The sequence below is a fragment of the Schistocerca piceifrons genome, chromosome X (assembly GCF_021461385.2).
Source record: "Schistocerca piceifrons isolate TAMUIC-IGC-003096 chromosome X, iqSchPice1.1, whole genome shotgun sequence".
Classification (NCBI taxonomy): Eukaryota; Metazoa; Arthropoda; class Insecta; order Orthoptera; family Acrididae; genus Schistocerca; species Schistocerca piceifrons.
The window spans coordinates 139039785-139183963 of NC_060149.1; the positions used below are offsets into that span (position 1 = coordinate 139039785).

A 144179-nucleotide genomic window follows, 5' to 3' on the forward strand; every position below is an offset into this window, starting at 1 on the left:
ATGACACCTGCACTTTAATAACAGCCCCTGGCCAAATGTTTATGAAAGTAGTAATAGATGCCTCAATATCCCTAGTTACTAACTGGTTTCAAATAACAAGACAATAATCCATAAAGAAAAAGCCATCTTTATGAACTTTCACTCTACTCCATACGCACAAGAATTCGATAAAATGCCATGTCTTGGAAACACGTTATTGAAATCAGTTACTGAAACTAAAGATCTGGGGATATGGGCACAAGACAATTCAAAATGTAACTTTCATGTGAAATATTTTGGAAAAAAGCATTCAAAAGGTTGTTATTGTTCTTCATGTGTTAAACAGGCCAACAGTCATTCAGACATAATACGTATACTTCCACTGAGTACTCCAGTATGTGGTAATCTTCTGGGGAACTCAGCCACCAGCATAAAAATCTTTGGGATGGAGAAAAGGGTAGTCATGGCAATTTGCAACCTAAAAAAGAAGGAACAAGTCAACCATATTTCATACAGTTGAAAATAATGTACCTGCCAAGCCTTTACATATATGAGAGAACTATATTTGCAAATGAGTATCTTTTAAACAGTACTGGACAACTATGACAAAATAAGAACATCCATGGCCACAACATAAGAAATTTCACTAATATCCGCATATCTCAGTGTAGAAGGTTATTGTATCTGGAAAATGTTTTGCAGATAACAGTTAAATTATTCGACAGCTTACCAAGTCAATGAAGAATGCAGCAAAATGAAAATACACTTAAATCTAAAATTAAGTAATTTCTGATGGAACAGTGTTTTTACTCAGTAAAAGAATTTTTAAATAATAAAAGGTTGTCTTGTAAACTGAATATATAATTATGGCTAAATTCAAACTGCAAACTAAATATTTCTAATTCTCTCTCTGTCTCTCTCTCTCTCTCTCTCCTATTTTTTCCAAAAATTTGACTTGTTCTATATTCAGTATACTATTTAAGTATGTAAAGAATCAAAATGGGCGAAATAAATAAAATGAAATTGTCTCACGTCACATCACAGCAGAATATTCCACAATGCGTTTCAAATGACGGCATTCACCTTGGATCGCAACGGACCATCACATCTTGTCATTTGAACGTCAAAGTTTCTCGGGAAAAATGTTTTGACAGTTTACTCATCTTCTAACATCGGACGTTATCTTCTTTTCACCGTGTTCATTCAATTTATGGTACTGGGTTTTGTGCTTTTGTTTCTCCTTCATCTTTACTGTATTATTTTGCTTTGTGTTCGTGACAAATTGCAAATGTTCCACATGATTACGATTTGTCGAGATTAGATTAGATTAGATTAGATTAGTTTTTCGTTCCATAGATCCGTGCTGAGGAGATCCTCGTGGATGTGGAACATGTCAATTTATTTTTTTAAGCTGAAATAACAATACTAATAGTATGAATATATACAATACATCATTTGTTTCTATTAAAAAATTCGTCGATGGAGTAGAAGGAGTTGGCCACTAGTAAGTCTTTCAGGCTCCTTTTAAACTGATCTTTATTTGTAACTAAATTTTTTATGTTTACTGGCAAATTATTGAAGATGAGTGTTCCTGAGTAGTGGACCCATTTTTGAAGTAAATTAAGTGCTTTTAAGTCCTTGTGCAGATCATTTTTCTTCCTGGTATTGTATGTATGAACTGAGCTGTTTGTTGGAAAAAGAGATATGTTATTTAGGACAAATTTCATTAATGAGTAAATATACTGAGAGGCAGTATTTAGTATACCCAGTTCTTTGAAGGGGTTTCTACAGGACGTCCGTGAATTTACTCCACAAATAATACGTATTACACGCTTTTGGACTCTGAAAACTTTTGTTTGACTTGAAGAGTTACCCCAAAATATTATACCATATGACATTATGGAATGAAAGTAGGCAAAGTATGCAAGCTTTTTCATTTTTATGTCACCTATGTCTGCTAACACTCGAATTGCAAATACAGATTTGTTAAGGCATTTCTGCAATTCTGTGGTGTGCTCTTGGCAACTGAATTTATTATCAAGTTGTAATCCCAAGAATTTAAGACTGTCAACTTCTTCTATCTGCTCTTCTTCGTATTTTATGCATATGCTGGGTGGAAACCTCTTACAGGTTCTGAATTGCATATAGTGAGTCTTTTCGAAGTTTAATGTCAGTGAGTTGGCTTTAAACCATTTATTAATATCCATGAAAATATCATTAGCAGATCTTTCTAGAACTACACTTGACATACTATTTATTGCAATACTTGTGTCATCTGCAAACAAAACGAACTCTGCTTCTGGCAGTGTAACTGATGAGAGATCATTAATGTACACAAGAAAAAGCAATGGCCCTAAGATGGATCCTTGTGGGACACGACATGTAATTTCTTCCCATTCTGATGATGACTGATGACTTAATTCACTAGTCCCTTGCACTGACACCCTTTGTTTCCTGTTAGTGAGGTATGACTTGAACCATTTTGCAGCACTGCCCGTGACACCATAGAATTCTAATTTACTTAAAAGGATGTTGCGGTTCACACAATCAAATGCCTTTGGCAAATCACAGAAAATACCTGCTGCTTGTAATTTGTTATTTAATGAATTAAGTACATTTTCACTGTAAGTGTAAATAGCCTTCTCGATATCAGAACCCTTCAGAAATCCAATCTGTGTTCTTGATAATATGTTACTTGTGGTCAGATGGTTGAGCAGCTGCCTGTACATTACTTTTTCTAAAATTTTTGAGAATGCTGGCAAAAGTGAAATCGGTCTGTAGTTTGATGGTATCTCTTTATCCCCTTTCTTGAATAGAGGCTTAACATCTGCATATTTTAGCCAGTCAGGAAATGTCCCAGTTATAATTGACTGGTTACACAAGTAACTTAGAATTATACTAAACTCACAAGAACTGTGGAGCATAAACTAATTAACTAACAACTTGGATATTTTTCCCGACGAGTGTTATTCCACAAGCATGGTCTAATATCTAAATGTAAAAAATTATTTAGGCTTTACTATAAGAGAACAGAGCTGACGTCACTCTTTTTATAAATAAGAAAATGAAGCAACTTTCATCAAATAATGTTTTTAAGTGAATAAGTAGTCTCTAATGCTGTAAAAAATGCAGTTATTTATGATGCTGTTAGTCATCTAAGGAAAAAAATAATAGGTAAGTAAACAGACTGTATTTATTCCCCTATAAAGACTGTTTGATGTGCCTGGATGTATATATTTCCGATAGCCAGTAAAGGTCTAGTTTTGAAATATTGTTTCACTTCTCAGCACTTTACCACATAAAATTTGTCAAGGACGTAATTTACGAAGTTTGCTTCAGGCAGTAATAAACTCTATCATTGTTTGTTCATCAAGTCTGGTACTATAATCCAACTTTTTGGATCACACACGGAACCTCATTACCTCACTTTCACCGCTCGGGACTGACGTGACGTGACGTGACGTCGACGGTGAATATACAGTGACGTTGATGTGGCGTGACGTGGCGGTTCGTTGAAGGCTAGTCTGAATCGGCCTTAAAACGAAAAAAATCTTCAATGGATAACTCGATGATAATGTTTAATCCGAATTAAGAATGATAATATGAAAAAAATTATCTTTTCCGATAGGTTATCGAAATTTCAATTTACTATTGGATAACTAGGGACTAAATCAAAAAGGTATAAAAATATAGGTCATTGGATTAAATCAGAGAGGTAGAGAATATTGTATCTCTTTGGTTTAATCTAACAATAATACAAAATGCCAATTAAATTAATTTTAAAAAAATCAATCTCGATTTTCCATGTCGTTGGTGTGCGAAGGTGTGCGCTAGTTTTCGCGATCTTTGGCCCCTAAGCAAAACGTTCCGGCGCGGGGAATCATGTGTGTATTGTAAACATATTGTAAACACTGCAGAAAATTAAAAAAACAGTGCTGATCCGCAAATATGGTTAAAGCGATAGCAACATTAAGAATCACTTCACCAATTTTTAGAAAATTGTAAGTATATGGCCGTGTGTTCCAGGAGTAAATGATGTTTTGGAAGTGTTGATTCAACAGACAATCACAATTATTGCGCTGTGTAACTGTTGAATAAATACACCAAGAAATGAACCATCCGTTGGATTCTGTTCTTTTTAATTCTAGTGTATAGTTTTAATATGTCTTTCATTTCAGTTTATGGCAAAAAAAGTTTATTAAATTTCCATGAAAATCCTTCTCGCCTCGTATTGTTTGTGTGTGGATTAAGAGAGTGCTGTGTAATCGGACTGCTGAACCGTACCGAATTAGAAAAAAATTGTACCAGTGCATGTCGCATACAATGGCTTTATTATTCTAGTGAAAGAATACCTTTTGTTTGGGATGAAAGTAATATAGTACGTTTCTGTGTTGATAGACTTGTTTACTTATTGGCTACTACTTTCCATTGTTGGCAGCAATTGTTAATTCTCTTTACAAACGCTTAAGTGACTGAGAACTGCACAACATCTCAAAGATGACGTTGTGTAAAGCGTGAAATTTTGTACTGTATGACCAATTTACAAGATTGAAGTCTGGTTACTACCAATAGCTAAGTTTTCAACACCAGTATTGGGTCCAAACACGTTCGTGAAAAGTGTATACGAATGAAACTATGTATGAGGTAACGTAAATGGATACTTAAGAACAATTGTCATTTCCATCAGTGTGTGGGAGTAAGTTTGAATGCATAAACATTGCCTCAGTTACACTATACTGTGCACTTCAAGATAATAATTGTAAAATGATGATTTATTTATAGTAATCTGTTGACAGGGAAATAGATTTCATGTGATTGGGAAATATAGAAAAGAAACTTCCCATGTAACTGAGACTATAACCCACCTCTGTATCATTTGTTGGAAACATTCTTAATTTGTGAGCATGCCTCATAACCAAAGTGTCAGTTTGACTGCATAGTGAAATCTACTGGCAAGTGGAAATTTAATTCAGTAATTTACAACTTATTGAGTGACTGTGAACTGAGTAAGAGTCTTTAGGAATGAATAGATGTAACCGAAAGAGTTTGTCATGAGAATTTTGAGAAAATGTTTTTCATGTGTATATTTTGTGTTCCAATGCCAAGTAATGTGATGAAAATCTTTGAGGTTGATTGGGGTGAGGGGACCAAACAACGGGGTCATCCGTCCTGTCGTTTAGGTGTAGCAGTTTTTATATGTGTGGTAATCTGTAAGTTATATTCTCAACGAAGACAGTGGAGCAATGTAAGATGGCACTTGCTAAAGATTTATACATCTTTCAATTCATTGTATTTTTTTATGGGGAGTATTGGTGAATTGGTCACTATGTTCTGACTAAAAGGTACCTTATAGTTTGCCATCATTCGTCAATAATGATAGGATGGATGTAGTATAATGGGGTCTAGTAAACAACATGAGCTCTTGGTTTATTCATTGATGTGGTATGTTACATAATTAGCATCTGAGGTACTACTGTTCATTTTAGTTGCAGATGTAGTCCATATGTTTTGTTTATAAAAAGCCTGTATCATTTAGATTATTTTATTATGACTAGATCATTTTATTTACTAGACCTGCATACTTCTAGTGGAGATTGTAATCCGTTGAGGGGGAATAATGTTTTGGATTGTGTTGTATGCTAGACCAAGATAGGTTTCTTTATGAAGTTATAGTGACAGACTAGACTGTTGCATAAAGCAACGTGTAGGGTAGGTTGGGAGATGATAGTTTAATAATGAGTTGACTAAGCCAACAAATGTGTCACAACAAAAATCTATTTTTGTTAAATGAAGTTTGTGATGATAGACTGATCTGTAGTATGGGTCGAATTATAGATTAGATTTAAAAAAGTTATGGTTTGTTTGTAATTTGGAAAATTCAGTAGATGTTAAATGACAGTAATTTTTATGTACAGACTGTATTTCGTAGTTAAATTTATGCCGCCGATTAAGACCCAAGTTTTTTGACTATGTTCTGCTGTATTCAAGTTTTTAATGAGTTCGAATCCATTAATTACAAGAACATTCCCAGAACAAAAACTACTTGTTTCTGTGGTGGTCTTGTTGTTTTGTCAGATTTTATTTGGCTGATATTTTCTGTTGTCAGTGGTGTCAGCTGTCGATCAGTCTGTAAAGCTTGTATCGCTGCAAGCATAATAATGTCGTCAGTCTACTTGTATCACGTTTTTTAACTACTCACATGTAATGTTTGTTGTATTTCTGATCCATCATTTTTATTTTATTTTTTGTGTTTGTTAATGTGTAGCCATATGCATGTTCCTTACTTATTTTTTTTCAGATTTTGTTATGTTGTTGTTGATCTTGTTGAACAGTAGATTTTACGCAAAGAGTGAAGTATTAGTGTCTTGTTTAGGTATGAATATGTGCCTAAATGCAAGTTAGAATGGAGGAGATATTTAGTTTACTTTTGAATGACTACTGTTACCTTTCAATACTGGCACATTACAGTTTAAGAAAAGTAACCTTGCTAATGATGTTCCATTGAGTCTACTGAGTGGCTGTATGTTAACAACACTGCCTTCCCTCCCTGCCTCTCCAGTTTGTCAATTGCATATTTATTTTTTTCAAGCTATAATCTTATGTGACTTCAAACATTTAATAGGTGTTCTGACTGGACTGTTGAATACTCTGTTAACACCTAAAATGTTATCAGTAGCTCAGAAAGATTGTTCTAAATACATTGATTTGCTTTGTAGATCAAATGGAAGTCTCTGACAACTAAAGTGATATGAGACATCTTGAGCAACTCTGTTGGAAGCTTTATGTTTGATAAGTATTGTTACAATTATGTTGTCCATAATGACAACCATTGATTTCAGCAGGCTGTTGTACTCATAAATACGTTTACTTTCTCGTGGTCATTTTGTGTGTGCAGTCCTTGGATATGATGAAATAAGGTGCATCATGTAATTTGACTTGAAATACTAGTGTCTGTAGCAGATTCTGTATATGTACACTGTAGATGATCTTTGATTGTGCTGTGTAATAAGTAATCTTCCTGCTCAATTTAATTGTGTGCTGTTGGGAAAGAGTGACTGCTGGCAAACCTCTGGTTAAGCTGTGATTGATCTAACAGTCATGATTTGTAGAAGTGTCGTGTGAGGAGAATTGATGGAATTATTCCCATATTCCCAGCAGCAGTCTGGTTACTGAGAGTTTGTAGTTGCATTTTTGTGAGACAGGTGAAGTTTTCTGCAGATGTTTGCCTGTTTACATATTTTTTTTTTTAAAACATTGTCATTCTGATTATTTCTTCAAGATTTGGTTCCACAGCTATTTTGAATGGCATTAGTTCACCAAGACTATGCAATTACTAATAACAGTTTTAAAATACATCACACTTTACTAATTTGATCTGTAGATTCATTTTGTAGTAGTCCATAGAAGCAGTAAAGCAACATAAAGTACATGGAACATAGCACAGCTTTGGTTATAACATGAACTGTTGGGTATTAAATTACACTAAATTGCCAAAGAAACTGGTATAGGCACACTTGCAAACAGGCAGGATACAGAGCTGTGGTTGGCAACGCTTATATAAGACAACAGTTGTGAGATCAGTTTCTGCTGCTACAGTGGTAGGTTATCAAGATTTAAGGGCGTTTGAACGTGGTGGTATAGTCAGCACATGGGCCATGGGCAGAGTATCTCCTAGGTAGTGATGAAGTGGGTATTTTCGTGTACGACCATTTCACGAATGTATGGTGAATATCGTGTATCTGGTAAAACATCGGATCTCCGACATTGTTGAGGGCAGAAAAGGACCCTACAAGAATGGGGTCCATGACGACTGAAGAGAATTGTTCAACGTGACTGAAGTGCAGCCCTTCTGCAAATTGCTGCACATTTCAGTGCTGGGCTATCAGCAAGTGTCAGTGTGCGAACCATTCAATGAAACATCATCAATACAGGCTTTTGGAGCCGAAGGCCCACTCGTGTACCCTTGATGACTGCAAGACACAAAGCTTTACACATCGCCTGGGCCCATCGACACCGACACTGGACTGTTGATGACTGGAAACATGTTGCCTGGTCAGACGAGTCTCGTTTCAAATTGTATCGAGCAAATCGAAGTGTGCAGTTATGCAGGCAACCTCATGAATCCATGGGCCCTGTATGTCAGTAGTGGACTGTTCAAGCTGGTGGAGGCTCAGTTGTGGTGTGGGGCGTGTGCAGTTGGAGTGATATTGGACCCCTGATACGTCTAGATACGACTCCAACAGGTGAAACATACCTAAGCATTGTGTCTGATCACCTGCATCCATTCGTGTCCACTGTGCATTCCGACGGACTTGGCAATTTCAGCAAGACAATGCGACACCCCACACATCCAGAATTGCTATGCAGTGGCATCAGGAATACTCTTCTGAGTTTAAACATTTCCACTGCCCACCAAACTCCCCAGGCTTGAACATTATTGAGCATATCTGAGATGCATTGCAACATGCTGTTCAGAAGATATCGCCACCCCTTTGTACTCTGCAGGATTCATGGTGTCAGTTCCCTCCAGCTCTACTTCAGACATTAGTAGAGTCCATGCCACATCATGTTGCGACACTTCTGTGTGGTCGCGGGGGCCCTACACAATATTAGGCAGATTTGCCAGTTTCTTTGGCTCTGTAGTGTATTTGTCAATGGGGGGAGGAGGGGGGGGGGAGAGTTCTGGATATCCTAAATTGGTTTACGGAGCCGTTATTAGAGGATTGCTTTGTAAGTTGAAGACTGGTTCATGATATAAATACACACTGTAGAACATCCACAGTTTTTGTTTTCACTGGCAAATACGAAATTTTATTACTAAGCAGTGTTGGCTGAATCCATCAACACAGTTGCTAAAATACTTGCCACTACAAGGTCCATTGCATGCTATGTTAGTAATATTGGCTGTTTTCAACCATCCTAATTTTAATGCTGTGGACTCCCCTCAATTTTATTGTAAGCTATGAAGGATACAATATAACCCATCAACTTTGACCATTGACACTGTCAATAGGACAACTATTTATCAGCACTACATAACCACAATGGCATCGTACAATCACGCATATTTTAACTGCCAAGAAACCTTCTGAGAATACAACACTTTTGAGCAAGGACATTCTTACTATTAATGGCTTCAGGCATATTAAAAAAGAAAAAGTACCACCAGGAAAGTATGTTTTATTTTGGCAAGGATGCAAATGTAATGTAATACAATGTAAATGTAACCATAGAAAGGAAACCAGGTTACATAGAACTTAGGCTACAGTATAGGTCAATCTGTTGCCATAACCTTCATTTCAATAAAAATTGTGCCAGAGGTAATGTCACAGCACGAAGCAACACAACTGTACTGCAGACTTCACTGCAGCCATTTAATCTGCTCAAAGTTGAAGTATCAGCAGTTCTATAGAATCATTGCATTTTGCAGTCCCCTTTCACTGTTTTTGGCAATCAGAGATACATAAACAAGCTGTCCTGAGATCATAGCCTGAGTTTGAAATATAGTAGATTGTTATTTTGCAACATTGTAGTTTCTGCATCTGCAACAAGCAGCTTTGCAATTTTTGCTGTTACAAGCATAGTATTTTGTTTGCCTTTACACAAATTTATGTGTAGCTGAACATGTAATGATTTGGTAACTTCCATTTTTACTTCACAACTGCAGTGACCTAGGTCTACACACATACTCCACAATCCACAAAATAGTTCATGACGGAGGGTAAACTGTACACTGCTAGTCATTTCCTTTCCAGTTACACTTGCAAGTAGAGCAAGAGAAAAATGATTTTCTTTATGCTTCCGTTCAAACCCTGATTTCCTTTATCTTGCCATTGCTGTCCTACATGAAATGTACATTGATGTCAGTAGAGGATGAGGAGAAGATTAATGTTTAAAAACTTATCGACAGTGAGGTCAGTAGAGACAGAGCACCAGTTCGGATTATGAAAGGGTGGGAAAAGAAATTGGCTGTGCCCTTCCAAAGGAACCATCCTGGCATTTGCATGAAGTGATTTAGGGAAGTCATGGAAAACCTAAGTCAGGATGGCTGGATGTGGGGATTTGAACTGTTCTCCTCTCGAATGCGACTCTAGTGTGCTAACAACTGTGCCACCTTGCTCGTTTGATTGCAATAGAATTGCTCCGCAGTGTGTCGCAAAACCTAGTTCTCTAAACTTTCTCCATAGTGTTTCATGGAAATAACGTTTTCATGCCTCCAGGGATTCCCATTTGAGTTCATGGATCATTTCTGTAATACTCATGTGTTGCTTGACGTTGCGGGTGATGTTACCCACTACAATGTTTAAATTAAACCTGTGATAATTCCCTATTTTATATAATATTTTTTCTCATGATGCGGTGGCATTATTAGGTAACAGTTAGAAGGGGAATAACAACTGATTTTATAGTGGAGTGTATACATTAGTAAATATTGTGAGGCAGGAAAAATTATTTACACAGATTATATGGCTTCACGAGTTTGTAGGGCATGTCAGTCAGTCAGCAAAAAGGCACTTGTGGAGGTACCTAAAGGATTTTGACCAATGTTAACTACTGAGAATAGAAAATAAAAAAAGCCAATTTGAAACTTCAGTTTCTCCTGGGTATATGTTTTTAAAAAAATCTAATTTATTTGACAAATTTCTTGTTTGAACTTCCTCTTTACATTTTACTTACATTCTGTGTTATTCATAAAGATATATTTTTCTTTGAATAACACTTGCTTGATAGAAGTGTGTTTCAACTTATTGTCAGTGAATCTTTGAATTTGCCATTAGGTATGACTGTCACTGATAGAGACTAATGAAAGCATTTGGTGTTATAGTGAAATGTATAAGAAGAATATATATATATAAAGAAATCAACTTATTTTGTAGAAAGGTTAATCTCTGTATCTCAGTGATCAGCATGTCTTGGATTGTCACTTGGAGGACTGAGGTTCAATATCCAAGACTGCCAAGGAGTTTCGCTTAGTTGGAGTAGTGGAATGAGGTCATTGCTGAGCCTCAGCAGAACTGAGAAGCTACTTGAAGGACAAGTAGTGGCTCTGATTTGAAAGACATTGTTAAAGACAGGGAGAATGGTGTGCCAACCTCTTACCCTTGATAGTTATGCCCTTTGATGCTTTAGACATGGTAGTTGGTCTGTACAAAGCAGTGCCTGATGCCCAACCGTAGAGTCAGATTTCCTAGCAGCACGCAAATTTTTCTATTTCCTTAATGAATTCTTCATGTTCTGATTAGTGTAGTTTGTTAACAGTTGTAATGAATCATTAGGTCAAGGGAAGTGTTCAATTCCAATGTGTGGTTGTGGCTGTGGGTGGTGCGGTATAGGGAATTGCTGTTGAGCTATATAGGTCAAGGGAAGTGTTATTTGTGGGATTGGGAGCTAATGTTGGGCTGTATAGGTCAAGGGAAGTGTCCGATTCCATAGGATATTGTGTCAAGTGGAATTTGGGGAGTTTTGTGTTGTCGGTTTTTTCGTTGTTTTGTGTGGTTTGGTATGGTGGTGTGTGTCTAAATTTGTTTATATTTACTTTGTCACCACCCAAAAACCCCCAATTTCCCATGCTTGCCCTGTTAGTTTCATTAGGTTTTTTGTGGTACGTGTGTGTGTTGGTTTTTCAATGTATTTTCATGTTTGTGGTCATGTTTATGTAATGGCGTCATAGGCGCCATATTGGAGTCATAGTGTATGGTCGTTCCCGCCATATTTGTGACGTCATGGGTCAAAGCAGACGGGTGGAATCGGATGCTTCTGTATTCCCGAATCATTTACAAGTTTTTGTTGTCACAAACTATTAATTTCTACAGAAAGCAAGGAGGTTTAGATTTTTGTTATACAAGAAAATACACTTTTCTTCATGTCTTATAAATTATTTACACGAAACCTAGGGTCTGCGCTCTAAGTCTATTTGTGTTTCACTATTCACATAACTAGACCATCAACAGTAAAAGTAATTTTACTGTTTAATAATTACAGTGTTATCAAAGACTCAAAGTTGAGCTTATTAAAATGATATGTTTTTTAACATCATGTCAACAGTGAGCTAATTAAGTTTGAATAGTTGTTGTCTTGGACCAGGAGGGATCTGGAAGTGGTCGTAACCTTCTATTAGGCTCCATCCTGGCATTTCCTTCATATGATTCAGGAACTTTTAAATTAGAATGACTCCTACTGAATGAACCCAGTGCCCTGATCAGAGTAGCACTTCACTATGTTACATGCAGTGAAGTAACATCTTCAGAACATCACGTCTAGTTTTATAAAGTTGATGTAAATTATATTTTTATGGATAGTATTTGTCAGTGGCATCTCATTGTATCATTTCTGAGTTATTTTTACTGAAAACTGCTGCATCTCTAGGTTAGTGTAGGTGATCAGTTGCAATAACTGACTTTGTGGCAACTTTTTTCTTAAATCGTTCCTGAACAGTATCACACAGTTGTGTAATGTCTGTTGAGAAGGATGGAAAAAGTGGTGCTTTTGAAATGTATCTGATTAAGAAGGCACTCATATTCTTTCCTTTAGAATCATTTCTGAGTACTCAGTGTTTAATTCATTTTATGGTTGTGGTCTTCAGTTTTAAGATTGGTTTGATGCAGCTCTACACACTACTCTGTACTGTGCAAGTACCGGTATCTAGTGCGTCCTACATCCATTTCAGCATGGCTTGCTGTATTCATCCCATGGTCTCCCTCTACAGTTTTTTACAGCCGTTGCAACTACTGAAAAGGCTTCTGCCACTCTTCAAGAACCATACGTTATTCTGGTTTCTCCAAAGATAACCCTTCTTTTTGGTTGCTCGTATTGTATGGCTATGTATATTTTTCTGGCACGCAACCCATTCCATGTTGACAAGGTCCATCTTCATATTGATGAGTATTTTACTATGCATCCCATTTACTTGACTGATAGTTATATTAAAAAAAAAAAGAAGGTAGATCTATCATTTACATGAAGATGGATTTGAACACCACAGTGCTTTAGCAGACACAGTCATATTGGAGGATGTGTGCCATTGCCTTCCTGTGACTTTTGTATTGTCTTTGTCATCTCCACATGTTTTCGTACTAATCATAGCGTTGGTCTTGAAATCTGTGTGGTTTTTTTTTGTTCAGGTACCCTGTGCAAAAAGAATGAGGAAATATTTCATTGTCACTAATGCTCAGAGAAGCAATTTCGAATCATATGAGTTATTTAACTACTCATTAGACCTGTGTCTTGCTTAGCAGTGCTTAGTTGCATTTCCATGCCAACTGTTTAATCTTCTTTTTCATCAAAGAATGCACAGTTTTGCAGTGCATTCCCTCCTCCAGAAACATTTCTCTGTAAATATGTGCCTGCATAGGGGTATTCATAATTAGTTTTCCAATAACATGCCAGCTATTTTCTAATATTTAAAAATTCTTTAAAAGCAGAACTGATATTGAGTCTAACTTCTGTGCCTCTGTTTTCTACAACCAGTAAGTAAAGTTGTTTGAATGGAATGGATGGTGAATTGACAAGCTCACACAAAAACTTCTGGAAACAGTAAGTAATAGCAATATTTGAGCTAATAAATACAAAAGTCACATAAAACTTAGTACATTAGGAAGAAGTTTGACACAGGCAAAATTATGTGACAAGGGAGTCCAAAAAGTATGGAAAGTATGCAGTTGAACTAGTGTAAGGAAAGAAACATTTATTGTAACAACTGTCATCTAAAATAATGTGTCAATCTCGTATTTCCTCAGACACAAAAATTTGGGCCCTGTCACCCATTGTAAGAGAACTGTAATGTAGAATAAAAAATATACCACAAAATATGTTTTTACTCTGTGTTCTAACATATCTTTAATACTACCCATCATGATGTGTGTCACATTTTTTTAAATAATTATCCTTTTACCATAGGAACAGATCCCATCTATTTTGTTTGCATACTACATCATGTAGGTAGAGTTTAACCCTCTGGTCAGCATCATACTCAAGGTGCTAGGCAGAGCATTCTTCTTCCACTTCTCTCACACATCTGTTGTCAATAAATGAGTGAGAAAGAGAAAAAAAAGTGTACATGCAGTTATAATGCTGTATTATGTTTGTTGGACTTTAAAGGGAACATTTCACAAATATGTTATCAATGCATAACAAACTCAGTTTCTTCCTCTGGTTGTGCTGAAAGAAATATTTGGTATCAGTAGGTGGTGAGTTTCTGTTTGCAGAAGTCCAATTTGTGGTATGATGTAGTACAGCTGCTATTCAGTTTTACACTGTTTTGGTATTGTTAAAGGGTGGTTCGCAACACAAAAATATAATATTTCTTATACATGTTGATATTTTTTCAAACATGACTTCTGGTTCTGTCAAAGGTGAATTTTGTGTTTTGTGACATGTGTTTATAAAATATGCTGTGTGTAATTTAATATATGCTGTGCATAAATATAGTTTTTAAAATTTCATTTCAGATATGGCCATGGAAGTAAATGTCAGCCAGTACGACATAAAAGTATTTCATACTCTGGACAGCCACCACTCAATGTTCCTCTACCAGGGCTTCCGACTCCTGTCTACATAAGTGCAGAGCAAGCTGATCACACACTGAAGATGACAGTATTAAAAAATGGAATGCGTGTTGCAACTATCCCATATTTTGGAAACTATTGTACTATAGGAGGTAGTAAATCATCACACGATTTATTAGCAATACAATCTAACAAATACATTTTGTTGTGTGATATGAAATGCACATTTGATTTCAAATTTTATTGTGTGGGAAGTGCTGGTTTTCTGACATTTGTCCTTGTGAATAATATTGTAGGAGGGGTAGTTATATTAGAAGATAAAAAAAAATCATTCTTTGACCATGGAACTTGGTGATGGTGTTAGTCTTGTGTATGTATTCATTCTTCAGTGTGGCACATTTTTCCCAGTGATGGATGACTTGACTGAGATCTGGATTGTCTATCTGTATTTTGGCTCTTGAGGAAATATCCCAACTCAAAAATTACCTTGTTGTCATTCTGGAAATGCCTGCTATGCTGTGGTTTCTTCACCCAAGCAGAGAAGACGAAGTCACTGGCTGCCGTGTCAGAATAAGGGGTGAGAGACAAAATTTGATACCTGTAAGAAGCAGTGTGTGACTGTCCTGTGCAGAATGAGCTGGGGCACTGTCATGGAGCAAAAATGCCAGATGGGACAGCTCCTTGTATTGCTCTGTCTTGACAGTCTCCCATGATGTCCTCTGGAGATATCAGTACTGTGCTCTTGTGATGGTTTGCCACTTATGAGCACAATCTGCTAGCACCATATCATGACAGTCCCAAAGACACTTAATATCTTCTTCGTTAATGATGTTTAGGTCTTCACTTATTTCAGCAGCGACAAATTAATGTTTCCACTGCTTCCTGCACTCATTTGTCTTGGGCTCATACTAATACACCTACCACTTGCCCATGCTGATTAAGTGGCTAAAGAAGTCATTGCCCTGACACAGCTGCAACATTTCCGGTGCTGCCTCAGTTTGGCAGTCTTCTTGAATGCGTGTGATTTTTCGCAGAATCCACTGGGTGGTGACCTGTTACGTGTTCCAAATGTTGTGCATCTAGTTGTGAACTTCTCTTGCGATTCCCAGTTCTTCACAGAGACATGGTATGCCACAGCATTAATCATCCTTGTTTGACCATACTGGAACTGTCTGTGCCAGGAAACCACTGTGTCGTATGGTGGTGTATTGCTGCCATGCATTTCCACCAACTCAGCATGGATTCTTGCAGTACTGCAGACATGTACCTGCAAACAGATAACAAAATAATTATTCAACTTTTCTTTAGGGTGATAATTAAAACTTTGACTGCCCCTCCTATGTTGAGTTCTTTGTGCCTGAGACGAGGCGCAAGTGGCTGCTTTTTCATGTTGGTTATTATTTGTTTTCTCCAGTTTTTGTTAAGTCACCCTGCCAGTGTAGACTTTACACTTCAGAGGAATCATGGCTCTTTGTATGTCTAATGTCATATAATCACAGCAGAAGACCAAAGTCTTGGTTTGCAATTACAAGTACTTACAATGCAATTAACAGTTACGTTTGTGCTGATACATAGGCTCCAGCATATCATTCTTAGAGAAGTAACCGAAAGTAGTTTTTCACCTGTAGAAGTAAACTCGTAAAATGTAAGCTTTCATGACTGGAAGTATCACACTGATTAAAATATACCCTGCTATTATGCTGTTTGTGAATGAATTTCTCATTGAAAGTTTGTTTTGTTCCTTTCTGTGGAGGACATCTTCAGGGGGGGAGGAGGGGGGGCAGTTGTAGTTTTTTCGAAGTTCTGATACACACACTGGCTTGCTGCTAACTGAACTAAAACTCAGTTTCTGCTTGCTCCCATGGAGAGTGTGACTTTCCGTTTTGAAAACTCAAGCCCAATTTAGACCTGCATATATACTCCTCAAGCCACTGTACAATGCATGGCTGAGGGCACTTCATATCAGTATGAGTGATTCTTTTTGTCTGATTCCATTTGTGTCTTGACTGAAGGAAAACTGACTGACTGTATGACTCTGTATGTACCCTAATCTCTTTGCACTTATTACCATGACTGTACAGGAGATGTATGATGATGGCAGCAAATTGGTCTCACAGTCTTCTTTGACCACAGTCACTCTGAACTCACCTAACATAGTTCTGCAAAAACCACTTCATCTTTTTTTTTCTTTTTTCAAAGATCCACATTTAAGTTCCCCTAGCATTTCTGTTAAACATTCATGTGTGATATCCCATGCTGTAATGATCTTAGCAGTGCCTCTGAATTTTTTTGATGTTAGTTGTTGTGCCTACTTGACAAGGGCTCCAAACGCAGGACCAGTAGTCTAGAATCTGCCGCTCTAACACCTCATATGCAAATTATTTTACAGATGCACTGTACTTTCCCAGAACCCTTTCAACATATATGCCTGTGGGAGTATCCTCATCAAGATGTAGAAGAAATATCAACACTTGCAAACTGAGAATGATGAAATAAAGATCCTGAATCATGTTCACAGAAACCTGAATGAATTGGTGAGAGTTATTGTAGGAGTAACATCCCAAAAACATCCAGAACAACCTCTGGCCAGAACTACATCCTCTACACACTGCAGGCTAGCAGGCTAAATGCCTCTGTGGACTGTTGGTGCACGTATCACCATGCATCATTTGAAAAGAGGCAAAATCACAACTCATCTGACCACACTTAACACATCCAGAAAGCTACTCTCTAGTTTTTTCATTGTTTGTCCCATTGAAGCCTTTTTGCTTCATTTGCCATATTAGGAAATGGTCTTTTGTGAGGTACCCAACTCCAAATGTGCATTCCACGCAGTTCCCTTCATCTAAATCTACATCAATTCTATGCAAACCATTGTGAAGTGCATGACAGAGGTTATTTCTCACTGCACTAATTATCAAGACTTTTTCCATTCTGCTCATTTGTGGACTATGGGAAGAATGATTGCTTAAATGCATCTGTGTGCGGTTGGCTGTTACTGGTTGCTGTCACCCGCTATTGCTATCACACTATGGTGGAAGACTGGTACATACACCTTCTTCAGCACTGGACTCAAAATACCATTTAGTTTCGCACCTTCCTCTTCCACTTAAAATTACTGTGGTGTTTAGTAATCTCTATGGCCACTGTATAGTCTTTCATACTGTCCATTTGTGGCTGCCAGTATTTGAGTCTTAGTAAATTGAATCCGGTGGTCTCCTGGCTACAAAGCACATTCTCCACCAGCTGTTCTGTGAGCCTCTCCTCTTCAGCAGTTTCTTTTGTGTTCTTATGGTAGTTTCTTGATCTTTTTTTAGTAGTACCAATATAGCATATGGACTATCAGACCAATTGTGTGATTGGATTGAAGAGTTCCTATATAACAGAACACAGCATGTCATTCTCAATGGAGAGAAGTCTTCCGAAGTAAGAGTGATTTCAGGTGTGCCACAGGGGAGTGTCGTAGGACTGTTGCTATTCACAATATACATAAATGACCTTGTGGATAACATCGGAAGTTCACTGAGGCTTTTTGTGGATGATGCTGTAGTATATCAAGAGGTTGTAACAATGGAAAATTGTACTGAAATGCAGGAGGCTCTGCAACGAATTGACGCGTGGTGCAGGGAATGGCAATTGAATCTCAATGTAGACAAGTGTAATGTGCTGCAAATACATAGGAAGAAAGATCCTTTATCATTTAGCTACAATATAGCAGGTTAGCAACTGGAAGCAGTTAATTCCATAAATTATCTGGGAGCAGGCGTTAGGAGTGATTTAAAATGGTATGACCATATAAAATTAATCATTGGTAAAGCAGATGCTAGACTGAGATTCATTGGAAGAATCCTAAGGAAATGCAGTCTGAAAACAAAGGAAGTAGGTTACAGTACACTAGTTCGCCCACTGCTTGAATACTGCTCACCGGTGTGGGATCCATACCAGATAAGGTTGATAGAGGAGGTAGAGAAGATCCAATGGAGAGCAGCGCACTTCGTTACAGGAACATTTAGTAGTCGTAAAAGCGTTACGGAGATGATAGATAAACTCCAGTGGAAGACTCTGCAAGAGAGACACTCAGTAGCTTGGTACGGGCTTTTGTTGAAGTTTCGAGAACATACCTTCATCGAGGAGTCAAGCAGTATATTGCTCCCTCCTACGTATATCTTGCGAAGAGACCATGAGGATAAAATCAGAGAGATTAGAGCCCACACAGAGGCATACTGACAATCTTTCTTTCCATGAGCAATACGATACTGGAGTAGAAGGGAGAATCGAAAGAGGTACTCAAGGTACCCTCCGCCACACACCGTCAGGTGGCTTATGGAGTATGGATGTAGATGTAGACGTACATGGTATCCTGTAAATTTCTACTTTTTCCAGTGATTTTCCAGCATCCTTGGCCGTATTAAGGTGGTCTTGTATCTTCTGAGTGGGTTTGTAGGTTACAGTGATATACCGTTTCGTCAAGATCTTTGCAATGTGGTCAGTAATATCATTTATGAATAGCAGGAAAACCTTGGATTTTGCAGACACCTACACATCACTGTGAACCTTCTGTGTCTGTCCGAATGCTCTGTTTTAGCTCAGCAGTGAATGCCCATTCTTTAGTGACACACAGGTGAGACATTCCTATTCTGTGTTGAGCAGCTCCAGTTCACAGATGTTCCTCACTCTATCCACTAACATTTTTATAACACCTTACTTCTTTTGTAGGTGGTGCTATAAAGTAAGCTGAGTAAGTACCCCAATCACAAAGTTGTCAGGACTTTGTCAGTTGAACAGGGTGCTGAGAAGGAATAGTTCAATTCAGCTGCGCTTCTACCAGTACTTAATGGGTTTCCAAAAATTCATGAAGAAAATGTTGTGCCGTTGGTTCACCCACCTATTCGACTGCCAAGTTATTGACAACATTATTATGAAGGACATATTAGTCAGTTTTGATGTGGTATTGCTATCTACCATGGTTTCACATAACGAAATGTTGGAATAGCTGAATCAGATTTTTTCTGCCCGTATTGTAGAGCTGTGTACCCGTTGACATAAGCTTGTCATTCTCAAGAAAATTTATTATATTCTAACTGGGAATATATGCAAGGATTCTGCAGCAAACTTATGTTAGGGACATTGGTCTGTAATTTTGCGGGCCTGTTCTTGTAACCTCTTTTACATAGCAGTCACCTGCACTTTTTTCCAGTCGCCTGGGACTTTGTGTGGGACTTGAGGTTGACAATAAATGTGAGCTAAGTAAGGGGCCAGAGCCATAGAGTAATCTTTGAAAACCTGAATTGGTATTCCATCCAGACCAGGTCACTTATTTGTTTTCAACTCTTTCAGTTCTTTCTCTACATCAGGGATGATTATTACTATGTCACCCATATGGGATTCTGTTTGATTGTCAAACGACGATTTGTTTGTAGGATTCTCCTGCATGAATGATCTCTTTAATGTGAAATTTAAAACTTTGGCTTCCTTTTTGCTGTCTTCAACTGCTACACCAGACTGGTCAACAAGTGGCTGAATGGAAGGCGTAGACCTACTTAGCGATTTTACAATCCTCAGAAAGGACTGTGCGTGAAGTACTAGCCATTTTGCACCTACTAACTTGAACATAATAATAGCAGTACAATGCAGCATTAATGCCTAGTAAAGTCAGATTCAAGAATGGAGCATGTGAGTGCTAAGGGCTATGAAAAATCATGTTGAATTAGTCTCGTCATCAGAGTGGAAAAGAAAGTTCACAGTGTCGAGCGGCACTTGCTGTTGAAAAGAGTCCACAATAAGGCAGTATGACCAGAGATTACCGTGAAACATCTACTGTAAAGGTACCTGAAATATCAGGACCAGCGATTTTTTTCTAAGCTGTACTGTATTTACTTTCTGCTTTGTTAACCTGATGGGATGTGTAACCACCTGGTTTCTCGACCCCGTATTATTCCTGACTCAGAACACAGCCAGCTGGGTAATCACTAGTGTAACATGACAGAATAAATGCTTTTTAACAACCTTGATAAACTAGTCGGTAGGTTGTCAAATCATCTTTAATTTATTCATCACCACATCACATTCAGTGGTCCAGTTGCAAGGTACCCCATTTTTCAGAATTTAGTTAAGGGATTCATGATGGCCGCGCGGGATTAGCCAAGCAGACTCCTAACTAAGGTACGAGCATATGGGATTGGTTCCCAAGTATGTGAGTGGCTCGAAGACTTCTTAAGTAATATAACCCAGTACGTTGTCCTCGATGATGAGTGTTCATCGGAGGTGAGAGTATCGTCTGGAGTGCCCCAGGGAAGTGTGGTAGGTCCGCTGTTCTTTTCTATCTCTATAAATGATCTTTTGGATAGGGTGGATAGCAATGTGCGGCTGTTTGCTGATGATGCTGTAGTGTACGGGAAGGTGTCGTCATTGAGTGACTGTAGGAGGATACAAGATGACTTGGACAGGATTTGTGATTGGTGTAAAGAATGGCACCCAACTCTAAATATAGATAAATGTAAATTAATGCAGATGAATAGGAAAAAAAATCCTGTAATGTTTGAATACTCCATTAGTAGTGTAGCGCTTGACACAGTCACGTCAATTAAATATTTGGGCGTAACATTGCAGAGTGATATGAAGTGGGACATGCATGTAATCGCAGTTGTGGGGAAGGCAGATAGTCGTCTTCGGTTCGTTGGTAGAATTTTGGGAAGATGTGGTTCATCTGTAAAGGAGACCGCTTATAAAACACTAATACGACCTATTCTTGAGTACTGCTCGAGCGTTTGGGATCCCTATCAGGTCGGATTGGGGGAGGACATAGAAGCAATTCAGAGGTGGGCTGCTAGATTTGTTACTGGTAGGTTTGATCATCACGCGAGTGTTACAGAAATGCTTCAAGAACTCGGGTGGGAGTCTCTAGAGGAAAGGAGGCGTTCTTTTTGTGAATCGCTACTGAGGAAATTTAGAGAACCAGCATTTGAGGCTGACTGCAGTACAATTTTACTGCCGCCAACTTACATTTTGCGGAAAGATCACAAAGATAAGATAAGAGAGATTAGGGCTCGTACAGAGGCATATAGGCAGTCATTTTTCCCTCGTTCTGTTTGGGAGTGGAACAGGGAGAGAAGATGCTCGTTGTGGTACAAGGTACCCTCCGCCACGCACCGTATGTGGTGGTTTCAACCCATCCAGCATGTGTCTCGCTCGCTGTGCTATACAATCCATGGGCTAGGCTGGCTGGCTCGCCGGGCTTGTGAGATGGCAAGGGAACTGTCTCTGCTTGTCATCATTAATTTAATTCAAATTTATGGTGTGTGCAGGTCTTGGGCATAATGAAAGTGACAGAAGTGGGAGCGCCAGATGGACGTGGGTTTAGGAAAAAATGTAGTTTTAGGCTCTGGTCAGGCAATGCATAAGCCATTTCTGTTAGTGTAGTTACAGGCAGTGGATGGCACAATGATTAAGAGTACAGGACGGTAATACGAGGGTCGTGGGTTTGAGTACATATGCAGAAACCTCTTTTTTCCTTTTTTTTTTTTTTTTTTTTTTTTACTTCACTTCAAGTAAACCAAAATAATATTCAGTACATTGTCCTTATTAATATTTTCATCAAAGATATGAAAAGGACAGGCAAAGGAAAATTTGGCATTGCAGACACATTTCCAGGAAGTACTTTTATTGTTTTTACAGTTAATGATTTACACATGCTGAGCCGGTAGTCATCATAGAAACAGAGGAAGCATCTTGCACACATTATAAATGTGGCATTTTTACAATTAAGTGATTGTTTTGAAGTTTCTACAGATAAACAAACTTCGTTTACGTTCATAAAAAGTTCTCTCTCATCGCACAGTTTGGCAGCAAACCACCTGTACACATAATTTCACCGAGTATTGGCGAGGGTAGTTGGTGATATACAATGGAATGTATTTTGATACAGTCTTCTCTGACTGTGATTTGTTTTCCATCTCTTGATGGGCGGATTTGACCTGTACTTAATACCTATTGTTCGCATGCAGCTGGCAAAAGCTGCTCGAAGGTCAGAATGAAACTAACAGAATACGAAGTCCTGTATGCATTAGTTACAGTCCCTTGAGTCACTGTGGATGCTGTAAGTACAATCCTTTCTTGGAAATTTATTTGCCATCCCAAATTTTCCTTTACCTTTCCTTTTCTTGCCTTTTATGAAAATATTAATAAATGCAGTATACTGAGCATTATTTCTGTTTGTTTGCAGTGTAAGTAATATAAAAACTGGAAATAAAAGAAAACTTTCTGACTAGGTCCTTTACCCAACAACCCTCAAATTACCATTTTGTGCTCTTTCCGCTGCACCGGCCACTGCCTCCCACATACGCTAACATAAGCGGCTCGTGTCTTGCCTGCCTTGCATAATTAATGCTATTACTTATAAATGTTTGCCCATCTGGAGCTGCCACTTCTGTCACTTTCACTTCTGGCCAAGTCCTGAATGTACCATAAATTTGGACGAGATCGGTGATGATGAGGTGGTGCTATCCTCTTGTGAGTGCAGCCAGCTGCGACACAGGCAGCAGGCCAGCTTGTTAGGGCATCGGCTCACCAGCCCACTGCACTGTGCACTCTGCTCACAGTATTCGCCACTGCAGCAAATTGCCTTTTCTACAGTACACATTGGTTCTGCTTTCAATGACCAGAAACTTATGGGGAGAAAATACGAGTCTTGACAAAGTGATTCCTACTATTTATCAATGGATTCTTACATTGTGATTACCAGCAGAACTGACATACAAAAATGCAATTCTGTCAGTGTATGCTTGATTTGTGTTACTTGGAAATTAAGAAGTGTCCATTAGAAGAATCTGTCTCAGGTGAAGATATTTTATAATTGTTATTGCTGTCACATACACTCTTCTAAATGTAAAAAATACCCATGTGGGTTCTGTAACTGATTAGAGATAAAAATGATAAACTGGTGCTATAATAAAGCATACAAGCTTGAACAGTCACTGAATCCAATGACAACCTGCCCGTAGATAGTAGAGGAGAATAAATACATGGCTTTAAAGAGCAATTGGTGTGGGCAGATAAGTAATCAGCGTGGTTTGCTGGGGAAGTGACGGGCCGGAGAGATGCGTCACTGGACAGAGGGTGCCCCGTATGTGGGGCTCAACTGCAAAGTCCCATGAGCCACCCCTGTTTCTCATTAAGTACAAAGTAATAATTGCATATAACAGCTATAGGTTGTGTTTCCACAATAGAGCAAATCACAACCACAGGAGTTCTGTGAACAACAGGGAAGTAGAGTAATTCTTTTTAATATATCTCAATTATTTTTTTTTTTTGAATTTTAATTTTCATAGTTGAATTTTTGATGCTGTGTGAACAGCAGGTAATGTGTTGTTGATTGCTTGTTCCTCACAGTAACGGGGGATGCAGTTTATTTATCTTTTGTCTAAAGTGCTGAAATGATTTTAATTAAAATGTTGAATAATAAAGAAATTCCATTACAGAAAATCTGATAACTTGCAAGCTGAATAGTGGAGAATATATGTATATAGCAGTCTAGTGTGTGCATTTCATTATTGGCAGTGGATATTGAGACGAATGTAAACCATCTGCAATAGAGTGACAGTATCACTCAATGCCTTCCTCTGTAAAGTTGAAAATTAGGAGAGAACTGTTACTGAATTTTAAGGAATAGATGTGAAAAATACTATTTATCATTACTTTAGGGAGATAATCCCTCATGCATCTCTCCGAGTATCATAATCCTTCCCTGCAACTAGACTCAGTTCTCTCAAGAAAGCAAACATTTCATGATTAATGAACTCATATTTGCATTTATTTTTAGTACAAAATTTATAATTTACAGTCTTTTCTGTACACTACCATGTACAAATATTAAAATTTTCTTTAAATGACATTTCTGTGTTTTCTTACAGTTATCATTGATGCTGGAGCAAAACATGCTGGTAACTACGTTGGAGGAATTACCCACATGCTTGAAAAACTAGCATTCAATGTAAGTAATAGGTTTTGATGAGCTTAGCCCTAATATTTATTACTGTAATACCCGTCACGAAAGTAAACACATCAATAACATACTGACGACTTGCGGAAATTCAACCACACACAAGTATCGAATTGTGTCAACTGACGTGCCATTCCCAGATGTGGCAACATTGCAGTGTGTAGAGGGCTGTGGTGGAGGGAAGTGAGACACATGACTTCGAGCTGCTTAGCTTCACAAAAGTGACTGTAGTCTAAGACAGTGTTCTTTGATGCCCAAGCATAAGGGTTTTACATTATCTGTTACAATATGGAATGTGTAGTTTTTGACATCAGTAACATACATATAAGTACACTTTTCATATTCCAGACTCTTTCCATTTACAGATTTAGAACTGATTACTTCCTTCTATCCCACAACTCATGTATTAGACAGAGAGACTTATTAAGGAGGAGAAACTGTAAGGTGCTTTTAAAATTAATTCTGTTCTGCAAGAAATTTTGTTCTCCTGCAGCAGATAACTAAAATGTTCCATTTCTGTAAACGTCAGTTTTCTGTGAGACTGTCACTGAGACCACTACAATGTGTCCTTTACATCCAAACCACTTCTGAGCAAAAGATTTAACTAGAAACTGTGAAAATTTACTGGGGGCCTAATCATGCATAAATCAAGTATGAAAACTTTACCATTGAGCTCTGAAAGTTCCTCACACAGAAAACAATTTAATTTTCTGTTAACCTTTTTTCTTTAAGCCAAACTGCTTTTATGATAAATGAAATTTACTGAGATGTATTACCACTCTTTTGTACATGGTCTTTTCAGACTGCTTCAAAAACATTGGCCGCATGTAACTGTCTAGATTCTCCCTTTCTCTATAAAAATGGTTTTACAAAATGTGACTGCAGGATTACAGCAGCAGCCTCTGTTCCAGCAGTAGGAGTCCACATCCTTAGGTCCTCAGGAGTGACAGTGTTGTGTGGCAGTGTGGGGTGATTATGGCAACTGGGCAGTGGGTCAGGGACAATTCTACCTGATTCTTTTATTGGGGGAGGAGTGGCTGGAGGGGGGGAGGGGGAGTAGTTGGTATTGTGAAGCCTCAGTCAGGTGTAGTAATTGTCAGCTCATGGGTCCACGAGGTGGTGTGACAGTGCTAAAATGCATCTGGCAACTGTGGATATGGAAAGTGGTTTCATGTGTCATTGCTTTACTATGACCAAGTTACTATCAAACTTGTACTTTAGTGTGTAAATAGAATAAAATATTATTATATGTGTAGAAGATCCAATTATAAGCTCACTGGACAAAACATTAGTTACCTTCCTAAAAAAATGCACTGGTTGCTTTGGAGTGTTGTACAAGGTATAGATCTGGTTCTAGGCGGTCAAGTGTCCTACCGGTACTGACGTAAGTCATGCCAGCGAAGTGGTGTGTGTATGACAGACAGTGTTATGGAACCAGCACATGGTCAATGTGGGAAGAAGTTATTGTGTCTGGATGTGCGCATGGCCAATCAGTGAATGAAGCTGCCAAAATTGTTTGTGTATCAATCTGGACTATCCAACATGTCTCCAAGGAATGCTACACCACTGACAGCCATGTAACACTGTATGAGGGTAGTTGTGAAAAGAGCCAAACTGACAGGTGCCGTAGATGACTGTAACTCCTGGTCAGTCACAACTTGTTTCAGACCTGACAGGGATTGCTGCTGTCAGTGAATACAGGTTCAACTTGATCAGTTTCTGAGCAAACATTGGAAAGCAAACTGTATGCAGTTGACATTTGGAGTCAGGTATCTTGCAAAAAACTGTTGTAGGACTAACAACACAGAAATTGTGCAGTAGTGGACTGGAGGTATAAATCAACAAGTTATGATTTTGCATCTTTCCAAATGATACAACATTTCAAATACACTGACTTTGTCAATGGACAGTTTAACCCATAGTAGGTGGAATATGTGGTTCAGGCCAGAGGAAGTTATGTGATATTTTGGGGGTGCTTTTTGTACCATTAATTGGGTCCAGCTTACTATAAAGTGTTATGGAACTGAATTGGTTTGTGTATTGCAGTATTCTTGGTGACTAAGTGTTGCCCTTTCTTCTACATCTTCATGATGAGTATTTTGCAGTGTTCACTGGGCTGCGTGCGTACATTCCTGATATGAGGTTGGCATCCCTGCATCAGACGAGACGTACGAGTTTTTGTGCTCTGGTAAAGATAAGTTATTCAGATTGTAATAACAGTTAGATAGTACAAATTACTCATCAAATAATGTGTTAGTGTGCTTTCTAAACTTACTATTAAAGGTATCACTTTTCTGTATGCATTGTTCCAGAAAGCACGAAGAGATAGTAAGGTCGAGTTGTAGTCACATTTTTGTTTAAGTTTTGATGCAGTTAACTTGGAGAACCCTGTTTAATTGTTCTATTTTTCTTTCTGGCAATTTAAATGGAGTGTGTGCATATGTTATTAAGTTCATATTTCCAGAAATTAGCATGAATCTGAAGTTGTTGGATTTAGATACTTTCGCACTAGCAATTTCTTTACATACAATTTACAGAAATTAAAGTTACATTAAAAGTTACACTCTATTGTGATTAAGTTAATCAACTGAAACTGCACTTAAGTGAGTGCTGAGTTCTTGTTGTAAGCAGGAATAATTAACTTTGTACAGTATATCAAACACCTGAAGTGCTAGCCTGTAGGTATAATTTTTGTGGCTCATAAATAATAAAAATTGTGTAAAGTGTGTTAAGTGATTTAATTCAAATTTTAAGTGTGTGATCTGTGTTTCAATGTGTGATAAGTGTGGATGTTATCGTAAGATAGTCAAGTAGGGAGTGGTATGTGTAGACTGTGGGTCAGAATTTCACATGGGTGACTACTGGAGAACTGTATGGGGATCTCAATGAGGCTCTCCCAATGAACTATAGGCTCTGCAAAAAAGACGAGAGAATCACTAACTGGGAGGCAAAGTTTGTGACCTTCAGGACGAATTAGAACACGCACAGTTTGAAGTAGATATGTTGAAGGGGGGAAGAAGATTGTGGGAACTGGCTAAAGGTAAAAAGCAGTGGGTGAAAGAGAAACTCATCTACATTTGAGCTTACAGTATCGAATAAATTTGACTTGTTACCTCAAGGAGGACGCGAAGCACCTCATTCAGCTGTAGGTCCCAGTAGAGTGCAGCAGATTTGTAGCAAAGAAACGTAAGTGTAGGTTGACATCAAAAGAGAGTAGGAAACAAAGAGTCTTGCTGCTCGGTAGTAACCATGGGAGAGGTGGAGGTCAGATGGTAGGTGACAAATTAGGACCAGGGTACCAAGTCACAAATATTGTGAAGTCAAGAATTAGCCTTAAGCATGTGACAGAGGACATAGGGAATTTCTGCAAATATTTTGCCATAGAAGAGCAAGTTATTGTAATAGGGGAGCAGGGAACATCCTGGCTAAGGACAGTAATTACAGCAGTAGAGGTGACATGGATGATCTCTCTCTCTCTCTCTCTCTCTCTCTCTCTCTCTCTCTCACACACACACACACACACACACACACACACACACACACGAGTTTTGTGTGGAGGCCCTACAGCAACATGACCAGTCCTGGGTTAATACTGCATTGGTTAAACTTCTTGCAGAAAATGTACAGGGTGACAGAGGAGGGCACCATCACACAAAGCAAGATCCATGTAATTATTGGTGTCAGACAGGTACCTTTTTTCAGTTAGAATCAGAATTCAGGCACCCTGTTTTGAAAGAAGTCAAATTAACAGGTGAGCCCCTTAAAATGCTTAAGAATGCAGTGTAAACAAGTTCACTTGTTTCCTCAAAATATTAGAGGATTGAGTAAAAAACTAAAAGGGCTTGCCTGGGAAGTTTAGAGAGCACTGAAAAGATGATACCCTGAACCTATCTGAGCACCACATAACCACATGTTTAGAGAAGTTATGTATAGACAATTACACTCAAGCAGTGTACTCATGCAGAACTAATATAGGAAAAGGAGAAGTTGTTGCATATATTAACATAAAACACAAGTTCAAAAGTATTGAGACAAGTAGATTTTGGAGTGACCAGCACATAGAAGTGTGTGCATGTGAACTATACTGAAAAATAGCTCACTTTTAATTGTAACTGTACATAGATTCACAATGGGAAATTTTCAACTGTTTATGAGGAATCTAGATTCCTTACTGTGCTATCTATCGGACAGCAGCAAGCAATTAATAGTCTGTGGTGACTTCAGGATAGATTTTCTAAAGGATCCTGATAGGAAAAATGATATGGAAACCTTATTTGGATCCAACAATTTGATCTCAGAAATTAACTGTCCAACATTCTAGCATGAATAGCTAAAGACAGTAGGTGCCTAAGTGATAATTTTTTCGTTTGTGAAGTTCGAAGCAAGAAAATAATGGTTTAGCCAGACTGTTTAACCAGAAGCAAATGCACTCTCTGATCATGTTGCATGGTTAGTGCCTCACAGTGTGGATACTCCTCAGTGGATTTCAGTTAGAATAATTAATAACTCCAGGACAAATATTTTTAAGAATAGTTTGCAAGAAATTACCTGGGATCAAATTTATAATGAAACAAATGCTAACACAAAATGTAATGTATTCCATGAGAAATAAATACCATTATTTGAAAATAGCTTTTCACATAAGCAATTCAGATAGGACACTAACCCTGAAACGGTTCGCTGTTTTTTGCAGCATGAGTGGGCACACGCCGTACTTTGTACAAAATGTAAAGAATGCTGCCTTCATGTTACCAAGATAAACAAATAGGAGCAAAATCACCGTTTTATGTTAGTTTAATTAACCAATGATAAAATAAACTTTCATTGTATCACTCCATTGGCGTGCACAATCTTACCCCACAGTAAGGACCCATTCGAAGTGCTATCCCATTGTGGGATTGTGCCACAAGATCGTAATCTGAGTCATTTTCTTGCATGGATTCGCAATTACTTCTCATTGAGCTTGCTGTTTACTTTGTATTATTGATGCTCACTTGGACAGATGACAGCTCAATTTAGCATTGTGTTAGCTAAAGCAGTAATGAAGGAATAGTTACAGGCTATCACAGTTTTAAAACAACAGTGGAACAGTACAAGACTGTTTTTATCACTCCATTGGCGTGCACAATCTTACCCCACAGTAAGGACCCATTCGAAGTGCTATCCCATTGTGGGATTGTGCCACAAGATCGTAATCTGAGTCATTTTCTTGCATGGATTCGCAATTACTTCTCATTGAGCTTGCTGTTTACTTTGTATTATTGATGCTCACTTGGACAGATGACAGCTCAATTTAGCATTGTGTTAGCTAAAGCAGTAATGAAGGAATAGTTACAGGCTATCACAGTTTTAAAACAACAGTGGAACAGTACAAGACTGTTTTTTGCGGTAGGAAATCTTTATACATAGTTGTGCCCGCTTGAGGGTTAAACAGCCATGTAAAAAACCATGGATCACTAGAGGGATTAGTGCCTTGTGAAAGGACAAGGGAAATGGATCTGATAGCAAGAACAAGTTGTGATTCTGCAGTAGTTGCAAACTACCCAAAATTATTAAGAAAAGTTATTAAAAAATCAAGGAACATGCACATGCACATAATGTCAGAAATCAACAACCAGTCATAGAACAGGATAGTGTCACTGTTGGACTGAATGGAAGGTAGCAAATATACCTGTGTTTAATAATCATTTATTAAATATAGTAGAAAGTATAGAGACAAACAGTTAAATAGAAAAATCACAGCACTATGTTAAAAAAGCAGCTCGCATAAAATTCAATCGTGTGAGTGTACCATCAACTTCTCATTTTGAAATTAAGAAAAATTATATATTTGTCTCAAAAATGAAAACTCTTTTGATTTTGATGCAGTTTCCAATAGATTTCTAAAGATTTATTCCTGTATAATAAGCCCTGTCTTAACTGCAATATGTAATGCAACACTAGCTGAAAGCAATTTTTCTAGAGAGGCTAAAATATGCCATTGTCAAAACCCTCTTTAAGAAATGTGATAGGATGATTGTCAATATCTACTGACATATTTCATTGCTGACACAATTTTCCAGAATTGTGTATTCTAGAATATTGTGTATTCTAGAATAGTATGTCATCTGAGCAACAATAATATCCTCAGCAAGTCACAGTTTGTATTTCAGAAGAGTTGTCTTCTGAGAATGCCATTTGCATGTTCACTCACAAAATTTTACATGCATTGAATATTAAAATAGTGCTGGATATTATTTTCTGTGACCTATCTAAGGCATTTGAGTGTATGAATCACAGTGTGCACCTAGATACATGGAAAATGTCTGGGAGGATTTGGCACAGTGAGTGAAATCAAACACTGAGCATTCTCGCAATTTGGTAGCTATGAGATATCATCAATGAGTGGCTTCAGCTGCATTTGGCGTGTTGACGAAACATGAATACTCTTGTCCTTGGCAAATTGAGGCAAGTCTGAAGGCTGGAGGGGGTTTTGTATGGCATTAGCATGATGTCTTGTGGGGTGACAAATTATTTGCCCAGTGTCTGTTAGTGTCTGTTAGTATCTGTTAGTTTCAAGTGGCAGCAGTGTGTACAGTCTGCAAGATGTTTTTGCACTAACACTTCTGATATAAACTTTGACCTTCAACCAGCCACACACAAATGAATATGGTACTGAATTATTTCTCAAATGGTTTTATTTTAAATGGGATTGTTTTCTGCTGTATCTGTGATTGATGTAACAGCCACTGTGAGGAACCCTACTGTGTTTCCGGTCTGCACAGTGCAACTTGTTAGCTACATATTATGGTTAGAAGGGTGAAGAAGTGTGTGGAGAACACTCATAAAGCTCTGACTGAGAAATATGACTGTTGGTTTTAACTATGCTCATCACGCTGTATTGCTACCAGAATTACAGAGTCACTGTACTTAGTTGTAAAACTGACAGGTATCAAGGAAATATTGGTTTTCTTTTAATTGTTTAAAGGTTCATATGAAAAGCTAATTTGGCATCTGTATCAGAGACATGAAAGTAAGAATGTGCCTCAAGTGCCAAGGCAGTTTGTCCTAAGTTCATTGTATTAGCACATGCTGAAGTTCAGCAGCTGCCCCATTTAATTTTCAATTGGAAAGTGCATTTACCATTGAAACAAATCTTATCTAGAATGTTAAAAGCATATGATCTAATAAATTTATTTAAAATTCAATAATATATTTTTATCATTTGGCTATAACTGTCCAATCATTCATTGCAACTTCAAATATTAATCTTGAATGAGTCTTCCCTATTGCCTGTTTCTTCAAAGTAAACTTTTGCATCTGGATGTCTCTTCCCCCCTCCCCAATGTGTGTGTGTGTGTGTGTGTGTGTGTGTGTGTGTGTGTGTGTGTGTTAAAAAATAAAAATAAAAATAAAAAAAATGTGTGAAGTTGTGTTAGCTGAAGATTCCAACAGAACAAAGCAGTTGTAACACTTTAAAGATATTGTGTCACTAGTATTGAGACTTGTATTGTGGCTGAAATGTCTTGAAACAGATAATGCAGTATATAAATATAAATATGTTTACTTTTGTCTTGTGTGAAATTAGCCCAACCTTACATGATAAGTGTGCAAACACACACACACACACACACACACACACACACACACACACACACACACACACACACACACACACACACACTCTTAACACTGGATTTCCAGCCCTCCCCCAAATAGTGATGTTTTACTTTTTGTAATTTGTGTAGTCTCATATATAACTTTGTTTTTCTTTCCGTTCCAGAGGACACTTGCTTATGACAGTAAAGACAGTATTTTATTGGACTTGGAGAGGTACGGAGGAATATGTGACTGTCAGGCTGACAGGTTAGTTTTTGTTAGAAATAACATTATGGTGGTTCATACATTAATTAGCAACTGATGTGGAAATAGTTCCCATTTTTGAGAGAGGAAGTCTTATTAGCTTGGTGGAAGCAGTTATTTTGCCTTGCATATGACTATGTTGTCATCAGATTTTGCACTAGTTGTCTGAGTGGTAGTTGTACAAAGGGCAATTAAGGCACAATGTTTTAGTACAGTCAATTGTAGACATTGTCAAGGACAGATACAGGGGCAACTCCATGTTCAAAACTGTTTACTCATTTGGCTTTCCATGTGCCATCATGTCCTTAGATTACTTTGCTAGGGTATTGTGGTCAGGATCAGTATGTTATGGGTACAATGACTGCCAGTGGATAGCATGGAATTCAATAACAGTTAAATGGGGTATAATGTAGTACAGAGCTTCACAGCAGATGTGCTTGGTAAGCAGACAGGGAGTGAAAGACTGCAAGCAGCAAGCACTGTACCCCTCCATCATCACAGGGTATAGGTTGGAGACTTGTGTAAATAAGAAAATTGATCCTGAGGCAAATGCCTGAAGAAACCTAGAATGGCTTTATGTTGTCTGTCACTTTGCAGATACTTCAAGCTGCATATCAGTGCAAATTGGTACTCAAAGATTTTTTATTTTCCCAGTCAGTTGCGCTACGAATCCTATCGAGTCCTGATTTGTTTCACCAAGCGGGGTAGCACAGTGGTTAGCACACTGGACTCACATTCAGGAGGACGACAGTTGAAACCTGCATCCAAACATCCTGATTCAGGTTTTCCATGATTTCCCTAAATTGCTTAATGCAAATGCAGGGATGGTTCTTGCAAAAAAGCATGGCCACTTTCCTTCCCTGATCTGAGCTAGTGCTCCGTCTCTGATGACCTCTTTGTTGGCAGGATGTTAAACACTAATCTCCAGTTCTTGGTTTGTTTCCCCAACATGACCGGTGCTCCACCTGTAGGCACATAAACTAATAAATTCCTTGACAAATGTACATTTTCTACACTTTCTTTAATGCTGGTAAGAATATCACATCCAGCTTTGTGGTTGTGATATCTGCACGTTCGTAGAGCCCTAATGAATGTGCAATAAAACCTTCACATAGAGTTTGCAAGGTGGCTCTGGATGGCATCTATTGTAACATGTGTGGAACACATGATTGTCACATTAGATAAGGGCGCATAGTGAAAATTCTACATGAAGTGTACATAAATGTTCAACTGCAACTACCAAGTATTCTATCATTAAATCACTATCTGTGAAAGGATGCAAAGACTTCACTAAAAATTGTGCAATTTTGTAGCTCATCCAAACAGCACTCACTTGATTTTCCTCACTTTTCTTCCTCCACTTCTGAGAGCTTCCTTTTTTAAGTTTTAAAACCTCTTGTACACTTTCAGATCATTCATATTTTTCGTTTCCGTATTCTCTGGTATGGTAAGACATGTAGTGCCTCTGTAAATTTAACTTCCTGAAACTATTTGGTGTCTTATAATACACTGAACATTTTTGAAACCCACCTTTTTGTGTGAAACACTAAGATTCCTTGCCCTGCAGATTCAAATGCAAAGAAATTCTTGATGTTACACAGTTATGATTCGATAGTGCTGCCATTAGATGGTGCCACTGTCAAAACTGATGCTGTCCTACTTCAGAGGTGGCTCTTCTTATGTACTGCCATGATGGCATGATGCACATGCATTTCCCTCACTCCCCACCATACCACAACTGTTGTGCACATGAGCTCAAGCATGAGGAAGCACAAATGCTTGCACTCAAAATAAGCGAGTTACTAAGAGCTAGCATAGAAGATCACTCACCAGTTCATTGCTGGACAACAGGTGAGCACTCGCACAGGACCATCAGAAGCCACCATCTCACAGAAGTAATTATCTTTTTCTTGACCCTACTCTCTCTTTGATTGAATCCATTTGGGATCCTGCTGAGAGAGATGGGTAATTTGCAACCTTTTCAGGGCGGTGTACACCAGCCGTGACTGACCATAAAGTGGTCGTGGATCATCATGGCTCCCTGCTGCTTCCTGTGAATCCTTGACATGAGAAGCTATTACTATCTTCCAGTCAATTGGAGGATCTACACACATCTGTGTAGGTTCATCTATTGCAGTTGCCTGATAGTGTACAACTAAGTTCAGGAATTTCACTTGCAAATTCAGGAAGAGTGGAGTTCAAATATCTGTCTGACCTTCCCTACTTCGGTTTTCATAACCTGAGCAGGTGAATACCAGGCTGATTCTCTTTAAAAAGACAAAGCTGATTTTCCCTATACCCTGTTGTATCCTAAAATGTGCTCTGTATCTATTTGAGCTTGTGCTTTGTTTCCAGCAACCATATTGCTAACAAAATGTTAAATCATAATCTTCCTTCTGTTCTTCTGACAGTATGCAAAGGATAGTACAAAATCTTTTCAGCATAGAACTGTTTGATTCACCTTTTAAAAATAATTTCTGTTACAATCAGCGCCATCTTTTCGTTCTCTAAGACCATCAGACCATTTTTGATTCAACAAAGTTTTCATTTGTGAAAAGAAGATTGTCATATAAGGAAGGCATTCAAGTACTTTGAAGTTTTTGGCTAATTGGCTGGAGTGCTGTGGTGATGAAAGAACTAACTAATTTGATCCCAGATGATTTCAAGCACCTCTAAGACTTGAGACAGAATTTGTTTTGTGTCCTAGTCCCCCCCCCCCCCCCCCCCTTTCAGACCTCTCTCCCCATGGCTTTTCAGTTGGCCACCACAATCTTAAGCCCTTGGCTTCTGGAGAAGAAAACGAATGCTATAACCCATTTTTTGATAGACCAAGATTTTTATTTAATTTTTGGCTGTATGGGTGCACTTTGATCATCAGACATCACTTGTTTTGTGAATGATTGTGACATTGATGATAAGAAAGCAAAATGACACCCACCTAGAACAAAGCTTTTGCCTTTAATGTTGTGTTGCAGAATGATGTGGACTGTGAGGACTGACAGGTCCAAAGATTCCTATTTTCAGTGGTGTGCCACCCAAGTCTTTAATGGCTTGTGAACTAGGTTATTCTGAGTAGCTGTTAAGCTCATTGAACTCACCAAATATAATTGGCTGATGCAGGCATTCTTTTATGAGCTTTAAAGACACTCATCCAAAGCCCTGATCCACTGTCAGTCCTTGGGAAAAATTGTATAGCAAAACTGTTCACAAAACTTCTTAGTTCCACACCAGTATTCCTTGCAGATAACTGGCCAAGAGCTATGGAAAATCATAAGAAGCTTGACCTGTAGTTGACTATGAATGGACAGGACCAAACATGCGCATAGAGAATGGGGTGTGATTTTTTCCATGTGGTGCCTCAGACCACAATACTATCCAGTACCCTGTGATTAGTGTGTAGAAAAAATAGCACTACTATTGTGTAGCTGAATAGTAAATTGTTTGGCCTTTAAGATGCTCAGCATTGTTGAGGCAATCTGTCAAAATGTTTATGATCCAAGAAATATTTCTTAATGTTTGATTGTACTTTCACCAGCTCTTGACATTAATACGGCCTTTCCACCTGCTACTCTTCATGTTAATGCAGAGTTCCTATCGTGTTTGTTGTCCACTCCAGTTACTTTTATTCAACTTCCTTGATATTGCAGTATATGTCCCAGGAATCTTCTGTTTTTTGTAACGTGAGTGTTCCATGAAGTTTTACATCATTCAGTGTTCAAGACTTTTCATGGCCATCTCATGTAATATGTCTGTAGCTTGCTCTTACAGTAGATTTCACGTGACTCTCTTTTTGTTTCCCTGTATTGATATGTGTATATGTGTAATGTTCATAATACAAAAACAGTTGATTTTGGGAGCACTATTATGAATTTATTTTGAATTAATGATTTTGTCATGAAGTGAAATAGGCCATGATTTCATTGTAAAAATTTAAAACATATCAACTCTGCTCTATTCCAATGTGGCATAGCAGTGAAAAGCCATCATGGAGTGAAAATAATTCAAGCAAGAAATATATAATTAATCATATTATAGAGGAATTAGAAGAAACAAAGAAAGCAAATATTACAAAACTGATAACTTTTTAGGTATTTAATTTTGCAATTTAATTAAAAACCTGTTTTATTGTGCAAGTTACATAAACACTATCATAAGATGAAATGACTGATGCCCTTGCTAATTTAATCCTAGATCACAAAGCCTAAGGGCAGATATGACAAGAGTTTTGTTGCCAGTGGCAGGTAGTTCTTTTCCTTGCAATGGTGACTTTTTAGTTAGGACACCTTGTGTGGCTACTCAAAGGTGTGTTTGTAGACTGGTAGTTTCTAGCCTCTTTGTCATCCAGGATTTAGCAAGTTCTTCACCCAGGCATGTAAGAAAGTCTTTTCTTGGCAATATGTTGGCTCTCTGCTGCTGATTATTGTGGGTTTGGATAACCCAAGCATTCACACACCAAGTATTTATCAAGCCATAAAACACACATAGTGCCCATCTTCTGATCTTCTGACTACATGAATAGGTGCTGCACATTTGTTCCTGCATGTCTACTCCAAATTTGGTGGAATTTTAACTCTCTGTTATGTGTAGTTTCTTACTAATACCACAGATAGTGAACTGATAATGAACAGTTTGCAGCAGAACAACTATTGTATTTGATTTTGCTGTATGTGAAACTGTTTGTTTTTTTTTTTTTTTTTTTTTTTTTTTTTTTTTTTTTTTTTTTTTTTTTTTTTGCTTTATCAAAGCAAAACATACACATACTTACACTTCTGTTTTTTGTGAACAGTAGCTCAGGGAGTATTTCAGATTTGTTGGCATGAGTGGTGCCAGCCAGTGTGAGTTTATACTTCAAAAGATCACCTGCCAGTTTCAATGAGGTAAAACAGTTGTCTACTATGATGTTTGTATTTAAGCCTAAGAGAGTCTTTGTCATTTCCTTTACATAAAATTTACAAAGAGTCATCCCATTTGGCTCTGTGCATTTTCCTAAAGAGACACGTTCAAATGGCTCTGAGCACTATGGGACTCAACTGCTGAGGTCATTAGTCCCTTAGAACTTAGAACTAGTTAAACCTAACTAACCTAAGGACATCACAAACATCCATGCCCGAGGCAGGATTCGAACCTGCGACCGTAGCGGTCTTGCGGTTCCAGACTGCAGCGCCTTTAACCGCACAGCCACTTCGGCCGGCCCTAAAGAGACACGTCTACTTTGTTTTTGTGTGATGGCCATTACTATTTTGATCCCATGTTTATTTGGGATACACATGCGGAAAGGACATTGTCCACAAATACCCAGCAGTTGCATATCTATGATAACAAGTGAGCCGGGTTCTGCAGTTATGAATCAACTGTTCCCAAGTTTTGTGTATTGGTGCGAAATAATCATTTTCTCTTGTAGCTTGACAAATTTCTTTGTTGTCAAATCTCAAATAAGACAAATATGAAAACTTGATATACTATCAAGTGGAGAAAACCTGTAACAACTGATAAAATTCTATCGAGCTTCCAGGTGCATCAAATGATTTAAAATCCATGTGCTGTTGGCTGAGGAGTACTCGGCTGAAAAAAATCTCGAGACAATATTATTAGTACATATTGCCATGAGACTATGCATTCGTGTGCACCTGGATCATTATAATGTCTCTATTTACAGTTTACTGTCACCAGTTTTCACAGTGGTCTTTGGTTTTATTCAGTTTCAAAACATCTTTATATTAAGAGTAGTTGCAGAGCATCCAGTCCCTTTCAGGTACTGTAGACAATGTCCATAAGTCACTAAGGCATTGTGATTCAGCACTTGTGAACAATCTTAAACTCTAAAATTTTCATTTTTCTTGTTCAGTCCTTTCAAAATAATCTGTCTGACAAAAAAGTGAATCACTCAGAAGTGGATGTCAGTGCAACTTCGTACACAACAAAGGTAGATATGTAAATGATTATAGAGTTGAAATTTTTGGTAATAGGTACCTTGGCCACCAGAGTGCAGTAGTGTTGTCCATGTTTAGTGTTATTACCAGGCCTGGTATTGTAGATAAGGAGTTTGAACATCATCAGATGTTGAGTGATCACTGTGAAAGACATGCGGGTGTTGTGTACTTGTATGAGACAGTGTTATCAGCACCTGACAGTTTTGAAGTGTCCTCATTGTGAGTCTCCATTTGGATGGCTTTTGGAAATCGTGTAATATCCGGATTTGTGGGTCATTTTGATGTGACAGTGGCCCAATGTTGGACTGCCCAGGAACTTGAGGGAAGGCATACTATCATTGTCCAGGTTCTGCTCGACCACATCTGACCACATGACGGGAGGATCGCTATGTTGTGCACCAAGCACTTCATAAACCCTTTACATCTGCACCTGCCATCTGAGAACAAATAATTGACTTTTTATGCAATTATTTGTGTCATCCCACGCTTGTGACTGGCTGCTTGAATATCTCCCTCTTGAGTTGGCTACTTCTGTGTTACAAGTCCGCAACTTGTGGTTTAGTGGCTAGCATTGCCGCCTCTGGACCACGGGATCCCGGGTTTGTTTCGCGGCCAGGTTGGGGATATTCTTTGCCCAGGGACTGGGTGCTTTCATCATCATCATCATCATCATCATTTGTGAAAGTGGATTGTGAAAATATTGGGACTTTGTACGGGCACTAATGACCATGCAGTTGAGCGCCCCACAAACCAAACATCATCATCATCTGTGTACAACATTTGTGATATGGGGATATGCGTGTATTGAATTGCGACCAACACAGAATTTGGTGCCCCATTCCACAATGGTGGTTTTTGACAGATATGATGCTCCTTGCACATTCTTCGTTAGGGAATTACTATCCCATTCATAGGCTGCCATTAATACCACAACGCAAATGACTGTGATTGGAGTGGTGCTGTGACCAGGAAAAGTGGACGGCTATTGAATGGTGTTGCATTGAGTTCAGTGATAAATGACAGTTGTGCTCTACCTGGGTGACCACCTTTGGTGAGTACGGTGGTGAACTTTGGAAAGGTCCCATTCTTCTAATGTTTTGGAAGGGAACAACATTGTTACTTCTGTTGTCAGGGTGTGGTGAGCCATTGTGTATAATTTGAGATCATGGCTGGTAGTGGTTGGGGAAACTCTGACAGCACGACAGTATGTCATAATCATCGTGCATCTTCGTGTGTTACCTCTGATGCAACAGCAGTATGATGTTATTTTTCAACAGGTCACTGCACATTCAGACATAGCATGTGTGTATGTGCACTGTCTGCATGATGTTGAGGTACTCCCATGGCCAGGAAGATCTCCAGATCTGTCCGTAATAGAACGTGTGGGACCAGCTTGGACATCAACTCCCTCCTAGTACCAGTGTCCTGGGTATCAAGGACCAGTTATAACATTTGTGGGCCAGCTTGGCTTAGGAGAGGACACAATGGCTATAAGATGCTGTTTGCTACTGAATTAGCCTAAGCTTTGAGGCCAGGGGAGTGGTGGTGCAATGTCACTTATAAGATGGCTCATACTGCCAAGTTATTTGTAAACTTCACTTGATTTTGTAATCACTAAAATAACGTCACATACCCTCGCAACCCATTAAGTTTCATTTTGTTTTCTCCTCACCTCCTAGGTGCTTCACATCTTTTGTCAGGCAGTGTAAATATAAGGAGCAATCAGAAAGTTTCCGTTTGAAGGCTGTGCTGTTCAGAATTGGTATGCCAATCAGGCAAAATCACCATGAGCATTAAGGCAATCATCCCACTTAAACACCAGATTGGAAATACCCATTTGGTAAAACACAGTGTCCTGCTGTGTTTAGAAATCCATAATTGTCTGCTGCACATCCTCATCTGACAGGAATCGTCGACCCTTCAAGGCCTTTTTTAAGTGACCAAAGGCATGATAATGGCTTGGGGGTGGGGAGATCAGGACTATAGGGCGAGTGCTCCAATGTCTCCCACTTGCATTGGCATAACTTCTGCATTACGGCATTTATGATACGGGGACCTGCATGTGTCTAATCGTGGTCGGCACAGGACTTGGCTGGTGCACATTCCACAATGGTGGTTTTCTACAGATGTGATGGCCCATGCACATTCTCTATTCTCTGACAGATGTCTACTGGTGTTTGTCCTTTGGGAGCCAAGAAAAGAATAACAGCATGTTGGTCCTGTTTGGCTGCATTTGGTAATAACTTTGCCATAGTACATGTTCCCACATATACTGCACATATGTCAGAAAGACACGAATGCCACACTATTCCGTTGCCTACATGTCAGTGTCTATATAAATGAATTGTAGCCATGGTACATTGCATATATGCTGCAGAGACGCCCTCCGGCAGAAACTTTTTGATTGCCACATATAGAAATGATTTCCACTTTTTCATAATTGGAGGGGATGCTTTTCCAGAAGTTCCATATCCCATCACAATTTGAGGCATCAAAATCAAACTGTTGCCCATGTCATTCTTTGCTATATTCTGTGTTAGCAAAATTGCAATGCACTTCATGCAATACAATATCTCTCTATGTTGGAAGTGGTGCGACTGTTTGTCTCATCTCTACCACTTTGTTGACAGGAGGGACTTCCCAAAAAATGGCAGGTGGCTAAGCAATTCTGTGTGAAGTGAAAAAAAATTATTTGTACTATGATCATATTAGCTGTACTCTCCAGCTGAGTTAAACCACTGCACGCACTCCCTCTAGCCAACAGTCTCTCCTTCCTCTGTCTGTCAACACCTCCTAATCCACCCATCATCATCATCATCATCATCATCATCGAGCACCACCCAAATCACCGCTCCGTTGCTCATTTGTTACATTCTTCAGCTGAGCACCATCTGCCTCTCGCTCTCACATTCCTATCCTGCACGTGTGCTGTCTCGCTCTGAACTGCCAGATATGCCTCCCCAACCCCTCCACTGTTTCCTGCCTCTTTCTCCTGTGCTCCTCCCCCCCCTTCCCTACCCCCACCCCCACCCCCCACCACAACCCCTCACCCCAGTCAACCTGCCAAACTGCAATTCTGGCATTTTGTGTCCAGCTGGCACAGTGTAGCTGCACAGGTGTGTGTGTGTGTGTGTGTGTGTGTGTGTGTGTGTGTGTGTGTGCGTGTGCGTGTGTGCGTGTGTGTCACATTTCCTGAACTACAGAAAGTCAGTTAACAGCAGTTGATCAGTTCTTAAAACTACTTACGAATTTTGGAATGAATGTCATTTAAAATTGTGGATAGTTTCTTTCTCTTCATTGATGTTCCGAGTATAAAGTTTTGCTAAAGCCTAGAATCAGTCTGAAGTAGGATGGTCTAGAATTGATAACTAAAAAGCAAAGAGGAACAGGCTAAATTAGCAAGGAGCACAGTACTACTACAGCACAACTGAAGAATTGAAATACTCTGTAATCATTTTATGTGTTTTTAGGGACTTTATCCTGTATGCTGTTTCTGCAGAAAGCCAATCTGTAGATCCTGTTACTCGAATATTGGCTGAAACAGTAGTTCGTGCGAAGATCACAGAAACTGAGGTAATAATATTTTTTAGCACACAGTTCACTATTAGTCTGCTATTTTATATTTTAGATTAGTCTAACATAGCCGTCCGTAACTTCTGCTCTTGCATCATGTCACGGCTTCCTGTAATTCTTGTAAATCATTTCAAACTGTGCATGTTGATTACAGATAGGGGCCAGGAAAATTTTGTGTAAATGATAAAGCAAAAGCTAACATGAAATCTTTGATTATTTGTGATGATGTAATGTGAAATTGCTGGTTTTTGCAGAATTCCACAAAATTTAGCACTTCTCCTATTCCTGTGTAAAAATGTCATGAATCTGAAGGCAGCAGTTTATTAACACTGATAACTAATAATTATTCAATATTGAAATTTGATTTTAACTTTTTTCTCAACTATGAGAACTGTATATAATTTCGAAGTAACACTTGATGTCCTGTGTTAGGAATTGTGGCTTTAGATGTGACATCAAATGAACTACATTCCAGTAACAGTTTTAGCCACTGACATGACTTTCCCGACACTTTTGCACAACTAGTCGTACAAAAAATGATGCATTCTTGTGATATCTTTAATGCAGTGCATTGGTTAAACTAGATATTTTCATAATACGCAGGTATAAATACGAAGAACATTGAATACAGCACCTCAGTTTTGCACAGTTTGCGTATTAGCACAGCATCCGACATCTTTTAACTTATCATTAGCTGTGGCCTACAAATAGATCACTATCTCATTACAAACTTCATTCACAAAATAGTAAAAATGATATTGATCTAAATCTTCACAGTGTTTTGTTTTATTGGAAGAAACACATTTGCAGAACATTGAGTGTCCTGTGAATGGCTGATGGAAGAAACACAGATTGGTTCGATGTTGATTTGTGAAGCTAAAGTGCTGTATTTGGTGATTTTTGTGTTTATACTTTTGTACTAGAAACTTTGCAGTTTCATTTGTGCACCATATTAAACATCTCTTCAAAGTGAGCCATTTTTGATATGATTTCTTGGGCAAAAACATTGGGAAATCTGACATCGCCAGATAAAACATTACCGGTATTCCAAGTTAAAAGTGAAGATTGCTTCAGTACTGTGGGAAAATGATTTTTTTGTGAATGAACCACTAAACTTAGTAGAAATATGAAGGGTCTAATACTTCAGGCACTAGTGAAGGAAACACTGAAATGCACTGTGTTGCACCTTCAAATTAGGCTAGCAACTCTTGTGGCCATAGCTCCATGAATTATGTCAGTGTTAACAGCTCTTGTTTCAACTGGGATGACGATGATCTCTTATTAATGCTGACATGGCAAAAAGTCTGTTGTGTGCCTAGAATGGCAAGTTTCAACTGTGTAAGATATTATGAAGGGATACAGACCCCTTCATAATTTAGTGGAAAAACAAGCTTCCATGCCAGCAGAATATGTGAACATGGTGAAATGTCTGGTGGTGTGCTGAAAGCAGTTTGTCTTCCGTATTCAAATTTAGGCTCCAAGTGCCTCCTTTCTCAGCATAGCAAAGTACTGAAGGATTGGTGGTATAAAGTTTCTGAAGAGAACTTTGAAGTTATGACAATGCTTTCTTTTGAAAAACTTTTAACAATGTATAGGTGGAAAGTATTTTTTCTTTAATTAATTAGTGTTAATCGAATCAATAAAAATAATTTCTTTTTTAATAACGTACATAAATGTGCTTTGTGATGTCAGTAAATTAAACTTATAGGTATATTTTCATTCTTAACATAACACTGAAAAACAATGAAATAAGAGAAAAATAAGAACATACACTACTTGAAAAATAAGCCATCGGAAATGAATAGCAAAACAGGCAAAAAATAACACTGAAGTTGTCCATAACATAAAACAACTTTTTCCTGTCCCTAATACAGATTGTGGCTTGTGATCTGTATGGGAAGGCAGTTGTTTAAGCTAAATGTGCCAGTTTTGAAAAATCTGCTGACCATGGAATATGTAGTATCTCTCTAGTTTCTGGACTGTGGTTATTTATAAGGACAAGAAACTATTTTGGAGGTTTTATATTCATTTATGAAATAAATCTCATTCCTCATTTGGATCTATTCTTTTCTACTTATTAAAGTGAATGTGGAATGTTTCCTTCCATTATATTGATATTAAAGTGATTTTGTAGACAATACGTAAGCACTAACAAGTGTACATGCTAACTGGAACTAGAGTCATTGTATTGCATTGCATTGATCCTGTTGTTGACAAGAGCAGCTTGGACAAGTGGATTTATAAGATTGCAGGTGACAGTGATTTTTATGGATACTTATTAAAAATTACAAATAATACACTTCATATATTAAGTATTTATATAGTATGCTTTATAACTTCAAATATTCTTCAGTTGAGTAAAAGCAGTGATGCTGTAAGTAGGACAGTAATTATTTTCCAAAGATTTTGGCCTTCATAGTTACATTTATGTTTTTATGAAATGTGTTATTAAGTTTGACTCCCATGTAGAATGTACTGTTTTGGTACAGGGATCTGTTGATAAGGGTCATATATAATTTTTTGTTTTGTCTGGTTAAGTGATCATGAATATCACAGTTTTTTTCAGTGTACTGTCCTTACCAATTTCATCTATTTTAAAGAATATGAGGGTTTACATAATGTAGGTACATGGTAAAGGAGGAATCCCTTAAACGCGTGACTTGAGTATTTTACCAAGAAGAGTAAGAAAAAGGAATTCTTGTTGATAGTTAAGCAGGCCAGAAATAATGGAAATGTCATTCTCATTGAAGTATTGTCATGGCTGTTTAAATTTTAAAATTTAAAATACATCGTTACTATAATTGCAACTGTTTGACATCTTAAATTCCAAAATGTATAATTAAATGCAAAGTTTATCTAACGTTGCTGTCAGCCTGCATAGATGGCGTCTCCACATTGCATCTATCAATGAAATTATTCAAAAGCAAATACTTGGGATGATGGAATAAAATAAAGCTGTGGAGCAGCCACAAGTTGCATACAACTTTCCTTTGTTTTACAAATTTCACTCGTCAAATGTGAGCATCTTCAGAATTTTAATAGCCAATGGCCACATACCAAATATGTGTGACTATGTACAGTGCCGAGGTCACGCATTTTTTTAAATGTATGATATCGGTGCTGTATGCAGCCATGTATACAGTGAAACACTTATTTTACATTTTTGTGAGGTCTAGACTCAAAAACCATAAAATTGAGGAAAATGGAGAATCGAAGAAAAAGTTAAAACCCCCAAAATATGAGCAAAAACATATGTAATTGACAGGTATGATTAAAAATCATAATCATCACCAGTTGTATAAAATCTCTGTAAGTGAAGGAAAGTAAGTGTACAATACAATGTTTATACAGTAATTTGTGGTAATGAATTTCATCAGTTCTTAAAAAATCACAGATGTGGAATAGCAAGTAAAAACTCACCAAACAATTGAAATTGTTATTGGGGTATGAGGTAATTGAGCTATTTTCCGACATGCTATGAGCACAGATTACACATCAAAACATGTGTTTTTGAGACATCTTTCCTTTGTGTTCACCCAGAAAAAAACAAAAATTGATGAACATTATGAATTAAACTGAAAACTGTTAAGTTCAGTGGAATCTAACATGTGGTGGCGTGTATTTCCCTTTTGTAGCTAGTGGCAGTTTAATTGGGTCCAGCGGACTTTTCAAGCCACATATGCACTAAGCCTTAAACATGTTTCCAGCTACTTGATGTGGACACAATTTGGAAACATCTTTCAAAACAGGGAAACATCTGAAACTTCCTGGCAGATTAAAACTGTGTACTGGACTGAGACTCGAACTCGGGACCTTTGCCTTTTGCGGGCAAGTGCTCTACCATCTGAGCTAACCAAGCATGACTCACGCCCCGTCCTCACAGCTTTACTTCTGCCAGTACCTCATCTACTACCTTTCAAACTTTACAGAAACTCTCCTGCGAACCTTGCAGAACTAGCACTCCTGAAAGAAAGGATATTAGGATATTGCGGAGACATGGTTTAGCCACAGCCTGGTGGATGTTTCCAGAATGAGATTCTCACTCTGCAGCGGAGTGTTTGCTGATATGAAACTTCCTGGCAGATTAAAACTGTGTGCTGGACCGAGACTCGAACTCGGGACCTTTGCCTTTCGCAGGCAAGGTACTGGCAGAAGTAAAGCTGTGGGGACGGGGCGTGAGTCGTGCTTGGGTAGCTCAATTGGTAGAGCACTCACCCACGAAAGGCGAAGGTCCTGAGTTCGAGTCTCAGTCCGGCACACAGTTTTAATCTGCCAGGAAGTTTCATATCAATGCACACACTGCTGCAGATTGAAAATCTCATTCTAGAGGAAAGCATCTATCCGTAGTAGTGTCAGTACAGATCAACAGAACCAATGTTTCAGGCCAGCTTCTGCATGTTAGTGCAGCATGGCGCAAGTGTATGTTTATATGTCGCATTGTGTCATCTGTTGTATAGAGTTGTTAGGTGTTTTGTTTTATCTTGCTGAACTAAGTTAAAAAAAAATGCAGTGGGTGAGGCAGCAGACTGTCGAGTTGTTATTGTTGTACCAGGCTGATGGCTGCTTGTGGAATATATTAAGCAAGCAGTACAGTAACAGCAAGAAAACAAGACGCTCTGCAGGAAACTGATGTTACATTCGGTAGAATGCTGAGAAGGACTGCGTAGAAAACAAAATAAGGTTGTTTGTTGTAGCTTGTATCAAAATCTGAAGTAAATACTCAAGGCTCTGGAATGAATCTCCCTTTGACAAAAAACTAAAGCTAACAACTGGTCTAGTTATTTGTAACTGCTTTCCTGAAATTTCTATCTTTTTTTAAGAGATGTTGATACCATATATGCCAGAAATTCAAAATTGTTATGATGATATCCAAGTGAAATTACAGAAACTAGAGCAGTCTTCCATACTCAGTCCCCATATGTTGCAAGTTTTTCCCACAAGTTGTTCTTTAGTAAGTTTTCACTCAACAAAGACAATGATTGTATGCAAATCAACAAATTGATTTCTTACAATGTCTAATCTGATTTTATCAATTACTACCAACCACTACACAAACTCTCCATCAAAATAATATCGTATTTTTAAAACCAGTGAAGAAATTCATTGATAAATGCAACCTTATTCTGTAAAACTACAAAACACTGAGGTGTTTATGGCCAAGTCATGAGTCACGAAAAATAAACAAAAAGAGAATGAACGATAACGACGTCTTTCATTATGTTTACATGAACTTTCGAGTATTAATAATGCCGCAGCACATGTTACAGTTCCCTCGTCTCTAGACACAACGTGGCAGACAATATGAAAACAATGCAACAAATAGCGTTGCAGACAATGTGAATAGAGTGAGAAATGTTTACAGCCAGTGTGGACAGAAACAGATGTGATACACCATAGGAAATAATGTTTCCAACAGAAACATGTTTTCAGTGGCAGTGTGGATGCAGCATCACACTACTTTTTTGTGGTTGTGGTGTCACTATTGGGCATTCGACTATCAACTTTTGTCAGCACTTGTGAATGACCCCTGTGTGAACTATGTCAATTTTTTCCTTCGTAGAGTGTGATGTATGTGGGCAGTACACTGTTTCAAAGCAATGGTGAATTGAAAGCATATATGTCACACTTATAATTAAATATCAATTAATAAAACATCAGTAATGTAAGTCTTCAAGAGATTTTATGATGACTAATGCACAATACTAAGTTCAGATGAGAAACCTGTAGCATAATTGATAATGTCATGGTTAGCTGACTTGGAGGTTATTAGTTTGCATCTTGCTGCATGCCAATATTTTTTTTTCAAATTAGCACTGTTACCACATTCGTTACGATTGTCATAAAATATGTTCTGCAATATTCGATATTGTTAAACATTTCTGTCTGGTTAGAGAATAAAGGATGAAATAAATATTCGCCTGTTTATTTCTGAATGTGTGGTGATTCTCGAGTGTGTGGGTAGACAGAAACCTAAGAGGATGGCTCACGTTCCTGTGAGTTTAGTGGGCGCCAATAAAATTCATATTGTTCCTTGTCACAAATACTTCACTGTTTATTTTCAGATTTGTGGCAATTTCTGAGTGTGTGGTGAGGCAGGAACCTAAGAGGACAGCTTAAGTTGCTGCAAGTGAAATGATGAAGACAAACATTCTATTCTTCCTTGTCACAAATATTTCGCACATTGTGCAATCACAGACATATTCCCCTAAAGAGTTCTTGCTACAACTGAGATTCTCCTGTCACTAGCACATCCATAAACATCAATTTCATGCTATAACATCAACAAATCGATAACCTTGTTCCTGGTTGCCTTTACAGTGCAACCACGTTATAATTACATTAGTTCCTGCAAAAAGTAGTGTGAAACGTACTTTACCTAACATCATTGTGCGGTGAAGCTAAACATTGCAAGTTGTGTTGGCAACTCCAATAATGGATTATGCCAGTATTTCCTCTCTCATGTCGCCCGTCTCCGGAGTGGCCATCACACCCACGGTGCGATTTGTCTGATCTTTGTACCACTTATAACTCATTTAGTCAAATCAAATGTCAATAGAAAGAAAACATAGGAAGAAGTCAAGTGAGACTTCAAGTAAGAACATAGAATCGAGTAAATCTTACTAGGAAGAAATGTAAAAATCCAGGAATTTTTAGCATTGATCTTATGGGTTTTCACAGGGGCTATGAACTTATGGTGTAAAATAGTGAAAAACGTAAAATTGGAGAATGTAAAATTGAAGTTCCACTGTATTTGATATGAGGCCATTGGCAGCTACATTTCTGAAGATGCTAATGCCTCACAAGTGAAACATGCAAAGTAAAGGAAAGTTGTATACAACTGTGGCATCTCCATAATTTGATTTCTGACGCTTTCTGTTCCCCCTGCAGGCAATGCCACCACTCGGGCAGGGGGGGGGGGGGGAATAAAATAAAATAAAATAAAATAAAATAACTTGTTTGTTTGTAATTGATAACTGTAAGTGGAGTTTTAACACCTTTAATTTTCTTATTTTTTGTACCAATAGTGCTGCAGTATTTCAAAATACATTGCTCTTATGATGTTTCTTTACAGTTGAGAAATGCTATCAGTGCAGTGAGGTTTGATGTAGATACGTTAATGTCAAAACCTGAGCAGGACCAAAACATGACTGAATTGATACATGCTGTAAGTATAATTTAAGAAAAATATATTAATTTTTTATTCATTTCTACTTTAAAGTAAGACTACATTTCATGGTATTTCCTGATGGTTTTACTAGGGAAACAAGAATATGTTGTCTATATTTGTATTGCGTGTACCACTAATGTGTTGGATCAGTAGTAGCTTGTATGATGCAAGTGACTGACACACATAAATGCACTACGAACTCATCCCTAGGGATGTGTTCATTGCAGCTGGTATTTGCTGCCAACAACTGAGATACCTTTCAGTCACAGTGTAAGAAAAAGCTTGACAAAAATGCTACTAATGACAACACACACTGTTGATTTCACAAACTAAACTACCGTATTTACTCGAATCTAAGCCGCACTTTTTTTCCGTTTTTTTTTTTAATCCAAAAAACCGCCTGCGGCTTAGAATAGAGTGCAAAGTAAGCGGAAGTTCTGAAAAATGTTGGTAGGTGCCACCACAACTAACTTCTGCCGTCGAATATATGTAGCTCTACACAAAAAAGAAAGAAAGAAACGTGGAAGATGGGCTTTTTTCTCTGCCCCGAGTTTCCCTATTGTTCATCTCGGAATGTAGCAGCATTTCAATGTACTATGAAAATCCGACTGGTAAGACTGTTGGGATGTTGTCAAAATTGCCAACTATACGTTCTGAATTTTTTCCTACCTGTGAGAAGAGATGGTTGCTAATAGGAACTTTTATGAATTGTGAATCACATGTAGTATTCTCTTCACCATAAGAATAATACGAATATAAACATTTTGCCATGTATTCTTTCGTGTTTGCTGCTATCTCATTTAAATCCAGTCTGCATAATAAATTACGAAACTAGAGTGAGACAACAGCAAACACGGAAGAATATACATATCATGTCATGTTTATATTCGTATTATTCTTATGCCTAATAGTGATACAGTCAGAAATGAAGCACGGCAATTGACTAGATTTTTAAATCTACGATGACTCTAATTTCTGTGCAGAATGTAATGTAGTAAAGAGGTGTCTGCAAAGATTTTCAAACGGGGAAAAATTTTCGCTACACTCTCGTTCAGAACAACTATCATACGTAGTCTATTATTTGGTTCTTTTTGATCATTATAAAAGAAAGCAGCAGTGTAAGTAACAACAAATAGCAGTCTCTTGCCATTGTTTCGCTAATGAGACGATTCATCTCTCTTTTTTTAAAATTGTAAGCGGCGGTAGTGCGCACAAAAGCAAGCCATTCCGCGAGCACCGACAGGCCGTAAACACTCATTATCAGAATGCAACAAACAATGCACAACACAGTACAGTAATGCATTTTCAGTTAAGAGTGACATAAACACCTATAACAAAGACAACGGCACTTATCAGATCAAAGAAAAATAAGCAATCAATTCAAACCAGACGAAGCACGTGAAACAGGAAGGGTACCCGTATAAATACGAACGGAGCGCCTGACGCATAGCAATGGCTACCTGGTAAAGCTTAACTGCTAAGCTTACAACTCGAACCGAACTACTGTAGCTGTATCGTCATTCATTCGACTTAAATTGTTTCTCATATTACAATGGACCAACTTTGTTTCAATTTGGAGGTGCGGCCTAAAACTTTTCTCTCCCCTTGAATTTTGATTCGAGAAATTTTTTTTTCCTTGATTTCGAGTCTCATTTTTCAGGTGCGGCTTAGATTCGAGTGCGGCTTAGATTCGAGTAAATACGGTATCCAGGAGTTCGTTTGGAGTCATCACTCATGCACTTATTCTGCTGGTCTTATGCTCTCAAATGCTTACCTTTCCTGCTCCTTATTGAACAACAGTCAGCAAAATTCCTTCCCGGACAAAAATGCACTTCAAACCTGGTTTGACAACACTTTTAACTCATAATCAATAAGAATAAGAATCTTTATTAGTCGTTCAGTATTTTCTTATACAATGGGCTTCGTCAATAAGTTCAATTACAGTATAAAGATGGTTATATTCTCTTAACAATGTGTATATAAATCATGTGAAATTTAGTGTAGTACAATAGCACACATTTGGTATTTTATATATTATTAATTTTACAATAAAAAGGAAAACATTATACAGATTTATATTAAGCAGGGAGTATTCATGTTGATGACACTATGTCATTATCATATACATGTTGATAACACTATGTCATTATCCTAAGCTATTGATACAAATTTAGGTCCTACTACAGGTAGAGGTACCTTTCTCTATGTTGAAACAGCAAATCTGCCATATTACAATCTTTAAATTCATCAACTGAGTAAAATGCTTTACCTTTGAGCCATTGACCCAATGTTGTCTTAAATTTACTTTTAGATACTGTTTGTACAATTTTAGGTAGCATATTAAACAGTTCTACAGGCGCAGAATCGGTAAACCACTTGAGCCTTCACAGACTGCTTCAGATAATGTGAAAGAATGTATTCTTCATGATTAATTTCTCTCTCTTGTTTACTGTTGTGTTCAATGAACTAACGGAAAGTGCTGTTAAAATGTGCACTGTACTAATACAAATGAAATACAACTTACCATGAAACCCTCACGACAAAAATGTGCTTTAATAAAACATAACGTATCTGTAGCACAAGCACCCACCAGGTTAGCTGAGAGCACTATTGTGCTGCTTCCTGGACTTGCGTAGGTGCACCGGCCCCGAATCAAATACACCTGGTGGATTACTGACATCAACTGATGTGCTGGCCAACCTGGATGGGGTTTTTAGGCGATTTTCCACATCCTGCTAGGTGAATACCAAGCTGGTCCCCACATTCCGCCTCAGTTACATGACTCACAGTCATCTGAACGCGTTCGCACTATGCCATGGATTACACTAGATGCAGACAGCTGCAGTACACTCATTCTGTCCCGGGGGGGGGGGGGGGGGGGGGTTTACGGGGTGGCAGCAGGAAGGGCATCTGGCCACCCCTTAAAACTAACCTTGCCAAATCCGTTCCTAGCCATGCTGATCCTGCGAAACTGCGGGACAAGGCACCAGCAAAAGAAGAAGAAGATGATGATCTGTAACACAAGTGGTATTACTCACTTAGAACTTAACTGGTCTGTGTTTACTTGCTGTACTGTGTCATACCCATGTTGTGTGGAAATGTACCATTTCATGAATAAAATTTTCTTGTTCACTAAAACCAAAAATTATTTTGGTAGAAATGGAAAGCGGCATTAACCATTGTGTAGTGTTTTTCGCTTGTACGCTACAGGTAACTGGAAGTAGCAAGACAATCTTCACCAGATGTGATTCACAGTTGTGGACCACATCCAGTGCTCCTACTGTAAACATGAGTGGGCAACATGTCTATGCTAACAAAGTATTCATATGAGAAGTATGTGTTATCGGCTACTGTGGGAGTCGGCACTGATAAAAACAAGGAAGGAGAGAAGTTGCAATGGCCAGCAGCACGAATCCAAAAATGATCTATTCATTAAACTTTCAAATTATTACAATACTTTATTTCTAGAAAGAAAATAATCATAACTTTTCTTTATAAAGTGGTTCCTATGCCTCCCACTTGGAAGTTCTTTAGCTGCTATTACTACTCGCATAGTGCAGGCTAAGTACTGGCTTCCTATTACTCAGTACTGATGCTCTCGAAGTCTGTGAACACACTGAGCTGACTAGTGACAAGTGGCTGGTTAAATCAGCATTGACAGTGGGCACTGAACTATTGTCCTCCTGGAGGTGTGGCACTGCCCGCTCTTTCCAGTGGCATGCATGTCAGCGCCTTCTTAATGCTGTTTCATGGTGCTGAGCTGGTTGGTTTGCAGTTGATGCCTTAAGACTGCACAGTATTGAGTTGTAATGTTGTGACACAGATGGGCAGATGGTTCTAGAATTTGTGGAGACTGTCAATATGCTGCTGATTCATGTCAGACTGCCACTACGTAGGAGGTGGTGAACAAGTGTTGCAGTCTACCATACCGTTGTTCATGCCCACCCCCACACATGCTGTAGGTCTCTCATAAATTATGACACTGAGCACAGATTTACACCTGCATTAACTGGCTTTTTGCTGTCAGCTTTTCTGACTGGTTATTCTGCCACTGCTGTAAAGATGAATACTGAAGGTAAATATGAATATTCCATAAGGCGAACATCCACTGCTTCCTGTTCTGCCGGTTCCATCATTCAAAAAATTGTTAAAACAAGCAACAAAAAATTATCTGATGATTATGAATAGCTACTTCCATGACCTACACAGAATTGCAGTACAAACTCAAGGGCTTTTTAGGATTCTGTTACTTAATTTTGTTGTGGTTGATTTCAATTACAGTAGAAGAGGGGGGAAAAATTTGACTTCATATTATTTTTCGCTGGGATTTGACTACAGCAGCGCACAGCTAGCGAGGTATTGAGGAAGTGTTCATTTTCTCATACCTGTAATAGAGGCAAAGGCTGAAAGAAGCATGTTTCTCGCAATGCAAATGTTGGGAGACATTGTAATTTACTCATAAAATAATCTTTTTTCAGTCAAAAACTCAAATCTTGCAACTCACTGTCACTTATTAGGTACAGATTGTTCAGAATATTTAATCAAAATTGTAGTGAGTTTAGTAGGATAATTCAGCTCCTGTCCTGGAAGTCCATTGACTATCACTGTGTTGCCAAACGTTTTCCACATGGCTGTTTATACATAATTGTTTTTTGAGGCAATACAAGTACTGTGCAAACATCTTTCTTGCTATGTATGTAATGGGACTTTGATGGCATTCTTTCCTTAGTCATTGCTATGCAATGGTGTTAATCTGTGTCAGATACATGAGGATCAGGATGTAGTACCTATTTATTCAAATAACCAATAGTCAGATTATTTCAGAAAAGTGGAAGCACCTAATTACTTAACTAACTGTGACTTACAGACCCTGCTTATTAACTGTAGTTTCAGTTGCATAGAAGATGTTAATATTAATTTGTTAAGCAGTTATCTGCAAGATTGAACTCTGTAGTCATTTTTGAATCATTGATAACTCATTAATTGAGAATTATGTTCTTTAAGTCAGAGTAGTCAAATTGATGCCAAATACAAGAGATGTCATTTTCAGATTTATTTTGGGGTGTATTTTGCAAACAGTGGTGCTTGATTTAACTGCAGTGTGAGCAATGTTTAATAGTGATATTGTATGTAAAAACATTATTTATGAAACAAGGTGCAAAAATAATCATTACAAGTACATAAATGGAACTAAAACAGGCAAGATAAAGTGTGAAGCAAGCTGCGTTGACTAATAGTATTTACAGTAATTACTTACTATGTGAAAAATTCCACATACAATCTGTAAGTATGCATTTGATGAAACTATGGTAAAATATGTATTACAGCTACACAGGGCAAATTTAAATTTATTTTCTACCAATACTCCAATGTAAAGGAGTAATGGAATTTCTCACAAAGTAACACGCAAGAGTTGACATCATTACAAAGGTGGTATGTAGTCTTAAATTTTTCATATGTCATTCTGTAGAAGCTGTCGGATGTATACTTGCCAGAAAATTGAATGATAGCAATAATATGTTGTCAATTTGCTAGAAGTGGTACACAGCTTAGGGCTATGGCAAAACTTCATCTTTTCACTCGGACAGAAGCTTGCATTTAATTATTAACATCATCAGTGCACACAGTTACATGCTGCATTAGCAGTACCAAAAAATCATTAAATAGAGGTAAAATCAATAACGTCAAGGGTGAAGATAACTGGCATTCAACATTACATTACAGGAAAAGAATGACCTCATTTGGAAAGGATTATGTCAAGGCTCATTCTGTAGCTTGTATTCAATTCACAACACTGTTCATATTAGACAAAAAATAATTTACAACTTTACCCTGTTGTCATATTTTGCCTCTTTACCCAAGAAGTAACTGAACATCTTCAGCAGCATTTGTGTCTGGTTGGTGCTAATGAGATAGGTGCTTCATATATTAGATTGAACAGATTGATGGGTGTTTCCCTTCAAATGTTAGAAGCGTCTGGTCCATCCTCCTCTTGTTCTTGAGTGGAACATGAGGCAGTGAGGCAGGGCAAGTGTTCTTGTTTGCTTGTCAGTGCAAACTGTATGCTAGCTTGCAGAGCAGGATGAAATAGGTGAAGGGTAATCAGAGTTGTTGCACGTAAGAAGCAATGACATGACCACACTATCTGTACATAGGTTGTAAGCAGTAGATTAAATGTGCCACCACTAACATCATTAAAAATGGTTGGACTGTGTAACACCACCGTACTGACTGAGCACCCATACCATTCTGATCATACAGTTATTACTGTCTTCTGCTCTCATTGATACAATATAATAACTGCTGTGGTTTGCCAAGAAAAGGGAGAAGTGCTATATGAATGAGAATTTATGCTATAGCAAGAATAAACACAAATTATGGAACATAGTACTTTGTAGAGCAACATATAAGATATAATGAAGTACAGGTTGTGCGTATCACTGAACACACTGACTATACAACAGTAGTATGGGTTAGAGAATATGCCATGCACTCGTTTGCGATAACTTAAATTATAGTGTTTCTTTGGTGGCTCACTGGAGCGTGCCAGGGGCCGTCCCAGGTGTCCTGTATAAGCGGGCTGGTGAACTGTATGGATCACTGAAATCACATGCGTCATGAGTGAAGGTACATCACTCCTCCCTTCTGTGGGGCTGAAAAAAACCACATAAATACATAAAAACACTAGGCATAAAAACACTGAGATTACGAGTCCACAAAACACCAATGATGGTGCTGGCATCCATTTCGTGGACTGATGATGGTGGCTGCTGTAGCATGTAGTGGGCAGTCACCAGTGAGTATGGGTGGTTTGGCTTGTTGTCCATACCTTGTGAGAGGCTGTAAGGCAGGACCAGTGGTGGCATCTCCATAGCGAACTCCTCATCGAGACCAGTGGTTGGTGTCAGAGGCATCAGCGGGTGTGTTGGAGATGACAGCTGCCCAGAACCCAGCAACGGAGGCAGTGACTGTGGCTGCAGTGTCAAGGGCAGAGGGAGCCACACAGGCGATGGCAGTTGAGGGGTGGGGGCAAAGGCAGGAACCCCAGACAGCAATTTGCCAAGCAGTGACCCCAACTATGATCTGAACCGAACTTTCTGTGACACAGGAACGGGTATCGGCAGGTGCGGGGTCAGGGGAGGCCATGCGCCCTCTGGAACAGACCTTGCCATGCGCGGCCACAGCTGGTTGAAGTGACGGGCTGCCCATTAGAAGTGTGGATGATGCACAGATGCTGGCCCCAGCGACACTTGATGACAGGAACCCAGTTCGACTGGTGGCCAAAACCACGAACCCAGACAGGCACACCCAGCTGGAACAGTCATGAAGCTGGCGACTCAGGCGGATGCAGTGTCAAATGCAGCAGGAGGAGGAGGATCCGTGGTTGGCGTCCATGTAGCAGCTCTGCCGGGCTTTTGTTGGTTGATTGATTTGAGGGAGGGGACCAAACAGCAAGGTCATGGGTCCCATGAGATTAGGGGAGGATGGAGAAAGAAGTCAGCCGTGCCCTTTCACAGGAGCCATCCCAACATTTGCATGAAATGATTTAGAGAAATCACGGAAAACCTAAATCAGGGTGGTCAGATGTAAGTTTGATCGGCTGTCCTCCCAAATGTGAGTCCAGCGTGCTAACCATTGCGCCACCTTGCTTGGTCTAAGTTTTTGTCCCCACCAGAGTGAAATGGTACTAACTCAAAAAACGGTCTAAAGCAGCTACAGGGGACTTGCTGGAGACATACTTCCGCATCTGAGTTGTAAATGTCCAAACTACGCGTTCGGACATGCCATTATATTGAGGATGAAACGTGGATGCCGATAGATACCGAACACCCTTAGCATGACAAAAAGATGCACATTCTCAAGAAACAAACTAGGGATGGTTATTGGTTTCCACAGCTGATAGCGGCCGCCACAGACATGGATGGACAATGCGCCACGTAAGGAAACTTGGAAAAAGTGTCCACTACAATGAGCCAATACTGACTTAAGAAGGGCCCAGCACAGTCAACATGTAGATGCTCCCACAGGTGCTGCGGCATCAGCCAGGGGAAAAAATATGCGTACGGGGCCACCTGTTGCTGAACACAATGAGTGCAAGTGGCAATAAGCTGTGTGATGTCTCCATCTATGCCCGGCCAATACACATGCTGATGGGCCAAAGCTTTGGTGTGAGAAGTCCCACAATGACTGACATGCAAAAGCTGTTGTACATTATGGCGTAAGGAATTTCTTGAGGTCGAATGCAATCTCTAAAGCCTCCTTTTCAATCTGAGAATACCACTGCTGAGCGGAAGTTACTATCTTAGAAGGAAGCAATGGGCCATTCAGATCCATCTCCATATTTGTGCGCCAACACTGTGCCAAGACTATGCCAAGAGGAATCTGTAGACAACAACGGATGCTGACCCATCTGAAAAGTGGCCAGATACAGGGCAGATTGAAGCCTTGATTTAAGCCAAGTGAACACTCGGTCACAAGCTGGTGACCAGAAGAAAGGCACATTTTTATGCAAAGCGCATGCAGGGGCTGAGCAACAGTGGATGCGCCTGGTAAAAACATATGGTTGTACTCAACTTTACCTAGAAACGCCTGCAGTTCCTTATCGGAGGTTGGCCGCGGCGGCAGTTGCGTCAACTTGCTGATGCAAAGGCTTGACTCCTGTTCGAGAAACCACTTAATCTAGGTGCTCAAATGACACCTGAAAAAATTGAGATGTGGCAAGATTGTACTTGAGACCTGCTATCGATTGCAGAAAAGCTCGTTAGTTCTCTCTTGTATGTTGCATGAATTTTGACTCGTTCCACATCATTATGAAATATCGTATTCGTGATCCATGGAACTAGTATTAATCTAATCTAATCTAATCCTCGTATTACTTTGTGAGAGGGTTGTTTTTTTCTTGAGATCAAAATGGAACAGACAGCGTATCAGTCGTTAATATTTTCATGGCTAATTATGTGATACTGATTCCACTTGCTCCATCGGATCTGTGAATAGTACCCCTGTTTGGCTACTCAAAGAATATGCAAATAATGATGTCCTCATACTGCATTAAGAGCCAAGATGATGTCTTTCCGTTTATAACTTAGCAACAGCTGCAGCGTCCACTGGTCAGCCAATGTAAACACGATGCAGCACCATCGAGCATTGTTTATTGCTGCACTTGTTGTGAGTCACAACCTCAAGAGTACACTGTCTATACTAAATATATTACAGAATTAATACAATCTCCAAGAATGTCATTAACATAGCATGGAATAAGATGGGTTGAGTAAAATTAGATTTTGTAACTTGCCGTTGCATTACAGTAATATTTAATGTCGTTTGTTTTGTTTCATTTGTTTGACCTCTTAGCAGTATTTGTTTATGCATTATTGTATCAAATGTTGCTTTCCTTTTCATTAAGTACCCAACAGTCGTTTGGTTTTTTATTTAATACATTTTTGTTCCAATGTTCATCAATAAATTTACATCTCTATTTGTGAGGGTGCACGCTTTCACATGCAGAAATTAAGTGTTGGTTTTAATCTGATGTAGTAGTAGCAGCAGCAGCAGATTGGCGTTATGAATCAGCGGAGTGTGGATAGTTTCTGCAAATTATAGAACCATCTGCCCACCTATGCCGTTGCATCACAGCTCAATAATTCTCATGTGGATGTTGTGATAGCCCTAGGGGTATCATTCATATGAAAACATCATGGGCTACATTAATAACTCTGTACCCAGGTACTGCATTGAATCACAGCACCATGTCCAGCTTGCTGAATCTGTTGTTGTTTCAGTGTACTGTATGTTGTAAAGCTCTTCAGCATAAAAGCTTTTCACGTTTATTGACAAAGCATCAGCGACCGGGTATATTGTAATCATAATGAATAGAGGATACCTGTCGTTCTTTCAGAATTTATAGACTGAATGTTATTTTTGCTTAAAGATGGTTTACTCTAAACATTACTGTCAGTATTTGTTGTACCTTGTTGCACATTCTAATAACAACTGCTTCTCGTTTCATGTTAGCAGAAGCTGGAATGAAATTTGCATGGCATAAATTACATGGTTTAATTTTCAACAACTTTTTGAAGCCACATTGTTGGTCAGTGCATATGGTTTCCTGCACAATAGCCTTTCGTAATTTGGAACTTTGATATTTCTAGCTAACATACAGGCTCCCTATGGGTGTTCATTTGTTTGTGTCTCTTTTGTGGATAGTGCCAATGACAGAGATCTGAAGAAAAATGTATTCTGTGTCTATAATTATGAAGAAGCTGAGTTGCGTACTCATAATGTTTGCAGTACAACCACTGGACATGCTCCAAAAATTTGATTAACTTCTGGTGAATGATCTGATGAGTTTTCAGTACATGTGAGATAGCAAAATGCAAATAGCCATGACAGTTATTGATTTAAGATGTTTAGTTTGCACTTGGTGCATCTGTGTATTATTCCCCAAATCTAGTTACAGAAATTCGAATAAAACTGATTCACATATCCTCTGGATATTCTAGCACTCGGCAGCCATGTCTTTGAGACACAATCTGTAGTCACCTCCCAGCCCGCTCATGGAACAGTTCGGCTGATATTCAACCTGCTGGTACTATGACTGAATTTTGGTAACAATGCAGGATATGTTTGTCGGCTCTGTGACTGGCAAGTTACTTCCTGGATGGCACAGGATTAGGTTGCTAAATTCACTTAATGTCTTCATGTCATTTGTACTGAGTAATAGGAGTGATTTTCGCTTAAGGTGCAACATAAGACTATCAGTTTATGGTTTTGAGTCCAGAAAAAGTCGTTCCATGTGGAATTTGCTACTAATGTAGTCATTTACATTGATTTATCAGTCATCATACCACCAAATAAGGGAGAGATGAATACTGTAGCTCATCATTAACTCTGAGGTAATGTGGTTGCCTTTAAAGTGAAGACTTTTTTGGCTCGCAATACCAGTATCACTGAAGGCCAGATTTTTAGCCATTTTGTGACAGGCTTACAAGCAATCTCATAAAAAACCAATAAGGAAATGTAAGAAAACTTCTCCATCAAAGGTCATCTGAGTACTTCCAGTTACACATAGTGTTAAGAGCAAAAAATCTATGGTACTGCACAGTGGTTAATGCCTCTTTCCACTTCTACCAAAACAATTTTTGGTTTTTGTGTTACACCATTTTATTCATGAACTGCCACATTTCCATACTACTTGGGTGTGACACAGGTCAGCAAGCAAACACAGACTGTTGAAGTTCAAAGTGAATAATACCTTACTAATTTGTACCGAGATAAATGTGCTCATGATACAGGTACTTTATATTTTATTGAAGCACACCTTCATCATAATGTTACTGTAGTAAGTTGTATTTCATTTGTATCATAACAGTGCATACCCGAATAGCATTTTCCATTACTTTATTGAACACAACAATAAAAATCAGATTGAAATTGACTATCAGGAATATATTCTCTCACATTATCTAAAATAGTCTGCATTGCTCAGGTAGTTTACCTATTCCCCTCCTGTTAAAACATACTGATATTGAGTGAAAGATGCATTCAAATGCAGTTTGAAGTACCTTTTATCCAGGAAGAAATTTTCTTGATGCTTGTTGAATGATTGGGGAAGGTAAACATTTGAGGGCATAAGATCAAAAGAATAAGTGTGTGAATGATGACTTCCACACAAACCCCTGGATGGTTTTGTTTGTGAAATCAGAAGAGTGCATTGTCATGTAGCAGCAATGCATGATGCATTTTTGTCAGTTGTTTTTAATACACTGCAAAAGGAAATTGTCTCAGTTGTTGGCAACAAATGCAATCTACAATGGACATACCCCTGCGGAGGAGTTCATAGCATCCAACACTCTTTTTGAGTCACCAGGTGCAAAATACTATGTTCACACTGCCCTTTGCTCGTGTATATGCCTTTTGTTTGGACTCATTGAATGTCCATCAAGAAATGTTGTTTCAGCATGATGGGTGCACCACCTCACTTCTTACATGCGGTTCAGAGACATCTCAGCAGAAAATATGGTGAAATATGGCTAGGTCGAGGTGGTCCAACTGCATGTTTAGGGGAATAGTTTCTGATAATTTTTGCTATTACTGATTTTTCAGAAAATAAAGTGAATTATCTTTGATGTTCCACCAGAGTGATATCTTTATCAGTCAGGTGAAATGCAATTTGAAAAACAGAGGAAGGACTGGACTCAAACTCCTGACTTTGTGTCTATGTTGGGCAGTGTTTGCTACGAGACCACAAGCTGATCCAGCACTGCAACAGCTCAAGAAGAAGAACCTTATCCTCCAGACACTTCCACATCCTACAGTGTTCACTGATTGTTCATATATTCGGGCATAGAATTATCGGGGGTGACTGGTTGTTTTGTTGCCCCCCTCCCAGTGAATGACTCTGAGTTAGTCTCTGTGGTGGCCATCCGGTGGCCAGGTTTATGTATGCACAATCTTTTTATGGGCCATCTAGAGGAAACCCTCCTAGCCTCCCAAAATCTCAAACTCCTTGTCTGATTCAGGTTCATTGGTGATATCTTCATCATCTGGACTCAGGGCCAGGACACCCTACCCTCATTCCTCCACAGCCTCAATGTCTTTCTCATTCACTTCACCTGGTCTCCTCAGACCAATGTGCCATGTTTGTGGATGTTGCCCTCCACCTCTCTGATGGCTCTGTCCACACCTCTGTCCATATTAAACCCACTAACCACAAATAATACCTGTGGTTTGCCAGCTGTTAACCCTCCCAACTAAAAAATCTCTCCTATACATCCCGGCCACTCATGGATGGCATATCTGCAGTGACAAGAATTCTGTTGTCCAGTATACTGAAGGACAGAGTATCTGCAATGACAAGAATTTCCTTGCAAAGTATGCTGAAGGATGGAGTATTGTGAAGGTCTCATGAGGGGCTTCACAGACAGGCATTAACCCCCAAACCTAGTCCGCGAACAGATTTCTCATGCCATGTCTTCACACACTCATAATCCTCCCTCCATCCCCAAGAATTAGCTATAAAGGAGCACCCCCACATGACCCAATATCACCCTGGACCATGTCCTTTGCCTGGACTTTGTTTATCTACTATCATGCTCGGAATGGAGCAGCACCCTACCCAAGATCCTTTTGACACCACCTACAGTGGTATTCAATTGCCCACACAACCTTTACAACTTCGTGGTCCATTGCTATACCACACCCATCTAAACCTCATGCTACAGGGGTCATGCCCAATTCCGCCACCCAGCACTTCATACTCCAGTCCTGTCACAGGCGTATAATATCCCATCAGGGGCAGGCCCTCTTGTGAAAGCAGCGCTGTCATGTACCAAATGTGCTGCAATGACTACACAGCTTTTTATGTCGGGGTGACAACCAACCAGCTGACACCAGAATGAATGGTCACTGCCAAACTGTGGTCAAGAACAAAGCACAACGTGCTCTAGTTCGATGACTGCTTCACAATTGTGTCATCAGGATCCTTCCGTCCACCACCATCTTTTCTGAACTATGTAGATTAGAATGATCTTTGCAACGCAGCCTTCACTGCTGTAATCCTCCTGGCCTCAATCTCTGCTAGCCCTCTGTGCCCATATGCTCTACCCAAAAGTTTCCCCTCCATCTGCCCTGTCACCCCCTACCAATCTGCACCTCCAGGTCACGTCCATCATGCACTGCTCCCCATTGGCTTGCTGCTTTCTGCCTCATTCTCCCTCTACCCACACCACCTAACAACCCCATCCCAGTCCACACATAGAAGCCAGCCGAAGTGGCCGTGCAGTTCTAGACGCTACAGTCTGGAGCCGAGCGACTGCTACGATTGCAGGTTCGAATCCTTCCTCGGGCATGGATGTGTGTGATGTCCTTAGGTTAGTTAGGTTTAATTAGTTCTAAGTTCTAGGCGACTGATGACCACAGAAGTTAAGTTGCATAGTGCTCAGAGCCATTTGAACCATTTTTTAACCACACGCAGAACTGCAATCCTGGAATTATGTGTTTAGACGGCACTGTGTGGGGGCACGGGTGTGTGTGTGTGTGTGTGTGTGTGTGTGTGTGTGTGTGTGTGTGTGTTGGGGGGGGGGGGGGGTTGGTGCGTGTGCGCACACATGCTCACGCACAACACACACACACACACACACACACACACACACACACTAGTTCATCATAGGATTTCTGCCAGAAACTGGCAAGTCTTACCTCTCTTTTGTATGTGCCTGTCTATGACTCAACAGTTCTGCAATTTGGTGGGTAGTCTCCTTTACTCCTAAATAATTTACATTCTGCTTGAACTTTTCTAATGTTTTTAGTGTACTCTAAAAATGATTGTAGTCAATTTTGACCAACAGTCCGTTGTCATATTTTGTTCTACAGTGGGTCACATTGCAGGTGGAACATTTTTAAAAAAAATTAATCTGGTGTATAGAGTGTGTGTTTTGCGAAGGGGCCAGTTTTTTAATATTTGGAAGGCCTGAAGCTGTCCACAGATGAATTTTTCAGTTGAAAACCATCAGCAGTACAAACCTGATCAATATGTCAGATGAATCAGATCTTGTGCACTCTGATGCAAAACATAACAATAAAAGTAATTGTGGGAGCAACTGACTGTAGGTTTCACCATTGTCTGTCAGATTTTAGTAAATGAATAAAAGATTAAAATAGCTGCAAAAGAAGTTCCAAAAACCACCTTTCTCATAATCGGAACAACTGAAGGGAAATCTGTGCTTGTAGGTGATACTGTTGCCAGAAAACTGTGAAATATAGCATTTTATGGAATGCCTAAGCAGTACGTAAAATACCAAAAACCATTAGGCAGGATATGAAATGCATATTATTTAATACTGTGCCCAGGCATTTAATAGAATGCCAGTTAAATTGAAGGTAAAGTATGAAAGAAAGTCAATTTCAATTTTTTGACAGTTAAAAGATCCACAGGCCTCATTGTTGTAACAGTTTCAGTCCAGTTTGATTGGAGTTCATTTTGTGCCACTGTGTCACTTCTGCTAAAATGGAGGCTGCACATTATAATTGTGAAAATGGTGTGACTGATGATCTTGTGGATGCAGTAAAACAAGGATTTTGTAGTGTGTTACAAGTAATGAGGAATAATTCTGCAAGAAACAGTTTTTTCCTAACAGACAGTTGCTATAAGAAAATAATAAGGGATGTGAGTTTGTCTAAGCCTGTGGAAAAGAAGCAATGTCATAATTATTGGAAACATGGAAACTAGTACAATCACTATATGAAATATGTGATGCAATAAAATTTTATGTAGCGGATGGTGAGATGTTCAACATACTTTATGAGATGCATTCTGCTATTGGTCATGGGAGGACGAGACAGGATAATAAAGGAGTTGTCTGCTAGGTGTTAATATAGCTCGTCATGATTTAGAGCTTTTTGTAGAAATCTGTGAACCCTGCTGGCAGAAGCAGAAGAGTTATGGAAAAAGCGTAGTAATAAAATTGAATTTCAAACTCCTCCAGATTGTGAGTATAAGTTCATTCCAGTATATCAGGATCACCTAACTAAGTTTATTGTATGCAAAGCCTTTGAGACAGACTGCTAAGGAAGTAGCATACCACTTAATTGATATATTCACTCATCTTGGAGCTCTGTCAATCCTCTGATCAGACAGTGCGACAGAGTTTGCCAACAAGGTTATTTCATATTTACAAGTGAACTGGTCCCAACTAAAAATTGCACTTGGGAAACCTGGTCATAGCCAAAGTTAAGGATGCAGTGAAGGAGCAGACTAGGATGTGCATGCAGAATATGGATGCAGAGTGAACGAAATAATAATAGGCGTGTGGGTTTATGATTCATCAAATTAATGAAAAATTGAGCACGTCATTCTTGTTTCAAGAGGTTTCCATATGAGGCTCTGTTTGGCTGTAAAATAAAAGTTGGACTTAACAAATTAGCTCTGCTGCAACAGGTTTTAAATGGTATTACAAGAGAAGGAAAACTGGAAGATATTGTCCATTCACTAGAAAAAGCCAGCAAATGCGAAGACGTAAGTGAATGTTCGGCATAAGCCCATCTTGAATTCATTGCACCTATGCCTTCAACATCAACTCAAGTATCTGAAATAAAAAGAATTCATTTGTTCCATCTATTCAGTCTGTACTGTGTGAATGCTACATTCATATCATATGTAGGAATTCAGCTCAAGTGGGGAAGAAGGATTTGGTACGCATATTACATGCTCCCTTTGCACGAATAGCAAAAACGCCATTATTGGTCAGCAAGGCCAAAGAAAAATTTAGAATCTAAGGTGAAGGAAGTGAAACTGCTTTCCAACAATATAAATGTTCACATCATTTGAAAAAGGCTGTACAATAAGAGTACCTGTTCCAGAAATTGATAAAGGTCTTGTGGATGCTCACAACATTATGACTGTCATGGTTGATATGATAAATGATTGTTTTTATAAAGTGGGTACCAAAGATGGGATTCTAAAGCAGTTGTTCACAGTTCAAGGCATGCAAGAAATCTCTCATAAAGTCCAAAGATGTTCCTGTGAACAAAGAAGTATCTTTCAGGTAGTTACAACTCGACAATCTACTGGGACTGGACAGGAATTTGTGAAGTGCGTGTGCAAAAATAAATGCCAGAACCTCAGGTGTTTGTGTGTAAAAAGAAAAATTATTTGCAACTCAGTATGTCATTTCAGTTCAGTTTGCTGCTGTAAATAAATCATAAAAGTAGCACAGCTTTGAATTATGTAAAAACTGAAATTTTAGATCAGTTATTGTTTATTATACATTTGTAGTAACTGCTAAAAGACTGTTTTCAATTGCATTGTCAAAAAAAGATTAAAACATATCTACTTTAGAATAAACAAATTTTCAGACACACACACACACACACACACACACACACACACACACTTATGATAATTTTCATATTTTAATTTAACTTTGATTAAATATATAAATTTCTGGTTTGAAGATGTTATTTTATTGTAATTTTATGCATTGCTTGTGTCCATTTCACATTTTATAAAATAGCCAGGCATTTTACACAATTCCTCGCCAAAAAGTTCTAGGTGCATCTATACAGAGCCTTGATTTGACACTTTATTAGTAACAATGCAATTTAGATTACCAAATACTAACCAAAAACAAAATACCTGAATTATAATTAATACACAGCTAACTCATCAAGACTGTAAAAGGGGTAATCAGCAAATGAAAAATAAAGTGCTCTCTGTTTTGGGATTTTGACAGCCAGTAGGTATAATTAGAGAATTCCTTCCCCAAGAACAGGTGGAAAACCCTATTTTCCATTCAGCTGTCATTCAGGAGAAACAATGGTCATATTTCCATCTGATCATCAAGTTTTAGGTGTCCTCTCATCCCAATTTCTCTATGTTGATTGCAGCTAGTATGGGAGTGGTTCACTCGAAAAGAACAGAGTTTTTTTCCTTCCTCACCCATATGTACACTTGAGCTTGTACTCCACCCCTAATGATGCTGAGACGTTGTCAACAACTAATCTTCCTCCATTGCCTTTGTTTGTTTCTCAAGACTATAAATTCACCATAATTATGAGTTAGTAGTGAGCATTAAAGAAACTTTGGCTGACCAGCTGAGGACAGTCCTGGTTTCCAAGCACCTACACTGCTGCAAAAAATGAGTTCACCATTGTTGATTCTGTGTATCTTCCCAAGGAGACTGTCTTTGAGACAATATATCCAGTTTATTTACATTCCACAAGAACTATGTAAAAAATCAGTATCACTTTTTTGCAGACCTTGTTTATCTTAATTTATTATCCAAACATTTCCTTTTCAGGAACTGTAACAGTCATGCTGGTTAATCCTAGAACACTAAAAAGGGGAGACTGTTACACTGCTACTAGTCCAGTTTTATGGAAGTCATATAATTTAGAGTTTATGCATAACACTTATCGGATGTCCAGTGGCATGTTATATAACAAATTAAGTACAAAATGTCCTTTTTTTATGCCCTACTGCAGTTGCAAGTTTTAAGAGACTTTAGTAATCAAGTATTAAATAGTGTTTAAGAAAAATTACATAGGTTGTCATTTTTAATTTACACTAACCCTTCTTTTTTCTTGTCAGGCTGCTTTTAAGGATAAGACATATGGATTACCAGCAATATTGCCTCTGGAAAACATAAAAAGTATAACGAAGGAACTGATCTATACATATATGAAAAACTACTACACACCATCTAGAATGGTATTGTGTGGTGTTGGTGTCGATCACCAAACTACTGTAAAAGCAGCTGAAAAATACTTCCAGGATATGCCACCGATCTGGGAAGTAGAAAAGAATCTTACATTGGAAGGGAGCAAATACGCTGCACAGGAGCTTACCCCAGAATATGTCGGTGGTATAGCTTGGGTATGTATATGTATTTATTAGTTTACTTGATATTTGTATCTGTGTGCTATCTTACAACAAAAGTAATTTTTAGATGTTGTTATCACTGGCTGTCTTTAAAGACTGACTGACTGCACCAACAATGGGAGGACAGCACCACTATCTTGATCTTCCTTGTTTATTATATATCTATCCCAAAACATTTTGGCATTAAGGTGCTGGAGACTGCACCAGTTAATAATTGCAGGGTGTATACGTGGACAAGGAAAAAAAAATTCCCGGATTTCCCGGTTAAAAATACACTTTCTCCCAGGTGAAAATACACTTTTTCCATGTTAAGTGACAGTACAATCTTCCTCAGCACTGTAAAAGTCATCAATCCTTTGAATGTTTATGGTTTTATATTCCGATGTGGAATTTCGCGGCACTTTACAAAACGAAACTCATGGGGAAAATCACATTTTGAAAGACCTTTGATGTGGGGTTGGGGGTTGAGTTGTTTGAGGAAGGAGACCAGACAGCGAGGTTATCGGTCTCATCGGATTAGGGAAGGATGGGGAAGGAAGTCGCCTGTGCCCTTTGAAAGGAACCATCCCGGCATTTGCCTGGAGCAATTTAGGGAAATCAAGGAAAACCTAAATCAGGATGGCCGGACGCGGGACCCTTTGATGTGCAGCAATATGTACGCTGCATATTTTCGTATTACGAACATTTAAATTTGAATTCCACCAAACAACGCATGTCATTTTCCGAAGCATTGAAATCGAGATTGCGATGCGCTTTTGTAAGCGTCATAGCTCATTCATGTGATCTCGCCAGCTGATGACAGCAATAGGACACATGATGTAGTCAGCCAGTAGCAAGATCACTCTTAAGTAGTGCGAATACACAAATAAGAAAAGTTAATGGCTTAAATTAATATACATAGCATTCACATATAATATTGGTCTCGAAGATTAATAAGTTGGAAGAGAAGCTAAGCTTCCAGATATAATGTTGATCTTTTTTGCGCGTGTTACTCTTTAAGATACATCTCACAATTGTGCCAGAAAATTTTTTAATAATGACGCAAATGTCTGATCTTCTGGGCTCCAAATTCTTCTAAATGATCGTCCTCAAAGAGTTGATTTTTAAATCAGAGTCAAACGCTTTGTGACTTAAGAAATTCATCATACATTCTCGCACATAGTTCATCTTGCGTAAAAGGAAATCTGCTTTGACTGTAACGCTTTTCAAACCACCGTTCGCAATATTTTCCCGCGACCTGTTAGAAATAGGTTCGTTTCAGCAGTTGCAAGAAAGTGCCAGATAACTGCCGTCACCGCACTTGCGCAGCTACGATGACGCAGGAAGCCCATATGTTCGTATGTGTAAAACATTACAAGATCTTACATTATGTCATAAAAGAAACAAGACATCAAAGGATACTTCAAGAGCTTCGGGATTTCGTGAACCGTACTAAAATGCATAATTAGGCTTAAAATACACATCCGTATGTAAATTTTCTTGGAGTACCAGTACTCATGTTTGGTTCTTTATTATAGCATAATGTTGTATGTGCATTTGAAATGCAGCAAACAGTTGAAACTAGCCAACAGTGTGAAATTAAACACTTAGTTTCAAATAAATTGATTGCCTCAGTAGAAAGGATTAATAAAAGCCAAATCTCTTTAGCAAACCGGCAAAAATAACTTCATTGTTCTGTAAGGCGATTAATGCTTGACTGTCAGAAAGTTGGAAATAAAATCTGAAACTATTAACATATTCCAGCCTGCCGTAATTATGCAAATGTATTTTAATTCATTTGATAGCTCCCGGCCACAAAAATCCGTTTTGTTATCATTTAACATGAGAGCAATAAACGAAGAAGAAACAACAAAATCACTGAGCGTAAACACAGGTCACGTGGAGACGACCCACCTCCCCACCACAACTCGGACGGCTCTGTGCATTAGCCCTGGATCTACGATATTTCCGAACAGAGGCAATATTAAGTAGTGGCACCCAGCCACACTTCTGTAACAAGAATCGGGAGAAGGTACTACTCATACGCGACTCAACTGCGCATGCACAAGAGCCTGCCCGCAACTGCTCAAATGAATCTAATTTAAACAGTTGTCATGTCACGCTCATCAGAGGCAATTTGTTGTTATAAAGCATTGCGTAGTGTTCCTAAAGCCTTTGACACACTTTACTGTTGGCAGACGCTTGTATGAGCACTGTTTTGTTGTTGTATATGGCGCATTTCCTTTGCAACTTAAGTTTGTTTTTTGGTTGTTTTTTTTTTCTCCCATTCATGTTTTGTTGCTGCATTATTATTCTGCAGTAGTGGGATACAATAATATCCTTTGTTAGAGTATTGGTTCTTACCAGTCAAAATCACAAAAATTTAACTGAAAACCAAAACAATGAAAAATTCCCGGAATTCGAAACAATTCCCGGGTTTTTCCCGGTTTTCTCCCAGATGAAAAAATTCCCGGGTTTTTCCCGGATCTCCCGGTTGTCTCGGGTCGTATACACCCTGAATTGAAAGCTGTAAAGTATATTACAAAAATACAGATGAATGAAATTCTCCTTGCTGTTTTTAATAAAATATGGAGACTTCCACAAATTTGGGAGTGTGATAATCTTGGTACTCTTTTTGAAACCAAAGAAGGTCTCTACATTGGCCAACAATTATTTTAGTGTGGCTCACTGTCTATTAGAATGTGGAATCGACTGTCATCTGTCCTGTGTCCTAGAATCCAAGGATCTACTTAAATGCTTCATGTGTGGGTCCAGGACTAATCACAAATCCATGACATCCTCATTATACTGGAGGCAGCAGTACATTTATCTTTCTTACACATCATAGTTAGAGTCTGCGATCTCGAAAGGATCTACAACACTACTTTGAGATATAATAGCCATGGAAAATTTCACAAACAGTACTTCTAAGAGTGCTTCCTTATCTCCTTGCTGGCTGCCCTTTCCAGACATTGTCAGAGAGATTCAAACAAGAAAATGGTCTTCCTCAGTGATTTGGTTTTATTGTAGCTATTGTAACTATTTCCTAAGGCAATCAGATATATTAAGTGTACAGTTCAGTCTTCCATCCAGCTTTCATTGTTTATGCAATAATTTTCTATATTCTGCTCCTCATGCAGTTTTACAGTGGCTGCTCATCAGTTATGACTTGAGTAATTTGAGGTGCATGCAGATATCACGGGTTTTAAATTTCATCAGAGAAATTTTTGTATGTCAGTTTTAATCATTTCCATCACTTATAACTTCCCATCACATAAAATGAGGAACACTGTTCTGAATTTTATATTCAGTGAGAAGCTTTGTCAGTTGTCAACTTCACAGTCTCTTAGCATTCTATACTATTGCTCGTCTTGCAGTGAAGTTAATATTCAAGATTCTACCATGAATAAACTTTTGGGATTCACACCATGTTGGACCTAGTGACACTTGATGCTGACTGTGTTACAGAACTGTTCTGTACCTGATGGATTTAACCCTTGAGCAGGTGCACCAATTTTTGTAACACGAGCAGTTGCGTCCAGTGTACTTTGTACATGTGTAAAGAATAGCTGCCTTAATGTTGCTAAGGTAAACATGTAAGCGCAAAATCATAGTTTAATCATAGTTTAACTTAACAAAGGTAAAATAAACTTACATAAATGAGCTAAAGCACTGTTTAATCAAACAGTATTGGAATAAACTCTCAGTATATCACTCTGTTGTCACGGACAGTTTTACCTCACAGTAATGACCCGCTCAAAGCATTAAACAGCGCAATTGCATCAGATCCCGACCAGCTGCTTATTTGATTACTCATTATCTCGTAGACACCTGCCTCATTGTGGGATTGTGGTGCTAGCTTGTAATGTGGGTCATTTTCTTGTACAGACTGTAATTTTTTGTGACCTAGCTTGCTGTTTATTTTATGTTACTGCTGCTTATTTATATGTATAACAACACATTCTACCACTGTTCATCAGCTGAAGCAGTAATGAAAGAGTAGGTATGGGCTCAGAATTGTGAAACAACAGCAAAATAGTGCAAAACAATTTTATTTGTGTGTGGTGCACGTGATACATAGGCGTGCTCACTCGAGAATTAAAGACAGTCAGAAACACATTGAACATGTTATAAAGTACCTCTCTCACTGGTCTTGGGAGCAGACAGAATATATCTTGACCAATTCTACAAACTTTTGTGCAGTCCCAGCTTGACTACAGATACACAGCTTATACTTTCGTATCCAAAAATTGTCGTTGCTGTTCACCATTTTGAGTTAGGCTGGAAGCAGAGGCAAGCCTCTGTGTTGTGGTGTGTGAATTGCCACTTTTCATTTGGCTGCAGTTCTGTATGATGCAATCACGTGTATACAGTATTGTCAACTTCAAAGTCTCTGGCACCCTGCAGGACCTAGTGGTGCTTCTTGCAGATCATGTTACAGAACTGTTCTTTGGTTCTCTGTGTATATATCCTTAAGATTTGTTTACCAAGTAAATGCATTGTATTTGGTACAGTATTATATGTGACCTTGATAGCTCTGCGATAAGTAAGATATAGTTGCCCCACTAAATTCCTCTTCTAGTTTTTCTCCGAGTGCCTCGTAGACTGCCTATAGCGTGTACTCTGCAAAGATGGGAGCAGGATGTGTCAGGCTGCTGTTTTCCCAGTACACATTAAAATTTAGGAAAATGAGTTCATAATTGAAGTAGCTAAAGGAGTCTTCATAGAAAATACAATGTGTTGCACACTTACATGCATTGACCTTACTGTTGAGGCACTGGATCATGTGTCAGTGGGAGGAAGAGTGGCTGTAGTTGAGGAACAAGAAGCATTCCTCCCCCCTGCCATTGAGGCAAGATACAGTAATTTTTATGTATCTCCAGACAGGGCTCTGCCCCATTTTACCTGGCTTCCTCCTCCTATAAGAAGCCACACCAGTCTGTAGTGCTTGTGTAGTAGATTTTGTAAGGTATATTTTAAATGAACTGTGACAAGAGGGCAGCAGATTGTTTACCACATCACTATTTTAGGGGATTGCAAGATATGTTGTTTGTGTTTTAAATTTTACATTAAATCTAACCTTATACAAAATTTGTTAGAATTATTGGAACATCCTTTTCTTATCTTTTAGCTGTCAGCCAGTCACAGCCCTCTGTTAGTTTCTTTTAGCTACTATATAATTATTTTAATTGTATGTGTTTATCACTTGACTACAGATTGCATTTTATGTATTATATTCTTTGTGTGTGTGTGTGTGTGTGTGTGTGTGTGTGAAGCTGAAGCTGATTGGAGTGGATCAGGTTATGTTAGTAACTTCTTGGAATGCTATTTTAAATATTTTAACTATGCTCACATCAAAATAATCTAGTAAAGGCATTAATGACTTCACTCTTGAATGCTGTTCTCATACTACTGCACCATACCATGTCCTTTCGCCACATATCAAGTACTTTAAATCTGTTAGGCAAAACTGATGGCATTGTTAAAATTATAATTTATGTTTTATGTATTTTTGTCAGCTGATTCCCGTAATATTCTCTCTGCGCAATAGCTAACAGTAGTGTCCATAAACACTCTTAATTTCTGATGGTTTTTTATTTTCCTGTGATTGTTGTGAGGGCATGATGATGACTTTATCATTATCAGAAAAACTCTGTGTACTAGCTACATAATAACTTCTAAGGATCTCGTCCATTATCAGGGGAGTAGTGGTATTACATTTCTTCATGGAATTGAAGGTAATCTGAAATTTCCTGGTACTGCCAGTAATTTATCTCTTTCTTTCCTTTGTATCCTATAGCTGTGTGTCTCATATCCCTAGATCATTTTATTGTAATACCATTACAAGGTCATTGGTTGTCGCATGTGAGCTACAGTATAATGTGTTCATTTCCACATATATAGAATCTTGCAGAGCTATCTCCTCAGCCACATATATATTTTAAAGAATATTGTCAAATAATACCTGTATTTTGTAAATGTGTTTCAGATTGGTAATATAAATACTGAAATATAAAATTGACTTCTGGTCATGTTTGTATGCAAGATATTTCATTATTTTGCAGCTTGTAGATGAAAGACACACTGGTTGTATATTATTGTTGAATTTTCTATGCCTTTTTCGTACACAGGACTGCTGTGAAATACCGACATATGCTAATGCGGATCTTCCACAGTTAGCACATGTGGTCATTGCTCTCAATGCATTCCCGTATGCAGATCCAGATTTCATTTCACTGTGTGTTTTAAATTTGATGATGGGTGGAGGCAACTCGTTCAGTGCTGGTGGCCCTGGAAAGGGAATGTATTCTCGGCTGTACATAAATGCTCTTAATAGGTAAGAAAACTTTGTGGTTTCTTGTAAGACATTCTGGTAGTTTTGCTTGTAAATAAAAACTCAGTTTTTAGCTAATAGCCAGCTGTTTAAATATTATATCCAATTTAATGCTTGAATGATCAGTTTTAAATTTCTTACATTTTTTGAGCAGTCTGTTTAATCTGTTGCGAAATCTGTAAAATCACAGGTATGTGGGCAAAACGTGTAAGCCTCCATTTAGTGCAATTTCCGAGGTTCATACATGGAAGCAAGCAATGCAGTGTTTCACAGTAATGTGAGACAAGTTGCCACATAGTGTGTCAACTTCATCTAGCACAGAAGCTGCATCTTCTTGGGCCATAGCTCTGATGATGGCAATAAAGGTCTATAAAAAGCCTGTGAGTAGGTTATTCTCATTATAATTCTCAGGCATTTGCCTGTTGTTTAGTGTCATTGCCTTGCTGCTGGTTCTTCTATGCCATGTAGCTCTGTTTTATCAGTGTGCTAAATATCAATGCACTGCATTCTATTTGCTTCGATTTACTATCAAATTTTGCCAGGTTTTGTACATTGCACTATTTGTATTGTGAGCTGTGCTGACACTTATTTTCCTTTGCCTCTTCAGAAGCTTTATTCTGTGCAAAGCCACCTGATAAACTGCATAATTCTGAACACTACCTTTGTGTTTGGCCTGTAAGGAACTGTATAATATTTTAATGAGAAACTTGTTCTCAACAGTATGGAAAAGTTTTTTCCAAAATCCACTGTTCTAAGGAGTCATGCAAAACAGTCAGCTCGATGTACCTGGCATTATATGAGCTAGAATTTATTCTGAACTGGGAATGGCAGGCAGTTAGTATGTGGACAGTCTGATGTGGTGCATGCAGGCAACAGTTTTCATTCACAAGAAGTAAGAACTAAATGCTGAACAAGATTCCCACTTTTCATGCTGACAAACTTTGCTTTTTAACATGATGAAATATAGGAAACCAGTTAGTAAAAGAAAAGTGAATGGATTTCATTCCATAGTTGAAGGTAAAAGAATTCCATCATGTTTGGAAAATGGTTGCACTTCTTTTGTTGCAAGCCAGCTGCTATTCCTTTTACGGCTTATACAGTTTCCACACATATGTTAACATAATTTCTTTGTAGTTTCATTACTCACCACCGACAAGTAATGTAAAAGTTGTCCATGTCTACATCTCTGCTCTGCAAGCTACTATCCACTGTGTGGAGGGTACCTGTTGTACCAGTATCATTTTACCAAAGGATGATGTAAGGGAAAAGTAGTTGTTGGTACTCCCGTGTTTAAGATGGATTCCTTTAATTTTAATATAATGGTCATTATGCAAAATATCATGAAGGAAATTGTATATTTTGTGACTAGTCATGAAATATATGCTGTAAGACTTTCTAACAAGTTGTTTCTCTGTGGTTAAAGGGCATCATTCTTACGCTCTTATTGAATTTTGTAAACCGTTTCCATGATGCTCACACACTAACTAAACAAATGTGTGATAAATTTGGGTCATTACTGACCTTACTTACCTCTGTCATAATTTCTATTTCTTGCGCAGTGACACACTGGAACTTCAAGGTACTCAAACAATTTTAAATATTCAAGTTGTCACCTTTGATATTTGTTTCCAATTAAAGCACATTTACTGTCCCACCCATCACAACTTCCAAAATTATCACAAAGTAGGTCAGCAGTGTACTAAAACTTCAAAAAGTCTAATTTACACATGATCAGTAATTTCTTTGAATACAGTCCACTGACTGTATGGAACTTTTTCAGGCAAGTAACTGTATATGACAGTGACTTAGTGCTGACTGCTAACAGGAACCATACTCAAGAAATATTCAGCCTAGACAAACTGTGGCACCGTTCACATTGGCTGTTTAAGGTTCTAATTTCTGGGAAGGATTTTTAAGCATGCAATTTTCTACCTGTATTCTATCAAAGCCCAGCAAAATTTTTCAAGGAAGTCAGATTTTATGCTTTGATAATTTCAGTAACATGTTTTTGTGATGAAAGTTCACATTTTTCTATAAATAGAAAAATTATAGCTACAAGACAGCAACACTGGAATTTTGAAAACGTTGACTTTTAAAATTTGAATAATTATGCAACATTTTTAGTAATAATATTCCCTGAAATCCAAATTTTGAAAAAAGATGAAATGTTCTTTGCATAGTACAGAAATATGGCTTTCGAGGAGTAGGTCAATCCTAAAATAATTATTTATGGGGCTGAATTTTTAAGCACACATTGTTTCCACAAGTGAAATTTGAATCTTCCCTTAAAGAAAATATAGTTATCACCAACCATGTATAAATTATTCTCTGAACAATATGACTCAAAAAATTACAGCCAGAACAAGAATGTGGATACTTAATGTATATGTATGAAGTACGTAATAGAAAGAAGAAGCAAGTGGAGCTGTTTCTCCGTGCTACATTTACAATTTTGCAGGTCATCTCTGAATCTCTTGTATCTCTTTTGATAATCTAGTTTTTAAAGGGGTCTAGACTGTAGATGAATGTGGTAACAAAAAAATTGGAGTGTTATTAACCTTTGTTATGCTTAGTGTGTAGCAAATAGATGATCCTGTTCAGCAACAGAAGTGGTTTGATCTTGACCATACATTCTGACTTACTGTTTTTTGGTGGTTGTGGTGAACCCTTTTCTTCCCAGTGCTGCATACATGCGACATGAAGTTTAACTTCACAAAATGTAGTCAAAATGAACTTATTATACAAAAATCACCATGCATGTGTTAAAAAACATTTACAAGTTCTCTGTCTATGTCTTTTTTATTTCACAGTTAGTCTAAAACTTCGTGAAAAAAATAAGTTACTGAAATTTCATCAATGTAATATGTGATTAGTCTCGCATGTTGAAACTTCCTGACAGATTAAAACTGTGTGCCGGACCGAGACTCAAACTTGGGACCTTTGCCTTTCGCGGGCAAGTGCTCTACCAACTGAGATACCCAAGCATGACTCACTGCCCCGTCCTCACAGCTTCACTTCTGCCAGTACCTCACCTCCTACCTTCCAAACTTTACAGAAGCTCTCCTGCGAACCTTCTGTGGGAGCTTCTGTAAAGTTTGGAAGGTAGGAGACGAGGTACTGGCAGAAGTGAAGCTGTGAGGACGGGGCAGTGAGTCATGCTTGGGTATCTCAGTTGGTAGAGCACTTGCCCGCGAAAGGCAAAGGTCCCAAGTTTGAGTCTCGGTCCGGCACACAGTTTTAATCTGTCAGGAAGTTTCAACATGCGAGACTAATCACATATTACATTGATGAAATTTCAGTAACTTATTTTTTTCACGAAGCTTTAGACTAACTGTGAAATAAAAAAGACATAGACAGAGAACTTGTAAATATTTTTTAACACATGCATGGTGATTTTTGTATAATAAGCTCTCCTGCGAACCTTCTGTCGGAGCTTCTGTAAAGTTTGGAAGGTAGGAGACGAGGTACTGGCAGAAGTGAAGCTGTGAGAATGGGGCTTGAATTGTGCTTGGGTAGCTCAGTTGGTAGAGCACTTGCCCGCGTAAGGCGAAGGTCCCGACTTTGAGTCTCGGTCCGGCACACAGTTTTAATCTGCCAGGAAGTTTCACATCAGAGCACACTCCGCTGCAGAGTGAATATCTCAATCTCGCATGTTATTCCAGCAAATAATATGTAATGCCAGTGGACTGGTTTGGAGGAAGTGGTGGTGTGGATAGTATGCTACATATTTTGCTTATCAGATGTTTGTTGATGGTGCAAGGCATATAGAAGAGGGAGTTATTCTGTATAAATAGCAGTCACCCAAGTATGACCTTTAAGTACAAGGGCACAAGATATTTGTTTGTTATGTCAACATTCACAGATGCCATAGCTTTAGAGAAAGTAGGTCCCTACTCTTTAATCAGTATAGAGGCAGTCTGGGAATTCTATATTTCTTTCCCGGAAAAAGTTCCAATTGAGATGATTTGCTGTGGCCTTCCTCTGACTTGGTATGTGTCAGTGTGTGTTTGCATCATTTGGATGCCTTTTATTCATAGGTTGGTAATCAGGAACTTGATATGACCATCTCTTCTTCCCCTGCCGGTCATTTACTGGTGATAAAAAATTTCTTCCACCATCTGTATCGAAACCATCCACCTGTGGTTTGAGCATTGCTGTGCATAAACTGTGGGGAACTTTCTTCATGTGTAGATAGCCCAATAGATTTTATGTGTACTGAAGTTTTGATGGAATAAACATAGGGAAATTTGTAACATTAAAGAATGTAACATGCTGTTTAGAAAAAAGGCCAAGTAAAACATATTTGAGAAATATTAAATTTGTCAAAGACTCAGGACAGGCTAGTTCTGAGCTAGCCTCATATCATGGAAAAGTGATAGGTATATCTGAATGTGACATGCTGAAAGAGATTTTGCATGGGAAGTAGGATTTCCTTACATAATCTATAACAAAGCTACAAATGTTTATAACTGTATCAAGTGTGTAAAGAAAAACCTTTAGAAGGAGAAATGATTGTGGATTAGATTTTAGTATATGAGACTAACACAGTTGAATGTGCTGAATATGTATTTCACAAGGCACTAGGTAGGGATATATTTCCTTTATTATTAATGAGTAGAGGCTCCTTTAATCACCTGAGAATATGATGAGTGAAACTGATTTTTTGCAGAATGTTGAAGGTATTGAGAAGTTGATGGGTCTGAAACTAGCAACAGTAGGGCTGCTAGGGTTAAGTTTGAGAAATTTTAATAGAAGGTGGTTGTTCATGATTAACAATCCCAGTAAAGAGGTAGATCACACTGGAAGTATTTTGGGTGATTGAGCACACCAAGAAAATGTTGGCCTGTTAGTCTTTTAGGTGCTTTTGTTCAAGATTTTCATGGCAATATGTGTAACTGGAACTATTGGGTAGGAAATAATGGAATACAGCTGAGAAGTCTGTGTGAGCTTTTGTCAACTAGTACAAATGGCAGTACTTGAGTGCTTGTTCATTAACTGTCATAACACTTTGTATCTAACTTATTGAATGAGAAATAATGTTGCAAGCTATCAACTTAAGTCATATTTCAGATACAAATGTCAAAGCACATTTCTGCCCCAAAAAGTTTATTTGCAGCTTGTGCAGCCCTTAGAATGTTCAAGTGTGCAATTGAAATTTGCTGATATCTGTCTGTAGCCATATTTCCCATGTGTTAAAGTGGTCATAAATTCAATCTTCTTTGCAATTCATTCCTCTTGTTCCACTGTCTGTTGCTCTGCATGTGCCTTTGTAGCAAATTTTTTCTAATTTGTCTGGAGGAGTGTGTTTGTTGATTTTTGTGTAGTAATTCACTTATACCTCAATCATTCTTCAAGGAACCAGACAGTTATTGGTCCAAGGAAACAAAGTAAGTACTATATGAATGAGCCTCCAGTAACTCAAAACTCTGATTTTGAGGTTATCAATGTGTTAAAAGAATCATTCAACATTAACACACTTATCAACAAAAGGGCCCAACAGTTTTATTGCATCACCAACTTTCAGATTATTATGCAATATTTCACTGCAGCAAGTGCTGTGTACTGTTGAGCATTTGTGTTTGTACATTGTTTCAGTATTTCCCCTTATGCATCCCAGAAAAATTGCAAGATGTGAACAATATTTTGAATCAGATGACACATTATTGTCCTGTGTGTTTTCACTTCATACGTCAGTGCCTCTTTTTTTCCAAAATAACTGAGCCACATATAATCTTTGGTAGCTTTTCTTTTCAACCAATCATCACTTTTCTTACCGCAGTAGTCTAGCATGAATTGATGCACATATGTGTGAACTGTTTCAGTATACATATTTTAAACATATAATTTTGATATCCCCGCCACGTGACATTGTGATGGAGGCAGATGAGCTGGCATGGATAACGCAACGGACTAGTGCGAAAAACTACCATTGGGGTGGGGGATTGCATGTGACATGTTGTACGGTCATACCTGCTGATGGAAGTATTTGCCTGCATCTGGCAGTAAGCCAGGCAGGGGCAGTTCTAACTCTGAGGTAAACCACCCTCTGACCTTGTCTTGTGCCTCGTACCATGTGCCATTTCCATGTGCTCAGCCATCAGCTGCCTGTTCCTGTCATATGTTGCATTCATCCCAGTGCACAATTCTATGTGGTTTCAGACTCTCTGCTTTCCCATAGACTGACTTGCACAGTGAGCTTTCATTTACTCTTTCAGGGTTCTGTTCCCTGGCTTGTTTTGAGCCACTACCAGCTCATACAGTACTTTGTGCCGACACTGTTTTTTTTCTGTCATTGCCATGCCTTTGCAGATACTAAAATGGCAGAGAAGAATGTTCTTACATGTATGATACTTCTGTTTTATTTCTTCCCTTTTCATAGTGTTAATCTTGGGCCACCATGGACTTGACATTTCTACAAAGCTCACAGGAACTGTTGCACCTACAGAAGGAGCAGCAGCAGCATGAGAAGATGCAGGTGCTGCTTACTCAGAATGCGGAATTGCTTCACACTTGTGCCTTGCAGATGACAGGCTAGGCGCTAGGTGTACCATTTTCTTCCCTGCCAACATTTGCTGGTTTCAGTGAGTCTTGAGTCTATGGGTAGGTGGGAAAATTTCTTGCACTGGTTCTTGCTGCTGTGCCATAATGGCTTATTGTCAATAAAGCCACCTTGTTGTTGTCCAGCAATTCAAGTTAATATTAAGTTCTGAGAAACTTGAAGCCCTCCACTGAGCCCGAGAAACTACCCTTTGATGGTCTTTGTCAGTTGCTTTCACAGTATTTCAGACATCAAACATATGTGGTGACAGCATGGTTGCTGTTTAACAAGCACCACATTTGCCCTGGCTTGTCCTATGCCGCCTTGATCGCCGATTTGCAGGGTCTTGCTTGCAAGTGTCATTTTGAGTGACCCAAATGTGCCACCTCATATGCAGAGTCACTAATGCAGGATGTGATGGTCGGTTAGCACCTGATCCTGATGTCCAGACTAGGGCATGACCTTGTCTGTCCCTTCTTTAACTGATGTTACCCAGATTTCAGAATAACGTGAGATTACGGCAGCAGTAAGGGATGTCTTTTCTGATAATTGGCAGGTGACACAATTAGGTGTGCATGGTAAGCAGCCTTCAGAGCCCCATAGGATTCTCCAGGTTGCCTTGCCTCCAGCCGAGTCGCCATGTGTTGACACCATTTATGATTCCAGTCCAGAGGCATCGTGGCACTGCCTGTATCACCCGTGTCGATATCAGCAGGTTCACATTGGTTGCGGCACAGTACTTCCCTGCCGTGGCACTGTTCTGGTCCTTGGGAATGCTCTCCTTCCGCTAATTAGGCGAGCTGACGTTCTTGCCCTGATTGTCTTTTGGTGTATGTTTGACGAGACTGCCTGCACGTGGAGGCCATATGTGGGATCTACTGCCAGGTAGGTCATTTTGCAATGGTTTGTGACATTCGAAGAGCCATGGTCAGTCATTGGAAGCTCCTATGTTTTCATTGGACCCTAGGGCTGTCCCTGGTGCTCCATACTTGTTGCCTGGCATATTTTTCTGACGTTGTTAGTTTCTGGGTGACCGGCTGAATTTCACGTAGACACAGGAGTGACTGACAGCCTCATCAGTTTAGATACATACAGGCTTTTGAGCTGCTCAGTATTGTAACAGTCGCTGTGTCATGTTCTGCTTTGCAGTAAACAGTGTATACCTTTGAGGAGACATTTCTCCATCTCTGCACATTATAAGAATGTGGAATATCGACTTACATTGTCAGTGGCCAATTCCCTGTTGGCGTAAAATATTTTTAGGCTAGATGTTTTTTCTGGTTTTGGCTTCCAGATAGTTGATGGAAGTCCATTTTGTGTCTCAGTCAGTCTCTTTTCAAGATTTGTACTTCTTACTGCTGTTATAGTTAGTTAGGTAGTTAGTTACTTTCATGTTCCATGGATAATTTTGCACGATAAATCGTCATGATGTGGAATAAGTCATTTTAAATTCACATTGCAAATTAATTTGTAATCTATTTGTACTCTAAACATCACCATATAATTATTTTTTTTCCTGAACTGAAAACAAGATATACAGACGGAGTTTGCAATTCCTACCCACCACTTTTCACACATTACAAACATAGAACTTCTTCTATGGAATACAAGGAGTTGTCAAGGAGAAACTTTTTCAATTTATTTTCAAATTTTACCTTGCTGTCTGTTAGACATTTTATATCACTGGGTAAGTGGTCAAAAATTTTTGTTGCAGTGTTGTGCACCCCTTTCTGTGCTAAAGACAGCCTTAATGTTTATTAATGAATGTCATTTTTTATTCTTGTATTGTAATTATGTACCTCATTTTTCGTTTTGAACTGTAGTGGATTATTTACAACAAACTTCGTGAGGGAATAAATGCACTGTGAAGGAGTAGTGAGAATGCCCAACTCCTTGAACAGATATCTACAAGATGATCGCGGGTGAGCACCACATATTATTCTTACAGCATGTTTTTGGGCAATGAAGACCTTCTTTCGTAAAGATGAGTTACCCCAGAACATTATTCCACATGACAGTACTGAATGAAAATAAGCAAAATATGTCAACTTACTGATCTCTCTCTCTCTCCCTAAAATTTGCTATGATTCTAAGTGCAAATGTGGCTGAACTAAGTTGTTTTAAAAGTTCCAAAATTTACTTTTTCCAATTTACATTCTTGTCATTGTGGACACCTAAGAATTTTGAAATTTCTACCCTATGTATTATTTCATCACCATGTGTTACACTTATCACTGGTGCAGTAGCCCTAGAGGTGCAGAACTGAATATGATGTGTCTTTGTGAAATTCAGGGTGAGACCATTCGCAGAAAACCAGTCAATGATACGTTTGAGAACTTTGTTCACCATTTCTTCCATTTCTGTATATACCGGGAGTGATTACAATACTGATATCATCTACAAAAAGGACTAATTCTGGTTGTTGTATATGAGGTGGTAGAACATTTACATATATGAGAAACATTAGTGGACCTAATATTAAGCCTTGGGGAACTTCATACATGATTTCTCCCAAGTCAGAATTATGTCCCTGGATTCTCTTGTTTAAATTACTACTAAGTACAACTTTCTGCATTCTTTTGGTTAGATATGGCATGATCAATTGGTTGGCTATACCATCAATCCCATAAAACATCAATTTATCTAGTAGTATACTATGATTCACCCAATCAGATGCCTTGGATAGGTTACAGAAAATACCTATTGGTATTTTGTTATTTAATGCTTGTAATGTCTGGTGTGTGAACATGTAAATGGCATTCTCAGTAGAGCAACCCTTATGAAACCCAAACTGTGATTGCTGAGGATATAATTGTTGCCAAGGTGAGATACTATTCTAGAATACATCACCTTCTCAAAAATTTTGGAAAATGATGTCAGCAGTGAAATAGGTCAGTATTTACTGACATCTCTCGTATCACCTTTCTTATAAGGGGTTTAACAACGGCATATTTTAGTCTCTCTGGAAAAATGCCTTGAGTTAGTGATGCATTACATATTTCAGACAATACCAGACTTATTATATGGTAACAAATCTTTAGTACTCTATTGGAAACACCATCAAAACCAGAAGAGCTTTTATTCTTTATTTCAGAAGTAGAAATTGATGGTACATTCATATGATGTAATTTTATGAGAGTTACTTCTTCAACATATTGCTGTGATCTTTCTCGTGAACTGTTGGTCCCTATGCTTTCTACTCTATTTAAGAAATGATTATTAAATACATTTGCTACTTGTGACATGTCATTTATAACCCTTCGATTCAATTCAGTAGTGGTATTATCCTTTTCTGTGGTTGGTTGTCCTGTCTCTTGCTTTACTATATTCCATATTGCCTTAACTCTGTTGTTAGATATACTGATTGCTGACATTATGTGCATGTTCCTTGATTTTTTAATAACCTTTCTTGGTAATTTTGAGTAGTTTTTGTAGTGCGCAGCTACTGCAGGGTCTCTACTTGTTCTTGCCGAAAGATACGTTTCCCTTTTCCTTTCACAACATACTTTAATTGCCTTAGTGATCCATGGTTTTTTACATGGCTGTTTAATGTCCCTTCTGATTTGCTTATGCAGGAAACTATTTTCAAATACTAATATGAATTTATCATAGAATAGATTAAATTTTATTGGGGGCATTTGGTTCTTTATAAATTTCATCCCAGGTTGTTTCTTGTAAACTACTCATAAAAATATTTGCCTTGTAGTCATTAATGATTCTGACTGACTTCCACTGAGGTGTATCCACACTGTAAGGCACTATGTCATTTATCCTGACTAACTGTGCACCATGACCAGAGGGAGTATTTGTTACTGGGTAAACAGTTATTTTTTTGCTTTGTGCCTCATCAAAGAAAACATTATCGGTTAGGGACCTACTGTCTTTATACACCCATGTTGGAAAGTTAACAACTGAGAGCAAATTCTAGGCTCCAAATAAGGTTTCCAGATCATTTTTCCTATCAGAATATTTTAGAAAATCTACATTGAAGTCACCACAGACTATTAACTGCTTGCTGATGTCTGACCGACAGCACAGTAAGGAATCCAGGTTCCTCTTGAATAATGCAAAATTTCCCAGAGGAGATTTATATACTGTTACAATTAAAAGTGAACTGTTTTTCAGCATTAATTCACAAGCGCACACTTCTTTGTGCTGATCACTACACAATCTACTTGTGTCAATGCATTTGAACTTGTGTTCTATATTAATATATGCAACAACTCATCATTTTCTCATATTAGTTCTGCGTGAGTAAGCTGCTAGACTGTAATCTTTTATATGTAACTTATCTAACCTGGTGGTTATGTGGTGCTCAGACAGGCACAGTACATCCATCTTTTCCTCTAAATTTTGCAAGCAGGCAAGAAGCTCTTCTACCTAATTACTCGATCCTCTAATATTTTGGTGGAATAAACTAACCTTACTTTTCCGTGCATTCTTGTGGGGATCTTCTGTTGTAGTTACTTCTTTCAAAACAGGATGCCTGAAACTTGATTCTAACCTGAAAAAGGTGCCTCTCTGACAGTAGTAACCACAGGCATCTTGCATTGTGTGATGGTGGCCCCCCCTGTACATTTCCTGCAAGAAGTTCAGCCAACCTATCTTTCCCTCTCCTATTCAGGTGCAGGCCATGTCTAGTATAACCCCATCTCCCAATTGTAGCAACAGGCACTGCACACATATGAGAATTCATCTCAGTCAGCAGTAACCTGCTCAACTCAGAGTTAACACGGCTCAGAGCAGTATTAATCCAGAGCTGGTCATGGTGCTGCAGGACCTCCATAAAATTCACATTTCTGTATGTAGTTGCTACTCCTATTTTATCCAGGTCACCCCTAATACTGTAATTACTGTTCTTATCCAGGCTATTTCCTGCTTCACCTACTGTAATAACCTGATACCCCTGATCCTTTTTGCCAAAAACTTTGCACAATTTTCCTATGTCCTCTGTCACCTGGCTAAGGCTAGCACTTGGTTTCACAATACTTGTGACCTGGTACCCTGCTCCTAACTTTTCCTGCACCATCTGGCCTTGCTAGCAGGAAGACTCTTCTCTTCCTACTCTCTTTTGGTACTGACCTACTCTTGAGTTTCTTGGCTAGGAGACTGCTGCACCCTACTGTAATCTACAGCTATTCAGGTAACAAGCCAAATTTATTCGATATTGATAGCTCAACTGTAGAAGAAGTTGATGAGCTGTTCCCATTTTGCCCATTGCTTATTACTTTTACCCAGTTCCCATGACCCCTTCAGTCTATCTAGTTCCAATTACATGTGATCTAATTCAGTCTGAAGGGCACAAATCTTTGCCTCCTGTCCAACGATTCTCTGGTCTTTTTTGCAGAGCCTACAGTTCCATGGGAGAGCCTCATTGAGTTCCCCATTCAGTTCCCCACTACAATCACCCCAGTGAAATTCCATCCCACAGTCTACACATACCACTCCCTCTTTGACTATCCTACAGCAACATCCACACTTATCACGCATTGCAAGACAGATTACACACTTGAGAACAGAATTACATCACTTAACATTCTTCACACTACATGAATGTTCGTTATTTATGAGCAGCAAAAATTGGGCATACCGTTTAGTGCTTCAGGTGTTTTATAAATCGCAAATACTTATTTGTTTTTGCTTACAACACAAACTTAGCACTCACTTAAATTCAGTATGTGTTAAGTAATGTAATCACAACTGAATCGACTTTACTGTACGCACACTGTATATAAACAAAAGACTGATGCTAAAGTTTCTAAATAAAATAACTTTGCACTGTTTATGTGACAAGACGAAACGAAAACGAAGAACAGCATCTGCACTATATGAACTTCTAAACTTATTTCTAAGCTGGACTAACAACACAAACTGTACTTTACTTAAACAATCTGGTAACTGACAGTATACGATAATGTAGACAAAACTTATGCCAAAATTTGCATCTATGAAATGTTGTCTTTTGCTGAAAAATACGCAAATAAAAATGAAAACTTCAATAGATCTCTTACAATAGGTCCTAATTTACTTATTAACAATAGAATAGTGCCTTAATTAATAGTTATTATACAAAAAACACTTATCTTTACGTGAGCTCTGAATGTGCACAACTCGTCAACCAAAGATCTTAGTCAGCAAGGACTAACAGCTGTTTGAGAATACCTTGGGTTGATCAGAAAATTTCAAGACACACGTTTCCTTGAAGCTGTCAGTGGTGCCTAAATTTTGTTCCCTCTGCCCCATTCCTTTCTCCATGAGTGGCAAGGTAAAGGCTATATTGTTGCATTGACAGAATCAGGGCATTGTTTCTCCTATTTCGCCGAGTCTGTGGGACAGCCTTGTGGTGGTGATTCGGTAGCCTGACGGTACCGTGTGTCTATGCAGTGATTTTAAAGATGGTCAACATGCCAAGTGTCACGGATTCGTATCCAGTTCCACGGCCAGAGGAGTTGCCGATGAAATCTTTGGGGCACCAATATTTTTGACACATCAACTTGGGTGATGCTTACCTGCAGTTGCCATGCTTCTCGGACTTGCTTGGAGTTCAACGCCCCTTTTGTGCTTTACCAGTCTGCGCCAGGAATTTGTCAGTGATATTTAGAGCAGTTGATTCAGGACATTCCTTGTTGTGTAAACTACCTTGCTGTCATCTGGGCTACAGGCTTCACTTGAGAGGCCCATGTACGAACCTGCAGATGGTTTTCCAGTGTGTTCTGGGAGATGTCATACTATGATTGCACCCTTGATCTGTTTGTGTATGCGTAGCTCTCAGAGGCCGAGTGATTGTTGTTTAGTATGTGTGACAGTGAAGGTTGCAGAGAGAGCGGGAGATGAACAGTGACAAATATCATAAGCTTTAGATAATTGAGTGTGCATTTGTTATGCTTATAGGAGCAAGGGTGATAACAACATATGCAGAACGCACTGATGTATACTACTACCCGTTTGGTTTGCGCACATTGTCACTTTTTACTTTGGAAGAAAGGAAGTTTGTGTTCAACATGTTGTTGTCATTGCTGTCTCAGTGGAGTAATAACTTATTTGGACTAGGATGCGGAAGAAAAATGTTATGGCTTATTCAGGAATCAACAGGGTACCTACACAGTGGTGCTCAAAACAATCTTCAGCTTGATGACTGCTTTAGGTTACTATGAAAAATTTAAATCAAGATACCCAGACAGGAGTTTTAATTTCACTTGTCTTGAATCATAGTCCGTGTCTTTCACATCTGTCACTGTTAGCCTTTTTCTGTGTTCTTTCCCGTGTTCGTGCTACCTCCTTAATGAAAACATCTTTCTCATCCATGCAGTGAGGAACAATAACACCCTAGCTTCAATAACCTCACTTCATTATCCAAATAATTTCTTTCAGTGCTTTAATCTTGTATTTGAAACAAAGTGGCATGTTTCATTTGAAACTCAGTGATGAATTCCAGACTGTTTGGAGAGTACTACACAAACAGTGCAGTGTCAAATATGTATTATTTTATATCAACTTTCTGTTTCGAAATATACAGGGTGTTTCAAAAGATTCATCTGATTTCACAAGACAGTGTGTAAAGACAGAAATTTGAGTTCAATTTCAATTTATGGATCAAAGTCAGAGGTTTACCTTAATGCCATTTGTATGCTACCACTTCATGTGGTTGCTGATGCCGGCTTCCCCGATGCAACCAGCTAGCTCTTACATGTGTCAAGTCTAGAGGATTGTAGTACAGAACCAAAAGGCTTTTTGCATTACCTGTTGCAGCAGGTGTGACTGAATTGCAACTGTGTGATGTGATTTTCGTCGAAGAGTGTGGCACTGCACCTCCTACAGTGTAAGGAACATACGGCTCTCACATTGCACCATTTATCTCCAAGGTTGCCTATGCACAATTTGCCTCCAAGGTCACCTAATCTCACTGTGTGTGATTTTTTTCTTTGGACATTGTGAAAGATTCCGTCTATATGCCTCCCCTTCCAACAACTCTGGGAGAACTTTGATGCTCCTTAGAAACAACATCAAATATGATAACTTCAGGCATGCTCCAAAAAGTATGGAAAAATTAAATAATGTAAACTGAAGAATGTAATGACAATAACAATATGGGTTAGGCTAAATAGTTACTCAACACATAAAGGAGGCATTGATTGGCAGGCAGGCACATGTAAAAAGTAGACCGTTGGATATTATTCATTATTCAGCTTTCAGGCAGTGTCCTTCATCAGGTGAAGAAAGAAACCCACACGTGCGCAAATGCTCGAGGGAGGGGAAGTGCCACTATTTAATATTGCCCCAGTTCAGAAATATCATAGATCTGGACCTGATGCACAGAGCAGTCTGAGTTGTACTGGGGAGGTGGTAGTCTCCAGGTTACCCGTGTTTACGTTAAGTGATTTTGCTGTTTCCTCTTCGTTTATTGCTCTCACGTCAAATGAAAACAAAACAGATTTCTGTGGCTGGGAGCTATCAAGTGAATTAAAATACATTCACATAATTATGGAAGGGGACTTCAGCTAGAAGTACACGGGTGGTGTCCGTGGGGACCTGAGCTGAGTCTGACGTTGCTTCCACTTACTTGTGTCAGGTTCCTTCTATTTCCTTCCCCGTCGGCCTCCCTTGGCCAACTCTTGCTTTTTCGACCCCAATGGTATGAGGTTTCGAGCCCCAAGGGTGTCCGTGCAATTTTCTTATTCCCACTTGTAACACAACTCCTGAAGGGAGCCCACCCCTTAAGAAAAGCCAGCAATCCTGTAAGCTGTGAGGGTAAGACCACAGGTTGGACGGGAGGCCAGCACCCTCTCTTCGTAAAAAATTAAACATGCTTTCAAGACTGCAAGTAAGCCTTGGAACATTACTGACAAAAATGGACGACGTCAATAGCAAAGAAACGGTATATGACTTGGAACTTGGAATGTAAGGAGTCTGTACAAGACAGGAGCTGCAATCAGTATTGCCAAAGAAATTCAGAGGTACGAACTAGACCTAGTTGCACTGCAAGAAATCCGGTGGGAGGGTGCTGGCAGCATTGATGTTGAAAACTGTACTATTCTGTATGGAGCCTGTGAATGAGGTCATCTGTTAGGCACTGGTTTCTGGGTCAGTAAGACTTTGGCCACTAATGTTTCAGAGTTCATTTCAGTCAACCCAAAAATATCTGTTCTAACACTAGACGTAAAACATATTAAGGCGACTTTTGTGAACTGTCATGCTTCCACGGAGGAGAGCGAAAGTGAAGTGAAAGACGAGTTCCATGCACAGCTAGAGGCAGTGATGGACGCTATACCAAATGGACACCTGAGGATCCTCCATGGGGATATGAATGCCAAGGTTAGGAAAGAACAAATACTGCAAGGCACAACAGGAAGGCACAGTCTACACAACCTAAGCAATGACAATGGGATTAGGTTCATCAGCTTTGCTACATCATTAGGGTTGTTCATCTCCAGCACAAACTTCCAGTGGAAAAACATACATAAAGGAACCTGGGTGTCACCAGATGGGAGAACTATAAATTAAATAGACCATGTTGCCATTGATCTCAGAGCCAAGAGATGGGTGTTAGACGTTAAGACAGCATGGGGTGCTGAAGGTGGGAGTGATCATTTCCTGGTAAAGGAAGAAAGGGGCCTAAGTTAAAAAGAGTGGAAAGGTACCATGTGGAGAAACTAAAAGATGAAGAAACGAAGACCGGATACCAGTTGCAACTTAGTAACTGCTTTGAATCACTCAGTGAAATGGATGCGAATCAGGACCTTGAACTAATGTGGGGAAAAATCTAGAGCTCAGTTAGGGATACAGCAAAGGAAACACTCATGGGAAACACAGTAGACAAGAAGATCTGTTTTGGAAAGGAATGTGCAGATGCCCTGGAAAGGAGGACGGAAGCCAGGAACAAGTGGCTGAAGGGGACAAATCTGGCACAGGGCAAAGCACAATTTGAGGAGATCCGAAAGATTACACAAGCAACTCTGAGAAGAGCCAAGAGGAAATACATAAGGGATATCATCATTGAAGCAGAAACAGACTTCAGAGGACAAAAGACTTGGGAAATGTTTCTGAAGGTGAAGTACCTCTGCAAAGGCCACCAGGCCAAGCAGAAATTTGTCAAAGATTCCCATGATAAGATCCTGATGAACGATAGGGACATAGCTTAGAGATGGAAAGAGTACTTTCGACAGCTGCTAAATTGTGATGAACCCGAACTGCAATTTGATTTCCAGTACCCAATTACAGCCAATGCAGACTATCCTCTACCTACCCTGGATGAGATAAAAACCAGAATCAGACACCTTAAGCAGAATAAGAGTCCAGGTGAAGATGGAATACAGGCTGAAATGATCCTGGCAGGAGGAGAGAAACTTGCAGAAAAAATAGACCGACTGATACAGGCAATATGGACCAAAGAAGAACTAACAGGAGAATGGAAAACAGCTTTGATTTGTCCAATACGTAAGAAGGGTGACAAACTGAAATGTGACAACTATTGAGGAATCGCTCTGCTTAATGTCTGCTATAAGATCCTGTCCAATTGCCTCGTACAGAGAGTTCAGCCAGTGGCAGAATCGGTGATTGGGGAGTACCAGGGAGGTTTCCGGCCAGGACGGTCAACAGTAGATCACATCTTCAGTCTGCGGCAGCTCACTGAGAAACTGGGTGAATATGGTAAAGATTTGCATATTTTATTCATTGATTTTAAGAAGGCCTATGATTGCATACATTGCGAGAGCTTGCTCAACTGTTTAAGGGAGTTTGGCATGGCAGAGAAACTCATCAATCTGATAAAGAACTATCTGTACGAAACACGTACAAAGGTGAAGATGGGAAACCACGTAACTGAGGAATTTGAAATTGTGACAGGACTCAGGCAAGGAGATGGGTTGTCCCCTATCCTGTTCAACTTTGCCCTCAAGAAGATCGTACGTGAGACCTTCCAAGAGAACGAAGGGATTGAAATCAGAGGAAAAAGACTGGCATACTCAGCTTATGCAGACGATATCTGTTTACTCTCTAGGTCGGAAGAGGAGTTGGAGCAAATGACCAAAGCCCTATAAGAGGCTGCCAGAAAATTTGGGCTAAACATAAACGAAGTCAAGACAGAGTACCTCGTTATGACGCATGGTCATTTTCAGACTGCTGGTCATCTACAATCACTGCAGGTTGGGGACCAGTCCTACAAGAGGGTGCATGAATTCAAATACCTAGGGGCACTTTTCACTGAGAACTCGTCATGTGAAGCAGAGATCAACGCCAGAATACAAGCAGGAAACCGATCTTACCACAGCCTAGCACAACTGCTTCAGTCCAGATATCTCTCCAGGCAGTTCAAGATTCGACTGTACAAAACCCTGATCCATCCTGTTGTTCTATATGACTGTGAGACATGGAGTATCCGGAAACAGGGCTTCCATAAGCTCCTTGTTTCTGAGAGAAAAGTGCTTCGGAAGCTCTTCGGTCCGTTTCTGGATGCAGATAGAGGGGAATGGAGGATCAGATACAACCAAGAGCTTGAGGAACTATACCAGCAGCCCAACATAGCAGGAACTGTCAAAGCCAAATGAATGCAGTGGGCCGGTCATGTGGCCCGGATGGAGGATCAGAGATGGCCTCGGAAGCTCCTGAATTTCACACCTACAGGAAAGAGACCGCCAGGGAGACCCAAGAAGCATTGGAGGGATGGACTCCATGAAGATTTAAACCAAGTGTCAATAGAGGTGGGTGGATGGCGGATAGCAGCAATGGACAGAATACAGTGGAGGAGGAAACTTGTAGATGCGTGTGGTCCACTGGGCCTGATCACGTAGTAGTAGTAGTAGTAGTAAAATATGTTTTTAGTATCCACCTTTCTGACAGCAAGCGTTAACCGCCTTGCAGAACAATGAAGTTATTTTAGTCAGTTTGTTAAAGAAATTTGACTTTCATTAATGTTTTCTGCTGAGGCAGTCAATTTATTTGAAACAAATTGTTTAATTCCAAACTATTGGCTAGTTTCAACTGTTTGCTGCATTTCAAGTTCACCTTTCCATCATCTAGCATGTATGGCATTATGCCATAATAAAGAACCAAACATGAGATAATACAGTACTGGTACTCCAAGAAAATTTGCCTTTAAGCCGAATTACGCATTTTAGTATGGTTCACAAAATTCCCATGTTCTTGGAGTATCCTGTCTTGTTTCTTTTATGACATAATGTAAGATCTTTTAATGTTTTGCACGTACGAACGTACGGGCTTGCTGCATCATCGTAGCTGCGCAAGCACGGTGACGCCTGTTATCTGGTGCTCTCTAGCAACTGCTGAAAAAAATCTATTTCTAACAGGTCGCGGAAAAATATTCTGAATGGTTGTTTGAAAAGCGTTGCTTTCAAACTAAATTTCCTTTTACGCAAGATGAACTCTGTGTGCGAATTCCGATGAATTTCTTAAATCACAGAACGTTTGACTCTCATTCAAAAATCAAATCCTTGAGGATGACCATTTACAATATTTACGAGCCCAGAAAATCAGACATTTATGTCGTCGTTAAAAATTTTACTTCCACATTTGTGTGATGTATCTTAAAGTGTAACACGCGCAAAAAAGATCAACATTATGAGTGAAAGCTTAGCTTCTCTTGCAGCTTATTAATCTTAGAGACCATTATTATACGTGAAAGATTTTCTTTTCTTGTAGCAACACTATGTATATTAATTTAAACGATTACCTTTTCCTGTTTGTGTGTTTGCGCTACTTACCCGTGATGTTGCTATTGGCTGACTACATCACGTGTCCCATGCTCTGAATCTCCGCTGTCATTGGCTGGCGAGATCACTTGACATGAACTATGACTTGCTTACAAAAGTGCATTGCAATCTCGATTTCAATCCTTCAGAAAGTAACATGCGGTGTTTGGTGGAATTCGAATTTATACTTTTGTAATACGAAAATATGCAGTGTACATGTTGCTGCACATCAGACATCTTTCTAAAACGAGTTTTTTCCCCTGAGTTTCGTTTTCTAAAGTGCTGGGAAATTCTACGCCAGTGTATAAAACCACAACCATTGAAAGGACTGATAAATTTTACAGTTCCGAGGAAAAGTATACTGTTACTTAACATGGAGAAAGTGTATTTTCATCCGGGAGAAAGTGTATTTTTAACCGGGAAATCCGGGAATTTTTTTCCTCACTCACGTATACAACTTGTCTTAACTTTTTGGTAGCTTTCCTTCACACCTGGGAAAGGCACCGTGCACAATATTTTCTAGCCCATCCCAGAAAGGACCTAAGGGCTCCTCCAATCAGGGATCTCGAGGTCCATAAAGTTATAAATGTATCTGCTAATGACATAGGTGCATAAGGAAATGGGAAATGAGTGTTGCCCCATTCCCATGTAATTGTTTGTCGAAAATTCTGGAAACTTTGTTGGACTTTGCGCAGCTAAGTTTGCAAATTTGCAGACACATGAGTGGCTATTTATTTTGCTTGAAGAAGCTTGTCTGGAGACCACACACAGCAGGACAATGGCAAGCGGACTGCTGAGGATTCCACCCAAAGGTTACTAACAAGCAGAGTTCTCACCCCTTCCACCAGTGGTTTCCTGTTCTGCCATAGAAGACAGCAGTCTTCCATACTGCCCCTCTTTGTTTGTTGAGGCTGAGGCAGGAGGATAATCCCTGAAAGGCTCGCCTGACAGTGTGGTCAGCTAGCATAGGAGCTGCCTTCTGAGGAGTTACTGGTAGCTCTTCCAAAGTGTGTGAAATCTCTTTCTGTTTTCACCCGAGCAAAAATCACTTCCCCTTCCCCTAGTCAACACCAGATTCATGTAATGGGAAAAACTTCTACAATAATGAAAGAATAGATTAGGTACAGAGAGGTGAAAACCACATGTTGCTACAAACTACCACTAACAACTCGTGTAATCAGAATGCAGTACCAGTGAAAAGTTGGCAAGTAAAATTGAATTAAAAATTAAATGAAGCAAAAGAGTCCCATGTGGAAATTCAGTATGCAAACAGGGTAAAATGTGAGGAAAAAGGCCTGAAACAGGCTGTCATTATGAGGGAGTAAACACAATGAGAGGCTGTTGCCAATATTTTGAGCTGCTTACAATGGGTTTCAAAATTGGATGATGATTATTTACAGCTTTCCTGCCAGCCTTCACATAAAGGGAGAAAAAGAAAACCTAGTCTAATGATGTATTATGTCTAATATTGAGTACATGATTGGAAACAATACTTTAGAATCCTGTTTGGAATTCAATTAGCACAATGGATGCTGTTCTTTTGTTTTTAAGAAATTTTGTGACAGTATTTTATATACTTTGATATTCTGTTTAAGTTACTTCCAGAAAATATGAAGGTATACAAAAATTTGCCGTACCTTTAATGTAAAAATTGAAAATCACTTCCTCCTATAGTGTCAGCTTATGTTATCATTGGCTTGTAGCTTTGTTGTTTCGGTACATGTTTCTGTTTTAGTTAAGGTGTTTCTATCAACAAAATGTGTGAAAAGGATAACTGCAATTATCTTCTTTTTTTCCTTAAGGCATCACTGGATGTTTTCGTGTTCTGCATTTAATCACTCATACACCTCTTGCGGCTTGTTTGGAATCCATGCCAGTTCACCACCAGATTATTTATCAAGACTGATTTCAATTATTGTGAAAGAGCTTTGTGCAGTGGCTGTTGATGATATTAGACATCCTTTAAAGGTAAAAAATAGTAACATTCTGAGATTTTTATAATTTGGTGCATTTGTTAATGTATATGTGAAATGGTCCTTGTAAAAAATTTATAATCCACATTACTTTATCTGAAAATTATTTTATCAATTCGTAATCATTATTGCCTTTGTTATTCCCTACTCTTTCTCCCATTATATTAATTGATCACTTTTTCATTGGATTGTGTATGTGATAACTCACTGTGATGTGGAATGTATTGATTGCTTTACATAAAATGCTGAAAATTTTGTGAATGGTTTAAGTTAGTGCAGGGTAATTCATAAACACCTCTGGGGTTACAGAATATGACTGCACGAAAAGTATAAGACATACAGAAAATAGACAAATAATAGAGCATCTCTCCAAGTTTTTAACTCACATTAGTTCTTAATATGGACTCTGTTCGTAATGCGGCAAACATCAATACAATAGTTAAACTCTTGCCATGTGCATCCCAACACGTTGTGGTAGATGTCAACAATAGCTTTAATTGTCCTTCCTTGTAACTCTTCCAAATTAAGTATCGTATTTTACGGACTATAAGATGCACTTGTTTCTTCAAAAAATTACCTCCAAAATTCAGGTACATTGTATACTCAAAAGTAATATAAAAATATCCAGTGTTTGATTTAAAATTCCCGCCAGTTGTAAAAATCATCATATATTTGATGCTGCAGCAAACCTATCTCTGTCTGGCAGCATTGAATTCAACCAGCAGCAGCACTGCACCGTCTCCCTCCCGCCCGCCTCGCCACCACAAACCCAGAACACTGTCTAGCTTATGATGCATTATTGCAGTCTACGGTGTCAGTGAACTCAAATAAAAATGATTTGTGTTGTTGGCACCAGTACAATATTTTTGTCAGTAACTAGTTTTGTAATGGAAAAAATAAAAGTTACTCATATGATGCTGGCTATAAATTGAAAGTAATAGCATATCCAGAAGAATATGGAAACAGAGCAGCTGAGCGGCATTTTGGCCCTCCACCAACAGAAAAAAAAAAACATTGGCAATTGGCGGGCTAGTAAATAAGAACTGAAAAAAATAAGGAAGACTAAATGTGCAAATAGAGGACTGAATGCAAAATGTCCAAAACTAGAAGGTGAGGTATTGAAATGCATTTAAGGATACGGTCAAAATGGCATTGGAATTGATACAAAAATGATTCAAATACAGGCTTGTAAGCTGTTGCCACAGTGGGACTTAACAGACTTTAAGTGTGTAGTTAGTTGGCCGTAGAAGTTTATGTAGTGTTATGGACTTACCTTGTGAAAGAAAACCAAAATATCTCAGAAAATGCCACAGGAGTATGAAGAGAAAATATTATCTTACATGCCTCAGCTTATTGTATGACACTTCAACCTACCATCTGCACCAACACTTGCCACTACTGCCATCTGTTGCAAAACGGCGGAAGAAATGTTGTAGATGTAATATATTGGCTAAATTACTTTCCTCTTAGTAAGTCACATTTTATGAAATTCCTGGATTAGAAACCTATGCTCACTGAACGTGTCAGTTGGGACCATTCATAAACACCCTCTGTTCAACAAATAAATTATAAATTAATTTGACACACTGGGTACAGAGCTTGAGCTCATGGTCGGATTTGAAATCAAGTCTTTGGCATGAAAAATAACTACCTAGGGGCAAATCATGAACAGGTACAAAACAGTTCCTTTCCTAAAGTAACTCTTATCAAATTTATTTTCAGGGCTTATTATCTGCAGTATAAAATGAATTTAAATAGGTGGAATCAATGTAATAGATTAAACTGGAAAATGTTGCAGCTAAAAAATAAAAAAAGAACACCTTTTTTGGCTAAAAATAGTTGAGACAGCAATGCATTCTGGGAGGCAGTGCACGCAGTGCTTCACTAATATCCCACTAAACGAATAACAAAGTTCATTTCCTACACCTTTTATCATAGCACCTGAAAACTTTTTAAGAGTTCACAAAATCCTCTAAGCCATTCACTTACTTCGCTCGTAGAATTTGCAGTTTGTGACTGCTCATCTGCATACCACCAGAAACTAAGAGGAACAGCTTATCTATACTGTCCTCAGATGAAATCACCAACCATCTTCCAGCATAAACTGTTCATTCCACTGTCTGTCAAGATGAAGTGTCCACACACTTATCTCCCAGGGCGAAGTGTAAGTCTTCATCCCCCAAGGAAAAAACTCTCGTCCAGCCCTTCCATCTTGAAAGTTTCTCTACTGCTGCAACTATCTAGCCTGTCATGAGCTGTCGCTTTCTACTGCCTCTGGTCCAGCCACACTGTCACTAGTGATGTAGCCGAATGTAATATTAAATTTACAATTTTTGAGCAAATTGGCCTATTTACTTAAATGATGCTTTACATAATGTTTCAAAATCACTGAGATAGTCTTTTTGTAACCAGTCAGTTAAGCAACATGAAATTATAGATTTACATTATTACCAAGGTGCAATGTGTGGTACAACTGATAATTTCTTTCATCTTTACCATTTCCTTAGCATAGAACTATAGATAGAAATTTGCATAAGAATTTTGCACAGATTTTTCTTTTACATAGTTGGATAATGGTAATGAGGTACCTAATTTTGTATGCTGTTGCATGTTGTCACAAGTTATTCAGTATATCTGGGCACAATTTCCATCTCTCTGGAATCTCAAGTTTAGGTGTTTTATGTTAATGCCCAGTTCATGCATGTGTCATTTTTCCACACATTGGTCACACTAAGGGTAGCTACACGGGCATACCTGCACCGCAAAGCACTTTCAGCTCCAGCTGAGCACAATAAGCCAATGTTAAGTTGTCCACAGCAGACTGTTGTCTTGTGCAGGAAGCTGTTCCTAGGACTTTCCTGCACAGGAACCACTTTATTCACCTTGCTAAGCTCCTTATAGTGGGACTTGGTGCTCACAGTTAAGTGACACTGATCTCTTCCCTCACTGGAATTTCACAGCACACTCAGATCCAACATGTGTTCCCTGTGGTAAATGGTAAATCGTCTCACAATGCGAACTTTCTGACAGAAGGCTAAAACATTGTACAGTGCTTAGCTTTTCAACTTGGGGAAATGTCCCTTACTTAAAACATTTTCAGGTTTAGCTCTGTCATCTCACAGTTACATTTTAGTGTAAACAGAAAGTAGCTTAAACTTACATATAGAGTATCCCAGTCAAAATTCACATGCTCATACAACACCTAGCTCATTCTTTACAGCTGTATTCAGTTTAGTCAGTTAGTTACATGTTCCTTTGATCAATCTCACTGTAGCCATTATGATGCAGAACATGTCAAGTGCATGAGAAATGCACACATTATGAATGAAGTTTTTTAAGCTTGTTACCTACCCCATGCCCTTAAATGGCACAAAATATATATATTATAGATTTATTTATTCCTTTCCAAAAATTCATGTGTGGCATAGAAGGAGTTATCAAGGATATATGATTTTAATTTATTTTTAAAAGTGTTACTGCTGTCTGTCAGACGTTTTGTTTCATCTGGTAATTTATCGAAGAGTTTTACAGCATCGTATTTTACCCCTTTCTGTGACAAAGATAGGTTTCGCAGGAAAGCTTCTGTAAAGTTTGGAAGGTAGGAGACGAGGTACTGGTGGAATTAAAGCTGTGAGGATGGGGCGTGAGTCGTGCTTGGGTAGCTCAGTTGGTAGGGCACTTGCCCGCGAAAGGCAAAGGTCCCGAGTTCGAGTCTCGATCCGGCACACAGTTTTAGTCTGCCAGGAAGTTTCACATCAGTGCACACTCTGCTGCAGAGTGAAAATCTCATTCTGGAAAGATAAGTTAGTTTGCCAAAGATAGGTTAAGTAGAGGATATTGTAAGTCTTTCTTTCTTCTTTGTAAGTCTTTCTTTCTAATACAGTGCCCTTACTGTACTAATTTCATATGTTTATCATGTGTGATGGACATGATTCAGTTTGTTCAAGTGTAGTGTTAGAAACGGGAAGTAATTTAGAAGATGGTCAGCCACAGTACATCTATGAAACATATAGTGCTTAGTAGAAGACATTTTATGTGATAAGCATGGTGGTGGTGGTGGTGGTGGTGGTGGTGGTGGTGGTGGTGGTGAAGAAGATGGAGGTTGTTGTTGCTGTGGTCTTCAGTCCAGAAATGTGGCTCTCCATGCTAGTCTAGCCTATGCGAGACTCTTCATCTCTGCATAGCTACTGCAGTCTACTTGCTTATTGTATTCAAGTCTTGATGTTCCTCTCCAATTTTTACCTGCCACACTTCCTTCCATTACGACAAAATGCTGCCTCAGGATCTCTCTTATCAACTCATCCCTTCTTTTAGTAAAGTTGTGCCACAAATAGGAGACTGATGATCTTGAATGTTTTGTCTCCTTAAACCCATAAAAAGCAACTACAGCAGCCTTTGTTGCAACAAGGCATTAAACTTGACTGATACCCTTCTTGTTGAATATAGCTACACTCCTGGAAATTGAAATAAGAACACCGTGAATTCATTGTCCCAGGAAGGGGAAACTTTATTGACACATTCCTGGGGTCAGATACATCACATGATCACACTGACAGAACCACAGGCACATAGACACAGGCAACAGAGCATGCACAATGTTGGCACTAGTACAGTGTATATCCAACTTTCGCAGCAATGCAGGCTGCTATTCTCCCATGGAGACGATCGTAGAGATGCTGGATGTAGTCCTGTGGAACGGCTTGCCATGCCATTTCCACCTGGCGCCTCAGTTGGACCAGCGTTCGTGCTGGACGTGCAGACCGCATGAGACAACGCTTCATCCAGTCCCAAACATGCTCAATGGGGGACAGATCCGGAGATCTTGCTGGCCAGGGTAGTTGACTTACACCTTCTAGAGCACGTTGGGTGGCACGGGATACATGCGGACGTGCATTGTCCTGTTGGAACAGCATGTTCCCTTGCCGGTCTAGGAATGGTAGAACGATGGGTTCGATGACGGTTTGGATGTACCGTGCACTATTCAGTGTCCCCTCGACGATCACCAGTGGTGTACGGCCAGTGTAGGAGATCGCTCCCCACACCATGATGCCGGGTGTTGGCCCTGTGTGCCTCGGTCGTATGCAGTCCTGATTGTGGCGCTCACCTGCACGGCGCCAAACACGCATACGACCATCATTGGCACCAAGGCAGAAGCGACTCTCATCGCTGAAGACAACACGTCTCCATTCGTCCCTCCATTCACGCCTGTCGCGACACCACTGGAGGCGGGCTGCACGATGTTTGGGCGTGAGCGGAAGACGGCCTAACGGTGTGCGGGACCGTAGCCCAGCTTCATGCAGACGGTTGCGAATGGTCCTCGCCGATACCCCAGGAGCAACAGTGTCCCTAATTTGCTGGGAAGTGGCGGTGCGGTCCCCTACGGCACTGCGTAGGATCCTACGGTCTTGGCGTGCATCCGTGCGTCGCTGCGGTCCGGTCCCAGGTCGACGGGCACGTGCACCTTCCGCCGACCACTGGCGACAACATCGATGTACTGTGGAGACCTCACGCCCCACGTGTTGAACAATTCGGCGGTACGTCCACCCGGCCTCCCGCATGCCCACTATACGCCCTCGCTCAAAGTCTGTCAACTGCACATACGGTTCACGTCCACGCTGTCGCGGCATGCTACCAGTGTTAAAGACTGCGATGGAGCTCTGTATGCCACGGCAAACTGGCTGACACTGACGGCGGCGGTGCACAAATGCTGCACAGCTAGCGCCATTCGACGGCCAACACCGCGGTTCCTGGTGTGTCCGCTGTGCCGTGCGTGTGATCATTGCTTGTACAGCCCTCTCGCAGTGTCCGGAGCAAGTATGGTGGGTCTGACACACCGGTGTCAATGTGTTCTTTTTTCCATTTCCAGGAGTGTATATGCCAGGAATGGTCCACACTGATAGAAATGATGAAATTCTTACATTTTTATAGTGCTATAACATTTCAGATACTCTGCTTCCCTTGTAAATTACCATTTGTTGACATTTTACGTAGAACTGTATTAAAATTTTAGCCACAAGATGTTTTATTTGCCATTAATTGTTAGTGCTTTGTGTGTTAAATTGAGAGCTGGAAAGTTTTATGTCTACTCAAAGCAGTTCCTGTCAATTGCTGCATACCTGTCTACAAGGTAATGTACTTCTGCATGAACGAAATTTTCAGAAGTAAGCAATCAGAACTGTCTACACATTGGTATGGGGATCTGTAAGAAGCAAATTATTGATGCTGTAGTTATATTATGTTCAGAAAATTGGAAGGTGGTGACCTAATGGAATTCTTTCACTTATTTGTAATCAAAGGACTGCAATTGGGAGGAAGAAGTTTGTGTCTTAAAGGGAGCTGTAGTTCTATAAAGTTGCGCAATAAAGGATTATGTAATAGAAAATATTGTTCTTATGCCTATAGGAAAAGAAATGAAATGTAGGTGTAATTTAATGAATACAAATTTGTGTAAATGCATATTCTTTGTTCATTGCTTTTTGTAAATACAGTTTTCTGATTTTTCAGCGGGCAAAGGCCCAGTTGAGGTCACTGTACTTAATGAATCTAGAATCAAGACCAATGGTATTTGAAGATGTGGCAAGACAAGTCATTGCCCTAGGTTCGTGGAAGGGCCGTGATTATTTCATCAAAGAAATGGGTGAGGAACAAAGTTACACCAACGTTATATATAGTATTATCATGTTATGCTTATGTAACACCTGAACTTGTACTTAAGCGTAATTTGTTATTTGCTATATGAAATGAAGATAAGAATTATTTCTGACTGAATGATGATTAAGCCTGGACTTTATTTTTAATAACAAGAAAGGATCTTGATAGAGATCTCTCCATGCAGTTTGCTGTGTGTAGCATACTGTGTCTGCTTGCCATACTTCCACCAGACAGTCAGCAGAATGTTTACGATCAATGTTTTGGATTTGGTCTTTAATATTACGTGTGACAACCAGACCATTTGCATCATGACTTTGGCGCATCTTGGCAACATGATGATGTTCAATGAACGAAACCACTTTTAACACAGTAAATGTATAATAATGCAACTGAGGTGGTTTTCACTTATCATTAATTTTGATGGCAGTTGTGGTGATCAACATTATCAAGCTTTTTTTCAGTCAGTAATTATTTTAAAGACATTAATGATAATACATTTTTTGCCATATGATTAATCAAATTGATAGTAGTATTCACAGCAGTCACTCAAACAACTAAACTGATCGTTAAGTACAAAGCTCATTGGTTGTCTCTGAACACCGATATTTTCATAACCATATACAACAGTTTGGGTTTCCTATGCTTTTGAGAGCATAAGATCAGCAGAATAAGTGCGTGAATGATGACTCCAAATGAACTCCTGGATACCGTATTTACTCGAATCTAAGCCGCACCTGAAAAATGAGACTCGAAATCAAGGAAAAAAAAATTGCTCGAATCTAAGCCGCACCTGAAATTTGAGACTCAAAATTCAAGGGGAGAGAAAAGTTTTAGGCCGCACCTCCAAATTGAAACAAAGTTGGTCCATTGTAATATGAGACACAATTTAAGTCGAATGAATGACGATACAGCTACAGTAGTTTGGTTCGAGTCGTAAGCGTAGTAGTTAAGCTTTACCAGGTAGCCATTGCTATGCGTCAGGCGCTCCGTCCGTATTTATACGGGTACCCTTCCTTTTTCACGTGCTTCGTCTGGTTTGAATTGATTGCTTATTTTTCTTTGATCTGATAAGTGCCGTTGTCTTTGTTATAGGTGTTTATGTCACTCTTAGCTGAAAATGCATTACTGTACTGTGTTGTGCATTGTTTGTTGCATTCTGATAATGAGTGTTTATGGCCTGTCGGCACTCACGGAGTGGCTTGCTTTTCCTATGTTTATAACAGGACAATGTGGGTCAGTGTGACTGTGTATTAATAGTAAGTCTTACTTGAATGCAAAGTAAACACTGCAGCACATGTTCGGGTATATGCACATTTATAAAATTGGATTACTTTTGAGACTTCTCGTTGTTCTTAACATGTATTTTAATTAATTGTTGAAAGCTTACAAGTAAATTTTTATTAAGTGGTTTGATTGATCTTTTAAGCATACATTGTTCAATAAATGTTTTGGTCACGAATGATGTTCAACCCTTACTTGGGCCTGGTCTTTCCCCTCCTAGATAATAGATAGTTGTGAAAACGATGCCATTGCCTCCTAGCAAACAGCTGCCATAACTCGGGAGAGCATCAGTGCCTTGAGACTGCAGCAAGTAGACTGTAATGTGCATTTGGTGTGCTGGTGTAGTGTGTGTGTGTGTGTGTGTGTGTGTGTGTGTGTGTGTGTGTGTGTGTGGGTGTGGGTGGGTGGAAAGTGAAAGGTGGTGGGATCAAATCTCAGGTAGATCACTTTCTAGCATTCATCACACAGTTATGTGGAGATAAACATTTCAAAATATGACTACAGTTTCAGACTGCCTATTTCTGCTTCCCTTAGACCACTATTCATTAAAGGGTAACGCAGAACATTTTTTCTGCTGTTGTTGTGCTTCTGAATATTTCTTGGTACACAGCTACTGCTTGGGGTTATCTGTATTGAACTTTTGCACTGTTCTTCTGTCACATACGGTTGTAAAAAAAACTGAGTCCTAATACTTACATGGTATCTCATTACAGGAACTGACACATTGTGATAAGCAATTCATTCTCAAGGAGCTGCAACAAATTTATTTGCCTCTGTGAAGTAGATTGTTGAAAGAATTTGTTTCCATAACTGTGATCGTTAAGTACAAAGCTCATTGGTTGTCTCTGAACACCGATATTTTCATAACCATGTACAAGTTTGGGTTTCCTATGTTTATAACAGGACAATGTGGGTCCGTGTGACTGTATTAATAGTAAGTCTTACTTGAATGCAAAGTAAACACTGCAGCACATGTTCGGGTATATGCACATTTATAAAATTGGATTACTTTTGAGACTTCTCGTTGTTCTTAACATGTATTTTAATTAATTGTTGAAAGCTTACAAGTAAATTTTTTATTAAGTGGTTTGATTGACAGTTACAACAAGGAGAATTTGTGTCACAACAATTTAGCAATTCACCTTATCTTATTTTTTGACAGCCTGTTTACTGATTTACAATTCTTTGGTGTCACAGAATGTTTCACAACACTGCTGACCAAAGGAATAAAAACTTCCTAAAACAGTGACCTTAAAATTTACATTCAGTTCCCCAAAAGATGTGGAAGCGCAATCTCCGACCTCAGAATCCAACTGGCTGCACCCATGTAGTTACGTAGTGTAAGTCAGGGGTAGACACCTTCCGGATAATAGAGACAATTTTGTGCATGGCGCTAGTTACTGCTGGTATTACCTGGCAAGAAAAAGGATCTCTAAATGTGACAAATAATCATATCATAACTACCTTTAACACCTCAGCCATGGAACTGAACACAGTATGATTTTTTTTTATATATATATATATATATATATATATATATATATATATATATATATATAAAGTCATAAAAAAAGTCTGGTCCTTATTACTCAACATACACCCAAATCTCAACAAGGAGATAAGATGATTCGCCTGCCAATCGCAGTTGAGTTTCAAACCGATGCCCAATGGCATTATGGTAACAAGGAGCTGCCACACAATGGATGCACATGGTTGGCGAACAACTTTGGTTACATTAGCAGACAGTATCTTAAATACCAAGAAATTGGCACAAATCCATTTCTCCCAGAAATAACAAGTTAACTAGCAAGCACCTAAGCCAGTTACAGCAATAAATGAGGTAACTTAAACCAAAGTCCACAAAGCTATAATATCTAAGAAGGTAAAAACACATTATGTATTAATTACAGAAAATCACAGATTTACGCTGGTATAAAAAGAAGCTGGTACAAAAACACGGCCGGCCGCGGTGGCCATGCGGTTCTGGCGCTGCAGTCCGGAACCGCGGGACTGCTACGGTCGCAGGTTCGAATCCTGCCTCGGGCATGGGTGTGTGTGATGTTCTTAGGTTAGTTAGGTTTAAGTACTTCTAAGTTCTAGGGGACTTATGACCTAAGATGTTGAGTCCCATAGTGCTCAGAGCCATTTGAACCATTTGAACAAAAACACGTGCAGGCCTCTTGAACTTGTACCCATGACCAGGGCTTAAGTAAGCAGGTAGATTGAGCCAGTATTATTATAGTTCCAATAGTTGTAAAGGCGAGTAAGGCACATAAGCAGACAGCAACACACTGGGAAAGACAAAAGAAAGGAACATTTGTGAACTTCACACTGGCCCCAACTTCACTCAACAGAAGTAAGGTACCTCACCATAATTCTAAGAAAGCATGGCACTGCAGCCACAGTAAGAATAGCTTTGGCAGCCTTGTGTCCTCCAGAGAATGAAAACTTTATATTGGTCACGCAACCCAAACTGGAATACCGAAGTCCAGTCATCCGACAGAGAAATCGTGTGCCTCAAATCACAACATGTCGTGCCTGCAGAGTCCTTTCTGGTCCACTGCCTGCTGCTTTCCATCTCATTCCTCACACTGCCACTTGCTTATGTCAAAATGGCATGTCCTCCGCTAGAGGCAAAGATGGCACGCAGAAGGCGTATTGCTACCTATCGACATGGTATGGATCATCTTTGTTACTCTCAAACTTGAATGAATTGTTGATAACAAATTTCATAAGTGAATAAATGTACAGTGAGGCCATGAAGTCTGCACATAGTTACTTTCTGTTACACAATGCATTTTTTTTACCTTAGCGAGGTGTTACCCCAGAAAGCTATCCCATAAGCAGGGTATTTAGTGGAGGTCCCACTGGTCCCTAAAGTCCTTTTTTTTCCTCAAACGTACCTATAAAAGGTGCTTTTTTCAATTTTGTCCCTAAAGTACCGTTTTTTTCTTAATTTTAATAACCCCACTGAAGCTTAACTAAGGCATCTTTCATGTTACAACTGGCTTTAACCCTTCTCACCATTTTGGTTTTTTTTCCAGTTCCTCCACATAAAACAAGTCCGCTGTTGAGGGGACTGCAGGGAGCTTTGATGGCCACCGGGGCAAGGAAACATATGGGGAGACAGTGCTATGCGGTACCAGCAACTTTTGCGGAACTTACTCTTTGTTCTTTATGGTAGAAATGATGAACGGATATAGTTTGCACATGTCGGGTGTAGCTCAAATGAGGATAACTTGCAACTCCTACCAAGAAATATTGATCAGAGGTAGGACATGTGACTAGCCACTGAGAAATGTGTTACTTATTTCACTTGTGATCGGAAACATTCAACTACTAAAGAGACTGTCTACACTATGCTTGTGCATCCTGTTCTGGAGTACTGCTGACTGGTCTCGAATCCTTAACAGATAGGCCTAACAGAGTATGTCAAAAAAATTCAGTGAAGAGCAGCACATTGTGTATTAACGCAAAACAGGGGAGAGAGCATCACTGACATGATACAGGAGTTAGGGTGGACATCATTAGAACAAAGGCATTTTTTGTGCCAGTGGAATCTTCTCACAAAATTTCAATCACCAGCCTTTTCCTCTGAATGTGAAAATATTTTGTTGATGGTGACCTACATGGGGAGAAACAATCATCTTAATAAAATAAGGGAAATTAGATCTTGCATGGAAGGATTCCTTTTTTTCCGCGCGCTGTTTGAGAGTGGAATAATAGAGAATTATTGTGAAGATGGTTCAATGAACCCTATGCCAGGCACTTAAGTGCGATTTGCAGAGTATCTTTGTAGATGTAGATGTGGATGTGGTTGTAAGTTAACAAAACAAATCATAAATTTTAACTAGGTAAAGTAGATGAAATTTGGGCTACTCTCATTGCAATGAAAGCTTCTTTGGGTATAATAATAAAAATAATAATAATAATAATAATAATGTATTAAAATTACATTGTGTAACAATTGTCAAATGGTGATTAGAAGTAATACCAACAAATTTGCATTTGGGGCGGGGGGGGGGAGATAAAATTTCAGATGTACTGGACAGTCTCACAAAGACTTTGTTACCTCTGTTGCTCTAGTTCTGTTTGGGAGAATTTGGAAGACGGCATGTACCTAATTGAAGTGTCTGATATGTTTAATTCAATTTCATATTCATTCTTACAAATAAGCTCCAAATTAGAACGTGAGTGCTGTGATAATGCCCTTTCAGGAAACCTTGCACGTTCCATGTGTTACAAAATTTACGTTGTTAGCCCTGCCAACATGCCTGGCTCATGTCTTATGTTTTTCCTAGAACTTATTTACTTCAGGAGGCACGCATGATCATATACATTCAGTGCACATATTTATTTTGATGTTCTTGTTAGTCAGCTGTCATTTTCCTGAAACAAAATTATATGTTGTATTACACAAATTTTCACTCAATAGCTGCAGTGATACTGCAGAGGTTTTCAGAGAGAAGTTTGGAAACTCTGTGCAGACTGATTTTACTTTGCCTCCATCAAAGATGATACCTTTTATTACTTTGGCTCTAGGACCCTATTTTTGGGAGCAAACTGCAGATAATGCAAGAAATTCAGCGTATACTTTCTCCTATGAGGAGGCCACAATGAAGCCAGCAGAAAGGAATTCCAATTTTCAATACTCTACTGGTTAGCAACTAAAGAAGAGGTTGTTGAAAATCATCTTCAGACTTATGTCATGGGCCATGCTAAGGCAAAAGGTTTGCATCGAAACCTTGTTTTTGCAGGAGAGAAAGCGGACCCTCCTTCAAGGAATTTCCTGATGATCAGTTGTGACGGCCCAAATGTGAATAAGTCAGTATTAAAATTAATGAATGAAAGTGTCCTAGAGTACACAGCAACTCTTTCATTGATATTGGAACATGCAGTTTGCATTAAATTCGTAATTCATTCTTGCATGGCATTGAAAATTTTGAATGTGATGTTGTAAATCTTATTATTGCAATATTCCACTATTTTCATGGCTGGCCTGCCAGATGGGAGGATGTTCAACTATGCCAGAAGAAAGTTGAGTATAACGTGCCATCACGTTGGCTAACTGTAAGCCCAGCAGGCCAAAGGATTTTGGGCCAGTGGTCTGCTATCAATAGTGCTAAATCTGCTTCAGTTTCAGAGAAGTCTAAAGAAATAGTCAAGTTTATAAAGCAACTGGCATTGAAGCCCAAGTTATGTTTGTTACTTAAAGTGCCAACATCATCTTGTTACACTTAAAGTTCTTTCAAAAATATATTGTTCACTCTGCTTCAAAGTTTGGAAATAAATTTTATGTTCCGTATACAGTTACTTACTGGGACCCTTTCTTAAAAGATTAAAATGTTTTAACAACAGCAGAAGAATACCCTACACACATTTAGTTACCTCGATGGTGCCCTTGCTACAAACAACAGGTATTTTGAGAATTTCTGTGAAACATTGTAAATGCGTATAATGATTTGAGGGGATATTGAAAGGTGACCCTGTCCTAAATAGGAAAGGCAATTACACTATTGTCCACACAGTTGGCTGCAGTATGTATAGTTCTAATAAAGCTGCTGTTTGTCACTGGAATGTGAATGAGTTTGTTGCAAGTTCTGTGCCCATATAACAGTCAAATGGACATACTTCTCAATAATCTGTCTGGGCCATTCAGGAACAGTAGGCTACCTTCACACACCTGGAGCTCCAAATTAACTTTTCCATTCACTGAACTGTCCATTTCACCACTTGTGGCCTGGTTATATGGCCTCTTTCAGATTACATCAGATGTTTGGCTGCTGATTCTCACTCTGTATCCCATTTACAAGTACTATCACCATTGCCATCTTTCTTACTTATGTTGTGATTAGTGAGATGTATCTCAGAAGTTAATGAGACTAAACTTAATCTCAGACGTTAGTGAGACTAAACTTAGAAAGTCAAGGCAGGTATATCTGTAAGAACATGAATTTCAGGACAGATGTATGGCTGTACATAGTCTTCCTTGGTAATTTCCATTTCCAGAATAGCTTTTGTTATAAATTTTTTGATGAGATCATCATATTTTTGCCAGTTTACTAAAATCAGTGGTTATAAGTTATTTGTTGCATTCTACCTGTTCTCCTGTTCTCCTGTTATAGATAAAGTGACAGCACATGATGTACAACGTGTAGCAAGGCGCCTACTTGCTTCACAGCCATCGGTCGCAGCTCGTGGTGAAATTGCAGGAATGCCTTCGTATGATGCAATTTGTCAAAAATTTAGAAGCTCTTTGAACTGAAGTAATGTATTATGAACATGAACAACAAACATAAATTATTTCGCCTAAAATGGAGCCAAATTTTCGTAAACTGCGTTACTGTATTGCATTGTTTTAATATATTGAATGTAAGTTACCTGAAGGCTTAATATGTGTGTGTGTGTGTGTGTGTGTGTGTGTGTGTGTGTGTGTGTGTTTTTTCCAGCACACCTGTAAATCACACCTTATGGTGAAACTACAGGGCTGACTTCCATCAAAAATAAAAACTCGAGCTATTTATTCACAATCATGATTTATGTACAGTTACGATAAATAACATCAAGTGATATTATAAGGCACCAAGTTTATATTTATAATTAGTCACTTTATTGTATTTGTGTAATTATGTAGCAGAGCCCAGTGTTTACTGTAAAAAAAGTAAAAGCAAAGGTACAATATCAAGCTATTTTTTTCATTGTCTGTTTATACTTTATTTGTATTGTTTTAATAATTTGAGCACAAGTGTGTGTGTGTGTGTGTGTGTGTGTGTGTGTGTGTGTGTGTGTGTGTGTTTTCCAGCACACCTGTAAATCACACCTTATGGTGAAACTACAGGGCTGACTTCCATCAAAAATAAAAACTCGAGCTATTTATTCACAATCATGATTTATGTACAGTTATGATAAATAACATCAAGTGATATTATAATGCACCAAGTTTATATTTATAATTAGTCACTTTATTGTATTTGTGTAATTATGTTGCAGAGCCCAGTGTTTACTGTAAAAAAAGTAAAGCAAAGATACAATATCAAGCTATTTTTTTCATTGTCTGTTTGTACTTTATTTGTATTGTTTTAATATTTTGAGCACAAGTGTGTGTGTGTGTGTGTGTGTGTGTGTGTGTGTGTGTGTGTGTGTGGATACTATAAGAGTACACTGTACAAAAAGAATAAACAAAGATGACGACAAAACTTGGGTTAAAATATTGTACAATGTGTCACAAGAGGTTACTTGCATCACCATTGTTGTTCACAGATCATGGTGAAATTGTAAGCTTGATTTCTGTTGAAAATGTAAAAGCTTTAGAAATAGAAGATCTTTAATTTGAATTTGTACAACAAAGATAAATCATCTCATATGATATGGAGTCATGTTTTTGTGTACTGTCTATGACTTTGTTGTATTGTTTTAATATACTGAGTATAACCTGCTACACTTTGTTTTTGTATCAGTGTGCACACTCATGTGCACATCCAAAATTTATAACAATGAAGAAGGCATTATAAGTTTCGTTTATGCTGTTATTCTGCCTATTAAATTCTTTACAGTATACAGATATTGTACATTTTGCTTTGTTCATATTGTTTTACAATCAAAATTACAACAGTGATGATCTGGGGTATGATTCATGAGAGGAAAAAAAGCAAAGCCACCAAGAAAACCATGTAATAACCATGGATTAATTCTTTTTGACCAAACAAAGTGGCACAGTGGTGAAGAGATTGCACTCATATTCGGGAGGATGCCAGTACAACTTACTTTCCTGACATTCAGATTCAGGGCTTCTGTAGTAACCCTAAACTGCTTATGGCAAATGATGGGATGGCTTCTTTGATAATGGCATGATGGATTTTTTTCCCCAATCCAAGCTTGTGCTCCTTCTCTAATGGCCTTGGTGTCTGTGAGATGTGAAACTGTAATCTTCCTTTCTTATCTTAATTTTCTTTGCAATTGATTACAATTACTAACACCAATTGCCCACAACAGTTGTACACTTTTGGTGCTCAAAGATAATAATAAATGTCTTTCTTTTCCTGCTGAGTCGATTAATTGGAATTGTACATGATCATGTGGTTGCTCTATTCTCTCTATTATTGTCCATAGTTCTTCTGTATAATGACATCATTTACAGGCTGTTAATCCCTAACTTAATTCTTCACTTCCTTCCTTCTCTACCAAATTTATTCTCATATATTAGAAGGTATACCAGAATTGACAGTCACTCTTTGAGTGCCATAACTCAAAAAGCAACTCTGGAAACTTGGTCCTCTTGTAGTTTCCAATTCTATCAACAGATGCCAAGTGTACAAATGGCCTTTAATAGTTGTGGAAGTGAATGAGTACCAATGGGACAGTTACACGAGATGAAATGAAGAAAAATTAAACCTGTCAACACTGAAAGGAATTTTTTCAATAGATACAGCTGAGATGTGGGGGTAATCATACCATGAATTTTCATGTTATTGAACAACTATGAAAAATGGAACACAGAACACTCATCTGATACATACATTAATGCTACTGCCAAATGGTGTGCCACAGTGGATAAGGATTACTGAATCGGTGAGAAGTCCTCTTTAATGTTTCATATCACACTCTCCCAAACAATGCTCATGGTTGTTTGGAGTGTAGATAAACTGTGTCTCGGAAGAATGGTGAAGAAAAAATGTGACAAACAGATGTGTAAGATGAGAGATATCACAAAGTGTTAATTCATCAACCACAATGCTGATACAGTTGAGTATGTTCCTTGATCCTTCCTGAAACTGTTCTACAGCTCCTTCTAGCAAGGTAACCGAGATTTCTTCAACCTTGAATTAGTAACTGCATTTTTTTTCTTGTCATCCTTCATTGCTGACAATACAGACTGACAATTGTGTGTAATTGGTCAAGTGGGGGTGAGATGTTAAGCTCTAATGGAAATGAAAGATGGAGAGAGAGAAATGATGATTGGATGAGTGACATTCTGTAGTTTTATTTAAATGTGATATTAAGTTGTATTAAGTTGCTTTTAGCTACGAATCATCATGCTGCATATAATACAGCTTGAAACTTTCAGTTTCAGCATTGTGACATATTTGTATTGGTTAAGAAATTTGTTAGGTTGATATTAAGAAAAAAGTACAGGAGGAGGCTATGCAATATTTCATCAAAGATTTGGTTTATTTTCTTAACAGTTATCCTATCTCTGCTTCCTCTGTACTTTCTTTACCCAGTTTCTCCATTCATATTTTCCTTTTCTGTTCTGACACAGTTCTGCTTTTTAGCTTAAAACTTCCTTAACTTTTCCAGTATTTCTTTTATCTTTTATTGCATTATTCTTTGTTTCTTAGGCCACTCTCTCTCCCTCTTTTTCCATGACTTTTTATAAAATATTATTTCCTCTTTTCTGCATACAAAACAGCATTTGTCTACATATGCCTCCGGGATCTGCTTCTGTGTCCTTACCATGCTAATCTTTGTTTTACTACATGCAAAATTCCAACATCTTCTCCACCCTTTGTGTGTTCTCATCGTCATTAAGCTTTTGCACACTTCTTCCAGTTATGTTAGACCACCAGAATATGTATGTGTGAACTTCCTCTTTGCTCTGGGGAGAGGATAAAATGATGTTCAGAAGCTCACTATCCATCACTACTTTTTGTGTGACCATCCACCATTCACAGACTTGCCAAGTATTACAATTTGTCTGCAATTATCGTGATTTTTAGGCTAAAATCATGGTCTTAATGGCAGTCCCTGCTAAAATTATAGAATTTGCTATTTGATTTATTTTAGTAATTGGACAACACAATATTTTTTCATTACATCATTTTAAGTATCAGTTTTGTTTCAAAAGTAAAGCAATACCCATGTATCATCTGTTAAGCACAGATTATATAATGTACACAAATATATACGATTTGTTTGAAGCATCACTGTTTACTTTTGTTGGGTTTACCTGTTACACTTTTTTTTTTTTTAAACATAGCCTGGAAATTCTTTGTGTCATGAGCAATTCAGAAGCTATAGTTTATTAATGTAAGAGACATGATTAAAGTTCAGTTTTTACTTTTTGAATATTGCTGCACTGTGCTTACCAATTATGCAGTGTTTTTAACCGTTTCGTCCTTTGAAAATTGATCTTATTCCACACTCCACTAACATTTTGCTGTAAGATAACACATTTTATGTTTCAGAAAATGTAACTTTGAGTGCTAATTTTTAAATTTCCTGCACCATTTCTTGTCTTTTTTACTAAGGGATAGAGGCCCAAATTTTTACTTTTCAAGTGTTACGACTAGGCAACCCAACAAGTCACAATAAAAATGTAGTGTGGTGTGGTATGGTGCAAGCCAGAAATCTTGATATCCATTGTAAACATCTTACAAATTGAAATCTTGGCTACTGAGTGCCCTTCTGAAAAGGTGTTGAGGATGATGGGCCATTTTTATAGTGTAAGTAAAAACGATGTATATTATAATGTGATTAAAGCTTTTTGTATGCACTGCCAATTATTACTGCAACCTTGGGAATAATAATTTTCAAATAGCAAACAATGGAAACTCCAGATAGGAATATCAACAATATAGGAAAAGATAGATTACAGGTTACCATAAAGATGACACTTAAGTTGCAGACAGGCACAACCAAGAAACACTTACACATAAGCTTTCTGACAAAGGCTGTTGCCAAAAGCTTGTGTGTAAGTGTCTTTCAGTTGTACCTGTCTGCAGCTTAACATGTCATCTTTCCTATGTTGTTTTTAGCGTTTTCAGATAGCTCATTACAGTTGAGAAATACACACAATTTAAAGCTATATGCTGGACTTGGATGTGAACTTGGACCCTTGCTTTTCATGCACAATGCTCTTACCAAATGAGATATACAGATAAGCTCATAGACCATCTCACAAATTACTCTGGTAGTACTCTTAAACTACTGTCCAAACTCTGTTGAATCTCTCCCGTATACCCCACTATATTACCACTCCTGGGAGAAAGGTTTGTGTGAGGAATTGCGTACTCTCAGCATAGTGATTTTTTTCCAGTGCAATTCTTCTACACTTCAGTGGCATTTATGCTATCTGCTCAAACCTAGAAGTATGGCTCTTTATGTATGCTATTTACACATCAGCACTTGATTGATGTCTTATCTGGTGTGGTGCCAAATTTTATCACCACCATCTATAACAATACTGAAGTGAAATTTGGCAGTAAACAAAGCATAGCAGTTCTTCTGTTCCTCTGTGATATTTGCCTTACCTTACATGACAAGCCACGCAGTGCTGAAGTATCGAGCGTATGTACAGATGCCCAAATTCTGTGCCCTAGGGTTGCCTTCTTAAGATTCGTATGGCCTTTAGATCTCACAGGTTGCCAGATTTCTGTGGGTAACTGCCTGCCACATAACTGCTGCATGTTGACAGATGTGACCTAACTTTATAGTGTGCCAGGAAGTATCACACTTGATCTGCTTGATAAGTGATGTCCTAATTTTTACATCAGCAAAATGTGCTACAGCTGTGGCTGCATGATTTAAATTATGTTCTGTATAAGGTGTAGCACAGTATTAACGCGCGCGCGCGCGTGTGTGTGTGTGTGTGTGTGTGTGTGTGTGTGTGTGTGTGTGTGTTGGGGGGAGGAGTAAATAATGGTGAGGGTTGTCTTATTGGCTGCGTGCTGGGTACTATGGAATTATTCCCAAAATAATTTCTAGCAGCAATAAAGCTGTGGTCATAACAAAATATGTGTACTGTGGGCATCTGAGATGTGGCTTATTTGTCCATGCATCTTATGAAGAAGTGATCCTGATGAAAATGAGATGTATTACATTAACATAAAAACCTCCCTGCCCACCTTTGGCCCTTGTACAGTATGAAGATGTTCTGGCATGAAATACATTAATTGAGGAGTCTCCAAGGAGAATGGTTGCTTCTCTTAGAATTCCTGTTCCAAGTATGATTAAAACACTGCATTAAGACCTTGGGGTAATACTCATACAAAATAGTACTAGGCAAAGAATTAAATGAGGAAATAAACACACTGAGCCTCCTGTATGAAAGCATATCATAACATTCCTCATGAAGTCAAGGCGTCATTTAGTCAACAGGAGTGTTTTTGTCAGCACACAACTGTAAAAAAAAAAAAATGAAACATTCACTATTGTATGGTAGGTAACCCATATGGAGTTCCTAAGGTACTGTGAGTAGACCTATATGTCTGCATGATGTGCTGCAATGAAATTTAACATATTACATCATACTTTCTTGACTAGGAATACTGAAACAGGACTGATTAAATCAAAGAGATGTGTGAACGCAGCCTGCACTTATCATTTACTCTCGACTTTGATAATCAGAATATTTCTTACCCATTTGATATCTATCCATGGCAATCAAAAGCACAGTTATATTTCGCATTTCTTGAAGTTTAGTATTTACTACAATATTCTATTACATCTCTTTCAGTTGACTTAACTGTCTTACGTGTAAGATTCTAAAAGATTTTTATGTCTTATATTGAGCTGGTTAGAGATGGAATATGAGACTGGTTCCACAATGGTGAATATAATGTGAAGAGATTTTGGGAAACTAAAGCTAGAATAACAAGACTACATACATCTATACTTTTTGAATAACTATGTAAGTTTATCTAATAATATCTCCTATTGTACCGTATATTATGGAATATTTGTATAAAATTTGAGGGATGGAGCATGAGAAGAATTATTACCTGTATGCTACTGTATATGCTCCACAGGAGCAATTTTTAGGAAGCTGAAGAATAGTTGTAGATTTCACCCTTGGAGCTGTTTCTTAAAAAGATTATTAAAATTTTCTGAATAGGTTATCATGAAAGTTTGACTTTCTTTTCTGTATTGTGAAGCAGAGATTTCTTAGTATTTTGTTACAGTCACATGCAAGGCAACCAGGCTGCTCTTCTCTACACATGTTCGGTGCTCCCTGTTAGACCTGATATGGTACCCAGACAGACGACTAATATTCCATTATAGGCTATATAAGTGTTTTGTAAGGTAGTCTTTTTCATGGAAGAACCTAGTTATTTGCTTTATCTGCAAGCCTGTGCAACCATTCCATGCCTGATGTGTCGTTACTTCCATCTATTTATTTGTCATAACTACTGCAGGTCTGTTTCATTAGTCCACTCATTGAAGACTGCTACATTTTTACATTTCCCAAAGTGCACAACTTATCATTTTTTTACATTGAGAGCTACTTGTCAGACATTTAGTCTCATAGCTAAACACATTATCAGTGTAAAGTTTGAGATTGCTACTGACACTATCCTCATAGTCATTAATAGATATAAAGAACAATATTTGTCTTTCATGCTTTGAAATAACTTACTTGTTTGTGAACATCTCTCCATCCACAATTACATAATGTGCTGTGCCCGTAAAGAAATATTGAGTCCACTTGCTAATGTGGTTAGATATTCCATAAGATGCAATTTCTTTAGTGGTGGTTGGTTTATACTGAAGCTTGTCACTTGCACTGTGATCAATATCCAGACCGCCGGTGCCCTGACAAGAAGGCATTTTTTATTTATTTATTGCCAAATTATAGACCTGTTACCTGATGTTTTAAAACAGGTGTCGTACAGCTTCGTTTTTCATTTTTTTGCAGTTTTCTTTTCTTTTGTTTTATCTACAACATGTACAAAGAATAATACTTCTCAAAATAACAATAATGTAAGATTGAAATATATATATATATTTTTTAAAAAAAAAGGCTATGAAAAGATGATAGGATAGAGGAGAGATTTGTTAGTACCATCACCGAATGTGACTGACTGTGAATGTCTCGGAATAGTTTCTTTGAGTCATTGACCGCCTAGTCTCTCTCTCTCGCGCGCACACACTTGCGCGCACTCGCCCGCACACAAATGGTTATTAGTAGAGAAATAGTATTGCTTATACGATTTATTAATAATCCTATGTATTAACTTTAGGTGCCCATCCATGTACAGTATTTGGTGATTTCTTGGTTAGATCGCCAGCACCTTATGCTTATTTACTGTCACATCTCGGCTTTCTCCTCATTATCATTGTTTTTTCTGTCACTAGGGGTTTCACCGTCCACCCTCTGGAGATTGTTGTTACATTGCACATAGGCATGTCTGTGATGTTGTGTCCACACGTACTCTTCATGTGTTGTTTTTGAAATACTGTTTGTCAATACATTTAATATTGCCCATTGTTCTTTGTCTCTTATTGCTGTGTATATATCTATGTCTGTGTCTGTGTAGTGTAGTGTAGTGTATGTCTGTTGTTCATGTATTGCCCGCAGAGTGTGCATGTTAGATGTCTGCCTCAGACTCACGTGGTTTAAGTGTGTGGGATAAGGTCCATATCCAGTTAAGAAATGTACCATACCACTGCTGGGATCGATGTTTCATTCTCAACTGCTCCCTTATGTCAGGGAGGAAATTGCTTAGTCTACGTCCCTTATCGCTTACATTCCACTCACCTTGCCATGTATCCAAACGCCAACTTTTAAGGTGACGTATCGTCTATCAGCACACCAGTTGTGTGTACTTTATTTAGTCTCCACATCTTTAACCAGTACCTTGCAACTAATAGGTCATCTGTGTAGGCGACAATTCTGTCTGACCTGTCATCCTCATCCAGAAGTTGTAGGAGGGGTCTTTACAGTAGTCTAGGAAACTGTTGTACAGTGACTGCGGTACCTCCAGGTGTCTTAACCTCTGAAACACTGCGGGTCACCAGAGATTATTGAATGCTCTGGCAATGTCAATCATTATTGCCATGGCGTATTTCTGTGTTGTAGTATTAACTGTGTGTAGGGTCTGGTTGATGGCATCAACTATTGGTCTGCCAGTTCTGAAGCCGAATTGGTGTTGGCTCATACTGCTGAGAACTCTGTGTGTTTGCAAGCGCTTACACAGTAGCTTCTCCTGAATATTCGCTAGGGTGTTTAGTAGCCATATTGGCCTGTAAGTCTTTGGATATGAAGGATCCCTGACCGCTAATTTCTTAATAATGACTGCTTTGGAGGTTTTCTTTACTGTAGGTACACTGCCCAGCCGTAAGGCATGGTTCAGCAACGTTGTTAGGAATGGGGTGATCTGCGGTGCTAGTTTTTTCAGTGTTTCCAAGTGGATACCATCTGGTCCAGATGCTTTCCTGTTTTTGAGCTCTGAAATTGCTAGCGCAACCTCTTCTTGCGCAAAAGGACAGGTGACAGTTGCAGTGTTGTATGGTGTGTGTAGGTTTCCTCTTAGTGTTGCATGATATTGTGTGTCTGTATCGATAACGTCGTCAGGGAGCAGTTAATACAGCAGAAACTCCGCTGTATTCCTCCATCCCCTCGTCATCGTGCCGTCATCCTGCCTTAGCGTTCCCAGAACTAGTGGGGTTTTTATCTTCTCTGTCAGTATTTTGTATGGTTCCCCCCATATCTTTTGCTCTGTTTGTGTTGTTATAAAGAGCTCCCATTATTGTCTATGCATGTTGTATAGGGTCTGTCTATATAAGTCTTGTGCATGCCTATATGCTTCAAGTCTTATGCATCTGTCCCTATCTGCTATCGCCCTTTGATATAATTTTTGTTTGCATCTGGCATCATGTTTGAGTCTCGTGAGTTTGTTGGTCCATGGTACTGGTGAGCGATTTGTGTTCTTTGCTGTCAGTATTAATGTGTTTTGTGCATGTTGTATTTATTACCTGTGTTAGCTTGTGTGCTCTATAATCGATACCTCCATTGATGTTTTCTGGATCGTGTTATTGGATAATTTCTGTTATTTCGTTCCGGTCTGCTTTGTGCAACAATAAGTGTCTGGTTTGTGATTTGGTCGTTGTGTTCTGAGTGTGAGTTAGTGTGTATGTTATGACAGTGTGATCACTACTGCTTATGTTGTTGTGTACAGTCCAGTTTGTTACATATGCCACTGTTGCATTATTTGCTAGCGTAAAGTTGATATTACTGCTCGTACCATCGACCCCTGTATATGTTGGTATAGGTCCTTCCGTGTTCATTACATGCAATTGTGTTTACTGTATTAGGCTGGTGATTATGCATCCTCTGTCATCTGTCTGAGTTCCAGAGGGTCGATCTGGAATTAATGTCAGCAATTATCACTAATTTTTTGCCTCTGGCATACATTACTAGGTTTCTGACGTAATCTGCATACGGCTGTATTTGATGGCTGTATTGGGCATACATGGACGCAATCACCCATGTGATGTTCCCATTAGTTATCTGTATGGTAACTAAGTGTTGATTGCATAACTGTGTTACCTTAATTATGTGATATGTTCTATTTAAAATTACTATTGCAGCCGTACACTCACTGGTGCCTGTTATTGTGGTAGAATGTTTTGGTAGACATTAGTTGTCCATTTCTGTTATAAGGCTCTTGTAAGCAAATGATGTCTGCCTGCAAGTCTTGTGCTATTTTAGGGATTTCTGCACTGACTGTCATACTGTTTTTTGTATTATGTTGTAAGATATTCATTTTCTGTCTGTGTTCTGGGTGTTAAATGTGTACAAAACATTTACTGCCTGTCTGTGAGTAATCGAAATATGTTCGTCCGTGTGCTCTTACAAGATCTGTATATACAGGGTGATTCAAAAAGAATACCACAACTTTAAAAATGTGTATTTAATGAAAGAAACATAATATAACCTGTTATACGTCATTACAAAGAGTATTTAAAAAGGTTTTTTTTCACTCAAAAACAAGTTCAGAGATGTTCAATGTGGCCCCCTCCAGACACACGAGCAATATCAACCCGATACTCCAACTCGTTCCACACTCTCTGTAGCATATCAGGCGTAACAGTTTGGATAGCTGCTGTTATTTCTCATTTCAAATCATCAATGGTGGCTGGGAGAGGTGGCCGAAACACCATATCCTTAACATACCCCCATAAGAAAAAAATCGCAGGGGGTAAGATCAGGGCTTGTTGGAGGCCAGTGATGAAGTGCTCTGTCACAGGCTGCCTGGCGGCCGATCCATCGCCTCGGGTAGTTGACGTTCAGATAGTTACTGACATAAGTGCCAATGTGGTGGCGCTCCATCCTGCTGAAATATGAATTGTTGTGCTTCTTGTTCGAGCTGAGGGAACAGCCAATTCTCTAACATATCCAGATACTGTAGTCCAGTTACAGTAGCACCTTCGAAGAAAAAGGGACCAAAAACTTTATTGGCTGAAATGGCGAACAAATGTACAACTAAATGAAACTTTATAGCTCCCTTAATTTGCCGACAGATAGTGCTTAGCTCTGCCTTTTGTCGTTGCAGAGTTTTAAATTCCTAAAGTTGTGGTATTCTTTTTGAATCACCCTGTATTTTGTGCGAGTCAAATGATTCTGAGCTGCACAGGCAGACCTGGAGCATGAGGTCGAGCAGCGGCTCTGCTAATGTAGGAATATTCTCTGTCCTTAGGATGGTTCTGTGGGTCTGCTCAGTTACTGGAAAACAGAGAGAATCTCCCTTGGGGTGGCACAATATAAGTAGCATCCGCTGTGCTGTCTGAAGTATCTATTTTTTTCTCTAGCCTACTTAAAAGTAAGTTAAATTCTGTATTACCATAATTAGGTGTAGCTGGCTTGCTGTTGGTGCTGGTTTCTGTTGCAGTTTCTGAGGTGGCACTAGATGGATTGTGGCTCGGTGTTGGCTGCTGATTGGGAGAAATTTTAAGATATCTTTGGGATGTCACATGGTTACACTTCATTTTGTCACATGCTTCTTCATTGTTTCTTGCCTTCACACATTTTTCACTGATGATGGTTGTGCTTGCTGGTGTGGTGGTGGTGGTGGTGGTGGTGGTGGTGGTGGTTTGTATGGGACTGACTGTATGGGTTATGTTGTCTTTGTTGATGTGTGGAGTGTTTGTTTCTAGATGCACATTGACATCGTTGCGTATGTCATGTGTCTCCCTCAGATTTGTCCTCATCTAATTTGTCTACTTTTATAAGTCTGAGTTTTGTATTGGTTTGTGGCCTGATTGTTTTGGTGTGTATTGATTCAGACTCTACGTATGTCTATTCTTTGTTTCATTTGCCCGGGGTGAAGAGTGCCTCCTGAGACAAATTTGACTGGTTTGATGTACTATTCACATTTACGTGTGTCGTAGGGTGTTCCATGTGATGATGATTCCGGTTTGAATTCATCTTGTGTATGTGTGATGTGATGTACTTCAGTTGAGAGAAACTGAACGAGTATGTCGGTTGTGTTTGTACATTTTCTTGCACACTGTATATGTAAGCTCATCTTCCAACTCATCTATCCTCTGCATTAATGTTATTGGGCAGTTTATCCAGTGGTGTAATTGTCTTAATTTGCTTTTCCACCTTGTAGTGGATGGAGCCACCGATTGCCATGTCATCTATATATTCTATCATATTAATACAGCCATCCTGTAACATCATTGAGTGTTTTAGGGGCGGGGTGAGTTCATTATCATTGTAATTCTCCGGCAGAAGATTCATTTGCCTTCTCCAGGAAATTGCTCTTTGGTAGCTTCTCTGTAATGTTGACGGTGATTTGTATTTATGTGTTTTGGGTGATTGGCTTTGAATGTTCGTGTTTCTTTTGTGTGTGCTGATTTTAGCTGCCATAGTCTATACTGTCCAGGAGCCAGTCATGCAATTGTTTATAGGTCTGACAATCACCTTTTGCCTTATTGCAGACACGGCTTCTATATTTGCAGGGGATGCAGACGAAAACCTCGGGTGTGCACTCAGTGTGCTTGTGTCCTTGGTTGCCACACTTGGCACATGTAACATCGGCCTTTCTGCAGGTTTTAGTCATATGTCCTAGGTCACAACACTTAAAACACTGGTTTACTACTGTATAGTCTTTCACAGAGAGTGATTCGACCGAGCGAGGTGGCGCAGTGGTTAGCACACTGGACTCGCATTCGGGAGGACGATGGTTCAATCCCGCGTCCGGCCATCTCGATTTAGGTTTTCCGTGATTTCCCTAAATCACTTCAGGCAAATGCTGGGATGGTTTCCTTGGCAGGGCATGGCCAACTTCCTTCCCCATCCTTCCCTAATCGAATGAGACCTATGACCTCGCTGTTTGGTCTCTTTCCCCAAATCAGTCCAGTCCAGAGTGATTCGAAGTCTATGTAGACTCTCTGTCTTTGTAGACTGTCTTTGTGTAAGGACGCTGTACAGGTGTGGGCTGACCTCCAGTATCTGATGACAAACCCCTACCCTTATGCTGTTTTAAAGTTTCTTTTGACTTCTCTGTTGAAGTCTTCTTTCATGGTGTCACCACTTGGATTCTGCTCATAAAGGCTTTGTAGAAACTCCTTGCTGGTAAGTGTATCTGGCACGTGATATACTGCCATGAGTGTCTTGGGTTTTCGCGGTCCTTCACAGACAATGATGTGCAGGTCTTTAGTCTTTTCTATAATTTTTCGACAATCCTCCTGTGTTTACATTTCTACTATAACTGCAGTCTGGGTGGTTCTGATTGACTTGATATGTATATTCTCTTTCCTGGGATTTATGGTGATAGTTTGTCGAACAGCTTTGGTGTCTTGATTTGATGTCGATTTGATAAATAGGGTTGTGACCTGTTTTGTTTTAGCCTGTTCTATTCTTCGAGCCTCCTTGGTTTTGGGCTCTATTGTCAAGGCAAAAGCATTTGTCAGTGTCTGTGCTTGTGCTTGCGCTTGCGCTTGTGTTACTTTATTAGTTAATTCTCTAATTTGTTGTTGCAAGTCTTGGTTTGATACACTGAGTTCCCTATTTTCATCCTCCAATTTCTCAGTCTTCTCTTGCAAAGTTTGTACTTGTAAGTCTTTGATTGAAGTCAATGCTCTCTGTAGTTCCAAGTCTAAATTGCCTATTTTCATCATTTAGGCAGAACAGTTTAGCTTCAAGGCTAGTTATTTGGAAAGCTAAGAAAATCACTTTGTCTCTAATGACATTTAACAGAGCAGATGAAGCATGCTTAGCTTTTAACTCTACTCCTATTTTGCTCAGTATTTTGTGTATGGCTGCTATCTTTTGACCGGGGGCGACATAGGCACATGTTCTTCCTCCATGTGTTCCTTTCTGGGTGTGACGATGACTCAAGCTACTGTCTTACCCCATGCTTTCCTCCTCCTCATTCTGTTGGCCTCTGGTGTGATGGTGTCGCTGCTTTGTCAGCTGGAATCCAGGGCTGAGAGTAGGCAGGCAGTTGTTTACCAACAGGAGGAGCACAGCTGGTGGCTGCTGCTGCTGCTCATGTCGCCGGTGGGGCACGGAGCAGCTGTTGGCTGTGCTGCCGCTACGGCTAGTGAGGTGGCGCGGAGTGCTGACACGCAAGAACTGTCATGGCTGACTGGCGAAACTGACACGCACTCAGCCAGCGGAAGGTCAAAGGCCTCTCCGTTGACAATTTACACACGACAATCGCATTAGAAGTACTTTAATTACTTTCTCTGTTTTATTTACTGTACCTAATGAATAAACAAGAACAGACTATGTAAGATAACACTCCTGGTATTCAAGAATTAAATATCACTGTCCACAATCAAATTTTTACCGAGAAAAACTGCATCTGAATGTGGAGCCACATCACACTAACCGGCTCTGCGACCATCTTGAAGATGGAAGGCATTCCAAGAAGTCTACTCTCCCTTATGTGAGCATGATAATTTCAAACCCATGACTGGAAGAAGAAGACAGCAACTACACACCATGCCTGCCCACTGAGGATGTTATTGTTGGTGCTGCATAACAGTATCAACACTTAGGTCATCAGCTCCCTGCCTCTTACAACACTCCCAGGTTCGATCCCTGGCGGGGTCAGGGATTTTCACCTGCCTCGAGATGACTGGGTGTCTGTGTTATCCTCATCATTTCATCATCATTCATGAAAGTGGAGAGAGAGGACTCAGCAAAGGTTGGGAATTTGTACAGGTGCTGATAACCGTGCAGTTGAGTGCCCCACAAACCAATCATCATCATTTTCAGTGAATTCAGGCATTGGCCTCTGCAGATTTTCCTGAAAGACTTATGTTTTGTCAGTGTTTTATCCAACAATGTGGCATAAAGTGTGTTTTTCCAACAGTACTGTTATGGACGGATGAGGCAACATTCACGTGCAATGGCATCCAAAATTTCCATAATCAATGTGAGTGGACATACGTCAGTCCACATGCAACTGTTGAAATGGCCCTTCGACGTCTGTGCAAGGCTTATTGTGGACCACTTCATAGGATGCTATGTATTTCCCTATTGCCTGAATGGGGAGAGGTACAGATGATTCTTGCACAGAAGGTTGCCTCCTATGTTGAAAGATCTTTCACTAAAATTCCAGAAACAGGTGTACCTAATGCACGATGTTCAGTTTGGTGTTCTTCTCTGCCAACACCAGACTCGTCTTTGTGTTAATTGCTAGAGAGGTGGACCAATTGCGTGGCTCCCTTGTTCAACTAATTTAAACCTGTTAGACTTCCCTGTAGGGCCATTTAAAGGCATTGGTGTATGCCATACATGTAGATGATGAAGCATCATTTCTTGCGAAAATTTAGGCAGGTAGTCAGAGAATATGTATAACCCTGGGAATTATTGAATGTGTTTGTGTCTCATTGCAACAGCAAGCAGAAGCCTGCATACTGGCAGAGAGTGGGCATTTTGTACACATCTTATAAAGTAGCGAACTGGGTGCTGCATTGTGAGAATAAACTGGAGTTTTCCACGTGCTACATAACCAACTTCCATGTCTGATATTGGAATAAATATCCATGTTCATATGACCTTTATTTATCTCTTGCATATACTGAACCTCATCCTGAAATATTGCAGTGTGTTCCTGGAAGACCCTGTATGTTACTCACCTTTGCGAAGATACGGCAATTTAACAGTAGCAGCATTCCTTGGTTTTCCTTTGTGTAGGAACATTTGGAAACAGAATATATATTTTAGCACATACTATCTGCATCAGTCACTACCCAGAAACAGCCTTGAACTGAAACCCAAATTTCTTAAGGTTTTTGGAGGTTGTGTGATAAAATTTTGTAGTTTAGATAGCCAAACATGTTCATGTAAACATCTTTCTGACTGTGGCTTTCTAGTTTGCTTTGTACCTACTTTGCACTAGGAATTGTTTCTTATAGCATTTGCTGATAGTGTGTTTATTATCGTTATTTATTCTGAGGGTACATGCTTTTCTAGAGCTTGAAATTGAGATACACTTAACACATTCAGTGTATGAATTAAATTCTTCTAGCTCCAATCTGACAAATGAGGAAAACTTCATATTAACTAAAATATCAAATATATTGACTTTCCTATTCATTTTTAGAGCCTTCATACCTTGGTGTTCATTGTTGCTATAATTACATCATAATAACTGATTCCATTTTCCATGAAAACATCCTCAAAGAGAATGGATCTCTCTTTCACCACTAAATCAAGTATAGTGACTGGATTTTTTATCTGTTTCAAAAAGCTTTCAGAACGATTTTATAGAAAGCTTTTCATTGTCTTTCACTTATGAAATTTTGCAATTTACGGGGACCTTACAACTTAAACACATGTTGCACAAATCTGGGCAGTCATAACCTAAGTTGTTACAGAATCAGTGAGGTTTCTGTCTGAATCCTTCCTGCCAGCTCACAACCTAAGGACCATGTTCAGCTGTAGGAACAATGCTAATGGAAACATCATGAGCAAGGCTAATCTTTGCAACTTTGTCTACCATTTGGTGGACGGAACCGTGTGCCAGAGTGAGGAGTAATCTACAACCGGTTGCATACTGTTTCCTTAACTGCCACTGGTATGGCCTCTTCAACATCTTGAATGAGCTCTGAAGACAAGTGAACTTGGTTCTCTTTCATATTACCTGTTGCCATTTTGCCAAGGAGTTATTTGCCAGACATTTGAGTTGCCAAAGATTAATAAGACACCTTTCCTTCTGCACCTTGGTACGTGGTATCAAAAGCTTTCCACCAGAGGAAGTGTCTCACACTAGCTTAAGTTAACTGTCAATTCAAGGCAGCATAATGTACCTAACGTTGAGGGGGATTGGTTGCTGTATCCTGGGCAATCTCCTGACAATGATTTCCCTAAACAGCATCCCAAGAGTTGCTGTTGGTAATCAGGTGGTTAAGCAGACTGCAGCCTTGTTTTCTGTGGATAAGAAGCCGTCTTATCTGAGGTAGTGTAGGTATCTCATATTGTATGTTGAACCAGGGACCTAGAAACGATGGAGAGGCTTTGTTCCCACCATAGCACTCAGTGGTTCACAACTCTACAACGGGCTACAGCAGCCCACTCACCCCACTGCTGCCCCACACAGAAGCCAGGGTTATTTGTTTTAGGAGTAGTTCACAAAGCATACCGATTTGCAACAGCTTCCAGCAGCTCTTAGAACAACTTTGAGCACTGCACAAATTTTAGTAAACTCATTTAACGCCTGGAGACAGTCTACACAGTGATTTACCTAAATTGCTTCAAGCTAATGCTGGGATGGTTCTTTTGAATGGGCATGGCTGATTTCCTTCTCCATCCTTCCCTCATATAATAGGACCGATGACCTCACTGTTTGAACCTCTGCCCCAAAATCAACCAACCAACCTTCAGAAGGTGTGCTAAATAAAAAGGAAAACTTGTGTGGTATTATAGACATGATAAAGATAGATGTTTATAAGAAGTTAATAAATGTCTGTTTTCAGTATGTACTCAAAATTAATACATATCATTGCTTGGAGCATGCTGTCCAAATGATAAGCAACACAAAGCTCATTTTTATGATAGAAGAAGATGTCCGGTCTGTACTTCGGCAGTGCTCCAAATCAGATAATTGACATAAGGAACTTGTAGAAACTATTGCATAACTTGATCTCCATGTGATGAACAAGATGTGACCATCTTATAGCCGTGACAGAGCAAGAGCAAACACAATCATAGATGTTGAAATGACAAACTGTTTGTGTGTAAAAGAATGTTGTGGCTATTCATAGTTAACGTGAATAAAATGACAATATATAGTAGCTGTCCTCAAGACTGAAACCACAGAAATGAAGGAGTCTTTTCAACAACTAGCTTGTAATATTTCAAAAACAAGCTGGAACATTTTTTGCAGCAAACATTAAGATTACTAGAGGGAGTCATTTACATTCCTGATAAACCAACAGAAAGCCATTGTCTAGGTGCAAGAACAATGTGCTCATAAAATCCATAAGTTTGTACAAAAGTTATGGTAGTGACCCAATTACATCCACACCCAAGATGTAGGCATGCCACAGAAGTCGGCCAACACAGCTAGATGTTTGACAAACATCAGAGACCACCATTCATGGATGCACGTGGAGCCTCTCATCCACACACTCAACTGGCCAGCCGACAGCTTTTAGAGACAGGTCCACCCAGCTCTAAACCAGTTACATGTTTACCTTTGCATATGTGTTATCATACTGCTGTTGTGGGCCAATCCATGGCTGGTGTATCCATTATAAGATGATGTATTCTGGGCTTAATAAAGTTTCTTGTGTCAGTCATCTTGTAGGTTTTTCTTGCGGGATTAGAACACATTGGCGAAGAGTAGGTTCGTACCTTAGTGTGCTTTTCATTGTGAAGTTACTTTTCATGTTTTCTTGTGGCATGGAGTTTCTGATTCAAACGTTGGGTGCAGCAACAGAAGGACCTCATCACGGTCATGCAACAGGCTGTGCTGGCATTGCCGTCCAAAAATTCATTTTCAGCTCTGTTTCCTCGTCAGTTCCCACCGTTCAGTGAGGCGGCAGAAGACTGGGAGGCTTACAACCTCTGCCTACAGCAGCATTTTCGTGCTTTCCACATTATGGATGCAGAGGTATGTTGTGCACTGTTTTTGTCATGGATATTTCCCACCTTGTATCAGGTGTTGTGGCAGTTGGTCCCATTTCAGGAACCTTCCGTGTTGTTGTTTGACACTGTATGTGTGTTGTCGTCTTCCTGTTATTGCCGCTGTATGCATGCCATGGCTGCTAGGGTTGACTTTTACCAATGCAAGAAGTAGCCCCATCAGTCTTATCGTGACTGGGCCCTTCACAGCCTTTGTCGCAAGTGCCATTTTGTCATGGGCAGATCAAAAGAGTCATATGAGATTGTCACGATTCGCAATGTTACCATCTGCTCCATCCCGGATAAGAGTCTGGCAGCGGGCTCTCCAATTACAGAACCATTCCCTCGAAGAGCTTTTGTCAATTGCCCAGTCATATGAGGTCTGACATGCCCCTGGTCATCAACTGGAAGCCTTGTATCATGTTACGGTGGTATAGGGTGGCCTGGCACTGTCCACTGCCTCCGTGGACACATCAGAACGATACAAGATGCCCGATGCAGTGGCTCCTACACAACGTGTATACTGTGTTCCAGCTACCACTCCCTGTTGCTGTCGCATGCATCATGTTACTCCGAACGTGACAGATCAGTGTGTCCCCAGAATTGGGTCGCCTATTGTAAGTGTTAGAAGAAAGGCCACATTGTGGTTTACCACTCAATTACACAGAACATAGCATCAGAGACGATGAATATTTATATTAAGGAAGTATCTCATCAGGACCAGTTCCTGATCCTGATTTCAACAAGCTTTTCAGCAAGGTTTTGGTTCTCTCACGACAGCTGCATCTGCAGGTAGGCACCAGAGACGCAGCTCCCCTGTGTAATGCCCAAACATATTGAGACTTTGGCTTTGTGCAGCTGTTGCCGTAAAACTGGCGCCTCATGGGATACTGTAAACAGCAGATCCTCTTGCTTGGCAATTCACAGCAGAAGTTACCTATAAATCAGTGACCTTTATTGTCGTCTACGATGCTATTTTGGGTTTGATGCCTTTCAGCCCTTTGGCTTTCCGGTCACAGACTCCGTACAGTTGATATCTGCTGAGGTCCCCATTGGTCTTTGGAATCTCTGTACTCAGAATTTCAGGTATCTTTGTGAAACACCTAGGATACGCCACAGATTTTCATGCTCACATAACACTGAAATAGTGAAATCGCCCTAGATTTTTTCGTGATAGGCAGATTCTCCTGGCTTTCCGCTGCCAAGTCAAGGCGGAGTTGGACCAGCTCGCCTCTCTGGGGTTGTGGTTCCCATTTCATCTAGTGGAAGGGCCACATCCCATATCATCATTAAGGATCCCACCGGTAGATTGTACCTTTGAAGCGATTTTAAGGCCACCATGAATTCACTATCCATGGTCGACACTCAATTGTTACATCCTGATGAACTGTTCACACACTTTGCTAGGGTTCAGCTCTTCTCGAGACTTGATCTTTCCAAATCATACCACCAGTTACCTGTGAATATTGAGTCCAAGGGTATCATGATAATTAACACACTATTCGGTCTTTATCAGTACCGAAACCTTATGTTTGGAGTGGCAAAGTGCCCCCGCAATTTTTCAACACTATTTGGAACAGGTCATGTCCAACTGCTTCAACTACCTTGATGACATCATTACAGGATGTACTACAAGCTACCAGTCTGGACGTTCATGCCACCTTCTTGATCTTCGTTGACCTTCAAAGACTTTACTATTACACATGATTGGATTTGTCTCGATAGCCGCTATCAGAAAATAAGTACCAAACTATAGCATCCCATAAAAAAAAAAAAAAACAAAGTTGACCTTCATATCTCTGAAGCGACCCCACCTAGCAACAAAAAAGCAACGTCATTATGGCCCCCGTTGTCCCATGCTACATTTGTCCCACAACATTTTCATCTACTATCATACCTTCGAAGTTATTCTTGGTGGCAATAGTTAGTGACTCGCCCTTTATAACTCAAAACTACATTTGGCGGAAAAAAGAAAGGTCTTGCTGCTATGTAGCAGCCATAGGAAGGGTGTAGGACAACAGCTGCAGGAAAAACTAGGTCAACTTACCAGGTGACAAGTATTGTAGAATCTAGTGCTGGCGTTTCCCAGGTAGTAGAAGATATGGAGGCACTGAATGGGGATTTTCTTCAAGAGGACCAAATATTTGTAGTTTTTTCGAAAAAAGGTGGGTGGGGGGAGGGGGGCAGAAGAGCAGACATCTCTGGCTAAATTTAGTGTGTACAGGACAATATGTGGATATGCGGATATTTAAACTTCCAGGATAGCTGCATTCGTAAATTAGAGCAAAGTAAGTCTGGCGAAAGCCCTTTGATTTTTATTCCATAATAGAGGATACATATGACGCACCCAGGGAAGACGCCATATTTCTGGAGGGGGCCGTTACACCTAGAGGTCCAGATGGGTCATTGGAGAGTAGGAGAAGCATGTTTTAACAGATCCGAAGCCAGTAGTCAAGAGAACGAAGCGTATGTGCTGCAGTCCTTGTCTGCCCTCGTCCGAGATCCCACACAATCCTTTCCTACACTTGTATTAGTCGAGGACTGCGGCCTATGCTTCTCAGACACCCTCTTTGTGAGCAGTGGTTACAATGATAACCATATTTAGCTCAGATCACGTGCTTAGACAGTGAAAAGTCCGTGGGAACAGTCTCATCAATCAGCAGACTTAAGGCATAGGAATTAATACAGAATAAAAAATGCTGATAAATCGTTCATACTCCCTTCAAACAAGTGGCCCCATGCACAATCCTTCCCCCTTCTGCAGGAGTAGAGATATGATTTTACAAAAGTGGTGAGTATGGAATGCTCCTTTGAACAGACGGTGCTCTCAGAGGGACCTTAGAGGCCAAAGTAGAGTAGTTGCTACTACATGGTAATTAATTTGCATCGAGGGGCATGATTTTACAATAGTCATGTTCATCCAGTGTTTCTTGGGGACACAATGTGTTATAGCGAAACTTTACAGTGAAGTCTTGCCATACAAATTTTAATCTGATTGGTCAGAGATTGTTGAGAGGTGTGATGAGTTGAGGTAGTGAGGCGATGTGGTCATGTGCAGCAGCAAGGTGGATAGGTGGCTGCTGATGGTAGATGGTGCATGATGGGCTGCTCACACCCCATGAGTCAGTTGATATAGGAACCTCAAAGATTGTGGTTGGCAGCATTGCTTCTGTATGTGATACACACGTCTGCACCTATGGCACTTCACTTCTGAGGAACATTCCCTTTATCCTGCACCTGAGTTGCTTTGTGTACTTCCTTTAGTTGCATAGCAACTTTAAAGGCAGCTGCCAAATCCTTTCAATTCTCCATCTGTACTCTACTCAACAAATTGAGTGGAAGTCCTCTCAAAAATACATCTAGCACTCAGTATTTGCCTCTTGCAGAATAATTTTATCTGCCTCCTCATTGTGTGTTACCTCATATGTTTATGCATTGATTTTCATGATCCTATTTAAGAATACTTCCACCGACTAGTTTCATTTCTGGGACATCGCCACGAGTTATTTCCTGAAGAATGTAGCACTGTTCTGCTTGCAGTAATGCTGATGGAGACCCTTCCTGCGTTGTTCAAATGTGCATGCCTTATTCAACTCCTTCATGATACATGACAAGCATCTTTGCCTCACCCATTAATTGTAACTTCGTCATGTGCAAATGTACTTTGTCTCACCAATTACCAAAAATAGCACGTCCCAGATTGTCGATGAAGGCTATCACATACTCACCACGACGTTAGGATCACAGTTGTACTTCAAACTTTGTACATCTTTAGTAGGCCATTAAAACTACACATTGTGCAAGTGACAAGGTGCACTACTCTGTCAATTTCGAGAAAATCGCAAGAGAAGTTCTACGCGTCTATTATGTAACTGATCTATCTGTGCTACCTTCCTGGAGTTCAGCATAGACGGTGGTCAAGTGAACTGCCAGCACGGTAGCGGAGCGTGTTCGGTCAGAGGGATAGCTGCGCTCTGTAATAAAAACTGAGGGAATGGATCAACGATGAACTTGAAAAAACGGATCGGGACGTCCGCCCCGAAGAAGTACTTGAAAAAGCGGCTCGGGACGTCCGCCCCGAAGAAGTACAACAACCAATAACGAACAAGATGAGAAAAAAAAGTGGTTAGCTTTGTAGCTTCGAAAGCAAAACCTGTAGTAAGCGAATGTTCGATACCCGCTCCATATTTAATTCATATGACATTTCAGAGGTAATATAAAAAAAGCACGCATGAAGTTTCGGTGAATTTCATGTTATTTGACTACTTACCATTTTAAATTAAATTTATTTATTAGAACAAACATATTTATAACTATCGACAAATAAATGAAGAAATGCGTGCAGTTTCCCTGAAAATGTATGCCTGTCGTGATTTGCGAAATTCCTTATACAAGCATGCTGGTAAGGTACCCGGAACTACTTTGCATCTTGACGCTTCGAGCTGCACACACATAGGCAGCGCCCATTTGGCGTTTAACCTGCGTAGTAGTGAGACATTGCTAATGTAGCAAGAACGAATATTGTAGGTGCAAATTTTTTGAATATCATAGAATTTACACTTATACGACAAAAATGTGGACTGACCACACTCTATTGGTTATGAACTGTAGATTAAAACTGAAGAAACTGCAAAAAGGTGGGAATTTAAGGAGATGGGACCTGGATAAACTGACTAAACCAGAGGTTGTACAGAGTTTCAGGGAGAGCATAAGGGAACAATTGACAGGAATGGGGGAAAGAAATACAGTAGAAGAAGAATGGGTAGCTCTGAGGGATGAAGTACTGAAGGCAGCAGAGGATCAAGTAGGTAAAAAGACGAGGGCTAGAAGAAATCCTTGGGTAACAGAAGAGAGATTGAATTTAATTGATGAAAGGAGAAAGTATAAAAATGCAGTAAATGAAGCAGGCAAAAAGGAATACAAACGTCTCAAAAATGAGATCGACAGGATGTGCAAAATGGCTAAGCAGGGATGACTAGAAGGCAAATGTAAGGATGTAGAGGCTAGACTTTTGGAGAAGATAGAACCACTTGTATGAATATCAACAGCTCAGATGGAAAACAAGTTCTAAGCAAAGAAGGGAAGGCAGAAAGGTGGAAGGAGTATACAGAGGGTCTATACAAGGGCGATGTACTTGAGGACAATATTATGGAAATGGAAGGGAATGTAGATGAAGATGAAATGGGAGATACGATACTGCGTGAAGAGTTTGACAGAGCACTGAAAGACCTAAGTCGAAACAAGGCCCCGGGAGTAGACAACATTCCATTAGAACTACTGACAGCACTGAGAGAGTCAGTCCTGACAAAACTCTACCATCTGGTGAGCAAGATGTATGAGACAGGCGAAATACCCTCAGACTTAAAGAAGAATATAATAATTCCAATCTCAAAGAAAGCAGGTGTTGACAGATGTGAAAATTACCGAACTATCAGTTTAATAAGTCACAGCTGCAAAATACTAACGCGAATTCTTTACAGACGAATGGAAAAATTGGGGAAAGATCAGTTTGGATTCTGTAGAAATATTGGAACACGTGAGGCAATACTGACCTTACGACTTATCTTAGAAGAAAGATTAAGGAAAGCCAAACCTACGTTCCTAGCATTTGTAGACTTCGAGAAAGCTTTTGACAATGTTGACTGGAATACTCTCTTTCAAATTCTAATAGTGGCAAGGGTAAAATACCGGGAGCGAAAGGCTATTTACAATTTGTACAGAAACGAGATGGCAGTTATAAGAGTCGAGGGGCAGGAAAGGGAAGCAGTGGTTGGGAAGGGAGTGAGACAGGGTTGAAGCCTCTCCCCGATGTTATTCAATCTGTATATTGATGCTGAGGGTATTAGGTTAGGAAATGAGACACAAAGTAGTACATGAGTTTTGCTATTTGGGGAGCAAAATAACTGATGATGGTCGAAGTGGAGGATATAAAATGTGGACTGGCGATGGCAAGGAAAGCGTTTCTCAATAAGAGAAATTTGTTGACATCGAGTATAGATTGAAGTGTCAGGAAGTCTTTTCTGAAAGTATTTGTATGGAGTGTAGACATGTATGGAAGTCAGACATGGACGATAAATAGTTTGGACAATAAGAGAACAGAAGCTTTCAAAATGTGATGCTACGCAAGAATGCTGAAGATTAGATGGGTAGATCACGTAACTAATGAGGTACTGAATAGAATTGGGGAAAAGACGAATTTGTGGCACAACTTCACAAGAAGGGTCGGTTGATAGGACACGTTCTGATGCATCAAGGGATCATCAGTTTAGTATTGGAGGGAAGTGCGGAGGGTAAAAAGCGTAGAGGGAGACCAAGGCATGAATAGGCTAAACATATTCAGAAGGATATAGGTTGCAGTAGTTATTCGGAGATGAAGAAGCTTGCACAGGATACAGTAGCATGGAAAGTTGCATCAAACCAGTCTCTGGACTGAAGACCACAACAACAACAAGACCGTCACATTGAACGGAGATACCTTGAAAAATTGTGTTTTATAGCCACAAGAGTGGGGAATAATAGGGCGGAATCCTCAATAAAACCAAACTGGTTTCACAAAAAAAAGTGTTGCATTATTTATCGAATGCTTTCTCGTACTACTTATGCAAACCAAGCAGGCTAGTGTTTTCCTTTCGCCGCTTTAGTCTGGAAACCAAAACATGTTAGCGCAACTGCTCGTCACTCTGAAGCAATAGTAACTTCTCTTCGCCTGTTTTTCTTGTCTGATTAGCTTAAACCGACACCTTGACGTAGCTGAAATATGGCTCAACTTCACTTTTCAGAAGGGCTGCGGGTGTGTTTTGCAGTGCTAACCGAACCTTATGTGTGTTCGCATTTCGCCATGTGTCTGGCAGTAAAGGACACGTTCTGCAATCTAACTGAACAAGGTTCAAATAGCGCATCGAAGAGGCTTCTCGCTCCTTGACACCAGCAACTTTACTTCTCGTCGCCAGGTTTTATAGAAGACTGATTGAGTTGTGCATTCAGGAAAACGAGCACTCGTTTGAGTAGTTCCTTTAAATGAACATTTCACCACCAGAACATCCATCTGAACATAGCCAGGATCTCGGTCAGTGGGGGGGGGGGGGGGGGGGGGGGGGGGGGAATTTTTTGGTACCTACCTTCCAAAAAATTTATTCCACACACATATATATATATATATATATATCTCGTTGTTGTGTATCGCTATGTGTTAAGTGTGTTTAATGAAATAACTTACTGCATTACATGAAAATATTCTTCAAATACGACTCGTGCACTTGAAAAACTCTGTGTTTGTATGCTAATGTAAAATAATCTATAAAAATGCTAATGTTCATTTGTTTCCATTGTTAAATCTTCGAAATTAGTTCACCAATTGCTTTCATTGGACATAATGTTGCCATCGAATTCGCGAATGTGTTTATACGCAGCAATGACGATACGACTGCGAAAAGTTATAATAGGGTATTTGACTGTGTTCAGGAAATCATCTTATATTGTTAATTACGTGATTTTATGCTCATAATAAGCTGTTTTTCATCATGAATGTAGATATTAACAATAAGAAATTTCTTTCTTTCTTCCTGTAAAAAAAAATAAATTAAAATGCAAAAGTATAAATAAAATTAAATTTAATATTAAATATGTATATTCACAATACTGCTCTTAAATATTAAATTCTAATCTCCTTTTATGCCCACTTTTTGAAAATCTTGTAATTACTTTTTCTACGTCTACTGGAATCTGGTAATGAATATGCATAAGTGCAAGACCAAGGAGGCGGTTTTCATTCATCGATGTGCTTAAATAAGTTTTCAGGCGCCGCAACGACGAAAACGATCTTTCAGCAGATGCAGTTGTCACTGGAAGCGTTGCCAGGACCAATAAAAGCTTACGTATTATAGGATATGCATCCTTATCACATCTAGCCAATATGTCAAGGGCGATGGTTGGAAGCTCTTTTTGTCGTTCCTTTTCTTGACTCCATTTCTCTCGCCACAACAACATTTCATCCCGTAACATAAGAGAAGCAATGCCTTTGTCCACGTCAAGCAACGAACCGAAGCGGATGGTGAGGGACTCCGCAATTTTTTTCAGTTTCACCTGCAGAGATCTTAACAATACTTTATGGACTGAAAACAGAAAGGTTGAACACATCCAAAGTTTCAGCAGAGAATCTTTCTCAAGTCAGTTATAATGAAGTCCGGTAGGGGAGCATAGACTGTTACTCTGTAATATTCTTCTGCCGAATTAGTTTGAAGTGTCACGATAAACTTGGCGCCGACCGTAGCGAGGTATGCGAGGAATATTGAGCTCGATGCCTAGTTGATCCGCAAGTTTCTCTGCACGCTTCCAGACGTTACTGAAGCTAGTGACCAAATTTTCTCGACGACTGACAAGAATAGCGATAGTATTCTTGACGTGTGTAGCACTGTCATTGAGATCAATAGAAGGTTTCTGCGATAGTTTGCTTAGAGACTGCGTTAGTGATACCACATCGCTCAGACACAATAATGACAACACAAATTGTGAGCTGCACAAATTTAACTTCAGAGAAGCAGCCTTACAAGCTGTGCTCGGGTCATGCCACTCAGCAATCTTTCCGAGAGCCTCCACAATTTTTACAAGATCAGCTGAAAACTGAAGCACACTGTCATGCCTCTCTACCCACCGGGTCTCAGTGATGTGAGTGCACAACCCAAGGTGTTCATTAAGACACTTTCTTTTAGGTTGTGTCTTGAAGAAATTAATGACCTCTTTCATTACTGATCTAGCGTCCCGAACAGCAGGCACCTTGGAACTACGGGATATAGAGTTATTTAGTCTGTGGCTATAGCATGGTGTCTTAACAGCGTTCTTGGCCTCCTTCTGTACTTCAATGACAGTACCTCGAAGCATAACAGCACATCCGTCCGTTCCAATGCCAACACAACGTTCCAATGGAAGTTTGAGCCTATTTTTCAGCAGGTACAGGACAATTTTACCAATGGCCTTACCAGTTAACGATAAATCCTTAGCTGTGGAAGTTCCATCTACCTTCTCTTCTGTATTAACTAGCTTTCTGGAATCTTTCCAATCTTCTTCATTAGACTGATAGTCATCTTCGAAATTCGTATGACCAAGTTCTACAAACGCATCAACGAAACTAATGAAATCCTCACGGATATTACCGTTAAGTACGTATCGTAACGTAAGGCTCAGCTCAGATGAGTGAGAATCATCTGTAATCTCGTCAAAAAGCATTGAATAATATTGTGATGAGCGTACGCTACTCAAAATTTGCTCTGAAATCTCTTTCCCACAGAATGAAATGAGAGCATTTTGAATTGGCTTACTAATATATGTAGCATTTGACGAAGCTGACTGCAGGTGTTGCTCCAGTTTTTTATCGCCAGCAGACACTATAAATCTTAGCAGTTCTCTAAAATGGAGCAACAATGGAGCTTTCGGAATTTGCCTGTTTATGAAATATCTGTCCATCATCTCCGTATCCACGGAATGGCAGATTTTTCCGCCCAAGGAAAATAACCGTTTCGACTATAGGACGAAGTCGTTCCCTGTTTCCTTCCACCTCTTTGCTGCGCTGTTGGTGTACGCGGTTGATTACCTCCAAGTGAGGTTTATTGAACGTATTGAGGAATGCATTCCCCTGTTCTACGACTCTTCTGTGATAAATGTGACTGGCATGCGCTTCCAAATCGCCATTCTGCCCTGCAATATCCTTGAAGTTTGTCAGCGGTTTGGTCACAAGCTTTTGCAAAGGCACAGTTTTTTGACCTCCGCCAACGCATCCAGTAGCAAAAAACGGACAGTATTTACAAAATAAACCTCTTCTTGCATGTGAAAAGACAAGCCAAGGGTATCTGCTGAGGTATTTATTCCCAAAATATCGCTTCACCTCTTTACCTTTGATCATGTGTAAGGAAAATGGAAACTCATAGTCATCTTTCGGTTGCCAAGGATTCGATAAGAGTTGATATTTTGTGTAGTCATCAACATGTTTATCTAAGAAATTTCCAATGTCATAGGGGACACTAGACCCAGTATACGAATTAGACTCAGAAGAAGTAAGCGACCCCGGCACATTACTGAAACTGTCACACGCAGTAGACTCGACGGGTTGGGAAGAAGCTGAAGCAACAGGAGTCACAACTTCAGTACTTTCCTCCACATCAAGCCGAGGTCCAGAAGCTGGAGTACAAGCTAAAACTGTCCGCTTATGGGCAGACTGAAAAAATGAGTCGATGCTTCGGGTTCGTTTCACTGACGACGGTGGTCGTCGATTTGCCTGTGGGATGAAGGAAAGTAGTGTTAAAAGGGGTAAGTAGTTCCACATTCAAGAAGGAGAAAGGAAAGACACGCGGGGGCATAAGCAGAATGGAACTCGCAGCAATAGAAGTGGATGATTTCTTAATTCATATCATTAAATTTTAATTTTGTAATGACCAATTAAATAAAACAAAAATCTGAGTCAATGAGTTACCAATTCTAGTACAATGTGCTACTAACTGATTTCAGGGATATAAGAGGGAAATGTAGGCTACCTTTTTTTTCCTCATTGAAGCTATTACAGTAACGACAATTTCCTAGACCATAATAAATTAAGTAAACGACTAGCAGTAACATAAAATCCATTTTTATTTAAGCTAATTGAAAATGTAAATGCAACACAACGAGTTACCAATGACATGTGTGGCATATGTTAAAGATAAGGCGTGAAGTTTATTTGCTTATACTTAAAATTTGCTGTGTTTGTATTGAAATCTAAAGATAAAAGTCTGTTGATGCGACTGATACATCATTATGCTTGTAGCAGAATTGCCTTTTCTTAAAATTTGTTGCGTTTATGTGAGCGATAAGCCTTTTCCGAAAACATGATGATTCTGGGAGAACTCTAAGACCGTTTGTTTATTTGTTTCTTTGTCTGTTCTTATCACACTACAGACCGTGTTGTCATGTTTTTTGGCTTGATTGTTTGAAGAAGGAGTCGTGAGACACCCACTCTTTGTTGTACAGATTTTGACTTCTAACTTACATACGGTAAAAGTTTTGTGAATGCTGGGTGAAACAGGAGTTTTCAAACTCTAACTTCGACATGCTGACATTGAGCTATCAATATCCAGAAAGCCGAACATGTTCTCTGAAAAGCAAACTAAGTAAAGCTTGACGTTTTACGTCTTGTCAAAAGCTGTGGTTACTGGAGAAAGAACTTTCGATCTGAGGTTTTAGATTATTGGAGAGGAAGGAACTGGCCGTGGACTTTTCAAGGCAACATGCCAAAAGTTGCCTGGTGCGATAAGCGAAGCCACAGATATCCAAATCTTGATGGCCCGACTGAGGACTGAACACGGGTCTTCAAACGCTTCAGTACGTGTTTCATCACATTGTAATAGCCTGCTATAGAAAATGAAATAGCTGGCTAAAAATTATATCTGCACCAAGCTTTGATATGTCGAGAATAAAACATTTTAATTATGTGAGGGTCTTATTTCAGACTCAAGTGACAAAACGAAAACGTGAATAAGATTTAAATCATTTTTAAACGTTCGATTGCATTATGAGACAACTGGTAAAAACAGCTTTTGTTTCAATTAAGCGACAACACTGGATATAACATGCAAACATCTGGGTCCTTGACAAATTTTGGACATGAAATTGTGTTCGCAAAAACATAAAATAAATGAAACTTAGGAAAAAATGTGCTCAATTACTAATTATTCGTGGTTTGCTATCACTGAATCAGACGTAGATGTACAAACACACCATACCACAGCTTTCTCTATTACATAGTCCTTTAGCACGATTTGAAACCAGCGTACTATTCGCAAATCAGTCAGATCCAGGAGTACAAAACGGCTTAGTTCATACAGTTGGAAACCTGAAGAACAATGCCAAAAAGTTTAGCAAGCTCCCACATAGTGGCCATATCATTATTGAGTGAAGGTCCACAATGCGCTTTAGTGAAACATTGTTACATATTATAAGTGATCCTTATCTGCAGTGCTAAAAATGTCACACAGAAGTAATCTTTTTCTGTGAATATAGCATTTGTTGACGTTATGATCTGCTACGCAGACAAAGTCGCAGCTATCATATAGTAGAGAATAAAGTACGAATGCTTCTTCATAACAAAATCTGTTGGGACAACAGGTAGAAAAACGGGACTGCCCCTTTCAGTACGGGACGTCTGGGCACTTTACCTAAGCTTTAGATTATACTTTTTGATACAACCATATTCAGCACATTTAGGGCTTTTAGAAACTGGAAAATGTTCAGAATTTTTGCTATTGTAAATTTTCAAAATAAGGAGAGGGTTATTAATTTTTCAAAATTTTTGTTCGAGTTCGATGTTTTTTTTACCGCCAGACTAAACTGAGATGACAAAAGAAAATAAAGAAAACGATTGTTTTTGCATAGCAATCACCCCGGTACCTGAGGCCAGCTACCGTATGGCAAATAGTGCAAACGACCGAGCTGAATGTCGTAGTTGTCACCTTTATCTATAGTGCACTATCAAACCCATAAGTTATGTACGACATCCTTTCCAGCAGCAAAAAATATACTAGTTCATATAATCAATAAAGTAATGATACAACCATCTCACAGGAGAGGTCAAGTGATAAGAAAGCGTACTGTACGTGTTTGCCTGTACTCCCACACCTTCAAGACGTTTCTATAAAAATAATGCCCCATTGAAAACTACGGGTAACGATAACGAATTTGCACTGCACTTAAAATCAATTGGGTCACAAATACAAACAAACAGTAATCTAATGAAATGAGATAACTCGCTCGCTCTCCAAACTTCATTACAAAAAATTAATAAAGTTTATGAAAACTCACCATGGTACTTCCAACGATTTCCACAAATAACAGAAACGGCGAAGGTTAGCAACTGCAGACGTCTTCCAACTGCGGAGTGCGGCCAGACTACTGCATTCACGCCGAACGCTTCGTGTTCGTAGACTAGCAGGTAGCAACAGAACGGGGAGTCCTGTAAGCTGCCTCAGCCATAAGCCGACACGACACAGGTCAGACAGACCACCGGCCGGTGGCCACCCAAAGCGTTCGCACGCTGTCAGTTTCTTAACAGTCAAACCGCACCTCAACACAACCTTAATGACTTCAGTGGTTCGCAGTAGTTTCTAATATATGATATTTTTTTCTGTCAAATCACGCTTCTAGGCCTACTACAGTGGTGACTTACATTATCACTATCGTGTTTCACTGAATTTGAGAAGCAAAAATGCGAAGCCTACGTTTTTTTTTTACGTTGTTGTTTTACATCCTGTTGACAATGTGGTCATTTGAGACAGTTTAGTGCTAACTTATTGAAGCTTAATCTACAGACATCACTAACACCGATACCCAAGGGGGCACACGAACCCAGTCTTCACGTACGCGCGGCTCATGACCACGCCTAAAGCTGTTCCGCTACAGCGGCCGAGCACCATTGGGTTTTCAGAGTCCTGTGAAATACTTATGAACTGGTGGCGAAATATATATTATCAATAAAATCATGTGGGAGAAAAGCAGGTGGGGAATGATGGCATTATAGGATTCAGAAACAGGACGTAAACAAAAATTCATGAACTAGCAACAGGGACTCATTTTTTCTTTAAATACAGTTATGACAGTTTAGCAAGCTCGAGAGGAGACTCTTCCTTCTACTCCGGCAGTTTCCTTGGCTATTTGCAAACACCAGTTTGTTTCTTCAAGATTTGACTTTCGAAATAAGCAAACAGTTTAGAGCAAAGCCACAACTCTAAGTTCTAACACTTATTTTTTTTTTGGTAGGGTTTAAGGGCGCTCAACTGCTGAGGTCATTAGCGCCCAGTCACTGGTGTTAGAGCAAATGGAATCTGCTAAAACTCAAGGGGATGGGGTGACACCAGAAGTACCTGACAAAGATGCAGATAAAATAAGTAAAAAGGTTAAATGTCTTTGGACAAGCCAGTTAAAGTTATAAAACGCAGAATACGAGCAGCTGCTCGAGCGTCATCAGCTAAAACATCCGGTAAAGTAGATGGCAGGGACAGGATAACACGAAATTGACTAAAACGGGGACACGACAATAAAACATGGCGCACTGTTAATGCCTGACCACAAGGGCACTGCGGGGCTGGATCACCGGAGAGCAGGTAGCGGTGGCTAAACCGGCAATGCCCAATCCGCAACCTGGTCAGAAGGACCACCTCGCGCCGAGATGGTCGGGAGGATGTTGTCCAAGCAGTTGGGAGCGGTTTTACTGCCCGGAGCTTGTTTCCTTGGAGGGATGACCAAGCATCCCACCACAACGACACAAGCCTCTTACATACATCCCCACGAACGTCAGATGACGGGACACAATGGGAGGCTGGCCGAGGCAGGAGGACTGCAGCCTTGGCTGCAGCATCCGCAGCCTCATTCCCAGGCACTCCTACATGTCCGGGAACCCACAGAAAGCTGACAGAACCACCATTATTAGCGAAAGAATGGAGCGACTGCTGTATCCGTTGAATCAAGGGATGGACCGGATAGGGAGCTCCAAGGCTCTGAAGAGCACTGAGTGAGTCAGAGCAGAGTACATACGATGAATGGCGGTGGCGGCGGGCATACTGAACGGCCTGATGGAGAGCAAAAAGCTCGGCCGTAAAGCTGGAACATTGGTCGAGGAGCCGGTATTTAAAGGTGGCGGCCCCGACGACAAAGGCACAGCCGACACCATCGTCAGTTTTGGAGCCATCGGTGTAAATAAAGGTGTGACCGGCAAGTCGAGCACGAAGTTCGACAAACCGTGAGCAATACACTGCAGCCGTAGTACCCTCCTTCGGGAGTGAGCTGAGGTCGAGATAAATAGGAACCGGAGCCTGGAGCCAAGGTGGTGTCGGGCTCTCACCCTCTCTGAAGGTGGTAGGGAGGGCAAAATCCAGTTGTCGAAGCAGGCGACGGAAGCGGACTCCGGGGGGCAGCAGGGCAGACACATACAACCCGTACTGACGGTCGAGAGAATCGGCGAAGAAGGACTCGTAAGAGGGGTGGTCAGGCATAGACAACAGCCGGCAGGCATACCGACACAGCAGTACGTCGCGCCGGTAGGTCAATGGTAACTCGGCAGCTTCAGCATAAAGACTCTCCACAGGACTAGTGTAGAAGGCTCCGGTAGCAAGACGTATCCCCCGATGGTGGATGGAGTTGAGCCGGCGTAAGAGGGACGGCCGAGCGAACGAGTAGACGAAGCTCCCATAATCCAGCTTCGATCGGACTATGGACCGATACAAGCGAAGCAGGACAGTGCGATCCGCTCCCCAAGATGAACCGCTAAGAACTCTTAGGACATTAAGGGAACGTGTACAACGGGCCGCCAAATAAGAGACATGTGGAGACCAACACAGTTTCTTGTCCAACGTGAGCCCTAGAAACTTAGTGTCCACGAATGGGAGAACAACGGGACCGAGATGTAAGGATGGCGGAAGGAACGCTTTATATCGCCAAAAGTTGATACAAACTGTCTTCTCTTCAGAGAACTGGAAGCCATTTGCCACGCTCCATGAGTATAGGCTGTCGAGACAACGCTGAAGGCAGCGCTCCAGGAGGCATGTTCTCTGGGCACTGCAGTAGATCGCGAAGTCATCGACAAAGAGAGAGCCTGAGACATTAGGTGGAATGCAATCCGTAATTGGATTGATCGCTATGGCAAAAAGGGCTACGCTCAAGACGGAGCCCTGAGGCACTCCGTTCTCCTGGAGGAAGACGTCGGACAATACGGAACCCACACGTACCCTAAACTTTCGATCCGTTAAAAAGGAATCAATAAAAAGGGGCAGGCGACCGTGTAGGCCCCACCTGTGCATAGTGCGGAGGATACCTCCTCTCCAACAGGTATCATAAGCCTTCTCCAAGTCGAAGAACACGGCTACCGTTTGGCGCCTTCGCAAAAAGTTGTTCATGATGAATGTCGACAAGGTCACAAGGTGGTCAACAGCGGAGCGGCGGCGACGAAAGCCGCATTGGACATTAGTAAGTAGTCGTCGAGATTCAAGAATCCAGGCTAACTGAGCATTAACCATGCGCTCCATGACCTTACAGACACAGCTTGTAAGAGAAATGGGGCGGTAACTAGAAGGAAGGTGTCTATCCTTCCCGGGTTTGGGTATAGGAACAACAACGGCGTCACGCCAACGCATGGGGACTTGACCTTCGGTCCAGACGCGATTGTAGGTACGAAGAAGGAAGCTTTTGCCCGCCGGAGAAAGGTGTGCCAGCATCTGAACGTGAATGGCATCTGGCCCCGGAGCAGAGGACTGGGACAGTGCAAGCGCACGTTCGAGTTCCCGCATAGTAAAGGGGGCATTATAAGTTTCCAGATTCAGCGAGTGGAAGGAAGGTCGCCGAGCCTCTTCTGCCTCTTTCCTGGGAAGGAAGGCAGGATGGTAATGGGCGGAGCTTTAAACCTCCGCGAAAAAGCGGCCAAAGGCGTTGGAGACAGCCACAGGATCAACAAGGACCTCATTACCTGAGGTCAGGCCAGGTACCGAGGAGTGGGCCTTAATGCCCGACAGCCGGCGCAGGCTACCCCAAACG

General features: G+C 39.4%; 1 protein-coding gene across 1 annotated transcript; it reads left to right on the forward strand.

Annotated features, from left to right (window-relative positions):
* Positions 1-3836: 3836 nt before the first annotated feature.
* LOC124722056 (mitochondrial-processing peptidase subunit alpha) lies at positions 3837-111222 on the forward strand. The gene is made up of 11 exons (XM_047247251.1): positions 3837-3980; positions 14427-14635; positions 24392-24471; positions 32243-32325; positions 41723-41825; positions 48898-48990; positions 67082-67366; positions 73483-73688; positions 94730-94895; positions 101405-101537; positions 108958-111222. The coding sequence occupies exons 1-11, from the start codon at positions 3928-3930 to the stop codon at positions 109095-109097; spliced, it is 1551 nt and encodes a 516-aa protein (XP_047103207.1). The 5' UTR covers positions 3837-3927; the 3' UTR covers positions 109098-111222.
* Positions 111223-144179: the final 32957 nt, after the last annotated feature.

What these genes read in the sequence shown, in the direction of transcription:
- LOC124722056 (XM_047247251.1), top strand. Translation starts at nt 3,928, where the DNA reads ATGGTTAAAGCGATAGCAACATTAAGAATCACTTCACCAATTTTTAGA. An exon ending in TGACTGAATTGATACATGCT is followed by an intron (nt 48,991 to 67,081) that starts GTAAGTATAATT and finishes TTTTCTTGTCAG; the next exon opens with GCTGCTTTTAAGGATAAGAC. An exon ending in ATATTAGACATCCTTTAAAG is followed by an intron (nt 94,896 to 101,404) that starts GTAAAAAATAGT and finishes CTGATTTTTCAG; the next exon opens with CGGGCAAAGGCCCAGTTGAG.